We start from the raw sequence: 143219 nt of genomic DNA, 5'->3' as shown, positions 1-143219 counted from the left end.
TATTATTTTGTGTTCAAAATGGAACTTATATTGTCTTTCTTCTGTTAATTACAGAAACTGAGTTTTCTTAAAATTAAAATATGTGGCACCAGATTCATTCTTCTGTCGTTAATCTGCACTATTTTACTATCTAATCTATTTTGATAATCAATTAGTCGGGTTGAGTCATTTTTTAAGACAAAAGTAAAAAATAATTTGATTCCAGCTTGTTAAATGTGAATATGTTCTAGTGTCTTCTCTCCTCTGTGACAGTAAACTGAATATCTTTGAGTTGTGGACAAAACGAGATATTTGAGGACGTCATCCTCCTGGGCTTTTGGGAAACACTGATCCACATTGTTCTGACATATTATAGACCAAACAACTAATTGATTAATTGAGAAAATATTCAACAGATTAATCGACTATGACAATAATCCCAAATCCCTAATCATTATGTACAAGCGCATTGCATTGGAAGCCCTGGATATAAGCCTCCCTCTCTATCTCTCTTAAATATTTTTGTTCTCTCTGTTTTGTCATTTAGTAAACTTTATAGATTTCAACCATATTATTCCTTCTTGGGTCTCTTTAACAAGTACATAGATTAATGTATGAATTGAATAGTGATTGTGTGACCTATGATGAGGGAACAACCAGTGATACCATTGGTAGTACCATCAAATGATAGCCTATAGCGATGTCATCAGGATACACATACACCGGTAGGCAGTGGCCCACCTTACCGGGTGACCACATCGTGGTCCACCAGCATTTATAGTTTACCCACCTCTTTTTTTTACCACTACACCTCTGACCTATATGTCTTGTGGCTATACTTTTGAAACAGTGAGTATTTTAACATACACACATTGGCCACATTCACTTCCATTGTAAGTGTCTCACTGTAAACCAGATTTATGCTTTTTTAAAGAATTTTATAGGATGGATGAGTAAAAAATGTTTTTGTAGTAATCGATATTATGCCGCAGATGTTGCCGATTGAGCTGAACTCATGTTGAACCTGGAATATTCCTTTAAATTACGAAGTTTCTAGATGATTAAAAAGATAATCTAACCACATTAATACAAATTCGAAATGCAACTACATATCTTAAATATTAATTAAATGCAAATATGTAAAACAATAAATAAAAAATAAACTGCATCATGCATGTGGATGACTGTGTAAGCAGCCACCACTGAAGCCACCATCAGAAAAACTTTCTGAATTCCCCTGATTCAAAAATGAAATGTTTGACTGACATGTTAAACCAATCATACATCAATTACTTTTGTGATGTTTTGGGGGTGTGTAAAACATTGTTGTGCATCTTAAGTAGTTTTTCCAAACATGCAGGGATATCTTGTTTACTTACAACTATCTGCCTCAAACAAAGTTTTCAAATAAAGATCTGATGCCATGAAGTTTGGCAGGCTCTCTATCAAAATCATGTTTAAGAGATAACAAAATTAAAAGGCCTATCAGTTTTGCGTCTTCATGTGACCTATGTTTATTTCCTTTCAAAATGTATGCATTCCATCTTAATTTATCTAACCTAGTAAATCCCTTAAGATAAGAAGGACGCTAAATACTTTTTTGGGAGATCAGGAAAACAGTTTTAATATCAAATTAACTAAATTAAGTCAGTTTTTAAAACAACATTAAATTAAATAATCAAATTTGTCACAGTCTGTCTCCCTCATGTTTCCTAGGACTCTTTATTTTGTTTTCCCAGACTCCATTTCCCATCATGCACTGCCCTAATCACTGCCATCTGTTCTTGATTGTTCTCACCTGTTTTCCATTCCCTCATTAGGCCATGTATGTATCCTCTAGTTTATTTTCTTCTTTGTCAGTTCTTGTTTGTTGTTGTTTTGATTTCCCATTTGTTGTTTGACTGTCATAATGTTTATTAAATCCTGCACATAGATCTTATATCTCCTGTCTCATCTCAGCAACCATTCGCTACAAAATTACTTTTAACATGGCTATTTTGAGTTCACAAAACTGAAATCCATGCTCGTTCTTTATGTGTAGGCCTTTGATAAGATTAAGGAACATCTTTAATACTATATTTAATGTCTCAAAATAAAACTATAGCCTGCGTCATGCCACAGTAGCTTCACCTGCCCAAAACTCCACAAAACTGCACAGATATGTGTTCAGTGTTGAGTGATGCACTGTTCTTAAAGAGACCTATAAACCAGTAACCACATTAGCAGTGTCCATAACATTTATATAGTTTTAAGAGACACTACATACATAACAAATGTACTGAAAAAAGTTATTTGGAGTCCTCTGTGTTTTGCATTATTATTTAATAACAATGAATCAATTATTTAGCTAAATAACATTCGACTACTGAAATTCCTGAAAATTTACATATCTTATTAATAATAGTAATTACATTGTTATTAGTAAAATTATCATAATCATAATTATTATTATTATTATTAATAAGGTATGTTGAGTTTCAGTTCATGCCACCCTTGAATGAGTCTGTGCCCCACATGGGCCACCCCAGTCAAAAAAGTCTGGATATGCCTCTGTCCTGTCATTATTTTGGCAAGCCGCACATGTCAGGGAATCAGAGTGAGAGAGTTGCTGTGAGCTGGTATGTTTACCTCCGATTGAAGATATCGAGATCTCAGAAAACCGTCCGCATTAGTGACCCTCAATCAAAATCGAGTTGCTTGAAATCTACTTGTATTGCGCCGAATTTAGAGTTCTAACCATTAAATGGTACTGTAGACGACATACAGCGTATGACACAATACTCTTATAAGCACAAATATAGACAGCAAAAACACTTCTGGGAAAAAAAAAAAGGTTTTCTATTATATATTGTCAAGCCGGTTCTCACCTCCTCCTTTCCTTTTATCCCTTTACACTGGTGTCAAAACACGGGAAAGAAGAGGGATGAGCCGTATTAGAGTCCTCACCACTACCATCCACCCCAATAGATCAGCCGTGGCCATCTGCCAGGGGACGGAGGAGCCCTGCCCCCTGAGTGTGGACGAACGGCCTCCAGTCGCGAGGGGAGAAGGGGCTCCTAGCCGACTGCCTGGAGCGGTCAGGGCCATAGCCAGGTGAGGGGGGTCCCCTACCAGCTAATAAACATTGTGGGATCGTGACAACTGCCTACTGCGAGCAGGGAGGGGCTCCCAGTCGATCGCCTGGAGCGGGAGAACCACTGCCAGGGGTGGGAGACCCCTTCTGTTCCCCAAGTCTCTGCTTAGTGGATTCCCTGCCGGGGATTTTCCTCTGGAGCAGATGCGAGACAAGACCCTTAGGCACGCCTTTGACCAAGTGAAAGTGATTGATGGTCAGTGTCTTCAGCCAGACATTGCACTCACACATCCATACTTTTCTATTATAAATGACCGGTTATATCGAGTGACGCAGGACACTCAGTCAAAAGAAGATACAACCCAGTTGTTGATACCAAAGAGCCATCGGAAAATGTTATTTCAGACTCATTATAATCTGATGGCAGGTTATTTAGGGCAGGAAAAGACACTGAACCATCTAATGGCCTGTTGCTATTGGTCGGGCATTCGTGGGGAAGTTTGCAAATGGTGTGCAGCATGCCATGAGTGACAGCTGGCCACCCCAAGCACTCTTTTGCACCCACTTCATTTGATCAAGGTCCACTTCAAAATAATTAGTATGGACCTCATCGGTCCAGTAGAGCAGACGGCACGCGGATATCACTTTGTGTTGGTTCTGGTGGACAACGCAATGCGATATCCAGAAGCAGTTCTTCTACACAACTCAGCACAAAGTGTTGCAGAGGCACTCTACAGAATCATCTCCTGAGTTTCCAAAATAAATTTCATTTCACATACACTACACAAGCTGTACGAATTATTGGGTATTAAATCGATTCGGACAAGCGTGTACCACCCGCAAACCGATGGCTTGGTCGAAGAGTTTAATCAAACCCTGAAAAACATGATTCATAATTTCATGCACGAAGATGCTCGGAATTGGGATAAGAACCACCTCTTACTGTTTTAAGTCACAGACATGGCCCGGTTGCAAAGAGAATTCTCGAATTCAGTGACTGGGCCAGCCCGGTGGTTTTAGATCTGAAGAGCAAAAGCTCAGTCCGGTTCTATGTGGATTATAGAAAGGTCTGTGCAGTTTCTAAATTTGATGTGTATCCAATGCCTCGTATTTATGAACTGCTCGATCGTTTGGGTGCGGCTCGCTTTTCTTCAACACTGGATTAACAAAGGGTTATTGGCAGATCCACTTCACACCAATGTCCCATGTGAAAATGCCCTTCACCACACCGTTTGGCTTACACCAATTCGTAACCCTTCCATTTGGTTTGTTTGGGGCCCCGGCTACATTTCAGCACCTTATGGACCGAGTCCTCAGACCGCACTCTGAGTACGACACTGCCTGTCTGGATGACATCATTATATACATTAATAATCTCAGAGTCTCTGCCCATGTACACAACCACGGAGGTCGTTTTCCAAGTCTCTGTCTATGCCCACGACCACAGAGGTTGTTCCTGAGTCTCTGTTTACACCAATGACCCAAGAGGTCATTACCGAGTCTCAGTCCATGCCCACGACCACAGAGGTCATTCCTGAGACTAAGTCCATGCCCACGACCACAGAGGTCGCTCCCGAGACTCTGTTCATGTTACGACCACTGAGGTCTTTTCCCAGTCATCCAGGACTATTAGTTTTGAGCCTCCCACGGCTCCACCTTCCAGGACTTTGCCCCAAGTCATGGCAGCCATGCCAGAGTAAGCTCCAGGCCAAGTCACCGCTATGCCAGAGTCAGCTCCAGGCCATGTCACCACCTGGCCAGAGTCAGCTCCATGCCATGTCACAGCCAAGCTGTAATAATGTGTTTATTTTTTTCTAATGATAGTGTAAGTATGTCTATTTTTGTATGTTGCTATTTAATGTTAATACATTTCTGTTATTCTGTTTATTTGCTTTATGTAAAGTTCAGAATGGTTTAATGTTCCTCAGACAATATTAAATTATATATGTTCATTTATTTATTATACTGGGTTGTGAGTCAGTTCACAGCAAAAAAAGAGGTCACTTTATACCAAACTATTCTTCTATTGAGGAGCACTGAAATGTTTACCGCCTTTTCAGTCAATAACCTTTTCAGGATGTTTTACACAGTACTCCATGGCTTTTTTGCCTCTGGGGCATGTTGGACAAGTTGAGAGCCATAGAATAAGGATTTTAGGAAGCAAGCAGAGTCACATCACTGACACGTCTTTGGACATCTGATTCTCTTTTCATTGAGTACCATGAGTACACGTGCATGTGTGTTTGTGTGTGTCCAGTAGATGTGTGTCTCACACTTTGGACAGCTCTCTCTAAACCAGTGTCTGAGCTGCTCCAGTTAGCTAATGGTCCCTGCAATGTGTTCCCTCAGTGGTGCCATTACTCTGCATTCCACATGAATGGCGTGCTAATAAACAAACTGTGAAAAGCATTAAAGTCCGGAAAGAAATTTGCGAGGAAAAAACATACCCTTTTTTCAGGGGTATTAAGATTTCTTTTATTGTGACTTTCTAACCATGAGGTTTTTTAATTGCCCATGATTGGAAACTCAGTGAGCCCAATCATTTCTCTCCTGCTTTGTAAACAGATCTGTTAAAATTTCTTGAAAGGCGTAAAATAACTGCACCACCGGTAACCTCCTGAATTAGCCTGTGCTCTATGTCTTCTGGTTGGAGGCTTGGCTTCTCTGTCCACACATCCCTCTGTTTATTGTTGGAGCAGATCTCCATTTGTCAGTCTGGCACTTGGTTTACCCTTACACTCGAAGAGGCCTGCGGGGGAAGGCAGAGAATGGGTCATGAACAGTGTGCAATAAAACAGCTGTGCTTAGCTAGTATCATAATCAGTCTACAGTGAGACACTTTTCATGTTAAGATGGACAGTGTATTCCCTGAAAAGAATAGCTTCCTAGATTTAAAGAACCTCATAATGCCCATTTTTGGTTGCTTTGACCTGTGAATTTATCAAGTTAAGCAATCGCTATACTTGTTAGCAAAGTTAGCATAAGCAACTATGGTGCATGTAAGATAATTGTCCATCAATCCATCCATGGGATTTTGCCATTTTTAATTTACAGAAAAGTTTAGAGCAACACTAATGGACTAAACACAGGTCAAATTCAAACCCGCATTCCCATGACCAAAATGGCAAACAGAGGGGCAAAGAGACAGTCCAAGGGGCACAAAGGGCAAACCGGCAGTCCAAGGGGGGCACAAAGGGCAAACAGGCAGTCCACGGGGGGCACAAGGGGCAGACAGGCAGTCCAAGGGGGCACAGAGGGCAAGCAGGCAGTCCAAGGGGGCCACAAGACGGGGACTGGGTCAGGAGGCCTGGGAGGCGGCCACAGGAAAGGGACTGAGTCAGGAGGCCTGGGAGGTGGCACCAGGACAGGGACTGGGTCAGGAGGCCTGGGAGGCGGCCACAGGACAGGGACTGCGCCAGGAGGCCTGGGAGGTGGCCACAGGACAGGGACTGAGTTCAGGAGGCCTGGGAGGTGGCCACAGGACAGGGACTGGTTCAGGAGGCCTGGGAGGTGACCACTGGACAGGGACTGGTTCAGGAGGCCTGGGAGGTGGCCACAGGGCAGGGACTGAGTCAGGAGGCCTGGGAGGTAGCCACAAGACAGGGACTGGGTCAGGAGGCCCGGGAGGTGGCCCCAGGGCCACAACCATGGAGAACTCTGAGGGCGTAGCCTTGGAAGGCAGAGCCATGGAAGGCTCTGGAGGCGGAGCTATGGAGAACTCTGGGGGCGGAGCCGTGGAAGGCTCTGGGGGCAGAGCCCTGGGAGGCTTGAGACACGGAGCCCTGGGAAGCTCGAGAGGCGGAGCCCTCGGAGGCGGAGCCCTGGAGGGGCGGAGCCCTGGGAAGCTCGAGAGGCAGAGCCCTTGAAGGCTCGAGAGGTGTAGCCCTGGGAGGCATGAGGGGCGGAACCCTGGAAGGCTCGAGAGGCAGAGCCCTGGGAGGCTCAAGAGGCAGAGCTCTGGGACGGTCGAGGCTACAGGCGCTGGCTCGCTGGCCGTGGCAGGTGTGGGCTCTGGCTCGCTGACTGTGGCAGGCGTGGGCTCTGGCTCGCTGACCGTGGCAGGCGGAGACTGGGGAGCAGAAGCCTTTCCTCTTCTCCTCCTCTTCCGTGCGGATGAAGCCTGGGATGGACGAGGCTGGCAACACTGGCTCTGGGACAGATGAGACTTCCAGCGCGTCGGCCATGGCAGGCGTGAAGGGACGAGCCATGGAAGGCTGGGGGCTGACCACCGTGGGAGGAGAGGTAAAGCCTTCTTCCACAACACCCACAGTGAACAATGAGCCGCTAAGACTCCTCCACGAAGTCGAGGAGCATCCAGTGACGAGTCACTGGTGGCAACAGCTCCCTAAGTGAACTATTGAGGTTTCCCCTGAAGAACACCACCAAGGAATACTCAGGGAAGTCCGCCACATTTGCCAGCTCCAGAAACTCACAAATGTGATCCTCCACTGGGCGGTCCTCCTGCTTGAGGCAGAGAAGCCTGTAGTTTGCCTGGTGAACTGCTAGATCCATAACGTGGTCGGTTGTTCTGTTATGAAACAGACGAGGGTAGACGAGGAGTGAGGATCTAAATGCAGTTCTTTAATGAATGAACAAAAAGGTGAACAGGGTAACTCAAAATAATAAAACAACACAGGGAACAAACAAAACATCCACGAGGGGAAAACAAAACACAAACATGAAAAACATCCACAGAGAGCACGGGCAGGAGAAACATCTAGGACAACCATAACATTCAACGACCGACAACGAATGAACAAACAACAGGGCTTAAATACACAGGGATGATGAGTAAATTAAACACAGGTGGAAACAATGACACTGGCAGTGATGAGGGCAGGGGATTATGGGAAGTGTAGTTCGGGACAGGTGACAGGGGAGAAACATAGAGCAGACAACGGGGAAAGACTTTATAACAGGCAAAACACAAGCAGTCGGTTTAGTCAATTTAATCGTAGCTCTCCATCCTTGTATAATCTCAGCAGTTGTAAAATTCTTGTAGCTCACTTTATACCTCCCTTGTTGCATCCATTGGGGAGTGGCTTTTAGGAGCGAGTTGAATACTGCATATGAATGATATATTTTCCTTTCAATTAACAAGATGAGCCCACTTCAAGTCAAGTCAAGTGGTTTTTATTGTCGTTTCAACCATATACAGTTAGTACAGTACACAGCAAAACGAGACAACGTTCCTCCAGGACCATGGTGCTACATAAAAACAACAAAGGACCAACACAGGACCACATGAGACAACACAACGAAATAAAATACCTATATAAAAAAACCTACATATACCTATATAAAGTGCACGTGCAAACATGTGCAAAAAGTACAGGACAGTACAACAAATTACTGACAATGAACAGGACAATAGATAGTGCAGCGCCGACCAGTACTCAGTAGTGCAAAAAGATGACAGTTTCTAAAAATGTAAACATAACATACTATGAGATAATGTTCTATGCACATATAGCAGTTATTGAGGTAGCAGACAGTTATAAAGTGACAGTAATTAAAGTGCAACTCAGGACACGTGTGTGTCAAACCAGTCTCTGAGTATTGAGGAGTCTGATGGCTTGGGGGAAGAAGCTGTTACACAGTCTGGCCGTGAGGGCCCGAATGCTTCGGTACCTCTTGTCAGACGGGAGGAGGGTAAAGAGTTTGTGTGAGGGGTGTGTGGGGTCGTCCACAATGCTGGTTGCTTTGCGGATACAGTGTTTTTTGTAAATGTCTTTGATGGAGGGAAGGGAGACCCCAATGATCTTCTCAGCTGTCCTCACTATCCTCTGCAGGGCTTTGCGGACCGAAACGGTGCAAGTCCCAAACCAGGCAGTGATGCAGCTGCTCAGGATGCTCTCAATAGTCCCTCTATAGAATGTAGTGAGGATGGGGGTTGGGAGATATGCTTTCCTCAGCCTTCGAAGAAAGTAGAGACGCTGCTGGGCTTTCTTGGTGATAGAGCTGGTGTTGAGGGACCAGGTGAGGTTCTCCGCCAAGTGAACACCAAGGAATTTGGTGCTTTTGACGATCTCCACAGAGGAGCCGTCGATGTTCAGCGGAGTGTGTTCACCTTGTGCTCTCCTAAAGTCAACAACCATCTCTTTTGTTTTGTCGACATTCAGGGACAGGTTGTTGGCTCTACACCAGTTCGTCAGCCGCTGCACCTCCTTTCTGTATGCTGACTCGTTGTTCTTGCTGATGAGACCCACCATGGTCGTGTCATCGGCGAACTTGATGATGTGATTCGAGCTGTGCATTGCTGCACAGTCGTGAGTCAGCAGAGTGAACAGCAGTGGACTGAGCACACAGCCCTGGGGGCCCCAGTGCTCAGTGTGGTGGTGGTGGAGATGCTGTTCCCGATCCGGACTGACTGAGGTCTCCCAGTCAGGAAGTCCAGGATCCAGTTGCAGAGGGAGGTGTCCAGGCCCAGCAGGTTCAGCTTTCCAATCAGGTGCTGGGGAATGATTGTGTTGAATGCTGAGCTGAAATCTATGAACAGCATTCGAACGTATGAGTCCTTATTGTCTAGGTGGGTGAGGGCCAGATGGAGGGTTGTGGTGATGGCATCGTCCGTTGAATGGTTTGAATGATACGCAAACTGCAGTGGGTCTCGTGAGGGGGGCAGCTGGGTCTTAATCTGCCTCATGACGAGCCTCTCGAAGCACTTCATGATGATGGGTGTAAGTGCGACGGGACGGTAGTCGTTGAGGCAGGACACTGAAGACTTCTTTGGCATGGGGATGATGGTGGTGGCCTTGAAGCACGTTGGAACGACGGCGCTGCTCAGAGAGATGTTGAAGATGTCGGTAAGAACATCTGCTAGCTGGTCTGCACATCCTCTGAGCACTCTGCCAGGAATGTTGTCTGGTCCAGCAGCCTTCCGTGGGTTGACTCTACGTAGAGTTTTCCTCACATCTGCCGTGGTAAGACAGAGCACCTGGTCGCTGGGAGGAGGGGTGGACTTCCTCGCCATCACGTCGTTCTGCACTTCAAACCGAGCGTAGAAGTCGTTCAGCGCATCTGGAAGGGAGGCATCTTTGTCACAGTCAACTGATGTTGTCCTGTAGTTGGTGATGGCCTGGATGCCCTGCCACATGCGCCGCGTGTCACCGCTGTCCTGGAAGTGACTGTGGATTCTCTGGGCGTGTGCACGCTTTGCCTCTCTGATTGCCCGTGACAGTTTGGCCCTAGCTGTTCTTAGGGCTGCCTTATCGCCTGCTCTGAAGGCGGAGTCTCGGGACCTCAGCAGCGTGCGCACCTCCGCAGTCATCCACGGCTTCTGGTTGGAGCGTGTGGTGATGGTCTTGAGAAAGTGACATCATCAATGCACTTGCTGATGTAGCTGGTCACTGATGCTGTGTATTCCTCCAAGTTGGTAGAATCGCCATATGTTGCAGCCTCCCTGAACATGTGCCAGTCAGTACACTCAAAACAGTCTTGAAGAGCAGAGATGGCTCCTGCTGGCCAGGTTTTCACCTGCTTCTGAAGCGGTTTTGTGCGTCTGACGAGCGGTCTGTATGCTGGAATTAACATAACAGAGATGTGGTCTGAGTAGCCGAGGTGGGGGCGGGGCTCCGCCCGGTACGCGCCTGGGATGTTTGTGTAAACAAGATCAAGCGCGTTCACCCCTCTCGTTGCAAAGTCCACATACTGATGGAATTTAGGGAGCACTGTCTTGAGATTTGCATGGTTGAAATCTCCGGCGACAATAAACAGTCCGTCGGGGTGAGCGTTCTGCAGTTCGCTCATAGCCCCATACAGTTCACAGAGCGCTTCCTTAGCGTTAGTGCTGGGGGGAATGTAAACTCCGGTTATGCAAACAGTGGTGAATTCCCGTGGTAGATAAAAAGGTCTGCATCTAACAGTCACAAGCTCCAACAGCGATGAACAGTAACTAGAGACTAGCAAAGAGTTCTTGCACCATTCCGTGTTGATGTAAACACACAAGCCACCACCGCGAGTCTTACCGCAGAGAGCTGTATTTCTGTCGGCACGAAACGAGGCGAGCCCGTCTAGCTGAATGGCGGCATCCGGAACTCTGTCGCTGAGCCACGTCTCCGTGAAAACAAAGACGCAGCAGTCTCTAAACTCACGCTGCGTAGCCTGCTGGAGTCGGATATAGTCCAGTTTATTGTCCAGGGAGCAAACATTTGAGAGCAGGATAGACGGGAGAGCCGGCCGGCTAGGGTTTGTTTTTAGCCTAGCATGGACCCCGCCCTCTTTCCGCTTCGCTTCTCGCACACCGCTACGACGTCCTCTCCCCGGCCACCGGCATCAGGCGACGCCGAGGGCTGGAGGCCTGGTCTCCGCAGCAAGCCGAGTACGCGTAGCGCCTCCTGCAGGTCATCATGCAGCTTGGTTTTTGCATGAGTCTTATATTTCAGTAGTGTCTGGTGATGGTAGACACGAACACCGGTTGCTCCGATGTCCATGTGTTGCAAAAGTCGGGCTTTTTTAACAAAAATAGCACCATTGTGGATCCGGAGTGGCCGCTGCGTGCTACCGCGCCGCCATCTTGGATCAATGGCGGCGCGGTACTTTCAACCCTGCACCCTTCCACCATGAGAGTTGAGTGCCCCTTCCCTCACCAGGATGCCGAGATAAATGGACATCAGTGGTTCTGGAAGACCATCTCACAAGATGACTATCAATACCACAGTGAAGGAACGAGATGATCTAAGGAATGATGAATGGACCAGTTACACTGAAGCTGCATTCCAAAGTCAAGGCTTTTCTTTTGGGGTCATTCACAACAGAGGCTGCAATAACAGCAGGACTTATGGTCCATTGTGTGCTCATAGTGTGTATGTGTGTGTGTGTGTGTGTGTGTGTGTGTGTGTGTGTGTGTGTGTGTGTGTGTGTGTGTGTGTGTGTGTGTGTGTGTGTGTGTTTATGTTTAATGGTGTTTTGGAGGGTGGGCTTTTGAAAGATGTGTGCTCACATCTCTAATTAGAAAGACTGATGAGGGCTGACACACCTTGCCTTCCTAATGTAATCAGTCATTAGCGAGAGTGCACCAGATTATGTGGGCCATGACCTATGCAGTGGTGAATTACCTTTCCACCATTCTACCCATTTCTCTCTCCATTCATCCTCCATTGCTCTACCTTTCCAATGCTCTCCAGTACATCTAAGTCTGGTAGAGCATGAACCATTCCTTCAAAGTAACCTAAGTTCACACATAAGACACAGACAAAAGAGATAAAACAAGAAAACCACACCACACTATATAATGCATCTCTCAATTATATTCAGATGATAATTGCTTTGGAGCATATCCCTGGTGTAAAACTGATACCTTGGCCGATATGGTGCAGGCCATCTGGTGGTTCCTCTAGCAGACAATGGTCTCATGAGATGGAGGTTGATGGAGAGCATTTGGCTGTGCATGGGGTATCAGCTTTTAATGCAGTGGTCCAGAACACTATGTTCAGTCAAAAGGACAGGACAGGACCATACACTACAGAGGCCTGTGTATGCTCAATGCCATTAGTGGGGGAGGAGGGTAGCAGGCAGTAAAAGGGCCGGATGGAGACTCTCATAAATAGTGCATGATTTATGATCTTAAATTTACTGTGCTTTCAGAGTGTGTGATGTTAGGTGGACTAGTGGTTTTGCAGGTAGCGGGGTCTACTACCCGTGTGGAGAGCAAAGCTCCACCTTGAATCCTGGATAGAGCACAACCTCTGGCTTATACAGTATGTTGACATTTAGGCAGGACCATGTGTGGAAACGAGTAGCCTGGCAGGTGTCTGTTCTTCAAACTGTTGTTGTCTGAAATGAAATCCTTACAGAGCAGGAGTTAGAAAGAAAGTAATTAAAAATGATTAAACAGAATTCCCTAAGCTTGCCGTGCTGTTGGACTTCTGTAGGTTTTTCTTCAGAGAGAATGAAAGGCTAAATGGCAAGTTTTGTTGCCTCACGCCTCTTTAAAAGTGTACGGTGATGAACAAAATTTGGAAAAACAAGAGTATCGTAATTTCGACACACTAAATGATTGCCAAAGGAAAAGTCAAAAACAGACAGACTGTGAGCCACTATTAACGACAGACTGAAGATAATAAAAGCAATTAGAGTGTACATTGGCTGAAAGACTTCTCAGCTTTGTAAAATTTATATAATTGCAAAACAATGTAAAAACTAAATTATCAGTAACACTTATGTTAACATTATTTAACACAATAGATTACATGAACTAACACTAAACAATACGTTTACAGCATTTATTAATCTTGGTTAATGTTAATTTCTGCATATATACAGTTTAACTAATACATTTTTTCCATAGTTAAGTTAACATATATGTAATTCAGCAAAAAAGAAACATACCTTTTTCAGGACACTGTAATTTAAAGATAATTTTGTAAAAATCCAAATAACTTTATTATAAATGGAAGTGAAGCGCATGTAAGCCATTGCTTTATAAGTCCGATCACATTGCTGTTTCGGCATGCTAACACTGCAACCTCCACCTCCCCACCACCACCAGTTGAGCCCTGTACTGCAGGGGGGTGGGCTCCTCGCCCCGGCCTCCTATCTCCGGGAGGACATGACGGTTCCGGGTACAACTCCCTCGGACTGCCGGAAGGGGCCTACGCCAAAGAGAGAGACATTACCTCCCGTTTTACATCTATCAAATAAATGGCATCTCAAACTTCACTCAAGCCTGCGTGTCTTCCCGATAGAACAGATTTTTATTGGAAAGGGTTTAAACAATTTTTTCCATTCTTGTTCAATGAACTATAAACAATTAATGAACATGCACCTGCAGAACAGTCGTTAAGACACTAACAGCTTACAGAGGGTAGGCAATTAAGGTCACAGTTATAAAAACTTAGGACACTAAAGAGACCTTTCTACTGACTCATGAGGCATGAGGACTACAGATGTGGCCAGGGCAATAAATTGCAATGTCCATACTGTGAGACGCCTATGACAGAGCTACAGGGAGACAGGAAGAACAGCTTATTATCCTCGCAGTGACAGACCATGTGTAACAACACCTGCACAGGATCGGTACATCCGAATATCACGCCTGCAGGACAAGTACAGAATGGCAACAACTGCCCGATTTACACCAGGAATGCACAATCCTTCCATCAGTGGTCAGACTGTCCGTAATAGGTTGAGAGAGGCTGGACTGAGGGCTTGTAGGCCTGTTGTAAGGCAGGTCCTTACCAGACATCACCGGCAACAGCGTCGCCTATGGGCACAAACCCACCTTCACTGGATCAGACAGGACTGGCAAAAAGTGCTCTTCACTAACAAGCCACGGTTTTGTCTCACCAGGGGTGATAGTAGGACTCGCGTTTATCGTCGAAGGAATGAGTGTTACACCGAGGCATGTACTCTGGAGCGGGATCAATTTGGAGGTGGAGGGTCCATCATGGTCTGGGGCGGTGTGTCACAGCATCATCAGACTGAGCTTGTTGTCATTGCAGGAAATCTCAACGCTGTGCATTACAGGGACATCCTCCTACCTCATGTGGTGCCCTTCCTGCAGGCTCATCCTGATATGACCCTCCAGTATGACAATGCCAACAGCCATACTGTTTGTTCAGAGCTTGATGTCCTGCAAGACAGGAATGTCAGTGTTCTGCCATGGCCAGCGAAGAGCCTGTATCTCAATCCCACTGAGCACGTCTGGGACCTGTTGGATCGGAGGGTGAGGGCTAGGGCCATTCCCACCAGAAATGTCATGCAAGTGGTGGATGAGTGGGGTTAAATCTCACAGTAATAACTGGCAAATCTGGTGCAGCTAATATATATATATATATATATATATATATATATATATATATATATATATATATATATATATATTAGCATTAGTTAATGCATTTTAAACCAACATGAACTGCCAATGAACAATAGTAAATTAATAAATTAATACAATATAATATTGTATTATACTATATTGTTCTATTAAAACCTATAATTATGGTTGTCTTTCAACACTGAAACATTAAATATTATTATTATTATGTGCAGGTAATTCTTAAAACCAGTTATATTTCAAAAATAGAGAGATTTTGGCAATATATTTTAGGAGGACCATGACATGCTTCTGTGTGCATTACTCCAAAGCAACAGCTCTCTCCTCTGCTCTGTCAAACTCACTCTCGTGCAGTAGTGATGAGTAGACTCTCAGCAGGGTGAGACCCCACCGAAAAGACAGAAGAGGGCTAGAGGTATTAACTCCAAAAGCTTCAACAACGGCTGAAAAAGATGTTCGGCAAGAGTTGCGCCTCTTATTGTGCTCACAAAGAATGCTAGCAGAGATTGCTCACTCTCCAAATGATGGCAAAAATATAGTTTATATTCAAGACACCTGTTTCAAACAAATAAAAAATGGAAAATTAAAAAGGAGAACCTTTCAAAGTTAGCTATTTAAATGTTCAAAGCATAAAAACAATAGCTAGATAAAATCAATATTCTGTTTAAACCCTTATATGCATGGATTATTACATTACAATGGTTTTTCTTACTCCAAAACAAGAATATATATTCCTAATGTTTTTTCTTTTCCCCTCACAATTGTGTATTTTGAGTGAGTAACACGTATCTACTGTAATAGAATATAATGTTGAATATAATTGAGAAACTTGGTGCACCACCACTTTAGTGAATTTATATTTTTATAAGTTAAAAAACAAAACATAAAAAAATACAAAGAGTCAGAGAGCATAGAGCTAATTATCCATGGTGGTTTGGATGTAACATCACATCCTAAATGGTTTATAGTGGCTTTTAAAGATCTATCCCTTCTATTGGACACCATGCATCAGAGGGTGACTATGGATGTTCACTGGGTTATTTCTGTTCACTTTTTGGGGATTAGGAGACTTGTAACTGTTCCTACAGTTATTTAAACATGCAAATGTGTGAGGTGTTGGGGAGAGTCAGCAGAGATTACAGACAGGAAGGAGAAACCTGTGTCGGTACAGTCCAATGAGCTGGAGAATGCAATTAGGTATTTCAAAGAGGAACAAAAGAACTATAATGGCAGCATCGTGTGTTTATCACCACTGCTGTAAGTTAATTTTAATGGTTACATATCTTTATTGTATCTAGATGACTGGTATCCATAGAGACAAGCTTCACGGATCAGGGTAGTATTCCAAAGTTATATCTCATCTATAGCAACCTGATCTCATTGTCATTCATCTGAAGCTTTGCTCTTTTGGTGGTATTTATTCTATTGTGGATATTTGACTTATTTGAACATGCAAATGAGGTATAATATAGATATATTTGCTCAAATACACACATTATGATTATTAGGATGAGCACCCACTACCACACAGCCAACATCACAATAGTCACATAAGCCTCTTGGAATGCATGGAGGCGAGTGAGGTCTAGAGGCCTGCTGTGTGTAAAATCACCCCTAACATCATTAGAGACATCCAAGCAATCACACTACGTCAGCGTGAGACAGACAACAGTGCTTTCTGTCCGTGGCATTTTGAATCCATGGAGAGGTTCAGGAGATTGCCTATTTCCTTTCTCTCAGAAGCTTGATAGTACTCTTCACATGAATTTGATTATTATAGGAAAACATTTAACTGATAACAGAGAAAATATAAATTGGGGAGACTGGGATTAGTAATTTAAGGAATATTCCTGGTTCAATACAAGTTAAGGTCAATCGACAGTGTTTGTAGCATAATGTTGATTACAGCAAAAATGTATTACAACTTGTCCCCTATTTTCTCACTTACAATGGAAATGAATGATGTTAAAATACTCATTGTTTCAAAGGTATAGCTACAAGATATAAACAATATACTTGTTAACATGATTTTTATTTTTCACTTAACAATTTTTCTGTGTAAAGTTATATCCAAATTTACAACTTTGTTGCCAGGCCACATAAAAGCATAAACTATATAATCCAGCAAAAACGTCAATATAAACAACTTTAAATAATATAAGAGTTTAAACAGAAGAATTATGCATGTTTGTGCATCACATTCCTTAACTTGTATTGAACCTGGAAATTTCCTTTAAGGGCTATAACAAAAAGGTAACAAAAAAGGGCACAAGTCCAATTACATAATTGTATATTCATTTTAAACACATAGTTCAAACCCTCTTAAATAAGAAAATGTTTTTGAATTTTATCCTCCAGACATAAATTACATAATCATCATATTTTTGTAACAGCTGTTAGGAAAACAAATGAACAAGTTAAAACAGTAGCATAGCCTAGTACATTCAGGCAAATGACAACAATATTTAAATTAAGGTAGATGTAAACTATTTGGGGCATTTCATGCGTTTTTTATGCGTTTTAAATGTTACAAATGTATACAAATGTAATTTATTCATTACAATGTTAGTTGGCCAAAACAATGTTTTATATTTTTGTATGTTATCTTTTACATTTCTGAAATGGCTACTTAATTAAAGAATGAAAGGCTGTTTAATTGCCATTGTGACAGCTTAACCCATACAGTCTGAACACACATTAACCAAACAAAAGGTGAATGTGTGCTTGATTAACTGTATCTCTTGTTCTTGTGCAATAGCGGTGTACATTATTTGCCAGGAATTTAAAATAATTGTTGTTCTGCCCCCCAAACATTTACTCCCAATTATGTTGGTAGCCCCAGTCACCATTGGCTTAAATCCCATATATTTTTATATAAAATAAAAGTAAATGGTGACTATGGCTGTCATTCCATTTCACATCTTTTGTGTTCCACAAAAAAAAAGAAAAGAAAAATCATAAGGTTTTTGGAACAACATGACGCTGAGTAAATGACAGCCACGACATACATTTCATCTTTGAAATTTCCCTTTAAGAAAATTATTCACTGGAGTAAAATGAGAGCCAACTAGCTCAGATCTGCCCTTTAATGGCACCATATGAACTCCTTTCCCTCTGTCGTTGCTGAACATATAAGGATTTTTGAGGACAGGTAATGTGGATGACTCACAGGCCTGCTGCAGTGTCTTTAGTAGGGCTTTTTCCTACAGCTGCATGCCCAGCCCCAGAGGACATATCAGTGCCTCCAAAATAAACACTCCTTCTATTTGTCCTGGGCCCATCTCATGAGACCAGCTCCATCCTGCACCCTTAAATAGCTTTAGGCCACAACAAAGTGTGACGGGGGGTCAAGGTGAAAGAGAGAGAGAGAGAAAAAATAGAGAGCACCAGCATAGAAGAAGAAAGAGGGTGAGGATGTGTGAAGAGGGGCTAAGAGCTTCTATCACTTCTGGTGCAAACACTGCAGAACTGGAAGGCAATGGGGGGTTGAGTGGATGAGCACGGACTGTGTCATAAATTTAGCTCATGAGAGGCTGGAAGTGTGGTGAGGAGGACATGTGAGCAAGTGAATACACAAGCAAAGGAGAATAAAGGAAGTGACAGAGGCACACTTGTGGGAAGAAGCCTGCACTGCTAAAATAACACTCTCTTGGGCTGTATTAGAACTCTCCCAATACGCAAACACCTAATTGACGCCAATGTCTCAATCATCACACTGTCAGCACAACAAATGCTCAGGCTGACCCTGACAGACATCTTATCTGCCCAATAGAACAGACCAAATGAGACAGAAAAACCTCTCACCACAGGCAACAAAGAGGGTAGGCTTTATTCTTTTTGCATGCCAAACTACATGCTGCCTTCTCTATTGTGTGGGGAGAAGTCTTTGTGAAGAGACCAGCATGCCTTCGAGACATTAGCTGAGCCACACTCTGTGTGACAAAAGGTTTAGGTAATTCCCTTTTTTCTCACATGGGTGAGTTAGGTTCTCCTCTCCTGCTAAAGTCTTACTCAATTTAATGAACGCTGCAAAGACCGATGACAAGAAGGGCCTGGGGGAGGGGGCCACCATACTGCCGTATAGATAAAAATCAGGCCCTACAGGTGGAGCTAGCTTCTCTATCAACACTACCATTGTTTCCCTCTCCAACTGCCACAGAGCAAAAAGCTGCAACTTGCCCTGATCCTGCTGACATCATCACATGGAGGGAGGAAGGACAGACTGTCAAAAGCCTCCGACACACAGAAACACTCTTAAAGAATTCGAAATGTTCTCAGTCCATCCCCTTACCTCTCTCAATTGTTTTCTCACTCCCAAGCCCAGGAGGTTTTGTTATTCTGAAAATGACTGACATAAGCCGTCGGTGATGCAGTCCCAGTGGCGGGCTGTGCATTTAAAGACTAGGCCTTCAGTGTGATTCATGCCATTAAGAAAACACAGTTTCACTATGAATAAGACACCCTATGCCTTTGGTCATCATACATTATGTTGCAGATAACTAGTAATACCGATTGACATTTTAAAAACACATCCACGCACGAAAGCCAGAACTTGAAATGACACTTAATGCTCAAGCAAGCGTAATTGTAACAGCAGCATGACTGTTTTGTGAAATGAACATCTCCCAAACAGACATTCAAAAATCATAATTTTTCATATGAATCTACCAAGGAGGTCTATAATACCTGGAAAAATCTATCTAATAATAATTGCGATTTAAATGTTGCTTGCAATAAATTTCGCTTTGTTAGGGTACATGGTTATTCCTACTTGATATCTACATAATGCATTCCATTCCCCAATATTCGGAAGATGACGTTTAAGGAAACACAAATGCAACGTTCCCATTAGCTTACCGTGGGTTTGACTCTCATTAAAGATTTCTCCTAGCAACCCAACTGATAATCAATGCTGCAGCGCTAGTATTTATGCTGCAGGTGTACGATTATCAAAAGAGATTATAAAGTTTTATACACCTGTTTGTTAAACAAGCTTTAATATCATGTAATGCGGAAACAAACTCATTTATCGATATTACTTAATAAAGTGAATGTTTATCACTTATTTTGTAACTTTTCCTGGTAGGAAGTTGTGAAATCCAATTTTCCAAGTTGAATGGAATGCAGCACTACTTTTCAAAAATTGCTCCGACACTGAATTCTCAAGCAGCTTAATTTACACTTATAAAACTCCTGATGTTGCTATAACGATGCAAAAAGCACTTACCAATTTACTTGAAGTGAAAATCAGACCACCTTTCCTGTTTAATAAATTAAGCAATCACACGGTCAAACATCTTGTGTTTTTAAATCCATAAGGATATCTTTCTCAGTGATGTGGCAGTTACAGCCTACTCATCAGACAGCTTGATCTTATGTTTTTCGCTCTTGAATTACATACATCACTTAAAGCTTGATTGTGTCACTCAAGGCTAGCTAGAACTGGGACATATCCTAAAGATCACACATACCAAGAACAAATAAATCAATCTGATTGGCTGATGAATCTGACAATCTGACTTTAGTTGCCCATTCATTTACACTGTTGAGGGATTCTGTGGAAATTCTGAAGGCCAGAGGGGGTGGAGCTCAGACTCACATGATACTTTGGGCATGCGATTTGTGAAACAGTTGTCACGCATTGCTTGTAAGCATCAAGGAATAAAGGCTGGATAAACTTTTCATTTTCTCTATTTGTTTGTAGATTAATTAAGAGTGGAAAGTGATTAAAAATACATCGGCAAAAAGGTGATTAAGAATTAAACATATTTATTTATTTGGCATGTTAGGCCAGCAGAAAAGGGTTTGCTGGTCCTGAGAAATCGCCACTCTGCAGTACCAACTATTAAGCCTAAAGGCTTCTTTACATTCTTAGACAATGTGTCAGGCTGAGCAACACCCTATAGTCATGTTGAGTTTTCCAATTCGAAACACAGCCAAGAGGAAGAAGTGCCTGCCTCAATGTGAAATATGGAAGGGAATTCTGAACAGGCAGGATATTTTTTATATCACGTAGAGCCTGTAAACATTCTTTGTGAATGGATAATGTTTGATTCAACAATAATTTCTTACTCTGACATGATGGAAGACTGACAGATGTTTTAAGACCATTGCATTGTGTCTTTATCTCAAATAGGTGGACAGGAGGCTGCCAATGTCTTAAAAGGATGCGAGGCCCTTTTATTGTATTGTTGTTATTCCCAGAGCGACCTTCTTTGATAAGGATTTTTTTTCCACTCTCTTGTACCTCATCAATCTTTTTCCAATTACCTGTCTTGTCTATCTCAAATCTGTCACAATTGTTGCCTTGGAAACTAGTAGCGTCCACCACTATTATATTTTGGACCATTGTTCAGGTTGTGTTGATGTGGCAACATTCCCTCAGAAGAATGATCCTGAAAAATATAATCAGGATATCAGGTTGAGAAACACTTGAATCAGATGTAATCAATAATATAACAGAACTGCAACTACTATGAATGAGATTTTTGATAACATTTCTGATGGCAGAAAAATATTGTTCAGTTCCAAAACCTAGTGAGCTGCCTCACTGCTTCCTGTCTACGTAGGCAGCTGCTTTCTATGGAAGCAGACTAACTGACTTGGAACATCATAAATGAGCTATTTGGAACATTGCTACATAGCAACTCCACACGCAACTCCAAACAAATAGCACTTCACAAGAGAAGCACAGCTGAGACTTGACTCACAATTGGTTTCAGTGCCCTAATGAGAATTAAAATATGTAGCACACACTTTTGAGTAAAATAGTCTTAAAAATCATTTACATTTGAAAATACTTAAAATAGTTTTCTATTATTTTAAACTATTTTTATCAATAGTTTTCAGTACTGAATGGATTATAAGTATAGTTATAATAAAAATGTAGCTTGCTTCGGCCACCATCTGGGATTTATATTTCACCATGCTCATCGCAATTTATTCTGGGATTGACATCCATGTGAGGGATATACATGTTGCTGCCAAAAATGTAATATCTTGGGAGACAGCATAATTAAGTTACCTACATTTTTGAACAGCCTTTGGGAGTATGCATATGATGCCTTAAAATGCTGTCTCTGAAGGGAGCTCACTAGGTTTTGGGACAGAGCTATTGTCTTCGATATGCCCCTATGTCCATGCTCCTGCAGTGTGCGTAACAACTAAAATATATGCCCTCAAGGGCATTTCTGTATACTGAGAACCCATGGTACTTTGAAAAGCACCAGAAGTGACAAGACTCCCACATCCAGACTGTCATGCATATACATATACACATACTCACAGAGATTTGCACACTCACACAGAAGACTCACAGAATGTCATTAGACGCCTGGTATCCTGTGTGCTGAGCTGTCAGCTTGTCATCTTTCAGTCGGCGCACTCGACTGGACAGCAGCGAGCATGCTGGGATGTGACAGCTAGTAAAATGGAGTCCTGTCATTATTTCTCTCCACACCTGCTGTTTGGGTTCCCTAAGAGGCGGCAAACAAAAAAACATATAATCAAACAATCTCAAAAACATACGCAGTGTGTACAGCCAAAGACTCTGTCATGTCACTGTAAAAGAGCATTAATTTAAATGAATTATCAAGGTGTTGATTTTCAACATCAATTATTTTGATGTCAAAATAAATTATTTTGCCTACTTTTTGCCTTCTCTGAATACAAAAAGCATGAAAACAATAACCAAATTAATATAGCCTCTACATCTTTCCAATGTAAGATAAGATACAAATATCCAGGTGATCAGTAGCTGGAAAGACCAGCTTAATCCAGCATGAATGCTGTACTGTCTGGTTTATGCTTGTTATTGCTGATTCACAATTTCTGATGAAGTTGGTCAATCAGTCAGTATGTTCCTTCTGTGTTGGTTAATTTGGTTTAATTCAACACATGAGCAGCATCCCACGCAAACAAATAGCATCAAAAATACAATTTATACTGGCCGTAATCATGTCTTGAACATTGGATGGGGTCCAAACCATTTTGGGAGTGGGGGGTTGTGGGTGTCCTCGTTCCTTTAAAATAGTAAAGGCTCTAAATTTACGTTTTTTAAATGTGACCAAAATTTGATAATTTTTGGTTTTAAATTATTATAAGTTCACACTATAAAAGACAAACACTGTGTCTGCATTGCTAGAAATTTGCCTATTTCAGCCATCTTTTCTTCATTTTTTGTGCTATATCAAAGAATATAAAAGTTGAATTTCTTGTATTCACTGATGTATCTGTAATATGACATGACATCAACTGGCTAGTAAAAAGAAAATATACAAAATGATTTACTGTCCTCAAAATTAAAATACCATAAAAGTAGTCCATACAACACTAAGCTTTTGGAAAGCTCCAGAAAGCTTGGAATAAAGTGCACATGCCATATGGACTACGGTTATGATGTATTTATACTGAACCTTTAATAACGATTTATAGTATTTGTCCTTTATGAAACTCGACAGATCCTGCTCACTGGGGGTTGGGGTTGGGGTGGGGGGGACCCTCAATGTAAATTGCGGTTATGGCCCTGATGAGTAGCAACACATGTCTTTTCAGCAGAGTAAAAATCAGACCATAGCAGTCCACGGAATGTAAAGAGAATCACAAGTATTGTTGTGGGCAACATTAATACCAGCTGCAATCAGGACAATCTATATCTTGAAAATCTGTGTGATCTCTTAAGATCCCATGTGAAATTTTAGGAAACAGTGAAGTAAGACCATTTTAAGTGACTGACACAAAGCAGCTACTTGGCCTATAGCCCATGAGAGGAGCCTGTCAGAGTGACAACAACAGCAGGCTGCAGGAGTCCCTCACTGTCTTTACTGAGCAGGAAGAGAAGATCCTTCAGTTCATCAAAACAGTTATTGGTGCTTGAAAGAATGAAAGAGCGAAGGAGTAAGGAACTAATGGGTTGGAAAAAGACTTGCAAAAAGAAGCCAGAAGTGTGTGGGGTGAGAGAGTGAAAAGTATTGGATGTCTGTCGCATTTTACAACGTTTTTATATTTGAATGTACGATAAAGCAGTATGAATTTAATATTTCAACATTAAGGTTACATAAATATTTGAAACATGAAAGTAAGCACTGACCAGTGTTCTTAAAAGAATGTTCCGGGTTCAATACAAGTTAAGCTCAATCAACAGCATTTGTGGCATAAAGTTGAAACATTTATTTGGACTCATCCCTCCTTTTCTTAATAAAAAGAAAAACAAAAAAGAAAACAAAAAATTCGAGGTTATGGTGAGGCACTTACAATGAAAGTGAATGATGTCAATTTTTGGATGGTTTAATCACAGAAATGTGAAGCTTATAATTTTATAAAAACACTTGAAATAAATCTTCTGCCAAAATCTTGTGTATTATTTGAGCTTTAACACTGTTTAAATTGTCGTTTTTAGCAATTTTGGATTTTAGTTTATGTTACAATATCATGGCGTTACAATAAATTTGGCTATAACTGTACACAGAAAAGGTTAGTAAGTGATTTTATCACAATAAATACACTATACTTTTGAAACAGTGAGTATTTTTTTTTTAATCCCATTTTCTCCCAATTTGGAACACCCAATTCCCACAATTTAGTAAGTCCTCATGGTGGCGTGGTTACTCACCTAATTCTGGGTGGCGGAGAACAAGTCTCAGTTGCCTCCGCTTCTGAGACCGTCAATCCACACATCTTATCATGTGGCTTGCTGTGCATGACACCACAGAGAATCCGCATGTGGAGGCTCATGCTATTCTCCTCGATCCACGCACAACTTACCACTTGTCCCATTGAGGACGAGAACCACTAATCGCTATCACTAGGAGGTTACCCCATGTGACTCTACCCTCCCTAGCAACCGGGCCAATTTGGTTGCTTAGGAGACCTGGCTGGAGTCACTCAGCACACCCTGGATTTGAACTTGCAGCTCCATGGGTGATAGTCAGCATCTTTACTTGCTGAGCTACCCAGGCCACCAGTGAGTATTTTAACATTGAAAAAATTGGCACCCATTTACTTCCATTGTAAGTGCATCACTGGAACCAAGATTTTTGCTTTTTTATAAAGAAAAGGAGGGGAGAGTCAAAATAAATTTTTGTGGTAATCAGTGTTATGCCACAAACACTGTCAATTGAGCTTAACTTGTATTGAGCCCGGAATATTCCATAAAGGGTTTGCAAGGCATTCACGATATGCACTTTTAGACAATTTCAGACACTGTTTGAGCTTCTACGTCAGAAAAAAAAATCTTGTTTAACTCAGCAGGGTAGCATACATGAGAGAAAGGCACTTTTCTTTTATACATTACCAGTCCAAATTTTGGACACAGTGAGCTGAATGTTTCTCATAATGTTCAAACATTTTGATCTAGATGCTTATGCTTGAAATCAGTACACATGAATGCACTTTAAAAAAAATATATATTTTTGAAGTGATTGACTTGAACTGAATAGTGAAAAGCATGCCAGCAAGTGCTCTTAATTCCTTCAATAATGTTTAAGATCGCCCCAGGTGGATACCTTATGTAATTGGTTGACAGAATGCCAAGAGTCAAGGCAAAGGGTGGCTTCTTTGAAGAACCTCAAATATAAAATAGATTTGATATGCTATTATCATTTTTGTTCAGTGCATTCTTCCGTGTGTGTCCTTTCATAGTTGGGATGACTTTACTATTAAAGAAAGTCTGACTCATCATGTCTAATATATTTTTTACTGGTAGTGCACATATGCCATTTTCTAAAACGTGCATACATGCACTTTGACTGCATCATTCAATTGACATTACATCATTGGCCACCAGAGTGGGCAGTAGACATCTGTAGTCACATTTGAGTAGAAATACTTCAAACTTTTGGTAACTTATGGCGATGTGTTCTCCAGATTGTCAAGACATTTGAAGGGTAAATATATAACTGTATATACATCTTGCACATTCAGAGTGTAGACTGTAACGTTATGATGTGAAACAGGAGTAGTATATTAATAAACAATGCTCAGTTATCTGTGCTATTATGCTCTTCATACATAGTAAAATAATAATAATAATAATACGTTTAAATAAATACTGCAGCAGATAAATAGCTGCTGTGGGTTCATTGTTCTGACATAACGATGAGTTCATGATACATTCTAGTGCGACAGTCTGTTTGACCAACATTGTGGTTGTCATTTCAGCACACACATGCGCGTCACATCGCTCTCGCGCTGTCTGTGCAGCACTTCCTCGCGATTGGCTCGAGGCATTTGTTATTGGTCGTGACGTATGAAAATCCGCTCTCACCCACGACCCTCCCGTTGTGCTGTGCCTCCGTCTGTGCGGTTTTAGAGCTACGGTCGGTCCTCACTTCAGTGTTTATTTAGTTGTCATGGCGGAGGGACGTGGAGAGCTATTGCCTCAGCCGCTGCTTCACCTCTCCTTACCCCCGGCCAGTAAGCGTCCGTGTTTGCGTCCCGCTCCTCGAGGTCCGGGTCCGGGGCCTGGTCCGGGATTTCCGAACCCTCGTTTTCGTTGCCCGGAATCTCTACTGGACTGCGCTGCCAAGGCCGTAGCGGAAAAATGGGCCTTCGAGAGGGTGGAGGAGCGCTTCGAGCGGATCCCCGAACCCGTTCAACGTCGTATCGTTTATTGGTCATTCCCGAGGAACGAAAGGGAAATATGTATGTATTCGTCGTTTCAGTGCCGAGTGGCAGGTGATGATGGACCTGTAGTGGGCTCGAGCTCGTCCGTTGGATCTGCTTCAGTTCCCGGAGGTGTTACGAACACAACCAGCAGTGCAGGGACGGGAGGCAACGGAGATGGACTGCCTTTCCGCCGGGGAATCCGGCTTTTGGAAACCGGTTGTGTGGACAATGTCTTACAAGTCGGTAAGTGTCGCTTCAACCGTCCAAAGAAAGTTACATGATCAGAAGTATTTGCACCCACTTGCATTCACTAAATTGTTTAACTTTAAAACAAATGAAAAATTTGTTTTTAGAGTGGTCTTGTTTAGAAACACTGTTCTAGTAACTTCTAGAAACACCTCTCATTTCCAGCCCTTTAATAAGTCGTGTTGTGTAAGAAATGGAGCAGCACGTTTTAAAAATTAAAGGGCTTCCCGTTGGGCATGTTGTAATGGCTACAGTGACGATTTTATTTGAACTGGCGTTTTCAATGTAACGTAATGCTCATATTATACTTTGTAAAAGCGTTCATATGCTTTATTTGTGACGGGAAAGATCAAATAACACGAACTGATACTAAATAGCGAACATCTGAACGATCACAATGAGGTCTGTCGAAACGGAACATTCTTTCCTATGTCGGGGGGAAGGAAAAGACAAACGTGGTGGCCGCAACGAAACTCTGTTGTAGCACACTGCGTTGGTATTTTACTGTTGATATTATCGTAAAGTTGTTTTTGGGGAATTATCTTTTCGACATTTGTGGTTGCTTGACTGTTGTTGGGGCTCTTGATGTAATTAAGTCCAGGGTAATCCGCTCGGATCCAAACCCCATATCTTTTGTTTATTTGCTGGTTGGTCAAGACAAAGGACGCGTATTTGCAGTAGTAATGCGAACGCCAAAGCATGTGCCTATATTATTTCTAACCTTCGTCCGTTTAATTTTGAAGATCCTTTCTTGATGCAAGCATTACAATTATTAAAAATCGTGGTATTTAAATATGTCGTTGGGTTGTGCTCGGCTACAGCACAATAGCTCACTACCCCCACACATTATCGTGCCAGTTCTCATGGATTCATTGACGTCGAATAGCAGCATGCGTATAAACGTGGTTTACGCTAAAACATAGAAACGCGTCCTAGTATTCGTAAGCCTCGTTTGAACTGACCAAATCGTAAAAGTTTAACAGTTAAATGCGTGGGTATGTAGGAACTCAAAAGCAGTTTCAATTGCTACCCAAATGTCTGTTTTCCTCCCCCACTCACTTCACTTCAGTAAACATACTGGTGAAATACCACCGTGAATAAAATCGCAACATTGGTAAACCATCACTTGCCAGTTCTATTCTGGCATTTATGGTGTTGGAAGTTTTAGGATTTTGTTAAGATCAACAAAACCATTCAAACTATTAAATATTTTGCCTATAGCATATACTAGCAGAATTAAAAAAAGAATATGAGGCTTAAAAAAACAGCCACAGTTCTCCTATAATGTAAGCTTTCTTGTCTTGAAATAGCAGTTACAGAAAGCCATAAATCTCCAATAATTGATGGTGCTTTGAGAGTAGTGGAAGTATACAAATATAGCTAATTCAATAACGAAGCTGTGATTCATTTATTCTTACAAAGATCCACTGTGTCCCTTTAAAAGGCCAGTGTTGGTGGAGATGTGATAACCTAGCTGTAATGAAATAACTTGGGCACTTTTTATCTACCTTGAAAAGCTCCCTTCATAAGGGAATGTGGCAAAAAAAAAAAAAAAACATTAAACAGTTTTGTATTTGAAGTTACCATAAACATGAGACTATTCTCGATGACCTGCAAAGTCTTATAGATTATTAAAACATTGTTTTTTTTTTTTATGACTATGCTGTTTTGATCATGTTTTTAAGGTTGTCAAAATTGTTCATAGCAATCATCAAACTGATATTTATTTTATTTCTATTGTTTTACATAAAAGCACACATTTTTATTCCATGCTGTTAATTGTAGGCAATCCTATAAACATGGGTGATCTTAAAGTAATAATCTATGACATTTTTGTGTGTACTTGATACTGAGGTTTGGAAAGCACTAGCCTTGAAAAAAAAAACAATAGACAAAATATATTCTTGATGTTAGTACAGGCATCAGGCATAAAATAAATGAGCATCACCACTTGATTAAAAAATAGATAAAGTGGGTTATATTACATTCTGTTTTCTGTGTGTTGATTCTGGTGAAGGTGTTCTGGTGGTTTTGATGGATACAGAAACTAAACACTGGTAATGTGTGCTTCTGATAGGCTTGTGTCCTTAACAATGAACAGTCTCTGAATGGTAAACATAGGGTGTGTATTTTATGTCTAAAACTTCTCAAGATCCACCTGTGCATGCCTCAGTAAACTCTCTTTGTCTCCCTTTCTGATTTATCATTGACTCATCAAATGCCTCCATTTCCTGCAAACCTGTTTATAACTCACGAAGACACCATGCGCCACCCCTCACCTGTCAATCAACCGCTGTGCTAAGATTATAAATTTTGCTGATTACATGCTGCTTTAAGTTGAAAAAAGAGGTCAGATCGGAAAATTTGAAAACGCGGATACATACACAAGCACGAGAACTTCACAGATCTTCTTCAGTGTGTCTGATATCAACATGCAGATGAGAGGCACCCCACTAAAACAACTGATATTTTGCTTTAAATGTTGCGTTTCTGCTTATATTAAATTTTATATAAATATGGGAGAAACAGCAGGCCGGTTTGTTTGAGCTTTCTTGGTCTTTTATAACTTTTTCAGGGTTTATTATCATGCAGAAGCACACTGACATAGTGACTGATGTATGTTGTCATGAAATCAAGACCCTCCTCTCGAAATCCCTAGTCACAGGAGACTCATTTAAGTGCCTCACATAATATTAAGGTGTAAACAGTGCATTCAAGGTATACATTTTATTAGTTTGTTTGTTCCCTGGTAGTCGAACCCATGATCTTGCCATTGCTAGCGCCATGTTCTACCAGCTGAGCCACAGAAACCCTGACTTTTAACGGGTATTCCGCATGTCCACTGTAATGAAATCTCATGAAGATTCGTACTCTGAGGCTTACTGACAGTAGAGAAGTTTGCCAGTAAGCCCACAGCATAGTTTGAACTCTTTCCAGAAGTCATAGCCATATGGCAAGAATGCAGCCTGGGGATGCCATCGATGCTAAATTCATTGTTAGCTTCTGAATGCTCAGTGGTCAGATTTTCTGCCCCAAATATTAACAGCTTGCTACAGGAAACTTGATTTGATAGAAAAAAGGATTCTTGTTGGTGTAATTCAAACGTCCCTCCCTAGCTCACAGCCCATGTGTCTAATAAAGTTCTTAGAGAGGAGGCTCTAGCTTTCAGTCAGGCTTGAGGATTATTGGGTCATGCTTTGTTACCCAGCTGTAGACCCCCCAGAGTATAGCTCTTGGATTACAGGCAGGCATTCTATTAGTGCTGGCTATTGATACAGATTTCCTTATTCACAAGCTCTCGATTGATTTTGATTCGATACAAAATCGCTTCGTATGGGTATATTTCAGATACAATGTCCATTTTGCAGACATATTGAAGATATTATCTCTCAGCTAATGCTGTTAATTATACAGGGGACCTTCTAGTCCCCCTTAATTTAGGGGACCTAAATTAAAAGATTAGATTGACAAACATTATTTGTTTAGTAAACGACAGATTTATTTAGCATTTTTGTCACATTTTAAAAATTTCATGTATTCCATCAGTGTTCTGTCTTAACACTGTGTAATATATGATCAATTACAGATTATTGTTGTCACGGTACCAAACCAATATCAGTGAAAGTTCATGGTTCTCGATACCAATTTTGATACCACAGCAAAAATATGCTAATATGATAGTGTGCTATTGAACACACCAGCTTAGTTATTTTAATTTAATTATTAGTATTTTCCAGAACATTTTTTTTAATTTAATTACATCATCAAAATTGTGTCTATTCAATAAATTCTTAAAACGTTAAGTGAAAATAGAACTTTTCAACATGTCATTGCATTTTATTTTGCCAAACTTTTATTCAGCACCGGTCTTGCTTGTGATATTTTGATTAATTATTATTACATTTTACTATACAGTTATATTTTTGTTAAATTTCTTACATTTGAGGCATCTAGATTTTATTTTGAATCGTGCTTTTATTATGATGTGTGTTTTTTGCCGGATGCTTCACTTTTCCAGATAAACAGTCCTCCTCATGGCACAGTGTGATCACTGAAGACTTAAGTCACATCTGAAATCGCATCTGTTTACACTGGCCTTTGAGTCTGACAAATGAAATGTAGGACACAGTTTTGGAGTGTTTGTATTTTTATATTTTGACTACTGGTGTTTGTGGTAATTTTGAAATGTTTTAAGTTGTTTTTCTGTGAAGCCCTTTGGTCAGCATGTGTTTAAATGCGCTCTAAATAAAGCTAAATTGAGATTAAAGCACAAATGCTGTGATTTTTAATTATATAAATATATATTTTACATTAGCTGCATGGTTCACAATGGATAAGTTCTCTGCTCTGTCATCTGATACAATGTGAATTATTCTCAATGTCTGTGGAGTTTCTAGTGGATGAGCGGTTGGATTTATTTAAAGTGCGCAGCTCATCCACAGTAAGATTGCAGCCTTTAGCAGTTTAATAAATCACACTAGGACATGTCATGATTTTAAATTGATTAATTGTCCATGTACAAGGAGTAACAGAGCACACATTCAAAATAAGCCTGTGAGCATTTAAAAGTAGTAGTGTGTCAGTCATACTGCGTGCTGGTACTGGATAGAGACTGTGTTTGATACTGCAGAAGCACTGATATCTTTATTTTAGTATCGACCTGGTACTGAAGTACCATTACTTGAGACAACACTATTGCAAATATTATTTAGCATACTGTATGTTACATGTTTATTTTTTTACATGCATAATCTGTGCTATTTGTGTAATCTTAGCATCTGGAACCTATTGAATTCAACACTGAATTTTTACTTTGAGATACTATGGAGTTATGAACTAAATTTAAATAACACCCTATTTTATTTTATTATTTTTTGACTGTACCCATGAGTAGAGCACTTTACTGAGTTGGGACTGTACAAATTGTTGTTTCTCACTCCATAACAGATATAATTTTTCTTTCATCAGGCTCCTAATAAATTAGGCCAAGTTATCATTACTGTGGTTGGGTCAAAATAGTCTAAATCGTATTTTAACACCTGCCACAGTTGTAATAAAACTGTGAAATGAATGATTTAAATCTATAGTATTTCTGTCAAAATTCCACAGTTACGGTTACTATTATAAAATTGTGAGTTTTTTTTTTTCCCCTCCTCGTCAGTGCTGAATAGAATGTCGGGGCTGTCCTACTGTTTGAGTGTTTTGACTTCCTCAATGGTGTTTTAAACTAGAAATGTTCAGAATTCAAATCTATCTTAAGTTTTGACGTCCGTGCCATGATATCAAGGTAAGCCTTCTGATCATCAAGAGAAGCCACGTCGATATGAGGTGATCAGCTCTGCACTATCCCATCTCTGGAGTGCTCATCCAAAATGACACTAGAATAGAGCAGAGCGCATCATTTGCGCAAGCTTCTGTGATGTCTCGCTTCATACTTGCGTATAAAACCAGGCTTCAACTGCACTACGATGATGTGCTAAAAGTGTATCAAGCGCCATATGCCTGCTTTGGTGGCCTGAAAGCGCAAAACTTAGTCGCATGTGCTTTAGTTGAATTGATCTTAGGATTTAAGAATCAATGTCATGATTGTTCAAACAAGGATTGCGATGCAATGGCAAATTAATATTTTAGCCTTTTTATTATTTATTAATATTATTGTTACTTTTCTGTTGGGTGACTCAGAAGACCATGTTGTTTTGGAGACTTGAACTCTCCATTTGCCATTGGGAGCAATTCTGTTCACTCTATTCACAATTTAATTAATACACAATTTACAATCATATTTAATCAAACTAGACAATTATCACTCAAAGACTTTACAGTTTCATTTTTTGTGAATGCATGATTTCCTGTAATGCTACTTTCTAACAATATGTGTTGTGAAAAGCGCTATTCAAATATAAAGGTCAGATACAAATGCATGTATAATAGTAAAGTTAAAAAACATATTGTCAAGGTTGCTAGAAAGCTTTGTTTGATGGTGTCAAATGCTTCTTTTGGTTATATTGAGAAACCAAAATGTCTCTATGGGCTACACGAAGAGCTGAATTGAAATAGGTATTGTGGAAGATAGTTTGAAGCTAGTTTGTGTGTGAGACTAGTAGTCATTAAGCATTAGGCCAAGGCTGCTGTATGATGTCAGTTGCCCTGTTTTTAGATCTTTGTCTCCTTTGAGTGTTGCCATCATTTTGGTTTTTGTAATCGGGACACATCTCATTCGTAGCATACAAGTTCAACAAGGAACCGCTAATTCTGCTCTATCTTTCATCAGCCATACAGACAATATTTAATCAAGGTAATTAATTCCATGCCTGCGAGTCTCAAATAAAATCACTTAAACAAATCTCCTTTTCACACTTCTTAGCACTCTTAGTTTTGAAGGACATGGTTATTCAACACTTTTTTATTTTTATTTTTTTATCCCTTTTTGTCTTTTACCGAATGAGGGAAATAAATTTGGAAATGGGGGAGAGGGTGGTTAGCCAGCTTGTCAGCTAATCAGCGGCAACTGGATAAAGGTGAAAAACATGCAACATCTGCATTCCTGGACAAAAGACCTGTCAGAGACTTTGATCAGGTCCTTGTTTCTAAACGCTTAGCCCAGACTTGCAAAAGCAAAAAAATGCATTAGTGTGGTATGTGAGTTTTACACACAGTGTGACCGTGTGGATTTGGCACTCACCCAGGCACTGAAAATCAATTGCGACCTTGCCCTCTTTGCATTTTGCTGCAGCATGAATGATACCCTCTGATAAATCTGTGATACACTCTATAGTGCAGGAGTCTTAGCTGGACACTGCTGTGTCTGCTTCACAGATGAGTGAGGGGCAATAGGTTTGTTTCAGACAGTATATCTGCTCCTGTATATGCCTGCAAAATGGAGGTCCGATTTTTATGCTAGGGGCAAGTTTCCACTACATGCCCCCGCTCTGCTCCAAGTGCAGATGGGCTGCACACTCATGTGAGCCGCTCTCTCTGCTGAAGCTTATCTGTATTTTATTGTAACTCCCTTAGATGCATGCACACACACATATTTTTACTCATTATGCATTATTGCCCCTTACAAACCTAGTTTAAAAGTGCTAGCTGTTAAAGTTCCAATATGATAGACGCTTTACGTCTTTGATCTCTGCACACAGGCGGTTGATTATTTTGTCTTTAATGGACCTTTTATGCTGTTATGCACGTGGAGGAGTGGAATATAAACTGGCAAACCTTTAAAGCTTAGACCTGCACTCGATACACATGTTTCAAAGCACTTTGAACTGCTGTAAACCTTTTTTTACTTTATCGCTGGGAGGGATAAGCCTCTTTCTCTCTCTTCCTCCCTTCTGCCTGAGCTCGGGTGTCATTGTCAGAGATAGTGGCCACAGAGAGTTGCTCCTCTTTAAAGAAGTGGCCTCCAGACTTGCCTAATAGGGCCTCATTTGGCTGTAATTGCCTAACAAATGTCAAAGAATTCCAGAGGAAACAAAAAAAGAGAGAAAGGAGAAGGCAAATCAGCCAAGTGAGAACCGAGGGAGGGAAAAAAATAGTTTTGGAGATGAGATGGAATGGAGGAAATGGAATCATATACTATAGCAAGGTATATTTAGATGGGCAGAAAATGAAGGATGGCCCCTACCTTCAATTTGTAAAGATGTGGATGAAAATCCTTACATCTGTGGCTGTAACACTAAACTCTGAGTGCAGGAAACTCAAGCAGCACTCAGGCAACTTCCCTCCCCCATAGAAGGTCTTTCATCCAGCTGAGATTTTGTGCACGGGGAGTTTTTGTGGCCAGTTCGCATGGAAACTTAATTTTCTCAGTCTGGACGAGAGAGGAAGGATAATGTGTATTGGAGATGGGGTCAAATATCCTGCCAGAGGGTGAAAGAAAGAGGCCCCAGTCAGTGGCAGTTAGCAATGTGCAAACCTCTATGCAAATGTCACATGGGTGGCTGTGACTTTTTAAAGCCATCGTATGCATTTATTCTACCCATTCAAACCCTTCTATTGCAGTCCCGGTTTTTAGGTTGACTCAATGCCAGCCACCAATCACTCAGGTTAGCTGAAGGTCCCACCATTTGCGCTGTGTGCTTTAAAGGTCTCTGCTTGATTGTATTTATTATGAAACCATTTTCTAATTCTGCATATTGAATCTCTTTATTTTATGCTATTTATTGGTACCGTTCCTTTTTCAGGATTCTATTTCAGCTACCTATGGTTATTCTGATGGTTTTTGACCAATGCACAATCATGTCAGAGGCTATGTGACCTCATTTAAAAAGCACTTGTGCTGATATTGCAAAAAAACACAAATAAACACTAGCAACATGGCCCTTAACTTGGTAAAAAAAGGGTAATTTCATAAAGCAAGGCTGTTTGTTTGAACCTACTTGCAGCCGTTTCACTGCCTTTTGAATTAATTTACACCCAGATGGTAGAAGTCAACCTGACCGTGAATATTTATGCAGCTGTGAGCAGGATCCAGTTGTCTGGCTCACTTAGGCGTGAGGATCACTGGTTCAAAGGCCAGATTTGATCTGATTAAGGGACAACATTAATTCATACCAGAACTTGCATGTCCATTTTTACACCCCTTAAAACTTTACATATTCTTTAGATAAAGATTCTTTAAATAAATCTGACATACCTACCGGAGCTGAAACTGCCAAGTTTTTTTCCGATGTATATTCATTTTTTGTGGGCCTTATAAGTGTCTGGTGTGAAGTGTTTGAAGATCTAATGGGTCTTTGAACATACAGCTCGAAATAGGCCTAAGTGAATTTTCTACTTCTAATGCCTTCACACCACTATCATTGGTGCCTTTTGTTCTAGTCTTCTATCCACACTTTAAAAAACAGATTAGCGCACTCAGTTTTCATGTATTTCATTGGGTTGAACTGCCCAGATATGCTAATTTATGGCTGCCAGTCTCTGCTCCACTGAATAAACATTAATTGTCTCCAAAGCTTAAATACACATCAGCAAAGTGAGTCAAGATTGATGCACCTCTGTGTGCACTGATTGGGTACATTGGCACATTTTAGTTTTTCAACTGATTTTGCTACCCATTATCACATCATTGTTTTGTTTTTTTATGGAAAATCATATATTGAACATTTCTCAGGAACACTCTTGTCTCACACTGACCTTGCAGTGTGGTAAACGGTTTGTTTTTCCCCTCATCTTTTTAGACTTTAAGTAGTTTCACAACTCATGGTCTTGACTACTCTTTGACTTACAAAGTGCCATGACTTTGCATATCTTGTAGAGAACTTGACTCTTTCCATACTATAACTTTGGGCTCTGAAACAACAGCTCGAGCCACTAGATCTACAGTGCGAGGCGAATGCAGGATCCCTAAACGCAGGACAGCATTTGGAAACTACACTTTTTCTTTTGTGGCTTCTCGCCAGTGGAATATGTTGCCTACAGAGTTGATAAGAAGTACAAACTCTTACACATTCTCACGTCTGGCAAAGAAATGGCTTTTGTCAAATCAAATTTGCACCCATATGTGACCGATGTTGTGCATGTAATGACTTGAATTTTTTATTATTATTTATTTGGTCAATGTAATTTTCATTATTCATTGTATGATGTATTATGTATTTTATTATAACATCAGCCTGCCCAGGGACTACGGGTGGAAATTAGCTCTTGAGCTAAAACCTGGTACTATGCATCTTTCCCCTTGAGGTTAATGTTTATTGTAGTTTCACAAGATCAGCTACCTCTCGAACATCGCATGTGTTTTGCATGTATGCTTCACACTTAGGTTCTCAGCCATGTGATCAGAGTGAAAGAAATGGGTATGTTTATGCACATGAGTTGCAGATGGCCACACTCACTATTATGGTTGATTAGCATCAAATATTTCCATCCCCGTTCTCTGTCAATCATTACTTTGATTTGAGAGGCATAAAATGACTTGGCTACTGAATAATGAAAGGGCTATTCGTTAGCCAACCTTCCATTTGTACACCCTTCCTGTTTGGTGGACAGGACCACCACCCCTATTTCAATATTAAAAAGATATTCTTTATGAAAAATTGATGGCTCCTTTTTTAGCAGGAAGGCGTCACAAGCGCTGATCTTTCAGGCTGTGCCCTAGTAGGTGTGCAAAATATAAATATCAATGGCTTTCTGTCTCCCCCTTTCCATACCTATTGGCTTCTTTTTCAATATAGTCTAATGACAGGCCTCTGTTTTTCCGCAGTGGCTTTGTTGATATGGCCCATTAGGCACCAGTTTCTTGCAGACAGCTGAGTGAACTGATGACTGCAGGAAAATGGTTGGTGGAGAGAAGGGGTAATGACAACTAAAAGGCAAATATAAAAGGCAGAGTAAATAACCATCCTGTCATCCTCTGCACCCCACCCCCTAGCCACCCTCTGGAGGGCAAGAGAGACAAGTGAAAGAGAGACAGAGAAAGAAAAAGAGAGGCACCTCATTAGTCTTGCAGCCTTTCCTGACTCTTGGACCGACAGCGAACACATCAGTGCATCAGCAGACATGCAAACATGTAGAGAGGGGGCTACCCTGGCCCCTCCCATCCACTCGTACTACAAACATGATTAATGTGGACAAAAGCCGTGGGGTTATATGTCTGGACCACTCCCCCCAAACTACACACTCTTCAGAGCAACCCTCAACATCCTTCCCAGCCCGCACCCAAGTTGCCTGCCTCCGGCCCCCTCCCAGGCGCAGTCTGGAATTGTTATTCACCATGTCCTCCACAACCAGTGCTGTTGGACTCAGAAGTTTGACTTTTGCACTGTTCAGCAAAAATAACAGCTCAGATAATTGGTTATAGTTTATCTTAACCCCCATGAAACTACAATGCTAGCACAAGAATCAATTGATTTGCTCTGGGCTCTATTTCTCGATATTGAGCTGGGACACAGAACTGTCCAAAGATGGTCTTTGCCCACAATGATGTTAGTGTGTGGGCAAACTGAGGTTTCCAGGTCATATTCGACACCTGACTTTGACACGGCCCAATGCAGAAGTCATGTGCTGGAAAGAAAACAATGTGATGAATAGGCTTGTCTCTTGTATAGGCTGAGGGTGGAGAATATGTGCTCTTAAATGGGGGATTTTGGTACTTGTCATGGTGTAACCGGATCAGTGCGCCCTCCACCCTAAAGCACAGAGGGCAGTCATTGTTTGGCTGCAGGAGAAAGGAATGGGGGGTCACAGACCTGGACAGAGCTCGTCTTGTGGGGGTGATGTCCTCTGAGCCCTACAACAGAGACAAATGCAGAGGACATTTCACTACTCTTTCCTTTCTTAGAGGTCACTGGGAAGACAAATAGACCACAGCTCATCATAGACAAAGAGAAGAGCAGGGAGTAAAAATAAGGAAGGAAAATTTTTCAGAGATTCAGATATCTAAAATTATAATTTTTTTTATTAATATTTTAAGTTTTCAAAATTAGTAAAATAACTGGTACCGCAAGGGCAAAAAGTGATACCACTTTGAATAAATTTAATTGCTGTTGAAATATCTCAAAAGCATTCCAATTTCTGTGGCACCTTTTTGATTTTAAATTCAATTTTTGCCTAATGAAATTCTCCTCCGAAGGAAGGAACACTAAGCACATTTTCTGCTGTGGCAGCAGAATAAGGCAGGCGGCATCAGAAAGTCAGTGTTGAAACCATGCTGCCTTTATCTACTGGATAAAACCAGCCTGCAACAATGACATTAAAGCACAACTTATGAAAGCTGCAATTAAACACTATCTGATCTGATTTTGTGCAAAAGACATAATCTCTTAATTGCTCTTCTTCTGATATAAAATGCCAAAAACTTTGGTTGAAAGACATTGAACCAGCAGTATAATTGGGAAGTAATCCTGAATTTTACAGACCTGGACCTTAGTAGCAGAATATTGATGCACCGATACCATTTCTCTCCCGATCCTATTCTGATACCTGAACTCTCTGTATTGGCTGATGCCGATTCACTTCTATTGTTTTATCCTTAATCAGTTTATAATATCTTTAACTTTCTGTGTGGAACTAATTGGAAGTTCCCTTTTATGTCTAAAGAAACGCATACCTCTAACTACTCATTATTTCATTATGAAATCGAGAGAAAAAAACTATTCGATTTAAAACGTTTAATAATGATAAAAAAAATATTATGAAATATTTTGACTATTAGTCTACTGGATAATGCAGCTGAAAAATTAACAGTAATTGCATTGATAGCCTTCAGTAGACAAGAAGCCAATCTTTTTACACTCTTTTTCAACAAGTATCTGGACTTAAGTTGTAAATGGTATATCAGTCCACTTTTAAATCACACTTTTGTTTTGCAATTTATATAATTGTTATTCTTTTTAAGTATGAGTGTCATTGACTAAATACTACAACATAATTATACAATACTAATATATTACACTCTGTAACCATATTGGTTTCTTTTTACGGACATTTTGATGATATGCCGGTCAAATATATCGCCTCTTAATTAGTCAAGTTGAGGAAAACTGGAGGCAGTCTATGTAACTTAAAAAATGACATAATCAGGCCGTATAGAATGCAACATATTATTATTAGCTTAACTTTCAAATAGACGAAAAAAAAAACATGAACGTCCGATTGCCGTCAATCAACGGCAATTGTTTTTTACTGTGGTTTCACACACATTCACTTTTTGAAACATTGAGGCACGGATGTACCTAATACAAATAAATAAAACATCTCCAGTTAACTAGCAGATCATTCATTTAGTCCGTTATTAAATAAGAGATCTAGCGCTAAAATCTGTTGTTTTTGAAATCAAGCTGAGCTTCGTGTCCGCTGCTATCAGTTGCATGGACGACGCGCTGCGCGAGTTGCGCAATCTTCACTAGGACGCTGCGTTTCAATCTATCGCCGTTGCGGAGACTCTCTGTTAATTCGGTGAAATCACAAAATAAAATGCACACAAATGTGTCCCTGCTTGATATAGACTGTAACCATGCACTGATGAACATAGGCTATTCAGTTTTGATGATAGAGAAAAAAACTGCACGAATGCGCGGATTAGAAGCACTGATCTATCTATAATGAGATGTTCCTGATTCACCATCGTCTGGCCTCTGAAAAAAGCTTTTAGAGCTAGTCTGCCTGGGCCTGGCCATATTTGAAACGTCTCACTCAATCGCTCGTTGTTTAGGTCTATATTGCAGCCGCTTTTAGGCGTGCGCTTTATTTGAAATGCAGCATGCGATGTTGTTTCATAACTTTCAAACGATAGAGCCTGTTCCTTTATAACATAGCAAAAGATCGGTGTATTTTTGCTTTATACATTTTAGGCTTATTCTCAAATTCAGATTGTGTTAGGGGGACGGGATTATTAGGCAATTTTAATCAGACAATTTGACCGGAGAGATTTAATTTTGTCGGACATTTAATTTTTTTACCGGCCAATGTCCGGTAATTACCGGACAACGGAAACCCTGATTACACTATATATATATATATATATAGCTATATATATATATATATATATATATATATATATATAATGCATATGCTGCAAGTTCAACAAGCGTCAGACATGCTTGTGTAGCGCCTTGGGTGCGTTACATTATTAACATAATATATTTAGGTCACTGTGTCAAGTTAAATATATTTTAATACTTAAACACATTTTGAGATCCCTTAGTTCGAATTTGCGCTCCATCAATTGTTTTGAATGTAATTTAATGTCTGTTTTGTGCTGTCTGCTGGATGGTTGTTTTCTTCACTGTATAAACCGCATTGTCACACAGCTGAAATTTCAATTTCTGCGCACTGGAGTAAACAGGTGGTACTACAAGCATTTCTCAGGAATCTTCCTTATTACAATCCGGGGGAAATGTGATTTTAATTGTGTTTTTTTTTTTTTAAATGTGTTATTTTTAATTAAATTAATCGCACTGAATTCACGCATTAAACCGACAGCCCATTGTGTGTGTGTGTGTGTGTGTGTGTGTGTGTGTGTGTGTGTGTATTTATCACTTTGTCGGGACCAAATGTCCCCATAAGGATAGTAAAACCTAAATTTTTGACCTTGTGGGGACATTTTGTTGGTCCCCATGAGGAAAACAGCTTATAAATCATACTAAATTATGTTTTTGAAAATGTAAAAATGCAGAAAGTTTTCTGTGAGGTTTAGGTTTAGGGGATAGAATGTGAAGTTTGTACAGTATAAAAACCATTATGTCTATGGAAAGTCCCCATAAAACATGGAAACACAACGTGCGTGCGTGCATATATATATATATATATATATACACACACACACACACACACACACACACACACACACACACCAGTATCTGAGTCGATGCGGATCCAGGTAACGGATTGGTGCATCCCTATTGCAGAATAGCCTAGCTAAGTGTCAAAAGCAATCCAGAGACTTGGCAGGTTTACACAAATGCATGTTGTCCTGCTTCACTGACATAATAAACACTGTTCTTTAACATAACTCTACATTATACATTTAATGATGGTAATGCTAGGTATGTTAGCTGAGGCTCTTTATTGCAGAATTATTCGTTTGATCTTGCTTTCCCTCACGTTATCTTTAGATATTAACATTGTGATGGTGGTGTGATGTTACATTTTATAACATTAAGATTCTAAATATATTACTCCGTAATGGTTTTGTCTTGCTGTATTTTGAGCTAGCCAATCTGTGGTGGTATTGAAATTTGTTTTCATCAGCAGTAAATGGTGGATCATTGTGGCCATGTTGGGAAAGCACAATGGCAATGAAAGGCAATGGCTGTGGACTCAGACTCATTACCACTCACTGCGTTCATGGATGAAAACAGGTGTCCTCTTGGGGCTGCGGTTTCATTTTAAGAGGGATTTAAAGGAATATTCATGATAGTTATCCTTCATCGAGTGGGTGAAGGGAAGAGAAAGAAGAAGTGGCAGAAGGAGGGAGAAAATGTCAGTGGGATAAATCATCCAGTGATTGAAGAGGCCTGTCTGGATAATTTGGTTTGATTGGAGTCTCTGTCTCATTAACATTCCAGTTTCAACAGGGAGACGCCCCTCAGTCCCCACTCCACCATGCTCATCTCTTTCTGAGGATGACAATGCATGCACAGAAATTAGCAGGAGGTAGAGAAGCCTGGAGAATGTGTTTCAACATTGCTATTCCACTGTGCACAACACTGAGCCTACTCTAACTTGGAACAGCTCAGACTTGTTTATCTTTTCCCTTAGTTGGAAATTTGTTCTCTTGTATCCTGAGTTGGGATGAAAGCACCAGTTATTGGAAGCTGTCAGGGGGTTATTTTCATGGTGACTGGTTGACTTGTAGTGTTTTAAATACAGAAAGTCTCCTGCATAAGAACAATCAGACAACATTTTTTAGCCAAGACAATGCTTCATTACAGTGAGTCATATCATTAAGAGGGTTAGTGTTTACTTGTATAGCATTGTGAAGGAGTCTGGTTTCAATAAGCTGCCTGCACAGGAAGTCAATCTTATAATGCTTGTTCATGTACCAGTAACTATTTCCTTTGTGGCTTAAGACCACATCATCTTCACCTGTGTCATAGTTTCATATAATTTGGCCTGTTTTTGTTCTATGAACCACATATACTGCTGCTGGTTTAAGAAAAAGGTTTCAAGTGTTAAGATTATGCTTATACTCTCCCAATGATGAATATTGTGATATAGAGATATTTAAGCACCCCATTTCGCACCTGGCATGTCTGTAGTCACCTTTTGCTATGTCTAACCTGTCATGAACACTAACATGCATTGTCCTCTCTGATGGCAAAGCTAAATCTGCCTTTCTCTGTAAACTGAGGAGGTTAGTGCTACACTTTATAACAAAAGCCCAGTGCTGTGACCTCCCATGGCTATACAGCCATTGGACCATGTCAGGATCCTTCAGTTGTCCAACCACACCCTCTTAAGGGCTCTGTTCTTATTAAAAAGCTTCAGTGCTAAATACCAGGAATTGCTATCACAAAAAGGTGCTTAAGCTAACCATAAAACCCTTTTGCTACATACTAGGGCTGGTCGATATGACAATATCTACGATGTCTTGCAAAGATCCCGATGCTGATTGCAAACATATGATAATCAAATATATTTTGATATAGAAATATATATGTGTGGGAAATTTTGCTCATCTACCCGCAACAGGCGGGCGACCTGTAAGACATCTCCGAGTGACGCATGACAAGAAATGCTGTTAGTCACAAAGACATGCCCTTGAAGAAACACATTTTATTATATTTTTAAGAACAGACAAAAGAAAAGCCGTCAATGCTTTTGTCTGATTCGCTGTTTGTTCAGACGCGTGTTAAGAGTTTTCACTCTTTTTTTTTAATTAATTATTTTTTTCTATGTTTTGTACGTGTGAAAACTGTTTGCAAGACTTATGTCGTCTGTGATAATGCTGCAAATTATCTCCGATCATCTCGGGAGGTGCTTTGAGTTTAATGCGCTTTATTTCCATGTGGTTTTCATGCATTGTGAATGCAACTCTGCAGGTTCATATATCTTTGGATATATCTTCATATATCTTTCTATTAAAGAAACAAAGACAAAAGTGATTAAATCATAAAGTAATGCAAGATACATTCACCTTGAACCTAAAATTGATTTTTATTTTCTTTTCTTTAGGCAGCATTAACACAATACAAATTCGATAAGAACACATTTGGCAGCATTATTTTGAGAACTCAATGGAATTGAATAGGCTTATTTATTTTGATTATCATTGTCTTTACATACTTGCGTGATGACAAATGGAGTCATTGGATATGGTAAATATTTGTATTTGTGGAGGTGGTATTTTTATGATCACTTTATTTTTATTGCTTTCTTCTGTTTAGATTAAAGTGGAATTTGAATTTAGAAATGTCTGTTGTTTAAGTTTTTCATGTTCAATAAATTAATTACATTTTTAAAGCAAAAGCAATAAAGCAAAAATAATTCACCGACCCTCGGCAGGGGGGTTGACGATGTGATAAAATATTTTTTACATATCGCTTAGCCCTACTACATACTAAAATACCTTTGCTGTTACATCACTCATGGTAGGACACTGCAGGGATGTTGAAATCTCATTCCATTCTTTCTTTTTACCTTTCATGTAATCCCTTCTTAATATCACAGTGTTCACTGGGTATGGGATTGGAAGGGTTTCCCTCCTTTCCCTCTGGTACCACAGGCCCCCGGAGTTAAGCCCAATTCAAATAGTGTGTGCGTGTGTCATAAACACACTCTGGCTTTGAAGTGAATAGATCACCACAATGGACGGCTGCCTCTCAATTCTCCCAGTTGTAAACCTAGAAGTCTCTTTGTGCAACACTGTCTTTTGGATGAAGTTCAAAGCGTTCAGGTTGCTTCAGTAATGGAATAATGAAAGTGATGCAGATGCACAGTATACATGCGTCCACTTGCATATTTATGTTTTTGACTATTACAGCATGGTTAAACATTATTAATCGTTATTGGAGCATGTCTCATCTCTTCGTCATCAGCTTTATTCACATTAGGGCACCTACACAGTTGAGTCTGTTTTGTCAGAGAATGCAGTGAATACATTTATTTCAGTGGGACTATATGGATGTTATTATGTTAAGTAAATTTGAACTTTTGCTGCAATGGGAAATTTTGTGAGGTTAGTCTAATTGTGATTTGGGTTCGATTCCAAGCTGACCTGGAACTCTCTACACACTCAAACTACAGTTTATGCTTTCCCTATCATTAAATGCTCTGTCAAAGCTTTTTCTAGTGTGCAAGTGCCCTTAGAGAAAATACCAGTAACCATGAGAAACATTCTGCTTGTTTGCTAACCTTCTAAACTGGTTCTCTCAGATGCTCAAAAAATCTAGTTTCTTCGCAGATAAATATTATTTTAATTATTCTCAATCTGTGCTGATTAGAGAGAAAAGCCCCATCCCTCCATTAATATTTCTTTTCCAAGCCTCCTTGCTTGCATTATTAACGAGCCCTCCACCTATTAAGATGGATGACACTACTCTTGAGGGTATTTGTTCAGGTAAGATATCTGATTAGCATATCTGATGGATCTGCCTTTATGTGCTGATTAAAACTTTCCTCTTTCCCCAGGGCAGCTTTAAAGGAAGAGATGCTCAAATGAGGACCCCCACACATACGGCAAAGATGCACCACATTGACTTGCATTACGATGACAGTATTTCTGAAATGCCTGTCTGGCACCATACTGTCCTCTTATTACTTAAAGCTTCCTTCACCAAACTGGCTTTCATGCATTCCCTTGATTGTTAAGGCATATATGACAGGATTAGCTCTAACAGAATTTGAGGAATACCGCTGAAAGAATGGAAGTTTAACTCTAGAAGGCAGAGTTGGAGGTTATGCCTGCTTGAACTATTATCATTAAAAGCAAACGTTCATGGACTTCAAGAAAACAATGAAAATGTATAATCCCCCATACGAGACTTCGATACCTAGCGTCACTGTCTCAAGGACACGAAAACAGAACCTCAGTGGAGATTCATGCCCATGACACTTGGGTGCAGGGTCCAGTGTCATGGTCATTACTCACATGCTGTCCACATAATGAGTGAGATTGAGAGTAATTGGCTGTGCTGGTTAACCTAGATTTAGCACAGATGGGGCTTTGCTTGTACATGCGAAATACAGTGAAATGGAGCATGTAGGAGCATAGTCCTGACATTTTTTCATATACATCTATTTGCTTTGTTTATTTTGTCTTTAGTGTTCTGTACAAATTTTATTGTCTACACACACCTGTATGTGAGCAATTATCTATCTTCACATTTCCTGAGTGCATCTGCCTAGTCAATATCAGCAGTTCGGCAGTCAGGAAAGCCTTGGGAGCTGCCCTGTTATAATGGGTCATATATGGATGTACAGTCCACTTATTGCTGAGGCCATACAAATAAAGCCCTGTCCGGTCAGAGGGGCAGAGAGGAACCTAATGCTGGTTCTCAGACACCTGCACCCAGTCATGTGAGGCGCAGACTGCACTGGTGTTTGCTGTAGCCAGGTTGGCAGGATCATCTGTAACATGAAGCTATGGTGGGAAGTGCTTGGATGGGCTTGTTTTTGTACACCTGGATTAGCACTTGGGTGAGGGAAAGCTTTACCATTGCTTGTACGAGTTGGTGAGGTGTTTTAATTATTGATGCCGGTGTGAGATTTGTTGGTATTCAGATGGCTGATAGCCACATATCCGCATGTCGCTGATGTTTTCTTATAAGATCCAGGTGTGTGTCAGGTGGAATTGTCTGAGAGCTCAGTCTCATTAGTAAAAATATTATTGTTTTTGACATAGTTGGTACCTAATCTACTACTTCGCTTTCCTCTTTTTCCTGTATAGGCTACCTCTTATAATGTTCACTGTTTCTTTTGGCTTCTGCAGTGAGTATGCACTGTATATGAAGTGAGTGCTGTAGCCCATCTTCTAGAGAGACTCTTTGGATCTCTAAATATTTTCTGATTCTAGAATAGCTTTTACTCCTAGCAGGGGTCACTGATTGAAATTGGCCAATCGTTGTCTTAAGTCTGTGATCGGTGATTGGCCGATTGTGCGCTTTTTTTTTTTTTTTATGCTATACTATACTACACATACTATAATGAATTACGTTTTCTCAGCATTACTCATGTATCAATATTAAGTTGCCTAGTTTCTCGAGTCATTATGGTAGTAATTCTGACTCACTGCACTATGAGCACAGACAGGATAAAGAGACTGCAAACATATATGTGATGTAACGTGCCTTTTTAACAATCAGGCGCAGTGTTGAACGATAGAGAGTGTTTGAGGGGTCATGAGTACTTTCAGTTTCACTCCATTCAATTTGCTCACTTACGGTGACAGTCAAACATCCTCCAGGTGCTAAATATCTCATCAGTCACTCATCTCAGTGATATTTTGTGAGGATCCCAATTTAAAAAAATGTTTGTTTAATGTTGGTCACATTACTACTAATCATAGCAATAACATTTTAACCTTAATGGCATTGCGTCTTCACACATTTGCTTAATAATTAGTTATTTGTGTTCCAGCTAAACACCAAATACAGTAAACAAATCATAGATATTAATGATTTCTCATGGATATATTTTTCTTATTTTTGAACGTATCACTGCTGTGTGTAATGCCTGCGTGGTTTTTTACTGCTTACCAGTATTCCACAATTACCTTTTGATATTGACAACAGAACTCCTCATAACTTTTTCAAAACAAATAAATGTGAGCATCTCACAATTAATGTAATTTTGGTAAATTTATAAAAAAGGTTACATTCTTTAACATTAGTTAATGCATTAGGTATCATGAACAAACAATGAACAATATATTTTTACAGCCTTTATTAATTATAATGTTAGATAATAAAATTACAGTTGTTCATGTTAGTTCATAGTGCATTAACTAATGTTAATTAATACAACTTTTGTTTTTGAAAATATAAGAGTATTCACCAATCAGCCACTACATTAGGCTGGGCTGGTTTGAATTTTTTGTAACTGCTGATCTCCTGGGATTTTCACGCACAACAGTCTCTAGAATTTATTCCGAATTGAGCCAAAAACATCCTGTGAGCAGCAGTTCTGTGGACTGAAACACCTTGTTGATGAGAGAGGTCAGCGGAGAATGGCCAGACTGGTTCGAAATGACAAAGTCTATGGGAACTCAGGTAACCGCTCTGTACATTTGTGGTGAGAAGAATATAATCTCAGAACGCTATTCTGAGATGCAGGTTGGTGCTGTTTTGGTAGCACGAGGGGGGGGACCTGCACAATATTAGGCAGGTGGTTTTAATGTTGTGACTGATTGGTGCATGGTGTAACTCATTCATTAGTTCATTTTAACTACAGTAATGTTGTTAAATAATGTTAACAAATGGAACCTTTTTGTAAAGTGTTAAGTGTCATTTTACTATGCGGGCATAACCGTATAACTGCACACTTTAATTTGCAAAAGTATGGCAAAGTGTGTTATTTTTTAAATCTGTATCGGCTGATCTTGGTGTTAAATTGGTTAACACTTAGAAGAGAACGTCATGCTCTGTTCTCATCCCCATATCTTCCTACTTTTCATCTCTCATTCCTTTTTTCTCCCCCTTCTCAATTGTGATCCTAGAGGTTGGCTCAGTGCCCAGTTTTCTCTATTGATGTCTTTCTACCTCCCTCCTGCTGTCCCTCCATCTCTGTGAAGTCTACACACTCTGTTCTTTGTGGCTGTGGTAAAGAAGTAAGCATGCACATGGAATTCAAGTAATGCATTCCACTGGGTACCCCTACTCTACCACAGACATGCCTACCCTCCTTTTGCCACCCAGTGCTGTGCCATGTTTGGCACGTGGCCCTAGAGGGGTGTCCTTCCACCTCTCACCCACTGACTAATTCCTTGGCAAATGCCTCTTGCTGACTCAGTACCCCATTTCTATGTGCTGCACTGCTGGATTTTTGAGAAATGCCACTGCCTCTATTCCAGCCCATCATCCTGAACCCCACACAATATGGAAGAGGTTGATAAAGCTATCACCTCCTCTCCCAGCTTTCTTTTAATGTTCTTGTATTGTTTATTTTCTTTACTTTTAGGCTGCCCAAACTGTACATACCCACATCCGCAAAGCAGTTATTTTGAGAAAAGGCAGACATTTAATCTGGTGGTGGGATGTGTTTCCAGCCTTCCATTTCATAAAGCTTTCACTTGGCCTCTATCTGAGATCTGTCTGAACATATCCTCTGCTAGGGCAGGACCTCCTCAACTTACCTCACAGGATAAAAGAGCCTTTCACAATGGTTGTTCCACTTCAAAAATACTAGAACATCTCAGCACTGACTTCTACACTAACTTAAAAAGCGATCATTGAATCTTACACTAATATATTAAACTCATGGCCCTATCTGTTCCTCTCAGCACTTGTCTTTTGGTGCATGTTGATAGTACAGTGTGAGTAATGTAACAGGAAACCCTGAAGAGTGGCCCTGCCAGCATTTTTGAGTATAGTGTATAGTATTCTATCCTCCCTCATGGTGGTCAATAAAAGGGGCCAGCAAATTCTGAATAGGAGTGTATGTTTTGTGTTAATTGTTGCTATATTGCCTATGGCTCATCTAAAGGCCTACCAGGCCCTGCTGGTTCGTCTTATCTTAGGCAGAGAAACACTCCTAATTTTCCACCAAAGTGCTTCTGAAGCAGGCCAGAGAAAGGTGCCAGCTCTATCCTGTTTATCCTTTACAGTCACAATTGAGAGATTGTTTTTTCCCTCTCAACGGCACTTGTGGTTCTCCGCCCTACAGTTGAAGGATATGCATGGGTTCCAAAGACTCTCCCACTACCTGTTTAGGTGGGTTTTTCCAGCTTGGCCGTGGTGGAAGGAGTCAGGTGCTGAGTTGCCAAGTTTCGAAGGGACCAGCTGGCAAAACTAGGGCCCTTTGTTTTACTGTGCTCTGTATTCAGCCTTAGTCGCACAACGTCGCTATGAGTCATGCACTGGCAATGACCTTGGCAAAAGACTGAAAAGCTGCATTGTCTGAGCTGTAATTGTTGCCTGTATACCACAGCTTGATAGGTTTATTTTGTTTCAACAATGTTGAACTTCTCTAAATGTCATCAGAATATTCATGCTTTTTGACAAACTTTTTCAATTTGATCAGCAGGATACATGCAAAGTTTCACAAACTTCTTGAGAAAGAACAAGTACTTTACTGGCCAGCTTTCCTATGGAGAGAGACCTTCCTCTGGTTGCCCTCTCCAACAGGGACAGAGGGCAATTTATGAATATTCATGCCACTGTCCTGGGTTACTAAAAGCAGTGCTTTAATCTACATAATTTGTGTTTAAGTGCCTTTCAAATGGCCTTTTCCTTTTTGACGCTCTCAAGAAAAGGAGCCATACTTGGTAATCAAGCTGCCATTGTAGGACAGATCCTAACAGTCCAAAAGCTACTCATATGTTCTGGCTAGAGGCAGCCAAAGGCTGTTTTTAAATCACTTATGTTGGTGTTCAGACCCTTACAAGTGTTTTGCAGCCTCATAAAGCCTGAATGAGGTGCAATTGTGAATTTTCAAAACTTTGGACACAAATACAAGGTTGTTGAATTTAATGATGCACTTGTATGCATGTACATTACCAGGAGAAACAATGGCCTATATCTAAGTTAAATGCCTTAAGTTGGCATTTTTAAACATAATGGTTTTTATTTGTCTGCTGTTCATAACATTGCACTGGGCAAGAGCGTGTTCCATAAATCTTATACTGTGGCACTGTTGGTGCTCCGATGGTTTGTGTCCCTCCTGGCTTGGCATAGATAGATTGTCATTGGTGAGCTGCTCTTTTGAGGCTGCTCCACTTAAGGGCTGTTTTAATGAATGGATGTCTGGCAATAGGCCTTTCTTTTGTACACCGAGCCCAGCTAAAGTGCATTGTTTTTCATTGTTTATAGAGCATTTCCTTTTATTCGGCATGCGTGCACATGAGAATGTCGATGAAATCCTTTAAACAGCTCCGTCTGAAATAAGACTTTTTACTTATTTTGGCCATATATTTTAGATTTTCACAAATGCAAATGATGTGCAGGGAGGTGTCCAATTTAACAGTAAACTGATGATCAATTCCATTTTCAACGCATCTGTACAATTGCACACCTGAGTGACCTGATCTGACTGGTCAGTTTAATATGATTTATCAGTCACTTTTGAACAGATTCTTGCTGTAGTAAGATCATATATTAAGAACAAAGCATGGTGACCACCTGCATAATGCCTTTGAATGTTACACAACTCTGTCTTGGTAGGCTAGCCTTATTAAATAAGAGTGGTGTATAATTTATTCAGTGGTAAGGCAGGTGTCTGAACTTATTATTGGAGATGCTTCATCCCAGCTTTTTATCTAATGTTTGATAGTTTTCCCGGTTTGTTCACAACCTATCATCACAATGTGTGAGAGGCAAGCATTCGGTGCTTACAATAGGGTATTGTATTGCTCTGAGAGTACACTCTCACTGCAGCCCTCTTGGTCTAGGCCTCTGTGTTCTTGAGTGTGTGCTGGCACTAGTGTCACTCCTCTGCTATCTGTCTGTCCCTGTCCTCCTCTGCTCCTCTCTGTCTGGGCTGATGATCTCCCAGCAGTGGTGGTTTCGCAGGACCTTGCTTCCAAGCTGACGCTTTCTAACCACTGATGGCTCTGTGTGGGCAACAATGGCAGGCCAGGCCCCAGCCTGAGGCCTAGACAGACCAGTTGACAACAAAAGGGGTCTGTGAATCGGCGGCCCAGTGGGCATCCGGTGCAGGGGGAATAAAGCAGGTCAGGGCCTGATTAAGAGTGATGAGAGGAACACCATGCAGGGCTAATGGGTGCATGCCAACTCAAAAGTCACTCCTGAGAGAGACCGGGGGAGGGAGGCCGGCCACAGACAATGGGGAGTTTATGGAGGAGAACGGGGGGATAGTTTGTGGAGGAGCATTTGTAATTAGAGATGCCGCCAATGCTGCCTCAGCTGATTCCTTAGCTGCGCACACCTTCAGGGTCTCATCGCCATAATGCATGCAAAAGCTTAGATGGAAGGGCTTGTTGGGAATTATTCTTTTATCTTTGCTCTCCCCCTCATTTGTTTTTAGTCCATGTCCATATGCTTAGCTTGGTTTGAGCATTTTCTACAGGAAAATGCAAGGAAGCATTGATTTATTATGTTATTATAAGCAGGGCTCCAGGGTAAATGGTCCCATTTTGCGACTATATAAACAATGACCCCATAATATTCCCTTTTCAATAGAACTAATATAACGTTAACCATATCACTCATGTTTATCACATCTGTTTGCCATGTTAGTCAGCTATAGTTTGTAAGTGCATTCAGTAATGTAGCAGATTGAAAGTTAAGCATCAGAGCATCTTTTTGCAGCTCCGCAGACAACGGTGTGGTTGTGGATTGTGTCTGTTGAGTGTTGATTTCACACTACATTGTTACCTAGTTGTTGTTGACACAATGCTGGAAAGTAAATAAACAACATCCATCTTTTACTCTCCATGACAACAAGCTTATAGCTAACTAGCTACCCACGTAGCTACTTTCATACCTTGCCAGCTGAGTGGAAGCTAATGTGTGAACATGTATTCACCAAACTGTTTTGTTCAGTATTCACAGTTTTGTACCCCCTTCAACCAAACCACTCCAGTCATTGCATTAACAAAATGTAATATTTAAAAGTCTAGTTTTCCACCGTTGAAAGTTTCCCCTGAACTTGTATAGCAGAATACGGTGCAACGCCACTATTTGTCTCTTTAACTCGGCAGGTGTAAATGCTTCTTGTTTTACAACCTGCCCCTAATTGACTGGCAGTATTAAAATAGTCAGCATTTGACTGATACTAAACTCAGTACTGCTGATGTTTATTTAGCTATTTATCTTATTTGAATTTATTCTTCATTTAAATGGTCAGCAACTGACTGATACTGAACATACAGTACTGATGTTTGTTTTAGCTATTCATTGTATTTTTTCATGTCTAGAATTTGTTGAAAATGTATATTAATAATGTCAAATACTCTTTGATAAAATATTTGCTTAAGAAGCAGCACCTTCTGAGCACATTTGCATAGTCATATCGGTGCACAATCCTCAGAGAAAAGGTCTGTTCATTCCAGCTCAAAAATTAACCATATCGGCCACCATATCAGTAATCTGTGAATCCCCCTCTTTAAAATCTGTATCGGTCCCAAAAATCCCATATCAGTCAGGCTCTATCCAACACTCCCTCTCTCTTTCCTTGGACTTAGGATAGACCACCCCAAATGACCTGCCGGTTGAACTGTGATGCACCTCACTGATCTCTGCCTGCATCACCTTGGTCTAATGATGGACTACACTCTGAATAAATAGACTTTCAATTAATTGCCAACAAAAGCCTTCATTGGCCAACTAACAAAGGATAGTGCTTCTATGTGAACTTCTGCAGTTAAACCAGGATTAACTTCAAAGACTTCAAAACCTTTGTAACACTGGCCCTTAACACTTAGTTAACGAATTTTAAACCATGACTGGCACTGCACAAAAATAACTAATGTTGGCATTATATTCAGGCTGTTTAGCTAGAGGGGAACTGGCCCACAAAGTGAGCCTGATTTCTCCCAAAGTTATTTTTCTCCATTAACCAACATCTTTTGGAGTTTTGTGTTCCTTGCCACAGTTGGCTTCTGCTTGTTTAATGGGTTCAAAATACAATTATTATTTAGTTTTTATATACAATTTACATTCATTTTTAATCAAACTACACAATGATGACTAAGATTTTATAGATATTACAGTTTAATTTTCTGTTAATGCATGGTTTCTGTAAAAAGCGCTATACAAATAGAAATTACTTGACTTGACTTTAGCTCTCCATTTATGCACTGCCGTTTTCTGTAAAGCAATATAACTGGCAAGCGCATCACCTGGATCAATGGACGGAGCAGTGCAGAGCAGATGAGCTAGCTCACGAACCAATCTCAAGCTCTCAACCACGGCGCACAGCGTAAATCATTGATGGTACGTGTCCACTGGCATCTTTCCAATTGTAAACGTGCATATATAAGATTATATTTTTTGCTTGTGTACTGAGCAAAATTGCATAGTTAATAGACTATACACACTTTACATACTGTATTACAAACACGCCCCAAAGCGTCTGCTCTCTTACCGTATGTTCACACCAGAAGTGGCAAGAGCGTCAAAATTCGCTCTGGCTGCCCTGACTTCAACGCTCGTGGACGCTCTGAAGTAGTTGAAATAGGCGGCAACGTTTGTTCAGAATGCTTTATTTTGTGAACTATATTTAAAGGGGCCGCAATTTAAACATCCAGACATGTCGACCATTTACTTTTTGGCGACCTATCACAAGTGGCGTATATCCTCATGAACTCTTTAAAATGTGAAAATAAGAAATCGATCGATGGCAGAAAGTAATAAAAATTGTAGTTGTTTGTTATCAAAATAAAATACATTTGTAATAATAACTGTGGTCTTGGTTGTTTTATATCCCTGTAAGCAAACAGGGACAGATCATATATTACTGGGAAACCTGCCGCAGCAATAATTAGTTTCTCCTCCATTTTATCTTCAGAACTAATGTTTGGTGGGAACCAAAGTTTACACTGTTGTGTTCTCTAGACTTCGCTAGAGCGAAGTCACAGCTCATTACCATAATGTTGACTGCAATTGAACTTTCATCTGACGCCCAAGACACGCCTCGCCGCCGAGAGACGCTGGCTGTCATTGAAAATGAATGACTTCCGGTCGATTTGACACTCTCACCGCCTCTGGTGTGAACGCACGGTTAGGCGTTGTGAGCATCATTGAGCAGATACGGATTGTACCAGACATGCACAAAGAAGTTTTTAATTGTGTTTAGGGTACTGGTTTTCATTACAAAAAATGACATAGTTTGTTTTATAGAAATTGTGTTACATCTAACCATGGTAGTGAAGATCCATTCTTGGTTTTTCCTGAGGTTACCATGGTCTTGTTACAAAAAACAAGGTTACTATTATAATAATATAATATATACAATTTATGAAATGAGTCCCAGTTCAGTCACTCTGTCAGAATAATTGTGCCTGTCTAAATTAGGTGGTAACTGGGGCCTGGGTAGTTCAGCGAGTAAGGATGCTGACTACCACTCTTGGAGTCACGAGATTTAATCCAGGGCATACTGAGTGACATGAGCTAGGTCTTCTAAGCAACCAAATTGGCTCTGTTGCTAGGGAGGGTAGAGTCACATGGGGTAACCGCCTCATACTACCACGTAGGAAACCATTAAAGATAGAACGCTGTGGATGAGCAGAACCTCACAGCAGAAAGGAGGCCCACAGAAGTTATATGCAAAAGCCTTTTCTTAAGCTAATCGGTTTAGCCATATTGATTGGGGATTTCTTTTTCAGATGGATGACTCATGAAATTAAAGCTTCTTAAAACATTATCTATCAGTGCAGGCTATGCTTCTAGTGTGAGTTCTGCTCAAAAGAGCCATTGTGTCCAGCAGACTGCTGCTTGTCAATTGCAGGCAAGCAGATGGTTTGTACATGTCTGCATATTAAACAGAATTAAGTCTGCATTTAGGGAAATGAGCGGTTAAAAGGCCAAAGCGCTACAAAAATACGAGTCCATGCTGGATGGCTGTTTGGAGGTCACATGCTGATACGCAATGGCTTATGGTGGTTGACTGTTCACAAACAATCCATCAGTGATCAGGGAATTCATCATGTCCTTTTATATTGTCAGATTGTTTAAACATGCAAACTGCCCTAGTCAAGCTATGGCATAATTCTCAACCAAATTCACATTGACTCTAGATGTGAACTGATAATAAATATATATATATTTATATTTATTTAGTTATTTCAATTTCAAAGCAAGCAAATGAAAACATAGGCTAACTAATTTAGGTTTTTTTTGTCACATTTTTGTCAGTATGTCAATGGCAAGGTATATTTGCATGCTTTTATAGTTTTTTGCATGAAGAGTAGCCTAAAAAGTCCAATAAGTAGTTCTAGTAAGCTCTATGCACCTCACACTTCACAAATCATGTAGATCCATGCTTTCCTCATTTAGCTGGAGAAAGGAAACATATGCATATTCAGCTAGCTGTTTTAGAAGAAAACCGTGAACAGAAATAACAATGAAAGGATATCCCCCGCCCCTCTTTCTTCAAGTGCATCTGCTTTTATCTCAAGCGGGACATCTGGTTGTGTTTACAGCCTGTCCAAAAGTGCGATTCATCTCCTCCTTTTCACCTGTACGCCTTCAGATTAATCCGGCTTTTTTCAGCCTTCCCAGGGTGAATTATCGGTGAATAAAGGCTCTTCAGCCAGGCCTAGTTTGCATCAGATGCTAAATGGTTGGTTTTGAACTCCCCGACACTGTAAGATTAGCCCAGCTTTAATTTCCCCCTTCACTGTATTCAAAATGCGCACAGCTCAGGCTAATGGGGACTGCATACTCTTTGGCCTTATCTGAAATGTCCATGTAAGTCAGACCTGCTGGTCATGGTGGCCCACTGAAAGGGAAGCTGATTGAGCCCTGTGCACCTCTTTTTGTGGTTCACAATTCGTTGTATCAGAAATCAATTACATGTGATTTTGACGAATGACTCCAGGGCATGGTCCAGTATTGGTGTTTGAGGACCATCACAAATGAATCAATCAAGCCTTTATCAGAGTAGATAGAATCCCCCTGTGCATGGCTGAATGTGTGTGCCTGTGCATATGCATGTCTGTTGTGTAGAAATATGGGTGGGGGAGCAGAGATGCTGATGCGGTGTTAACCATATTGCTGCTGGGACAGATGGAAGATGGAAAGGAAGGGAGGGGTGGGAAGAGGAGGGGGAAGCTCCCGTGTGTGCAGCGTTGGCCCAGTGCCTGCCAAAAAGGACCCCGTTTGGCCTCCACAGCTGATTAGAGGTTAATGGTTTAAGAGTGTGTAGGGTCTCTGCTGTTATTGGCTGAATGGGCCTTGAGTGGGCGTGTCTGAGGGGTTGGCAGATGGTGCATATAGGGTGATACTACAAGTAAATAAATGAAAGCGGGGGACTCCTCTCTTCGTTCTTCTCCTATCATGTTCCCTGATCAGTGGCCATTGCTGCATGGAGTAGTGTGAGCTCCCACTACGCCTCCCTCCCTAACAGATGGCCACTGGAGCTCTGTGGCTAAAATGTCTCTGAAAGCCCAGGCTGTATGAGCGTGCATTAGTTGGCATCGCCAACAGATTAATTATGACTGTTACACATACACAGGGAATCGCAACCTGGCTGGTTGACTCTGTTGTGCCATGATGCTAACCTAGCCATGAAGCTTGGTGCCGAGATGAGAGTTGGGCCAAAAGGCGTTGGGTTCATGTCCTGAGAGAAAACCATCTTGTGTTATATGGACTGTGACATGTAAGCCCCCATCACTTCCCCAGAGACGCATTACTCCGAGCAAAGCTCTACTCTGCCACCTACAAATTTAGTGAAGCCCAGACTATATGTTTTGGTGTACTGAAGTTTACAAGAACATCCATTTGAAGTTACCTCTGATTTATATATTAAGGCTAGTGTGATTTTCATTATTCAATGTACTGTTCCGTCTCATGCACGGTCGTGCTCTTCGCCTTTCAAATTATACTCTTTTTACCGTGAGCACATACGTATGCTCTTGACTCATATCCACTTATGAATGCTTTGTGATACTGGCAAGCAAGTCAATGGCAAGCAAATGCGCCGATGATGCACAAAGACGCAGACTCTGTGTGTCTAGAAAACAAGGCTGCACACAGACCTTCTGCGCATACTGTGCTGATGATGAAATTTACATCCTGCACAATATTCAAGCGATTTACTGGCACACTGAAAACCGAAGTTTACCTTGACTTAGTGTAGTGTTTTGTTGTAAATGTCACGTGTGTAAGAAAAGGAAGCATCTATTGTTAACACCTTGTTGCCGTTGGAGTTTGGTTTGGTGTTCTACGTCTAGATGGCTTTGCATGTGTTTGTGCCACAGAGACTCACTTAGTTTGCTTTTAAGGTCTCTGTGCTGCTAGTTTCAAGAACACATTAATCATACTTCAATCAATGTACTGCCATCTTTATTCTCTTCAACCTTTTGTACATCCAACAATCCAGTTTAGCAGGCCTCTCAAGAACGACTAAATCACCTGTTGTGTGTTTGTATGCATTCATGCCTGGTGCGGACACAACATCCTGCTTTGTATCTTCCAAGACACGATTATAAGATTTGAGTATTCTCTATATGTATGTGTTTGTACAATGGTCTGTATGAACTATAGCATTGTCATTATTGCTTATGGATGATGTTGCAGGCCTCATTGTGACTGACACCAGCACTACATCTGCTTATGACATTCACGCTTGCTCCAGCACAGTTCATCTCTCTTTCTCTCCATCCATTCTGCTGGGATGCTCTCAGCCAAGTTTCAAATAATCGAAATGTCCCTAGAGGATCTATGTTTATACCATGATGGAGGTTTGCCTGAAAAGAGCAGTCCTGGAGAGGATGGTGGAGTAGCATTCATTGCTGCATCTGAGCAACAAAAGGCCTGAGTGAGAGGGTGGGGGAGAGCCAATGATGACAGAGAGAGAAAATAAAGACAAGGAGGGCTCTTTATGTCCATCAGTAGCAGATGTATGCTCTTTCCAATGCAACCCCTGTCATATGAGCCTATGGGCTCATCTGCTCCTCTGTAACCCCACTAACAGACTGATTCTGAGGCACTGATGCGGCCGATCCTACCAAACGTATCCACTCACTGTGTGAGAATAAGTGCATTTTTTTATCAGTGGTGCTTACTAAGGCAAGCATCACTATTATTGTTGTTAATACTTGAGGTTTGGGGTTTGAACAAGTTTAAACTCTGTGTGTAACTCATACTTTTCCATTTGTGCTATGCTCATAAATATTCCATAAAATTATGCATCTTGTTTAGGAGAGGTGTGATTATTTAGTTAAGTGATCTGACTTAAGATTTTCCCTTTGCAGTCGACAGTGATAAGAAAATCCAAAGACTTGCATTAAAGGAGGCAAAATGTGTCAGCACATCCACTGTGCCACGACTTTTAAACGAAGTCTTTATAGTAGATTTTGAAGCTGAAATTTGCCCCTCCCATCCTTAACTCTTCTTACTTTCTGTACATTTTGCCAATGCATTTCTTCTCTTAGTCTATTACTCTCTCTTTTTGTGTATTTTTCTTTGTCTGAAAATAAAAGCTGTAAGTCATTCCTCTGCAAGAAGTGATTCTGTATTTGATAATGGATGACATATAGGGAGAGTGTACTCAGACAGCACAAGATAGTAGAGTAACTCCACTTAAAAGAAGCTGGCAGATTTAAAGCAAAGAAATCTACTTATTTCAACCACCATTACTGGAAAAGTTATCATTGCAGGGAGGCTCGCTCCATGATGGTCGGCTGCATTTGATACTGGGTGGCATGTGTGTCCTTTATGTGACTAATGTGGCCCAGTCACTGGAAAGATCAAACCAAACTGATGGTGTTAGCCACAGGATGCTTTGTTCTGTTCAAATCCAGGGCTGTTTAGTCTCCACTGTTTTTTGTTTTTCAGTGCAAGATAATGCATGATCTGATAATTCAAAGTTTCGCATAAAGGCACCCTCATTGCCTTAGGCAGTTTTAAAATGTAAAACATTCCATTCTTTGCATATGTCGCAGTAGGTAAATGTGCGTTGGTCTTAAAAACAAGTTCGATGTCAGAAAAACTGCTGTAAAACACCTCCATGGATTCCTGTTTGCAAACAAGATCTTTCCCATGATGTTCACACAGTTGATGCTCTCAGAGCTGTGCTCTCTCTGTAAAGAGATGTTACAGTGTGTAGTTCTTTTCAGAGCATCACTTTGAAATTGCACCGCTTGATCGCTCTCGCCATAGTGCTTAAAAGAAAAACGAACCCTATAAATGCAGTCCTTTCTTACGCACTCCCATGAATCTTTGTCTTTCTAACCAAATTCACTTTGAAATCTGCATTGTGCCAAAAGTAATTTGCAACACATAGGGGCACTCCCTCTCTGTTTTCTGTCTTTTATCAAAATGAAAACAGACATCACCATAAACTCCTCTTAATCAGATGGCTCTGTTGTGTTGGCTGTGCCTGAAAGGGTTTGGCAGTAAATTGGACGTCGGATTTCTTTTCTGGAAAATCTCGGGCTGAGGAGGGGGCCGACTTCTCAGAAGAACTCGTCTGGAAAAGCCTTTTGTGGGAATTGGCAAGAGAACAGCCGGCTTTGCTTATGCTTATTAGGCACCCCTGTCACACCAGTCAAACCCTAGAATTAATTGTGATGTGTGCAGTTGTCTGTATGTCTGCACATGTACAGATGAAGACAAAATTATTAGCCCCCCTATGAAATTTCAATTATTTTTCAAGTATTTCCCAAGTGATGTTTAACAGAGGAAGGAGATTTTAACACTGTATTTGTTATTATATTTTTCCTCTGGGGAAAGCCTTATTTATTTCAATTTGCCTGGAATAAAAAAATTATTTACATTTTTTTTTTAAACTGCTAAGGTCAATTTTATTAGCCCCCTTAAGAAATGATCTGTTTGATTGGCTACGGAACCAAGCACTGTTATCCAATGACTTGCCTAATTAACCTAACTCGCCTAATTAATCCCCCAAGCCTTTAAGTTGCACTTCAAACTGAGGATTAGTATCTTTCAAAACAACTAGTGAAGTAATATAAAACTGTCATCATGGCAAAGACAAAATAAATTTGTTTAGACTTGAGAAAAATAATTGTTTATTCTTACAAAGAAGGGGGAGGATATATACATTTATCAAAGCGTTTTCAGGTGTCAAGAACTGCTGTGAGAAGTATTATCAAGAAGTTTGAAGAGACCCACACAGTGGAGAACAAGACTGGCAGAGGCAGGAAGCGAAAGATTTCAAAAACCTTGGAAAGAAAACTGGTGAGAGAGGTTTCTAAAGACCCATGAACATCTGCCAAAACACTAGTGAATGATTTATCCATGTCTGGGATTGATGTCTCAACAAAGACAGTCAGTAGAGCCCTGCACAGGTATGGACTGAGAGGTTGCAGACCAAGAAAAACTCCACTTCTGAAGAAGAGATACCTCCAAGCTAGACTGAAGTTAGCCACGGACAACCTAGAGAAAAATGATGCATACTGGAAATGTGTCCGTTGGTCGGATGAGACAAAACTAGAGCTCTTTGGTCATAGAGATGTTGCCTATGTTTGGAGAAAGAAAGGAGAGGCACTCAATCCAAAGAACACCGTGAAACATAGTAGTGGGAGTATAATGTTGTGGGGATGTTTCAGTGTGTCTGGAACTGGGAATTTCATCAGGGTCGAAGGAATCATGATAAAGGAAGACTACGAGAAGATTTTGAAAGTCAACCTCAGGCAATCTGCAACAAAACTTGGTTTGGGTTAACATTTCGTCTTCCAGGATGATAAAGACTCAAAGCATACCTCACTTCTGGTGAAGAACTACCTCCAAATGAGCAAAGTGAATGTCCTTGACTTGCCTGCACAAAGCCCATTGAATCACATAGAAAATCTGTGGGCCACACTGAAGACTAGAGCTTGAGAGATTTGCTGAGGAGGAATGGGCTGCGACGACTCAGGAGAAATGCCTAAAACTTGTTGAGAACTACAACAAACGATTAAAGGCTGTTATCATGCAAAAGGGATACATTATTGACTATTATTATCAGAGGGCTAATACATTTTTCCTATAGATTTTTGTATTTTTGGTTATAATTTTGTTTCTATTTGTAGTATAAACACTCGAAGTTGCCTAAATAAACTATAATGTTTAGAAATGCTATGTTGAAAAAATTTTTTGCGCCATTATACGGCACTTGGGAATTATTTGAAAAATAACTAAATATTTAAAAGGGGGCTAATAATTTTGTCTTCAACTGTATATGTGGGCACATTTAGAGACACCTTTAGCTCTGGTACATGTTGTTTTGGTCACAGATGCTCTGATGCAGAGCTATAGTCATGAGCTGGACACTTATTTGGGCAAATGGGGTGGCAACCAGAATAAGATTTGAACTGCCTGTTCCTTGATTAATTTCTGCTGTTGTCTTTGCAAGGATATTTGGGTTCCTGTCTCTGTCACTTGTAAGCTTACAAGGTGATTTAAGATTTAGATGTTCTCTTCCTCTGAGCAAGCTGATGTAATATAGTTCCTGTGTGTTGTGATGTAAGTCTCTATTGCAATGCTTTGGAGTGATACAGTAATCCTAGTCTCCCAACCCCCTTTCTTGGTCTTCTGTTATCAGTAGTTTAGCAGTCAAAGTGAAGAGCTAGACCTCCTATTGGTCACAAAGACATGTATAGTCTTGCTTCCTTTTTTGCAGTTTATCTTTTCTGGGAGAAAAGTCTTCAAAGAAGCTTTGTTGCATTAACCTTTGGTCACCATGTTCTCTGAAATGTGATGCACTAGGCTCTTCCATTTAAATGTACTACAACTCTTAGTTTGAAGCCTGAATAACAGGTTTTCTTTATGTTGGATATCTTCTTTGAATCATTATTTGGAGGGTGGTTTGGAAATGCAGGATGGTTAGAGTAGCATCTTTGGGAAATAAATTTTTCATGGGGTAGTATTTGTTTTATTTTTTATTTTTTAAAGGAAAATGTATCTGCCAGTTGTTGCCAACACCTTGTATGGTTTTGTTGCAGATTCTACTGGGTCTTGGATTTTGAATGTGCTCTGCAATTTGGTATCATCTCACTACGGATATATATGTTAAACCTATTACCTATCTTGTGATTTAGTAACCACAAACTAGTAGTCTCTTGTACAGTCAATCACATTGGGATTTGTTAGCAACCTAGTATGACTAGGCATTTCTGGTTAACAACCATGAGGCACAACCTCCAGATCCAGTTACACTCATGGAGTTCATGGAATGAGAATTGTATTTAAGACCACTGAAAGACATGTCAATGCTACTTGAATTACATCAAATATCTTTATTTAAACTTTTATTTTCTATTTTTTCTTCTTCTACTCAGGTTTTCACCTTAGTGGAACAGTCACAGAGCCAGCCATGCAATCCGAGCCAGAGACGACACACAAGGTGGCCATTAGCTTTGACCGCTGTAAGATAACTTCAGTGACATGTGGCTGTGGCAACCGCGACATCTTCTATTGTGCACATGTGGTGGCCCTGTCTTTATACCGCATCCGCAAACCCGAGCAAGTGAAACTGCGGCTGCCCATCTCAGAGACACTTTTTCAGATGAACCGAGACCAGCTGCAAAAGCTGGTGCAGTACCTTATCACGGCCCACCACACGGAAGTACTACCCACTGCCCAGAAACTTGCTGATGAAATCCTGTCTTCCAACTCTGAGATCAACCAAGTACATGGTGAGAGCAACACAAATGAGATCTAGATGTTTGTGCCTAACACAATGTGTGCAGTGTTCTGCTGCTCATACAGATCAGTTTACATCATAATGGCCACATTACCAAAGTTTCCTTTCCACTGTCACATTTATGTATGATTTTCCAAAGCTAAAAAAAAGAAAATTCTACACCTCACTTCATGATAATTTATCCTAATAACCACTAAAACAAGAAAGTCCATCCTCCTGCCCTCTGATCTTGTTTTGAATAGGAATTAAGGGGACAGCCTAGAAACCCCTTATCAGTGTTTAATCAGTGGCTTCACTTCGATTCTGGAGTGTCCAGAATATTTCAACCTGCCAAGATTTGGGACTTGTGTAGATCAAAAACGGACACCTACGCTAGAGTCCTGCCTATATACAAGGACACACTGTACCCTCTGTTTATAGCAGTTTGCACCTCACTAGACCCACTGCAGCCATTGTAAATCCATTTGGTACACTTATAATTTACTATCATGCTTGCATCCCTTTATAACAGGAAGACCGGTTTTCAGTCTGCCTCAGTCTGATCTGAAGTATCTGCCAGGCTTTCTCATTTCAATGCCGTTCATTTGACTTTTATCAATTGTATTTTACATGCAGCGCAGCATGTCCTTGCTTTTGTAAGCACCACAGCTGGTTCCATAGATTTCTTGTGTACTGTTTTGCTCATAGTATATAATGTCAATGTGTATGTCACATGCTGATGATAATCTACAGTATGCAAGTTATTATTGCTCCCCTAAGTCCATCCAAGCCTTTTAAAAGCTAATCTCTACCTGAAGATGGATCATCTTTATCATACAACACATGCCAAGGACAGTGAAACGTGCAAGCAATGCAGAATCCATATATAGCATTTATATACATATGTTAAATACCCAATGGGGTACCCATAGGGAGCCAATAAGCATGCAGTCTGTATATGAAGCAGGTTCATGGTGTCTTTAAGTGAAATTCAATAGGGCTAAATGTGCTGATATGTTTTGTTTTGGAATGGGGGGGGGGGTCAATGCACCTAAAGTACATTGACCTATTGGAAATTCAGTAAGACCTTCCTCAGATAAGTTATTGCCTCTAATGTATTCTTCATTTCTTCCTTTTTCTTTTGCAAATCACTGTGTGCTGCTCATTAAATAAGCGGAATTGTCTTTAGCTCTGTGATGGGAATCAAGCCCCAATAGCTGTAATTTGACTTACTTCCACTCAATGGTATTATCAGTTTGTAATGGTAAAAAAGGTGTATTCTGCTAAAAGGAAGTGATATTATTAAGATTGTGGTTTAGAGTAAATGGGCTGAGATGTGTACCAGCATCTTTTCCTGTCCCTGTTATTATTTTATTTTTTGTAATGTAAAAGCTTGTCTCAACCTCAGTCATCCTCTTTTGTTTCTTCTGATAAATGTCATGTTATTGCTGAAAGTATCCAAAGTAACCATTTGCATTTCTCTCACAGGGGCCCCGGATCCCACAGCAGGGGCCAGTATTGATGATGAGAACTGCTGGCACCTGGATGAGGAGCAAGTGAGGGAGCAGGTTAAGCAGTTCCTCTCTCAGGGAGGATACTATGGCTCAGGCAAGCAGCTCAACTCCATGTTTGCCAAGGTGAGTCTCTCTCTCTCTCTCTCTCTCAATTTCAATTTCAATTTAAAAGTACTTTTTTGGCATGATTGTGTTTACATACAATATTGCCAAAGCATTAATACACAGAACAGATAATGACAAGACAAATAATAGTAATAATATGGTAACAAATAGCAATAAAGATAGAATTAAAATAAGGTGCCAGGTAATGAATCAAATAAAAACTATTATAACAATATACACTATACAATCTAAAATAAAATAAGCATTTAACAGGACATTATGAACATAAGAGAATAAAAGTACTGTGAATGAAGTACATTAAGGCAGTAATTGGTTTGAGGAGGTGCAGCTCAAAAATGAATTTAGCTGCAACTGATGCATGATGGTACTCCCCCAGTAACACCAGCATCTGATTGGTTTCTGCCAAACTGGAAAACTGTGGCATGAGGTTTGAGAGTTTGTGGAGGTATTTCTCGCTCACCTTTGTAAATTTCTCACAGTGAAGGAGAATGTGTGTCTCTGTCTCGACCTCAACCGTGTCACAGTGAGCACAGACTTGTTCTTCCTTTGGAAGCCATGTTTGTCTGTGTCTGCCTTTTTCTATGGCCAGACTGTGATCACTTTGAGTCTGTATTTAGTATGGATCCGTCTCTGTTTTGAATCTCTTACAGTGTGCAGATATTCTGCCAGATTATATGTTCTGTTTAGGGCCTGATAACATTCCAATTTGCTTTGGTTTTTACTTTCATTTTCCCAATGGTCCAAATATGAATTTTTGCTTTCTTTTATGATTTGGTTTATTCTGATTTGGTTTTGTTCAGCAGTGCTGGTCTGAAACGGGTGTTTGTTAGTGGGTTTGTGAGTTTCAGAGCCAGCTGACAAAGGAGACTGGTTTTAGGCTTCAGCTCTTGGGTTTTAAGGGTTTCATGTTGCAGTGTGTTAGGGGAACTTGAATTTAGGTGTGTCCAAAATTTGAGGGATCGTTTTTCAATATGTATTATAAGGGGGTATCTGCCTAGTTTGGCCCAGCATGCATTAGTAGGTGTTCTTCTCTGAACTCTTAGAATGTTTCTACAGAATTCTGCATGCAGGGATTCTATGGGGTGTTTGTCCCATCTCGAGTAATCTGCCAGACCGAGTGGACCCCAAACCTCACATCCGTTCACACTCTCTCTCTCTCTCTCTCTCTCTCTCTCTCTCTCTCTCTCTCTCTCTCTCTCTCTCTGTGTGTGTGTGGGAGAGAGATGCTGTGTACGAAAGGTGCAGTTTTGTTGAATTATGGGCCCATGAAATCCTAGGAGGCCCATTTAAATCATTGCATTTTAATTAAATGTCAAGCTGCCTCTTATTTTCAGAAGCCAGTGCAGTTAATTTACCTTTCTCATATCTATAGATATGAAGGACTACTCTAAAGTCTTTGATATTAATGTTGAATTTAGCACTTGGATACATAAGCATTCTAATCTAGTCATCCTTTTAATGAAACACTTCAGCTATTCTTAATGTATCACATGCTTTTATGTACTGTTTATGTTTTTGTTTTCATTAAAATAAAAATATGTAATGATATCTTTCCATACATGGACAGATATTTTGTGTTTACTTCATATTCTACATAATACAATTCTGAATTGTTTTAAAGCTGTGCTTTTATCCTCTACTTGGTACATGAGGATGAGCAAAATATAAGTCTGTGCACTTCAGTTTTTGCTATATTTATTTTTCTTTGCATGTTTGTGCAGGTGAGGGAGATGCTGCGGATGCGGGACTCTAATGGGGCACGGATGCTCACTCTCATCACAGAGCAGTTTATGGCTGACCCACGGCTGTCTCTATGGCGACAACAGGGCACAGGCATGACCGACAAATGTAGACAACTCTGGGATGAGCTAGGTGAGTTTTGAGACCCACTGTAGCTTAGTTGCCATGTGACTTTGGTTGTCACAATCAACCAGTTCCACTTCTCCCATCTTGTTTGAATACTGATGTACTGTACATCCTAATCACTTTATTCTACAGTTCTACAGAATTAAACTCTAATAATCAGTACTTAATCTTGTGCCCCTTTGTTCAATATCGGGCACCTTGAACACATATGCGTGTCTATAGCGGATCAGACAGGGCTAGTGAATCAGAGCATTAAAGATGCCTCCTATTGATTGGACCATTTAAAGAGGTTGATGAGGGCTCATTTGAGAGCAGGAGTTTGCTTCTCTGGCTTCCTCCCCTCATTTCTCTTCTTATGAAAGGATTGTAGCTGTAAACAAGGCGCACCTTCTGGGAAACATGCACTCTGATTTCTTAAGATGAGGCGTCTTGGCCCATCACTATGGATGGAGCAACTAATAAATGTGCAGACGTCTCAGTGTTTCATTTGACAGCCGTGCTGATTGGTTGGGGCTTAGCAATTCGGCCAATCAGTGCTGTGTGTACATGACAGTGGGGAAAAAGACTCAGATTAGCCATCTTTTACCTAGATACAAATAGGCATTACACACACCCCTCCAGATACACAAACCCACCAGACAACCCTTCAATAGCCAAATTTAATTCTCTCACACTTACCAGTGTTTTGATGTTGATGCACTAGGGCCTCTAAATAAAAGTGATATATCCCATTCACTTTTAGGAGCCAATAAAAAGTTTTCAGGAAAAAAACAGGTTCAAAAGTAAGGCTGCAGCTAACGATAATTGTTTTCAATTGATTATTTTTTGTAATTTTTTGATTAGTTGATTAACTTTAATGCTTTTTGTCTGTAAATCTATAGATATTTTGTGATTAGTCAATTAATCCTTTGGATAATTTACCAATAAATAACCGTAACTTCAAAAAAAAGTGCCAAAAATTAAAAGGCATCTTTCAGTAATACAAATGTCCATGAGTACATAAAGCCCAACATAAATAGTGCAACAAAAAAAAAAATATTTTAGGGCATCATTCACTTTAAAGGCTGTCCAGCACACAGCTTTGCCTCTTCCTGAGACACACAAAGACACACAAAATATCAGTGACATATATTAACATGAAATTTTCCCTAATGATACTATTCATCACAAAAGTTAAGATTTATGTAGTGTAGGCCTAATTAGGAAAGGTGTTGTTTACTATATTGTACCATTAGTTAAAGTGAGAAGTGTTGAGTATGATTTACTTCAATGGCTAGCGCCAATTCTAATCAGAAATGCACTTGTATTATTTATTTCCAAAACGTTGCTTACAGCAACACAGAGCGTAACGTTATTATAAATCTACATCGTTATGTTTCATAGGTCAAAATGCGCTGGAAAGCGGCATTGCCATACTATCCATTAGCATCTGCTCTAGGGAGTCTTCATTGAGTTTTTGTGTGAAACATGACAGATAAGCAGGCAACAATGAATCCCAGGCACTGGCTACCAACCAACAATCTGACAAAACTCACTTTAATACTCCAAATACTTACGCTGCTGTCTTGTCGGAGAGCCCCAGGATGTTTTCTTTTGAGATGCTCGTGCATAGCATTTGTGCTGCCTTGGTAGGCCATTTCACTTTTACAAAGCATGCAGAGCACCATTTTATTAGGTCTCTGTTTAAAGAATTTCCACACGTTTGACAATCGGGTTCGAGCTTTTTTGGATAAAGTCTCATTTTAGCATGCCCGGGAGCCGGAGTCACCATCATTGGGGATGAACATAAACCGTGCGAAGCATTCAATGTAAATCAAAGTTTTTACATAATCGACATCATCGATTATCGACATCATCGATTATGTTGACGCATTGTTCCAGCTCTATTCAGAAGTGCATCAAACTTTGAATTGGGTTAACCCAAAGTTCCATACCGCCCCCTCCTTTTCCTCTTTATCACTTTATACTCAAGTTACGTTTCATTAATCTCTTTCACACTATCTCTTTCTTTAAATCTCAATCCACCTACTTTTAAAAGTCCACACTTCAGTTCTAAAGACCTCTGTGTGCTGTGGATTTGCAGGTGCGCTGTGGGTGTGTATCGTGCTGAACCCGCACTGTAAGAGCGAAGAAAAGAGCGGCTGGTTGAGACAGTTGAAGAAGTGGGGAGACATGGACATCTGTCCTCTAGAGGACGGCAATTACGGCAGCGAGCTGCCCAACATTACCAACGCCCTGCCGCAGAGCAACCTTGCTCAGGGTTAGCTTGCTATTTAATTCATAAGAACCTGAAATCTCCTTATCCTTCACTTTTCTTCATTTCTAATGGTTCACGTAACTTTGTTTTACTCTATGTAGACTCACTGGCCCGGCCTAGGAGAACAGTGTTCACGAGAGCCATGGAGGCCTGCGACCTGCACTGGCAAGATAGTCACTTGCAGAGAATTATTAGTAGTGACTTCTATATGTCTCCAGCCTATCAGAGAGAGGGAGAGAGCCTGCTCTTCAACCCCCAGGGTCTGCCACTGTGGCTGGGTAGGTGTGATGTAAAAAACAGAGCTTCAATAACAGCAACGAGGAGATATCAAAGTGTGAATCTGGTGAAAACAAATCCAGGTCACAATTCACCCCAAATTAAAAAAATACATTCTTATTAAGAAAATGAAGCCTTTTTAGGACCATTTAGATTTTTTGCAATGTCATTTTATTTATTTGTTTATTTGTTTATTTTAGGATCCCATTAGCTGAAAGTCTGTGCCATCAGCTAGTCTTCCTGGGTTCCATTCTAAAAAATTACATTACAACAACAACAACACATTTCAATCATCACAGTAAACAATATATACATTTTATATATGTACATAAATACACAAACACACACTCATACCTACATACAATCTAGTTTCGATTCATAAGACTAAATATAAATACCATATTATTTACAATTACCTTAATCATAACATATAAAAACCTACATCGACACATAACACCTTAGACTTCTTTTAAATGCCAGCTTATTACAAAGCTCTATACAGAACGGTATTCTTCATAAAATTAGTTTTTGGATAGGGGGTCATTATATGACCATTATTTGCCTTTCTGGTATTATAATTATGCACAGAATTACAATACACTATTTGATTAAACAGAGAAATAGGCATTTTCATTGTCAATGTGTTATATATCATACTGCTTAAAGTAACTGTTATTCTTTGGTTTAAAGTGAGCCATGAAAGAGTAGAATACATCTGATCTCTACTTGTTTTAATTGAGCAGCCCAGAACCAGTCTTGCTGCTTTATTTTGCACAACCTGAATTTTTGACAAGTCCTTTTTAGTTCCAGAAGACCACACCTCAGTGCAGTATGACAAATGACATAATATTAATGACTCTGTTACTGTTTTTAAAGTTTCCTGATTCACATAATGACAACATTTTTTAGTTAATGCAATGCCACATCCTATTCTGTTAACAGTAGTATTTATGTGTTCTGTCCAAGAAAGACTACTATCAATAACCATACCCAACAGTTTAGCCTTTTCTACTCGTTGTATTCTTTGCCCGGCTATATGTAACTTTAATTCCGATCCAAGCATCAATTTTTGTTTTGATCCAATGATCATACTTTTAGATTTGGATATATTTAAGACTAATTTGTTTCCACTAACCCACTTATACACCGAATCCAACTCTCCAGACAGAACATGATTAAGTTTGTCACATGAGTTTGAAGCATAGTAAACAGTTGAGTCATCTGCAAACATTGTCATTGATGCTTTTTTGACAGCTAAAGGCAAATCATTAATAAAAACTGAAAACAAAAGAGGACCCAAACAACTTCCTTGTGGTAAACCACAAACTAAACCTTTTTAATTAGATAAAGAGCCATTATAAAAAACCCGCTGCGTTCTTTGTGAAAGATAACTTTTCATTAGTAAAATAGCAGAAGGAGAAAATCCGTAGATCTTTAATTTCTCAATTAAAATAGAATGGTCTATTACATCAAAAGCAGCGCTGAAGTCCAACATGACCACACCAATTAATTCAGAGTTATCCATACTTCTAAGCCATTCATCGGTCATTTGTGTAAGAGCTGTACAGGTAGAATGTGCCTTTCTATATGCATGCTGAAACATAGTCATCAAATTATTGTTCTGAAAGTAATTACGAATTTGTGTATGAATAATCTTTTCCATAACTTTACTGAGTGCAGGCAGAATACTTATAGGTCTACAGTTATGCCCGTTATAAGATAATCGATTGTTTTTTATCAATGGAATAATTTTCCCTTCCTTCCACAAAAATGGATAAATCCCACTCGCTATACACTGATTAAATATATAACACAACGGAGCAGAAATATTTTCAGCTGTTTTATTCAGTACTAGGCTGTCCAAGTTGTCTGTGCCTGGACTACCATGTGTTGGAAGAGACTTTAACAGGGCCATCACTTCTGCAGTTTGCACGCGACTAAAATGAAAGTTACACATTTTATCAGCCATGATTTCATTTTTGATCAGTTCACAGTAATCAAAATCTTGTGTTCTAAAACCTTTTCTTAAATTATTTACTTTATTTATAAAATAATTATTAAAATAATCTACAATGTCTTTAGATTCTGTTATAAAACCTCCATCAGACTCTACAAAAGAAGGCGATGCATTTCTATTTCTACCCATAATTTCATTTAGGACGTGCCAAAGCTTTTTGCCATCATACTTATCACTGTTTATTCTATTTTTGTAATACTCTTTCTTTTTCCTTTTATTTATTTTAGTAACTTGATTCCTTAATTTACAGTATTTTAATCTGTCCTCCAATAATCTCGTTTTCACAGCCACTTGTTTAGCTTCATCTCTTTGTTTCATCATATTTTTCAATGTTGAATCAATCCACCTCGCACCATTTGATTTTATTACCCTATTTTTCATCGGTGCATATTTATCAACAATGCACAAAAGTATACTCATGAAAACATCCAAAGAAACTCCTGGGTAGTGGCCACAGTACACATCTTTCCAATCAACATATTTTACTTCTCCCACAAACTTTTCAATAGCTGATACTTTATAAGACCTTTTATAAGTACCAAAATTAGCTTTGGCTTTAGGGACTTTTGCTTTCTTATTAACAGCAATAAGATTATGGTCACTAAACCCAACTGGTATTGACACAACATCAGTACACAGTTCTGGTACATTAGTGTAAATGTGGTCAATACATGTTGCTGTTGTAATGCCCACCTTGTTGGTAACGATTCTTGTTGGCACATTGACAATTTGATGTAAATTGCAGACACTTATATAGGAAAGTAATTTCTTTTTCTTTGTGCATCTGTCATCATTCCAATCAATATTCATATCTCCAAATAAATATAGTTCAGAATTGACATCAGAGATATTATCAAGCATTTCACCTAAGCATGTCAGATAGTCCACGTGTGCATCAGGAGGTCTATAACAGCATCCCACAAGTACTGGTTTCATATAAGGTACATGGACTTCTACCCATATAGCTTCAATGTCATCATATATTAAATTGTGTTTTAACTTACAAGGAATGTTGCTTTGCACAAAGATGGCCACACCACCACCAAATTTATTTCTATCCTTTCTAAAAACATTAAAACCTTTAACTGGTAATTCAGAGTTTTGAATAGAGCTTTGAGATGTGTCTCAGATAGAGCTAATATATTAATTGAATACTTGTGCACTAAATTAATAATATCTTGAATTTTATTCCTTATACTACAAATATTTAAATGTGCCAAAACCAAACCTTTACTAGTTGTAGTTGTACACATTAGTGTGATATAAGGAATGCAATCACAAACACATCAGAAACATAGTACTTGACCCTAAAATGTATCTCAGTCCTGAATCCTTTCCTCTCTCGGCAAAATTACCAATTTATCATACCTTAATATTGCTTTTTCACCTTGGGCTCTAGCAGCTTTGAGCTTAGGCCACAGTTCCTTTCTTCTTTGAAGCACAGCCCCAGAAAAAGCTTCATTTATGTAAATGTTAGTCCCCTTGAGCTTTTTAGCGGAGGAAAGAATGCGTTGTTTATCTCTGAGACGCAGCAGATTCACCATAAGTCTCCTGGGCCTTCCACCCTCCTGATACTGACCCATCCTCTGGACACGCTCGATTTCAATCTTCCCATCCAGTCCAAGATTATTGGAGAACATGTGTTGTACCTTCTGCTCCAAACCACTCCAACTCTCTTCCTTATCGTCTATTATGCCATCAATGACTAGATTTTTCCTTTTATGTTGATTTTCAATGTAGTCGAGCTTAGTGAACATTTCCTCAATGTCGCGTTTTAAATTCATTATGTCGTTTACAGAAGATTTTATTTTGGCTTCAGTTTCTTTGTATCCTGATTTCATCTCCTCCATCATTTGTTGTGTGAATTCCAGACTTGTCTTCAACTCTTGTACATCGCGTATAACACCATCCAATCTCTTATTTGTTCCCTCCATAATCACTTGTATGAAACATTTAAAGTTGTCTTGTTGCTGAATTAGCATGTCTTTATAAAACTCTCTCTGCTGCTCCAGCATTTGGGAGAGTACACTCATGGTAACAACAGACTCTTCCTCACACACTGCGACTTTCGTTTGCTTCGGAGGCATGATCTTACTAAGATGTACAAAAGGTGATTTTTGTAGTTGAATGTTGTCAAAAAAATGCAGATATCCAGGCCCTACTCCAGCAGAGGCCTACTAGGCCAAGAAGCCTCTCAACTTAGTTTAACACTAAACTCCTTGTGCAAAGTTATTATATACTCCACTAGACACAAAAAACTGAAGCATAAGTAGAAATTGCTTCGACAAGTAAGTCACTACTAAAATTTCCAACAAGATTCAGCAGATATTTGTTGGATTGGAATTGGAATAGGAATAGGAGTAGGATAGGATAGAATAGAATAGAGTGGGTGATTTTATGATTCCCATTAGGTTCTCATTTCTGTAAAACAGAAAGTTTTTTTTTACTGCATTACAGATAACATTTCAATGTAATGTATTCAAGTGAAAAATGCACTATAGTACCATGTTTTTATTATTTAAATCAGTACCACACTGTAATGTTTAAATACTCTAGAAGTTAAATAATATATATTTTTTTGCAATAATGTTGATTCTATTCTGAGAAGCCAGTTCAGCAAAAGTCACCTCACAGCTAAAGGATTTAGTACTGAGAGCTCTAATAGTGGGCCAGACTCTTGATCAGTAAGCCTGAGGTTTCAGTTAGGAAACATTCCTGTCAGTAAGGCCCTTCCTGCTCAAGTGTTGTAATCTGTCTGATTTCACTTCTGCTCCAGGACCTGAAAAAAAGCAGCTTCCGTTAACATTTGGTCTGATTCTGCAACTCTAGTCTGACAAGTATCATTATTGTCTCAATGAGAGAAGTCCTATAATTTAATACTGTCTCACGTGACTTGTGTTCAGATCACGTGCCTACAGCATGCGCCAGGGTGGATGCCCTGCGTTCCCATGGTTACCCCCGAGAAGCCTTGCGACTGGCTGTTTCCATAATCAACACCCTCCGGCTCCAACAACAACGACAGTTAGACATTTACAAGCATCAGAAGAAAGGTAACACACACTGACCATAACATACTTATACGGTCAACATTATGCTTTGGATAATGCAAGGCTTTACCTGCCTTAAAAAAATGCCATTAAAAAAAATGCCTTTTGTTTTTTATAACATCTAATGTATTCCTTTTTAGAGCTGTCAAAATTAATGCGTTTGCGCACATGATTAATTTACCATGTTCAAGGTGTTAATTTTTTCAAATCACGATTAACACATTTTCCAATTTTCAGATTAGATACTGCCATTTTATTTGGCTCTGTGTGAGTTTTAAACACTGCAAAGGTTCCTCCCTATTACAACCAATGTTCACGGACAACAGCGATTTAGGATCAGTGATCAAGTGATGGGTAAAGAGCCTCTTAATATGCAAACAGATGCACTTCAAGTTTTAACTGTCACCTTAAATGGAACGCTGTGGTGGACTAGCTTGAAGTGCTCCCAGTTTCCCACTTTCAACCCTGCTAACCTTTCAAAGTGTCAGATAATGACTGGATTACTGGTGAAGTGTCATTATGTGGGCAGTGCCAGCCCTAAAAAGCAGAACAACACATTGTCTGCAGCGCGATGCAAAGCATCGATTGACACCCTGACATGGATCATGTGCGTTCCATATCCAAAGTGGATAGCCACAACCTGTCAGCACGTTAATATTGTGGATGATGTGGGTTTAATGCGTATTGCAACATTGTACATTTCTCTCTTTATACTGTGGAAGGATTTGTTTGGAAATGTTAATAAAGCATTATTTTTATAGTTTTGTTTTGTTTTCTATCCTAAAAAGGAAATAAATAAATTCTGACAGGGAAAAATTATATAGAGTAAAATGTTAGCACTTTTGTGATTTAATTGCAATTAACTTAATAAATAAATAAATATATATATATATATACATATATATATATATATATATATATATATATATATATATATATATATATATATATATATATATATATATATATATAAAAATGAGATTATTCACGATTTAAATATTTTAATTGACTGACAGTACTAATTTCGTTATATTCTGTTTTAGGCCTGTTTTTTAATATGCATGTGAAATTGATGGTAATTCGATTTTATAGATAATAGCTTATCTAATCATCAGATTGAGAATATATTTTAATGAACTGATTTAAATAAATGTTTTAAAAATTAATGGATGACACTGTGCATTTTATATTGTTAAAAAACAAAGGTCCTCAGAAAAGTAAAAATCAAAGACAAAGGGCCAATACTGATCCATAATAGACCTTTTTCACACTCCAGGTTTTGGAATAAACGATTGCAGGGTAAACATTGATTGCGTTTACCCATTTGCTCCAAGAGCAAATTAAGTTTGAATGACTTTCCAGGAGAAAAAAAAAAATAGAGAGCGGTGGATTGGACAGTCAGATGGGAGATGATGCAAAAGATACTGTCGCTCTCTCAGTAGCTGTAATGGAACCCCCCTCGCAGCCATGGTAACCCGTTTTGAGTAAACTAATTCCTGGGTTATATAACACAAATCATAACATTATACATTTTCACTCCATATTTAAAATAAATATATTATATAAAATAGCTTGCTAGATCTATGCTGCTGAATAAGGTGGAAAAACATCACAGTCTGTGAAAAAGGCTTATTAATACTTAATTTCTGATACTGGTTGACAAAAAACAGATATATCTTTTATGTTTGAACTTTAAGGCTGATGATAAATAAAAAAAGACTGCTTGTTTTAATTTACAAGCAATGGCATGTAAATACATTCATATGTTCTAAATATAAGTTCAACATGAAGAATAAATATCTCTCATTCTGTCCTCAGATCTGCTGCAGAGGGGAATGACCAACACCACCAATCTGGAGGGCTGGGTGGGTCACCCTCTCGACCCCATTGGCTGCCTTTTCACCACCCTCACGGAGACGTGTCGAGTGGAGGATGACAATACCATGGATACTGGAGGTACACAATTATAGGCTGTTAGTACATCTGCAGGCTTCTGTCCCTTTATGACTCTCTAAGACGCCTTGGGCATTATTTGGTTCTTTACAATTGCTCTCCTTTTTAAGCAGTGTAAAGGGGAGCTATTGTATCAGAAAGGTCATTCTACTCATACAGTGGTGTACAACTTATAAAATCAATCTGCATTTGCATTCCATACATCCAGTATATCTCAGACCAATGGAAAGTGTTGGCCATTGTGTTCCTGTAGTAAGGAACACACAGGGAGGCATTGTGTGCCTGAATAATACTGCCAAAGGGTACTGTGACTTGGGAGATTTTGTGCATATCTGTGTGCTTGTCCTGTTGTAGCATTCCTTTTGGCCACTCAGCAATAGCTTGTGTGTGTGTGTGTGTGTGTGTGTGTGTGTGTGTCCCTGTAGTGTATATATTACTGTGTATGTGTGTACACATACATAGCTCTTTGTTTGACACTGTTGCACATTTGGAAAAATCTGGCATGTGCTGGGATGGGGGTGGGCTTTTGGCTTTATCCAATCAAAAGGTTCTAAGGCTGTAGCAGCAACAGTGTGGAAAGCCAAAACAATTTTCAGAATTTACTGTAAACCCATCTCTGGAAGGGGCACATTCCATAATAACTTTTTTAGCATCTATGAAGCAGGATCACTTGTTCAGACTTTTATGTCACCAGGTACTGGTAAATGGACTTACTGGAGAGAGTGTGATGTGTCGTTCTGCTATGCAGTAAGATGATGGCAAACCCCTTGATCCCAGTTTGCTGTCCACTGTACAAACAGGATCGGCAAACAAGATACTTTGCCAGTGGGATTTAAGTGAGCTGATGTTGAGGGTCTTAGTTCTTATCAAACAGATGGTGTTTTTCTCTGATTTCATGCAAACACCCACTTGCATAGGGAGACCATCGTCAATGCAGGAGGACATGGTTTTTAAGTAGTTAAGCACTGCTCAGTTGAAGGAGAGGCTGGTTTATTTCCTTGGCTGCCTGGTTAAATTCCTTAGCTGCCATTAGTTGAAAAATTAAAATGTTGTCATTCAAAACCCATGCATCTTAATTTCTTCAAACACAAACACCCCGTTTCCACTTGGTATTAAGATGCGTCTTTGGTGATCCGATCACATGTGGTCAAGTAAGACACATTGCTGTTTAAACCTGTCACTTAAATGTGTCTCCTGTGACCACTTCTGATCAGATTTGGAGGGGAGGGACTCTGTTTCATGTCGACATACATCAGTCACTATGTCAGTGTGTTACTTTATGACATTTAAGCACAACAAAGTCAGAAAAGACATAGAAAGCGTGGGAAACAAAAATTTAAAATCTAAGCTCAAAAGCAATATTTCATGCAGAATTGTCCATTTATCTTAATGGATTGCTTGTATTAACCTGAGCTGCAGATGTTTGAACTTCTCATAAGTGTCCCTGCATGTTGGTATCAGACACGCTGAATAAGATCTGTGAAATTCTTGTGTGTGTGTGTGTGTGTGTGTGTGTGCGTGCTTGCGTGCTTTTTGAAATTTCCCGATCGTACAGTTTTTCTTTTAAAGCTGCTCTTAACCGGCTAAGTTTAAATTCTTGTTTTAGCGCATTGGTTGATTGACAGATGAGAGGTGGCACTTTGCTGCTTATGGGATGCATACAGGACAGATTAGCGTTTACACATCAAATGTCATGCATTCACATGCGTTTTTGACCACACTCGTGGTTTTTGTGATGCGATCACAAAGTGTTTTAGACCCTGTTTAGACCTGTATTTAGCACTGACCACATGTAATCGGATCACCAAAAATGCATCTTAATACCAGATGGAAATGAGGTCGAAGAGATGCTAGGCAGCAGACTGTTGCTCCTTTAATTAGGGTTCCCACTGTCATGGAAAACTTGGAAATATCAAGGAATTGTGATTTCCAGGCCTGAAAATTCATGGAAAATAATAAAATCTCAACGTCATGGAAATTTAGTTCTAAAATATTTCAATGGCAATAATTTACATTTTGTGGGAAGCAGTCTATATAAAATTATTTTTGAATATCCTAATCCATAAATGGAAAAGCCATGGAAAATAACTGGTTAGAAGGTGTGGGACCCGGTTTAATGCTCATTCTCACTCAAAAATTTCAAACTTCCTACAAGACTTCATTCAGAACTGTATTCTGATGTCACCATAGTAAAGTGGAAGCATTGTGAATGGAGTATCATGCAATATATCACAGTGAAATTAACAAACAACACCTTTATGTCCTGACAGACTCAGGTGAGCCCAAGACTCCAGTGTACCAGCATGTGCCAGTGTGGGGATGTCCAGACGGAGGGGAGTCATACCTGGCGCTGGCACTAGAGGTTGCGCTAATGGGCATGGGGCAGCAGCGGCTGATGCCTGAGGGCCTCTACGCCCAGGACAAGGTGTGCCGCAATGAGGAGCAGATCGTGGTCAAGCTGCAGGAGATGGAGCTGGATGATATATTAGTGCAGACACTCCGCAAGCAAGCTATACTCCTTTTAGAAGGTACAAATAAACATTTAAATCAATACTGGAAAGTATCAGTTGAAAAATTGCTCACTCTAATAAAAAGAAACATTGTTTTACACAATATTTGTGTGTGCTGTCTATGTGTTTTTATGCTTTTTATAGGATTGCTTGGTTAGAACATTTCCCATAACCTTGTCCCCATGTAGATCTTAGTCTGCTTACATCTTTTTCTTCTCCTCCCCCTCCTTAGCTTGTGTGTGTGCGTGCATGCAAGAAAGATCTGCAGGCTGGCCTCTGCAGTATCCCCAACTCCCTTCCTCAAAACAGGCCACCCTGCATCTGAGCCTCCCACCGTCACACAATGTAACATTAGAGCAGACATCTGCACTGCTACCAGGGAGGACAGACTCTGTCAAAGCCCAAGAGGCCTCGTCTGCCTGTTTGCCTTCTCATTGTCCTCCCCAGCCGTCCCAGCACTGAATGATACGCTCCACTCAGATTGCTCTCTGACTTGCTGTGCATGTCCTCACTGACTTGCCAGCCTCCTGTCCATCATGCCTGACTCTCCCCTGGAATTTGTTATGATGGACATACTCTAATGTGTGTTTCTCTCTCTTTCTGGCTTTGTGTGCAGGTGGCCCCTTCAGTGGTCTGGGTGAGATAATTCACAGGGAGAGCGTTCCCATGCATACGTTTGCAAAGTACCTGTTCACTGCTCTCCTACCACACAACACAGACCTGGCATACAAACTGGGACTTCGTGCAATGAGGTGAGACTCAGTTTCTTTCAATCCAAGGACCTTGGATATTAAAACATCTTATTTAACTGTTCTCTAGAAAATTTGATACTGATTGGTCAATTGTGTTTCTATGTTCAAACCTATATTTTGTGTAATGACTGCTAAGTTGCAAGCAATATACTTGCAGAGCTGTGCCAGTTTTTCCCATATCGGCCTCTTTCCTTTCACATAATAAAATAATTTCAACTCTGTAGTCAATATTTCCTGTTCATATACGAGCGTTTCAAGTAGCCGTGTAATAAGTGGGATAGTGTAGAGTTAGCTGGTCATTATTTCAAAATACCCCAAAACACCCCTTCAAGGTGATACCCGATCAGTAATGTCCTGATCACCCTCTCAGGGTTTATTTTGTTATAATGAATGGCTGACTGTGTATTATCTCTTAAAAAAATTTTATGGTAGATACAACTTCACAAATTCCATGTTGCACTTTCTTTTGTCCATTTTTATGTCCCTTAGGAATGTATGCTCAAGATGTTTTTTACTTTTAGTTATGGTGCACAGCTCCTCTAATCCAATCAAATTTCCACATGATGTACAAGTTGCATTTGCATGGCTTTGTGCTTTCTTGCTACAGCTGTATAAAACCTCTGTGGAACATTATTACTGTATATCTGCACCCGAGGCATCATATCTGAGTCTAGCTCATCAGAGTCCTCACTAATACACAATCAATAGCACTACCCCCTTCTGCGCCCCCTGAGGCTGAGGCTACTGTGGTCTATTATGTTCACTCTGACAGGAGTAGCATAGTATAGAGTACTATTTCTGCACACTTGCCATAAGACAGGGCTAGATGTAATCAGAGCACTGATATTGCCACACTGGTAACACTTTAAAATAAGGCTGTATACGTTAACATTAGTTTAACACAATAGTTAACATAAACTAACAATGAACAATACTTTTACAGCATGTATTATTCTTGGTTAATGTTAATTTCTCTGCATTGATTTTTAACATTAAAGTTGTTTACCTTAACATGCATTAATGCACTATGGACTAACAAAGAACAATGGTATATTAATAAATGATCTTTTACCAAGATTAATAAATTAAGTAACACGTTTCAAATATAAATGGTTAGTTTTAGTTTATTATACCCAATGCATTTATTAATGTTAATATAATGTATAGTTTAACCTAATTGCAAAGTGTTACTGCTATCTTTCACTAGAGTAAGCAGACTTAACTACTATGCTAAACTCTGTTTAGTAGTGAACAGTAGTGCATCCTAAATCTGAAACGAATGAACACTTATGCTGATATAGGACTTGTTATTGTCTTGTATTGCGAGTATGTGACTAATCAAATCTAATCATGTTTACTGCAGACTTCCAGTGCTGGAGTCCACCGCTCCCTCTGGTGACATTGGGCACCCTCACCATGGCATCTCCATAGTGCCTAGCAGATACCCACGCTGGTTCACACTGGGTCACCTGGAGTCTCAGCAATGCGAGCTGGCTTCCACTATGCTTACTGCTGCTAAGGGTGAGTGCTACTCTGTAACACGCAATGGATCATGTGTGACGTTAATACATTTGTGATCTTAATTTTATGCTTTTTGCCAAGTTTAGCTAAGAGAAGTCTGTGTTCTGGCTTAGGCGACATGTTGAGATTGCGGACTGTTTTGGAAGCCATTCAGAAGCACATTCACTCTTCTTCCCTCATATTCAAACTGGCCCAGGATGCCTTCAAGATCGCCACTCCAGCAGATAACCCTCCTGATATCACACTGCTCAATGTAGCATTGGAGCTCGGCCTTCAGGTAAACTTGATTGGTCCTTGCATAGTATACTATTTGAAGTTTCAAATTTATTTATTTAATTTATTTTTGTATTAATGGTAGTAGTTTATGAATGTACAACTTACCATTGTTAGTTTATAATGCATTTAATTAATGATAGCATATACATCTTTAAATATTTATAAATTAAGGCCCAAAAGATGAAAAAGTGCTGTAAAAGTGTTGTTGATTGTTAGTTGTGTGTGTGTAATATCTTGGTAGTGTGTGTGTGTATGTGTATATATATATATATATATATATAGCATAGCATAGCATAGCAGTGTATGTATTTGGGGTATTTTGGAATATGTACAAATACATACACTGCTAAATATATATATATATTTAGCAGTGTATGTATTTGTTCCTGTATACTGTTGTGCATCTTTTGTGTGTCTAATGCAATATGACATTTCTCTGCAGGTGATGAGAATGACCCTTTCCACACTCAACTGGAGGCGGAGAGAGATGGTTCGCTGGCTAGTCACATGTGCTACTGAAGTTGGTGTGTATCAAACAAAATCTCCTACACTCCTTCCTGATTTTTTACTTTGTTCATTTCAGCTTGGAATAGGAAAAAATAAAATAATTGTTGCACTGAAATGAACTAAATGCACGAAGCACTAAAATGTGCACACCTTTAATCGGAGTTGTTCTATTGCCCCATTGTAGGTCTAAGAGCATTGGTCAGCATCTTACAGAGCTGGTACACACTCTTCACCCCCACTGAAGCCACCAGTATAGTGGCAGCCACAGTGATGTCCCACAACACCATCCTGCGCCTGAGTCTCGACTACTCGCAGCGGGAGGAGCTCGCCAGCTGTGCGCGCACTCTGGCCCTGCAGTGTGCCATGAAAGACCCCCAAAACTGTGCCCTGTCTGCCCTCACCCTCTGCGAGAAGGACCACATCGCCTTCGAGACGGCCTATCAGATTGTTATTGATGCCGCCTCCACAGGCATGACCTACTCTCAGCTCTTCACCATCGCCCGTTACATGGAGCACCGCGGGTACCCCCTTCGAGCCTTTAAACTGGCATCTCTCGCCATGACCCACTTGAACCTGGCCTACAACCAAGACACACATCCGGCCATCAACGACGTGCTGTGGGCTTGCGCTCTCAGCCACTCCCTGGGTAAAAACGAGCTGGCCGCCATCATCCCCTTGGTAGTCAAGAGCGTTCATTGTGCCACCGTACTCTCTGACATTCTGCGCCGCTGTACCATGACGGCCCCCGGTCTGGCTGGCATACCTGGCAGGCGAAACTCGGGCAAGCTTATGAGCACTGACAAAGCACCGTTGAGACAGCTACTGGATGCCACTATTAGCGCCTACATCAACACCACCCACTCCCGCCTCACGCACATCAGTCCACGTCACTACGGAGAGTTCATAGAGTTCCTCAGTAAGGCACGAGAGACCTTCCTATTGGCCCAAGATGGCCACATTCAGTTTGCCCAGTTTATAGACAACCTCAAACAGATCTATAAGGGCAAGAAGAAACTCATGATGTTGGTACGGGAACGTTTTGGTTGAACCTCAACTGACAATAACAGGAGACTTATTCTTCTTTCATTCTTCATTTATTTAAGGCATTATTTTATTCGTTTTTGTCATCTTTGGTGAATTTTATATTTTACTAGTTTTGTCCCTTTTTTTTCCCTTTATTTTTTATCGTGAACGATCCTTGTTCACTAAATTATTCTACCAGGTTGAACCTGTGGAGGGGGAGAACAAGTGTAATTATGATAATTTTTTTGTTTTGGCTTATTTTTTATTTTGTTTAATTGAGATATTGTGATAAAAATATAAAAGTGGCACATAAAGAGAAACCAAATGATTTAGTGGTAAATCTGAGCTAGGGCTACCCTCATGGGTGACGGTTAGTTGGAAGAGGCTTAAAAACACTCAAATGGTCATTCCTGAAACACTCGGACAATGTGTTATTGTCATACCTCGATCATATTTTATGGATCAAATTTAACTCTCTGGAAAAGGCCTGATTTTGAGAGTGAACCATGGAGGGGTGTAATGGCCGAGATTCTGATGGGCACATAACCTGAAACAAACTGTTACTCTGCCGAACCTCCAAACCAAAACTCAAGCAAGCCACAAGACATGAGCCCTCCCCTCTTTCCTGTGTATGTTACTATCAGCTCATCTTATATCTCCTCGCTAAAATTCAGTGCGAGAACTTTTGAGGAAGATGAAGACATTGACAAAAAAAGAGAATACCTGTGTGCTAAATCCTTCTATATTTGATTGTGAAGGGCACACCTGAGAATGCTATTTCCTAAATGTCCTGAATTTGAACCAAACAGAGATATTTACCGACCAGAGTATAACATAATCAGCCATGTATATTTCTCTGTTACCTCCCAGTGAAAAAACAAAACAGAAACAAAAAGACGTGTGAGATTGAGTAGCAGTAATAATATTTATGTACTAGCACTTCATTAAATCAGACCCCTTACATGGCGCGTTTGGATCAGCAATTATTAACTGTGTACAAATTAGTTTAATTGTATAGATGTCCAGATATGACTAAAGATAAATGCTTTAGTGAAAAATGGGTATATTGGCAGATAGTTGAGCAAATTACTTGACATTAAAGTGTACCATAATATCTTCACATTCCATGACCTCTGCCCTCCACAAATGCCCCAGTGGATCTGAACACTTAGAATGCACTCCGCGGCTTCCATCTGAAGGAAACGAGATAAGAGGAAATGAGAAGAGAGATGCTCAACTCCATTCTCAGGGAATCACTTAAAGAAAAAAAAGAAAAAAACTGAAAAAAGTAGCATAAGCATATAAGATATTGTAAATATGAAAGTGTCAATTCAAAAATTGTAAATTTCTAATTATTTATGACAACTGTATGTTTTTTTTTTTTTGTTTTTTGTTTTTTTCTTCTTTTCGGATACTTGAATTTGTTGGGCTGGGAATGTGACAACCGTAAGAAAAGAAACTTCAAAAACATTTCTCAGGTGCTCCTGTGTACATTTCTGATTTACTTTTTTTTTAAAAAATTTTATATATACTTTTTTTAGTTTTTTTGCAAGAGGAAGCATGTAAAGATTGAAGTAGAGGACAAATGTTTATGAACACAGACTATGCAGAACCACTTCTCGAATTTGCCCTCTTTCCTCGATCTTCCTCTGTCTTTTGCCCTTGTGGGTGTTCCTTGTTTGGCTCGGGGGTGGAGGTGCTCTCCCTAAATTCAACAGTTTGTATCTGTAAGTAATCTGCACGAGCTGCAAGTATGGATGGACTTTGCCTTTGATCTATATATGACTATTTACTTTAAAGCCTTATAGTCTTTTCTGAAAGCACTGCATGTGTTTCAGGACATTGTGTTGCCAGTGTCAATGGAGTACAGCACAGAAAAATGGACCTACACCTTCAGATGGCCCAAATAAGGAAGAAGGGCATCTGCTACTGTTTTCCTTTGTGATGACATGGTCAACACACTTTAGTGTCGTGATATCCTGCACTGGGGCTTATTAAGGGCAATAAGGCCTGTCCGTTTAGGTTGTGATTTACCATTGCCTAATTAAGACACTGTTGTTTCATTAATGGCTAAATTTAAGAGATTTCTAAATATTGATGTTATGGTTGGTCAATTTTATTTAAATGGTTTGCTGGTTTCCATTTTGGTTAGCTTTGTTTAAAAAAAAAAAAAGTTCATATTAATTGCCTCAACTGGCATCCTCAAAGTGTTAGTCAAATTATGCAGCCTTAGTTCCTTAACCTCCTCAGTCAGGGAGATCAATGGAAGAACCAAAAAAGTTCACAGATTAGGGAAATTGTGCTTTTTTTTTCTTTTCCTGCAGGATGATCATAGTGCTGCCTGTTCGATAAAAATTAAATAAAAAAAGACAGGAAAAAAAAAAAAAGTATTTTCTGTATCTAACTAGTTGGTCCAATGGCATTACAAAAAGTGAAAAACCTCCTCTGGCTTTTTATTTCTCTCTCTCTCCCATACTCTTTAAGTGTCTGTATGTGTTAACTGTACCAGTGTTTTGATCTGTCCCTAGAGTTTAGAAGGAAAAAATAATAATCGCTGGTAGAGATTGTTCACTAGTTCATCTACTGTTTAATTTTGTTTCGTTTTAATTTAAGGGAAGTGTTTGTCGCCTCTGTGCTACTGAATTATAAAAAGGTATCCAGTATTTGTTGCCACAAAAGTATAGTTCATCAACACTTTTCATTTGTGCAACCTCTTGAGCTAATGTCTATAAACAAAATTTATTACTATTTATGTAATGCTACTACCATTTTATATGATTTGTGTTGAATTTCAGTGCTTTTCTATAAATAAAGTGTGAAACACGTAGTTTGCCTTGCATATGACGTGTCACAGCTACTGTAGTCTGCAACCAGTTGCATCAAACCTACTAAATTAAGACAACCCTAAGGAATCATACCTTTCCAATTATTATTATTATTATTATTATTATTATTAATAAGGGTTTTCCTAAACATTAAGGGGTTTTGTGCTACCACGTACTAGGCCGCAAGACCTCATGAATGGGTCAAAAAGAAGTTTTGATTATTTTCTGTCTTGACATATTTCCCATTCAATTAAAAAGTTAGGGCAGGACATATCGAAGGGGTCCCTTTAAAAAAAATGCCAATAGCCTCCTTTATAGTTCATGCTACAACTCAACAATACCACATTAAGCTAATTTCTTTGCAATCAATAAATAAATAAAAATATGAGCATTGATGCAACCAAAAACACATTAACAAACAATGCTAAGCAGGTTCATCACTATTTTGGTCTTTTCCTTGAAGACTATACATCTGAAATGGTTAATTTTGTCAACCTTTTGAAGAAAACTACTAGATGGCCTCAACTTAATATGACAAAAACCTACAAAACTCCCATTTTATTACCAATCGGGCTTCAATATACACCAACGCACACTAATTTTGATGCAGTGATGATGATGTGATAAATGCTTCATAGTTTGTGGCAAAATGCCACTTCGCATCTTGTCTAGACTATATCTTTAGCTCTCCTCCTATCAACACTTTGGAAACTTAAGTGTCTGAAATCACTATAAACACAATGAAAACCTTGTGTCAGAGTGATAGAATGTGTTAGGGATGCAGCCAACAGGAACAATGCTCTTTGGGCCTGCTTATACAAACTATCCCATCAATCAGGGTCCCCTCAGCTGCTGCTCTTCATTGTGTCTTGGACCTGGTGCAGCGCTCTGCTCCTGTGAGGGACCACTGAGTAAGTGTTTGTCAAGCATGGCAGCGTTGCTGGCTGAAATATGGATGGGGCTGGCACTGTAAGCCATGCTGTACAGAGAAGGCATTTCTTTAGCTCAGTGATTTAGCAGAAGTGACACACCAGGAAAAGAGACAAGTAATTGGTTCTCCCCACCTTGTTTTGAGTTTCCAGTGTGGGCTGTGAGGCTGTCAGATTGGAGCGAATATGTACTTAGCTTTGTTTGTAAGTGTAACAATGTTTGAACTCTAGAGCGCCCTTTCTTTAATTAGATCCCAACCCATCCTCAGAAAAAGGAAGTCTTAAAAAGCAGTCATGAAACACACAAGCCTGTCAGGCAACTCTGAGAATGATTATGCTTCTGGGCAGGTTTGTGCAGTGAGAGAGCCTTGTCCTCTGCACCCTGCATGGCAGGTTCTGCTGTCAGCGTAATCACACATTGTGTTCTTAGGGGAGCTGATTTGCAGAGCTTTGTTCTGCTGCTCTGATTTCCCCAGAATCCTTCTGTAATTGGGCTGTTGGAAGACTGGGTAAGGAGGGGTGGGGCAGCTTGGGACTTTTTAGGTGGGGGGTGGAGCGTAGTTAATTATGGAGGGGTGAGAATATTTTGAGATAACCAGATAGAAGATCAAGTCATAATACAATACATTTATATGGATTGCTGTATTAACGTGGCCTGTAAAAAAATAAAAAAAGATGTTAAAGTCCCATTTTCTGCCCCGAATGACTTAAGGCTTTTATAAAACAGCATCAACAGCGGGATGATAAAAGACAACAACGTTCAATAAACAGATACCTTTATTAATAAATATCAGAATAAATAATTCTTACAGCAAGTTATATTGGGCATTGACCTAACGGTTAGCTGTTTGCAACTGCCAAGCAATGTAACAACTTGCATTTATAGAGTGCGACAGTCGGGTTCCAGCAGTAAAACGTTTATTTTTTTCCACAGAAGAATTCATTTTTTAAAGATAACTTATAAACATAAAGAAAGACCTACACTGAGCTTCGAGGTTGTTGTTTGGTAAATGCTTCTGTGGAAGTCATCAGTTCACATAAACTTTTATTGCAATAAAAATAAAAAAACTCCCATAACACACTGTGAATGCCGCAATCAATGAAGAGACACGTTTCCTTACACTCTACTTACATCTTTTTGTATATCTCAATATTTTGCAATACAATTCAAATACAATGTTTCTAAACTCAAACTTTGTAATGTTGAGATTCACCTCAGAGCTGTTTGGTTTGGTCCATGGATTAGAACACTTATGAAGATTTTTTTGTAATCCCTATTGAAAAACGTATCGGTTACCTAACGTAACCTCGGTTCTCTCTAGATGAGGGAACGAGTATTGCGTAAGCTAGCTTACGCTACGGGAAAGATTCATCTTTTCTGAGATATTGAAGCCAAACAATTATCCTTAATTTTTGTATCCATTGTCAACGCAGTGCGGCAGCTGCAGACCTTGAGCGGGCTAGCTAGCGAGCTCATAGGTTGCTCTCTGGCAACTGCTGCAGCCTATAGACGAGCTTGGGCAAACTCGCATCCAATGAGAGGCGTCCGCGCGCTCACTGCATCAAAGCCCGCCAAAATGGGCGTGACTTAAGTGCATATAGTAGTAGTTTGTAGGCTGGAACCCTGGTTTTCATTGACTGAAGCGAAAAGTCGCTCGTGGCGCGAGCACGGCCGGCTACGCAATACTCGTTCCCTCATCTAGAGAGAACCGAGGTTACGTTAGGTAACCGATACGTTCTCTTACGAGAGGTTCTCTCGTATTGCGTAAGCTAGCTTACGCTACGGGAACCCATTGTCAACGCCGTTCGCGCCAAGCATCCACTGTATGAGCCCCAGGGAATTAAGGGGGGAACCGGGGAGCCCTTATGAGAGGGAAATAATATTTGGCCGGCAAGAATGCGGGTCATTGATTGTGTAATACATAAGCACATAGTGGGAAGGGAACGACAGAGCGGCGGTGCCGGTCTGTGTGGAATGTGTCCCATCAGTGCAGCTCACCAGGGGAGCTGTAGCATATTAAACCGCTAGTAGTTTTGCCTGCAGAGCGGGCACTTCCATATTGTAAAATCTGACAAAGGTGGAGGGGAAGTCCATCCCGCTGCCACACATATGTCGTGAATGGAAATCCCGCTGGACCATGCCCACGAGGATGCCATGCCTCTAGTGGAGTGAGCCCTAATGCCCAACGGGCATGGCAGGTCTTTGACGCCGTATGCAGCAGCAATAGCGTCCACTATCCATCTAGATAGTGTCTGTTTCGAGGCGGCGAGACCTTTGGTGCGCCCTCCGAACGAAACGAAAAGCTGCTCAGAGCGTCTGAAAGCGGCGGAGCGCGCAGTATACAATCTCAGTGCTCTGACCGGGCAAAGGAGATTGGCGCCACGTTCGCTATCGGATGCTGGCAGCGCCGATAGGGAAATGACCTGTGCTCTGAAAGGAGTACCGATCACCTTGGGAACATAGCCGTGTCTAGGCTTTAAAATGACCTTGGAGTCACTTGGTCCAAACTCAAGACACGCAGCGCTGACAGACAGCGCGTGAAGGTCTCCCACATGTTTGACTGATGACAGGGCAGTCAGAAAAACGGTTTTGAGTGAAAGGTATTTCAAATCCACGGATTGAAGTGGTTCGAAAGGGGGGGGCTTTCATAGTTTCGAGAACTATAGAAAGATCCCAGATAGGAACCGATGGGGGGCGCGGGGGGTTCATCCTTCTAGCTCCCCTGAGGAAGCGGATGACCAGCTCATTTTTACCCCATGACTGGCCGTGCAGGGGTTCAGCGAACGCCACAACGGCCGCCACATACACTTTGAGCGTGGATGGGGATCTGCCCTTATCCAGCAGCTCTTGTAGAAATACGAGCAGCGACGACACCCCACATGTCCGCGGGTCCAGGTCTCTGTCGGTGCGCCATTTTGAGAACACAGACCATTTTGACGCATAGAGTCTTCTCGTGGAAGGGGCTCTAGCGTGTATGATGGTGTTTATTACTCCTTCTGGCAGAGCGACGGGTAGTCGTTGATCACCCACGCATGGAGCGCGCCCATGCATTCAGCAGGGGAATGCAGGGGAATATTGTCTCTGGACAGTCTGTCCGGGCCGTCGTTCAGGTGGCCTGGCACGTGCGTCGCCCTCAGCGAGCGCAGGTGGCACTGGGACCAACTCAGTATGCGTTTCGTCAGATGGAATAGGTTCCTGGATCTGACACCGCCCTGACGGTTTAGGTAGGATACCACAGATCTGTTGTCCGAACGGACCAGGACGTGGTGACCCTGAATGACCGGGAGAAAGCGCACGAGCGCGTACTCAACAGCTATCATTTCCAGACAATTTATGTGAAGGAGCTTTTCCTGAACTGACCATAAGCCGAAAACCGGACAGCCCTCGCAGACCGCGCCCCAACCCGTGTTGGACGCGTCTGTCGAGATGACTTTTCGGTGAGATACAGCTCCCATTGTCACTCCCCGCTGATACCATTCGGCCACTGTCCAGGGCTGCAGAGCTGAAATACAGGTCTGAGTCACCTTGATGGGCTGGCGGCCTGTGGCCCAAGCCCGGTGAGACGCGCGGGTGTTTAGCCAATGCTGAAGCGGGCGCATGTGCAGTAAACCCAGCTGAAGTACTGCTGCGGCTGAGGCCATGTAACCTAGCACTCTCTGGAATTTCTTCAGAGGCGTGAGGCTGTTCATCTGAAAAGATGCGGCTAGTCGCTGAACACGGCGTGCGCGCTGTGTAGATAAGCGAGCCGTCATTGCCACGGAGTCTAGTTCTATTCCAAGGAAGGAAATTGTCTGACTGGGCTGTAGTGAGCTCTTGGTCCAATTGACTGCAAGACCCAAACTGTTCAGATGGCTGAGGAGAACTGCTCTGTGAGACAGAAGCTCCATATGTGACTGTGCCATAATCAGCCAGTCGTCCAAATAGTTCAGAATTCGCAAACCCTGACTCCGCAGGGGTGCGAGCGCCGCATCCATGCACTTCATGAAAGTACGGGGTGCTAAGGACAGGCCGAACGGAAGGACGGTGTATTGATAAACCTGGCCGTCGAAGGCGAATCTCAAGAATGGCCTGTGACGGGATTTATCTGAATCTGAAAGTATGCATCTTTCAGATCGAGAGAAATAAACCAGTCCCCTGGCGCACATGCGCGAGGAGTTTCCTGATTGTAAGCATTTTGAACGGTCTTTTTGCAAGCACCTTGTTCAAAACCCTGAGATCTAATATGGGTCTGAGGCCGCCGTCTTTCTTGGGAACAAGAAAATAACGGCTGTAAAGCCCCGACTCGCTCAGAGAGGGTGGCACTTTCTCTATGGCCCTTTTGCACAGAAGGCTTGCTATTTCTGAACGAAGCATGCACGCTGCTTCCGTGTTCACAGTGGTTTCGAGCCGCGCCCTGAAGCGAGGAGGGCGGCGATCGAACTGTAGCAAATAGCCCTGTTGTATTGTGCTTAACACCCACTTGGATATCCCTGGAATAGCTTCCCACGCTTTGAAGCGTAACGCTAGAGGGTGAATGGCCAATTCGCTCTGATTGCCGCACACAGAGCGCTGAACAAAATGTGTGAGCGCGTTTAGTGTGTTTATGCATGATTGCTCGCAGACAGCATGAACAGGCTGTTTTGTGAGTGACTTCCCGATTGGAATGAATGGGGAAAGAGTCACATCTGTTACGTGGTGCGCAAGCATAGTCATGGGCACGGGACTTACACACAGAGGAATGTTTGCTGGCCGTGTAACAGAGCGGGCAGAGAATGGGCGCGCACATGTATTCGTGGGCGCATTTATTGACTCTAGCGCTCGAGCGGTTCGTAACCGCTTTATGTGAGCGTGCTCTGGTGGGGACACAAGACATGCAGTGCTTGTGTGTAGAGGTGAACACTGGATTGTGGGCACATTTTCTACACATAGGGCTGGTCGTGTGACAGAGCGGCCAGAGAATGGGCGCGCGCACGCATTTGTGGGCGCCTTCATTGACTCTGACGCTCGAGCGGTTCGTAACCGCTTTATGAGAGCGTGCTCTGATAGGGGCACGGGATGTGTTATGATTGTGTGTAGGGGTGAACACTGGGTTGTGGGCACATTTTCTACACATAAGACATGTTTGCTCGTTACAAGATTTATTTGGGTCGCCGTGAAAATGGCGTTTGAGTGCAGGCAAGCGGGCAGTGTCACCGGCTTGTTGGCTGCTAAATTCACCACTGCAGTAGCCTGAGAGAAGGGGACTGACAGGGGGCGAAGCTTTGACGGTGGTCCGGCCGCGGCGGGACTGAGCCGTCGTTTGTTCAACACAGTTAGGAAGACTTCGGCTGCTCGGGTTTCAGCGTTACCTTAGATCGAGGCCCGCGGGGGGGCGGCGGTCTGCGGCGGCTGTCTGAGCGCGATCGAGGGCGGCCACCCTGTCGACGCTGAGAAGTCTGAGGTTGTTGAACTGGGCGCTGTGAAGAGGCTCATGCAGGAGGCTGATCATGTGAACGGCCTGCAGAGGAGCTAGTGCGACGTGGCAGGAAGAGGTTCATGGCTTGGGTGGCTTTCTGGACTTCTGAGAAGCGGTCAACAATGCCACTCACCACGGAGCCGAAGAGACCGGTCGGAGAGAGCGGTGCGTTGAGGAACGTGGAGCGCTCTGCTTCTCCCATGTCGGCTAGTGTTAGCCACAAGTGTCTCTCCGTCACAGTCAGCGAGGCCATGCACTTCCCTAGAGCTTGGGCTGCAGCTTTGGTAGCGCGAAGGGCGAGGTCTGTCGTGCTTCGTAGATCAGTAACAGGAGGAGGCTTGGGAGCCTGACCACTCCTCGCTGTCCGAAGCCATGATGGAACAGCGGCCCTTATCCTCCGCCTCGTCATCCGAGATGGCAGCAGTGCGGCGGCTCGGCGGCAACTGCGCGTCCCGGGGGGGCGGGGAGGGTGAAAGCGATGCTCGAGGGAGAGGCTCCGGTGAGGCAGTCGCTTCAACCACAGTTTCCGGCAGCCTTTGTGAGCGGCGCTTCTTCCTGCGCGGCTGAAGGTAAGGCGCCGCTTTGAGCGCTTCGAGTCGAGCCCGCAGGGTCGACATCGGTAGCTCCTCGCAGAAATCGCATCCGCCCTCAGTGAGGGCGAGCTCTGCGTGCCCCAGTCCCAGGCAGAGAGCGCAGATGATGTGGCGGTCTCCTGTGCTGAGAAGGGCGCGACATGAGGCGCAAGTGGAGCGAGGCATCTTGAAAAAGATGCTCGTACTCTTTTGTGAATAGTTCTTGAGAACTAGCTTGCTGAATAAAAGAATACGTCATCGGATGGCGTAGCTCGCAGGATGGCTGAAGGTGGCTGAGACGGCCGGCTTCTTCTAGCGCTGTCCACGCTTGCTTGATGCCCCTCGAACGGCGACGCGGCTTCCAGGTCAGCGATGCGAAGAGCTTCGCTGAAGAGATGAAAATCAGGGTTCCAGCCTACAAACTACACTTATATGCACTCAAGTCACGCCCATTTTGGTGGGCTTTGATGCAGTGAGCGCGCGGACGCCTCTCATTGGATGCGAGTTCGCCCAAGCTCGTCTATAGGCTGCAGTAGTTGCCGCAGAGCAACCTATGAGCTCGCTAGCTAGCCCGCTCAAGGTCTGCAGCTGCCGCACTGCGTTGACAATGGATACAAAAATTAAGGATAATTTTTTGGCTTCAATATCTCAGAAAAGATGAATCTTTCCCGTAGCGTAAGCTAGCTTACGCAATACGAGAGAACCTCTCGTAAGAGAACGAATGTTAAAAACACATGCGGTGTAATGCAATATTGACATGAAATCCTGTCCCTCTTGGGTAGTTGTTTGTAATGCCTCATCAGAAGTATCTGTTACTTATCCTTTTGTTGCAATCACACAAATACAGCAAGTAAATACAGTACTACTAAATTTATTTACCATATAACACAAAATAAATTTTTTGATAAAAGATTTTGTGCTGATTATGTTAGTTGGTAGAATAATGTGTTAGCTTGCTAACCGTTTGAATTGTATGGTGGAATGTTAGCTTAGCAGGCTAATCGGTTAGCATGCAAACTGAAGAAACCAAACAAATTATTAATTTGACCATTTGTTGCTTTGAAACATACGATATCTCACATGAAATAACCAATGTACAATTGGTGTATTTTTATGATTATGATTACATAAATCTTTGCAGTATTGCAATAGGCATGGTAGAGTACTCAAAACTGAAATCTCTTTAGGGTCGTAGGGGGACAGCATTTTATGGGGGGGACTTAATATTGCATAACAGTAGAACCAAGGCAGCTGGAAAAAAAAAAAAGCTTTGATTACAACTCATCCAATCAGAATTTTTAGCATAAAATCTATTAATACATCAGCTTTACTGACTACATAAACATGCTGGATGGTAAGAATGACTGAAAACAACCTAGGCCTACTTAGGACACCATTTTACACATTCTCTTCAGAGGCAACATGGACTCCACCAAAGTCTTAAGTCCTCTACTGCCCATTCACTAATATTTCAAATCAGTCTTGGGCCAAGGCCCCCAAAACACTCCCATCTGATAAAGCAGTGATAGAGGCAGGACCTGACAATTGATGTACAGCCTGCTGTCTTAAGAAACATATTGGATTTTCAGGCCTGCTGATTTGCTGAGAGATTGAGCCTGAAGCCCCACAAACCCCCACGTCTCATCCCCCTTGTGGCTTCTTAAAGGAGGCCTTGGGGAATTCAGCTTTTTTTTTGTAGTGGATTCATTGTTGCAATTAAAAATAATGCCAGGAGCCCCTTGAGATAACACGGAATAAGCGTGTGCATGTGTGTTTTTGCTTGTACCTCTCTAGGAAAACGGCTCAGCCCCCTCAATCACAACTGTGCTCTATGGACACAAACAAGAGACGAGCGACAGGGGCTTAAAAAAATCCTACTACACCAATCAGCAAATTGATTACATGACATTTTAAAATTCAGTGGGGCTTACAGCACCTAAAACAAAGTCAAAGCCAGACTTACCTTACATTGGTGTAACAGTAAAAGACGGCTACAGCTGCCACCATTTCATGCTAAATAACTGCATGTTTGGAGAAATTTCTGTCATGTTTCAATTTACAATCTGTGGTTTCTTGTGAACGAGACCCTTAGGCCATTTAAATAGCTAGATAAATACTTCACATTGAAGTTTCAGGGTGATATACATCATAACTTTCCTAATCTTATGAGAATTGATTCTAAACAATTTTGTTCAATAACGCACTTCAACCGGCCTCAATAAAAAATGTATATGACTTATGTTTGCGTTTTTTGCATAGAGACATGAAAAAAGGTGATGCATTTTCTTAGAGTCTCTGATTGGCGTAATAACTGTACATACACTTCTGCAACTTGTTAACTTTGTAAACAAATACAATAAAAGAAATCAATGTGTTTTTGTCAGGGACAAATTTGAAACATGCATACGTATTTTGTGTTAAAAAAGTGGGATAAAGCTTTAAAAATAACTTGCCTTTGACTAGGTTATTCAAAAGGTTTTAAAATTATTATTATTTTATTTACTATTGAAACGATCTCAGCTAAACATGAGGGTTAAACTGAAATTAAAAAAAGAATCATTGAATTTCTACTGTTTTTGTTATTGCGGAACAAACTATTTCACTGAGATTTCAAATCAAATGCAGTTTTAGGTGCTCAATTGTAGCTCTAACATGATGAAAACATGTTGTCTATTAATTCCCATAAATCCTTGTTTTGAAGATTGGGGTTCTTAAAAAACATCTGGCATACATCACATGATGTTGCTGGGGAATCCCACTCCCACACTCCCAAAAACAAAAACAACTGGATTGAAGGATTTGCTTACCCATAGTGCTTATTTGTCATTCGCTATTTCGCCCGGTGGGATTAACATTTCTATTACTAAATGCAAAAAGCAGAGAGAGAGAGTAAATATAGATCAAGAGGATATATCCCCATGCCAAAAGATGTGTAAAAACAAAGGAAATTGAAAAATGCACATGATGACATTCAGCCTTACGAAATTCCATTGAGAGATGGTTTGTCTTAAAAGGATCACTCTTTATTTTGCTTCAAATAAACATCCATTTAAATGTACACACATTCTCAGAGGTTTATTAATGTCAGTCACTATTCCAGTGAAGACGGTCACGGCCCAGGTGTTACTATGGTACTGTATCAAAAACAAACCCATGCAGCGCTTCATAATTAAATGAGATTTTATCCTCCTTCGCTTATTTCAGATTGCTCAGTAATCATACAGTGTATTCGCTGTAATGAAAACACATCCATCCAGTTGAAAGACATTTTGAGTAAAAATTAAATTAAAGATTAGATGGATTGGTGTGAAGTCATAATAAAAAGCAGAATTGATTTAGGTAAAGTAGATAGATGGCCTACATAATAACTGAAATGAGTCAGGCCCCTCAGTATAAGCCCATTCTTAAGATACTATTAAATGGATAGTTCACTTAAAATGAAAATTGTGTCAAAATATACAAATTCTGTCATCATTTACTCACACTCATGTTTAATTCACTTTCATTGATGATGACCGAGGCTAACATTTCTAGCATCTCCTTTAGCGTTCCACAAAAGAAAGAAAATAATACGGGGTTGAACCAACATGAGGGTGAGTAAACAATGACAATTTTCAGTTTTGAGTGCACTATTCCTTTAAGAATAATAGCTTGGCGCTGCACTCTGGGGTAGACAGTTGTTTCTCATCTGCTTCAGTTCCTCTAATGGAGCGAGAGAATGCAATGTCTTATTTGCGGTTGAGGAGCTGGCGAGAGTGGGTGTGAACGGCATCCACGAATGCGCCCACATTCTCCGGATCCATGTCAGGGTAAAGGCCGTGACCTAGATTTGCAATGTAGCCCTTGGTGCCAAAGCCCTCCAACATCTTCTTCACAATCTCCGATATACGGTCCTGGCCACACAAACAAGAAATTTGGCTGGTTTATCATACATCATATTGTCAGTTTTGTTCTCCGGTCTGTTAGTCAAAAATCTATGAGTTTTTGTTTTTAAATAAGTTAGTGCATTCACACCTTGATCATTTCTGAAATGATGGTGGAAAAATATTATTTTGGAGGAACAAAGATGATGCTATGAAAGTCATGTTTCTAATGAATGAGGAATGAAAGCCAGAGACAGCGCTGAGTGGAAAACAGCTGCTCTTTGGGTCATATTTCCAGCAGGGCCTAAATTTGTAAAAACCAACTGGACTCTTTATTTTGAAAAAGACTAACCACAATTAGAGTACTGCTTTTAAACACAAGCAGATCTATGCAGTCTAGACTAAATTAAAGTGATGTTGAGGATTCCTATTTGGTTCTTATTTAAAAAAAAATATTGTTTTGAAGTGCCTTTCTCACCTTAGTGGCGTAAAGAGAGCAGGGATCCATGTTGCCTTGCAAACTAACTTTTCCTCCGGTCCTCACACTGAGAAACACAAGAAACAAGTTGTACATACAAATATGCATGAGGTCTGAGTATTTTTTTTCTCTGTTGTAAAAAAAAACTCCACATAAAATACATGGCCAAAAGTTTGTGGACACCCCGAACACCACACCCATGTGCTTGTTGAACATTTAATTTCAAAACAATGATCAGTATGAGAGAGTTGACCTGGCCTTTTCTGCTAAAGCAGCTTTCACACTTCTGGGAAGGCTTTTGACTAGATGTAAGAACATGACAATGGGGATTTGCTTCCAAGAGCAACAGTAAGGTTGGGGACTGATGTTGGGCAATGGTGTCTGGCTCACAGTCTGCATTTAAGTTAATTACAAAGGTTTTCAATGGGGTTCAAGTCTAGGCTTTGTGTAGGCAAGTCAAGTTCTTTTGCACCAGACTGGTTAAGCCAATTCTTTATGGGCTTCACTTTTTGCACAGGGGTATTGATGATGGAACAGAAAAGGTATCTAATAAATACATTTTCTACTAAATCTACTAAAAAAGTTTGTCCAGGGTGACTGCATGGCTGTATGTTTGATTTTATGCACATGCTAATTGTAAAAAGTATAGCTAAAATAGCATAAGCCATTAAACATAAGGGGTGCCCACATACTTTTGGCCATGACATATACATGCACACTCATACAGTACAGAGCGCCTTGCACAAGTATTTAGACTCAATCAATAAATTCTGTATTTATTTTGCACCAAAACTCTATTTTTAAAGTGGCATTGTTACTTAAAGGGACAGTTCACTCAAAAATGAAAATCATCTCATCATTCACTCACCCTCATGCCATCGCAGATGTGTATGACTTTCTTCAGCAGAACACAAATTACAATTTTTTTTTATATCACAGCTCTGTAGGTGTACAATGCAAGTGAATGGTGATCAGACCTTTGTAGCTCCAAAAATCACATAAAGGTAACATAAAAGTAATCCAAATGACTCTGGTTAAACATATATTTTCAGAAGCAATTTAATAGATATGGGTGAGAAACAGAACAATACTAAAGTCATTTTTTACTGTAAAACTCCACTTTAATTTTGACTTTCAGATGTGAAAGTGAAACTAAAAAGGCACTACGTGACTTTCTGTGTAAAAGTGAAGATTTAAAGATAAAAAAAGGACTTAACTTTTGATCTGTTATTCACCCACACATATTACAGCGCTTCTGATTGATTTAACCACTGGACCCATATGGATTACTTTTATGTTTCCTTTATGTGATTTTTGGAGGTACATAAGGTCTGGTCACCATTTACTTGCATTGTATGGACCCATAGAGCTGAGATGGTCTTCTAAAAATCTTTGTGTTCTGCTCAAGAAAAAGTCATACAAATCTGGGATGGCATGAGTGTCAGTAAATGATGAGAGAATTTTCATTTTTGGGTGAACTATCATTTTAAGTCATCAGTCCCTGTGCTGCAGAAGTGTAAACAGATGAAAAACAATTGAATGAGGGCACAACTGATTTTCAACTGTCTTTACCTTGGAACCATTAAAATAACTAACATATTTAAAAAAAAATAAATAAATGAATGAGTAGTGAGCTGTGATGGCTAGGATGCATTGATAATGAAGAGTGAAGAGCTCTTCATTTATAAGCAAAACAATGTTCAAGTGTTTCGATGCTCGATATTTTCCAAAAACCAGACTAGATCTAGTTGCAAAGTTGGCCAAAATGTTATGGTCAGATTCTTTACCAAGACCAAAATCAATTATCCATATGATAATAAAGTGATAAAAAACTCCATACCTTCAGAGAAGTATGGTGCTGGTAGTGGTAGACTTACTGTTTAAGATTAAGATTCAACTTTAGTCATTGTGCAGAGTACAGGTACAGAGCCAATGAAATGCTGTTGTTTTCACATCATATCCCAACTAAGTTGGGGTCAGAGCGCAGGGTCAGCCATGAAACAGTGCCCCTGGAGCAGATGGGGTCAAGGGGTTTGCTCAAGGGCCCAACAGTGGTATCTTGGCGGTGCTGACCTTTCGGTCAATAAGCCAAAGGCTTAACCGCTGAGCCACAACTGGCCCCGTTCATAAGTTTATAAGCAGGCCGGTGTATCTTATTAATATAAAGAGAACATTAAATGGAGAAAAATACAGAAAATATTATCAAGAAAACAGATTTCAAACTGTCAAAAAATAGTCTGGGTGAATGTATTTACAGCATGTCAAAAACACAACTTTATATTGAAATGGCTACAGAATAAAAAGCCCTGGTCTCATTGAAAACCATGGTGCACAAGTGTCCTCCAACTAATGAATAATCCAGAACAAATCTGTCTGGAGAACAGGCCAAAGAACACCTCAACAAACTCGAGTTTCAACTGATTAAAGTATAAAACAAAAATAAGAGAATGTCTGAACTCTGAAAATGTCTCTAGAACTTTTCTCTAGAGACATTTTCAGAGAGCAAATGAAACGGGAGCCAGCTGGTATGTGATAGCTGTGCAGTATTTGCAAAAACCTCACTCCCCTGGCCTCAAAAGGCACACCAACTACTGACACTTGAGGCTATAGCCTTTAGGCTCCTCGTTATCGTGCTCACCTCCCATACTAGCTGACTCTGGTTCAAATCGCGCTCAGAGCGGTTCGAGAAGGACCGATTACACACACAGTCTTTTAGATTTGTTATAATTCCTTGGCTTCTTAACCTGAATTTGCTGGGAGAGCACAGTTACAAAGTTTGTTTGATTAAAGAGGCATATAAAACTGAATTAATCAGGACAAATTTTCAGTGCAGGGGGTCTGCAGTGGTTTTGCAAAGGCACTGTAGGTAATATGTGGGTGCATATACACCAGTTAAATCAGAAACTAAACTGTCAAAGCTTCAGCACTTAGAAACTCCATGTAACTAACCGTGCTGAACTCGGATCTATGGTCCAGTCTAGACCCACCACTTCATAACCAGACTCAGAGAGGTCCTCAAGCCCATAATGACCATCTTTAGCAAAAACAATCTGGACAAGAAACAGAAAAGACAAGACAGGAGGTACAGTAGTCAGTGCAGACATATTCCCATTGCTGAAGTGAGATGCCTGCATGAAGATCTGAGCTAATACTGACAATCAGTGGAAAATTACAGCATTACAAGTAGGAATTGTGTGGTTGGCACAATATCAGTGGGCTATGGATACTTTATAACTTTATAAGTTATTTAAACATAATATAAATTTAGCATCACATAACATAGAAAATATAATAATATTGTTGATTATAAGATAATATAACAATAATGCTTACTAGATCATTAGTTCATTTACAAACATATACGTATGTTCACTTATATAATTTCAGTATACATCTGAGTAAACAAAGGATATTTTAGAGCATTGTAAAATTTTATCAAGTTTTTTAATGGCTTAAGGTTATTTTCAAGGCATTACCAAACAAACATTTGCAAAGGTGGAAAGAGGCAGCAAGTTAAAATCCTGAACTGTTTAAAATATTCCACAGTTAAACATCATGCATTTTAAGTTATCAGCTTCTTGCAATTTCACATCCCACGTATGTAATTTTGTGCATATCTAAGCACACAAAAAAAGAGTGCAAGTACAACAAACCATTCAAATGAACCCATTTACAGGCTCTACTTACCATAGGCACATTGTCCAAACCAGATTCTTTTATCTTGTCCTTAACACGACGCGCAATATCCCTCAGATATGGCAGAGAAAACTCTTTAAACTCCACTGGGCCCAAACAACCAGTATGAGACTCAAAAACCTGGAGTGCCTAAAAGAGAAACACATGTATATAGAGATAATTTTGGGATTTTGGAGTATTTACAAATATGACATCAAAGGATGTACAGATGCATGAATGTTAAATGTGCTAGAGATTTTGAAATTAATGTATATCGGTCTCACCTGAGCTCCAGCTTTGACCTGGCCGAGAAGATACTCCACTATGACATCAGTAAGCTGGCTCAGTAGTATGTGGCTGGCCTCCGGGTACCTGTATAGCCAGCGCTTTGCCTTTGAATGTGTGGTAGAACCTCCTCCTTCAATCATGTAGGACATTAGAGTCCACTGCCATTAACAAAAAAAAGAAATTAGAATTTATTATGATATAATGCATACAAATTGAGATTAGGGGTCTTCAATCTTTTTCAGAGAGACGAATCAGGGACCTCTTATTGTATAAACCTGAGTGTTGCATGTTAATCTATAACAAGATGGGTAAAGTTTAGTGTTGGCTTGACAAAGCATTGTCTGAAAGTTTATACTTCTTTTAAAAGTAGGAGTTGATTGTTATCCAGACATAACACTAAGACTAATAGCCTGCTACCTAGATCGATAAACGGACAGACTATCACATAGATAGTCAGACAAATCGATAGAGAGAGAGAGAGAGAATAGGAACTTAAAGCAGATCAAACGGTACGTTCAGTTCATCTTAGAATGAACGTATTTACGAGTTGAGAGCACATGAACTCCACCATAAATCGTAATTACGAGTGGGAAACTCAGGATTTTCTTTTAGCCCTGACTTACAGAGTTGTGGGTTTTATCTATATGGTTTAGTTGTTTGCACTTTTAGATTGTCAATAAAGAATAACAATAAAGCTTGAAAGAAAATAACACCCATTTAGCTGGTTTATGAAGCGAAAGACTTGTGCAACAAAACTTAATTTCTCATCATTATATGTAGCAGCACGAAAATAATAAATAGAGAGCCTTTATTAGATGCCTAACATGCAGCTCTCTTGATTTTGTTGCATCAGTGCAAAAAAGCTTCCCGTCTTCGCCAGTATCTGAAAAAGAGAAAAAGATATCTGATATTGCAAAAAGGGTCCGTTCTTTCCGAATAAAACCACTTGAACGCACAATTCTCCAAGAAGCTTGGAACATCCTATCTGCCAAGAAACCAAGAAAAACTGTGTCCAGGTGTACCAAGGAGAATTGGGGTGGTTTTAAAAGCAAAGGTGGTCACACATAATATTGACTTTGTATGACATAATTTCTTACATTTACATATACATTTATGCATTAAGGGGTAGGATTAAATAAGCTTATGCTTCTTCCTACTCCTTTTCGGACATGTATATGTTAATATTGTTTTGTTTCTTGTTTATTGTATTATTATAATTTTTGTATTATTATTTGTATTATTGAATTATTTTTACATGTTCGAAATAAAGTTTTTCATTCATTCATTCAAATTTGGCAGACGCTTTTATCCAAAGCGACTTACAGAGCCCTTATTACAGGGACAATCCCCCTGGTGCAACCTGGAGTTAAGTGCCTTGCTCAAGGACACAATGGTGGTGGCTGTGGGGATCAAACCAGTGACCTTCTGATTACCAGATTACCAGTTGTGTGCTTTAGACCACTACACCACCACCATTTCTTTAGACCAGTCTGCTGCCCATGGGTTATACTCAAACACCCTGCCTCCAAGTGTTATCCTCTCAGAAGGCAGAACTCTTAAATTCATACTTAGTAGCCTGTTCTCAAAGCTCAGACCCCAGGTGCTCAGTTCATTCTGCACATTTGAGATTTTGTTAATGTTGGAGATTAGACGGTTTACTTTACCCTCTCTCTGTTCAGGACTAAGTCTTGTGTGTGAAGCTATATCCTTCATGATGTTGAAATCAGAGTGCATCTTATCCATCAGTCCTGTGAGGTAGCAGAACTCTGGGATGATCATGGCAGGTCCGGGTGGAGGCCAACCTGCGCAGAACTTTGTGACTCACATCAGTGCAGATGTTGAATGGATCATCAGGATTGTAGTAATGGCGACCAATCTGATGCATCTTTAGCATCCGCAGAATTCTTTTGAAGAGGATATTATAAAACTGCAGGCACACTGGGGAGGATGGTGGCAGTTCATCTGTGTGAGTGTGATCTGCACCTTCTCTCCTTGTCTGGTTTCACTGAACAATATGGTCTTAGTGTTGTGCAGTTTTTTTAGGAAGTAAGAACTCCATCAGAGGAGTGTGCTTTGCCCAGAGTCTCTTCATGCTGGAAAAGCAAAGCAGCGCACAGATGACGTGACTCCATAGGTGGCATCATGGTGCTGGTACAGAGCTTAAAGGGGCCGTGAAATCAGACACCTGTTTTAGACTCTGACATGTTCCATGAGTTCCATGAAAATCCTGCCTGCGTCCACCTCTCTCCCAAATTTTACCTGCTTAAAATCTGCAGGAATCTGGACCATTGCTTCTCGAAATATTGCTCCAGGTACAATTTTCTGCCTCCTACAGCTGAAGGAGAACTGGTGGGGTGGGGAAGGCAGCATTCTGTTGGCCTGTTTAAACTTTCCATCAATATAAGTCTATGGGACTTTTCCAGATTTTTAATTGTCGGCTCTGTGCAAATTGTAAGTCCGATAAATTCAAAAAGAAATAGCACATTGTTCCAGAACAGTCTGAAGGCCTATGCCAAATTTGTTGGATGTAGCTTGAACACTCTAGAGGAGATATATTCATATATTTTAGTCTCGGTTTAGGTATTTAAAAAAAATAAATAAATTCCTAAACAAAACCCAAAACATATTAACATGGGTATAGTACCATATTCATGTATTTACATACAGTTAAAATAATCATTACTGATGTTCAGATTAATAAGCTTGTACATCAGATTTACAGTTGAATCAGAAGTTTACATACACTTAGTTTGAAGTTGCTGGACATCATGGGAAAATCTAAATAGTTTACCAGTTATGTGGTTTACCACTACACAATCACCACGGGAGTGGTAATCAGAAGGTCGTTGGTTCGAACCACACAGCCACCACCATTGTGTCCTTGAGCAAGGCACTTAACTCCAGGTTGCTCCGGGGATTGTCCCTGTAATAAGGGCTCTGTAAGTCGCTTTGGATAAAAGCGTCTGCCAAATGCATAAATGTAAATGTAAATAAATCAGCCAAGACCTCAGAAATAAAATTGTGAACCTCCACAAGTCTGGTTCATACTTGGGAGCAATTTCCAAATGCCTGAAAGTACCACATTCATCTGTACAAACAATAGTACGCAAGCATAAACACCATGAGACCACGCAGCCTTCATACCACTCAGGAAGGAGATGCATTCCGTCTCATAGAGATGAACAAAGTTTGGTGCAAAAAGTCCAAATCAATCCCAGAACAACAGCAAAGGACCTTGTAAAGATACTAAAGGAAACAGGCTGATAAGTATCTATATCCACAGTAAAATTAGTAATATATTATCATAACATGAAAGGCTGCTCAGCAAGGAAGAAGCCCTGCTCCAAAACCATCATAAAAAAGCCAGACTACAGTTTGCAAATGCAAATGGAGACAAAGATTTTACTTTTTGTAGAAATGTCCTCTGGCTTAATGGAACAAAATTTAACTGTTTGGATTTTTTTTTTAAGGAAAAAGGGTGGAGCTTGCAAGCCGAAGAGCACCATCTCAACGTAAGCATTTTTTTTTCATTTTACTGCTTTGCAGTAGGAAGGACTGTGCACTTCACAAAAGAGATGGCATCATGAGGAAGGATAATTATGTGGATATATTGAAGCAATATCTCAAGACATCCGCCAGGAAGTTAAAGCTAGGTCACAAATGGGTCTTCCAAATGGACAATAATCCCAAGCATACCTCCAAATTTGTGGCAAAATGGCTTAAGCAAAAAAAACAAAGTCAAGGTATTGGAGTGGCCATCACAAAGCCCTGACCTCATGGAGGCCTACAAATCTGACTCAGTTACAACAGTTCTGTCTGGAGGAATGGGCCAAAATTCCAGCAACTTATTGTGAGAAGCTTGTGGAAGGCTACCCAAAATGTTTGATCTGAGTTAAACAATTTGGAGGCAATGCTACCAAATATTAACACAGTGTATGTAAACTTCTGACCCACAAGGAATGTGATGAAAGAAATAATAGCTGAAATAATTAATTCTCTCTATTATTATTCTGACATTTCACATTCTTAAAATAAAGTAGTGATCCTAACTGATCAAAGATGGGGAATGTTTTCTACGATTAACTGTCAGGAATTGTGAAAAACTAAGTTTAAATGTATTTGGCTAAGGTACATGTAAACATCTGACTTCAACTGTACATAATATATTTTTATTTTTTACCAAATGTGGAAAATATTTAGTTTGAGCTCAATTAATAATTGGTGGACAGCCTGTTGAAGTTTAAGTTTCAGATTGATAAAGTTCTATTTGCATTACTAATCAAGTTTTCAACAAATAGCCAATCCTGCAGCTTCTTTTCAAAAACGTTTCACCTTATTATCTCCCAACATCTTATGACTTAATGTGTATTTTTAAAGCGTTATAAGTGAAAGTGTGAGGATAATTGGTTGTTATTCTCACCGGAGCTCCAGTGAAGCCAATGAGAGGAACATTTCCCTCTATTTTGTGTCGTGTTAGAGTAATGGCTTTGAAAACATAGTTGAGTTCAGATGACACGTCCACTTTAGTCTTAAGTCGCTGCAGATTTTCAGGCTCCTTCAATGGTTCTGGGAATGTGGGGCCCTTTCCTGGAGTCATCTCAACGTCCATTCCCATGGCCTAGCAATACACATTTCAGATATGAATACCCACACAATGTTCCTTTTTTGTATGTTGTATGTTTTTTGTATGTAATGTATGTTTCTTCTAAACATATTCTAATTACATTACATTACATTTTACATATTACTATGCAGAATGGACAAATCAATTAAAAGACCATGTGTCACTCACCTGAGGCACCACTAGGATGTCAGAGAAGATGATGGCAGCATCAAATGGGAATCGTCTGAGTGGCTGCAAATTTAGTATTGAGACTATTACAAACTCAATATGCTAGAGCCTGAAATCTGTGGCTACAAAAGGGTGTTCAGTGATACTGACCTGTAGCGTCAGTTCACAACAAGCTTCAGGGGAGCGACATGTCTCAAAGAAATCTTTCCCTGCTCTAGATTCCCTAAATTCTGTTGAAGAGTTAATAGAGAATGACAAATATACAGAGACACTATATACTGCACTACACTGGAAATGGTGTAAAAAAAACAAAAAACAAGCATGCATTCTATATATCAGCTCCAAAAAATGTCCTGCAATACACTTGATATTGTGATCCAAAAGAATACACACATAATAAATTAACACATGTAACTCCGATGGAACATATCAGCACAGTATATACAGTACAACACATCGGAAATAGTGATTAAAAAGTATATCCACATGTATCTGAGATGGAACATATCAGAAACATACCTGGCAGGTAGCGACCAGCCTGTCTCATGCACCAAACTGGAATGTGCTCTACCTCCTCTCCTCGTGCTGCTCTTAGGAATGTGTCATTCTTCAGCTCTGGGAAGTCTTTGGGGCTGGGATGAAGACAGCACAGTGTGATTAGGTCCTCAGCCATTGTTTATTTTAATGTTTGATTCACACAATATTACATCACACTAATTATTCACATCATTAACAGTCTTGTTTTACATCCATCCATATGTATCATTTGAATTCAGAAGCCCCTCCCTCGGGTTATGATGATGATCAGGTTAAGCAGTTGTTTTAAGCACCAAGTGAACCGAGTAGATTAGCATTCTCAGAGCAGGGGACTAACGGTTTCCTGATTCTTCACAACCTGATAAGGTGACACGCACGCATTTCTACAGGGAGCGCCACACGATAGACCCTGTAGCCAAGATTATAATGACATGATGTAATACTAACAATTATGATGTCAAATTGAAATGGGTAACACTTTACAATAAGTTGTATGCATTAGTTAAAACAATACTTTTACAGCATTCAATAATCTTGGTTGATGTTAATTTCAACATCTATTAATGCATTTTTAAGATTAACAGTTTAATATAACATTAGATAATGCAAATTATTGGTTATAAAGTAAAATTCTTGTTTATGATACATTTGTTTATGAATTACGGTTCATGATATTTTTCAAATATTGTTCTTGATATCTAACGTATTTAGCCTACTAAAGTAAAAAAAAAAAAAACAGAACCTTATTTCAAAATGTTACCGTGAAATGTAAATAATAATAAAAAAAATTATGAATTGACAGCAAATTAATGATTAATATACCCTTAATTAATAATATAATTAACGATATATAATACATAACCAATACTGTCATCTTTTGAAAAAATAAACAATAATGGCCATTCCTCGCAATAGGTGCCTCTTTTAATAAAAATTATTATTTTTTTATAGTAAATGTCTGTGCAATTTTAAGCATTTTATTAGACAAAGAATGCCTTTGAGTTAATAAACTGCACTGTGCCATCTAAAGCTATTTATATGTTGAGATACAGCTTTGCCTTTAAAAAGTAACCGGGTTGACAGTGACAGGATTGACAATTAATTTAGCAATTACTAGATTTATGCTCAAGTTCATATTGACACTACATTGTGTTTATTAAAAGACAATTTAATGCTTTTATTTCCACAGATATCCACTTTTTAATCATCAGTTGTTTGCTGTACGAAGTCATGTTAACAATGCAACAATTTAAGATCGTCCCCTGCTTACAAACCTAACAAAATATAAGATAAAATGATAGGGGAAGAGGAGAAACCTACTTGTAAAGTTCACATCCTGATAGGATAATGATGTCATTGTTTATAGAACTGTACATTATTTAAATACGAGGAGTTATAATGGTAAAAGGGTTGACACAAATACTGGCTTTTATTTGTTTTAATTTTTCCTGCCAATTAAAATGTGCATATTTGCTAAAATAGAGAAACAGGGCTGGGAACAGACTAAAATAGAATGAAGTTTCTGCATATTTTTTTCTGATGTGTTAAGAAAATTGCCTAAATGAACAGGTTGTAAAAGTTATCATCAGCTATTCATTGTTTGTCATTGTTTACACATATGTTAATGAGGGACACAAAAGGCACAGAAGTCGAGGAATTGCCCTAATGCATTTCTTTTCGCCACTATTTACATTTAGAGAAATGCACCAACTGTTATTAAAAATACTATAGCGTGCATTATAGACTATTTCAATGGCTTTGAAAAGGCACTTTGAACTGATAAATTACGCCACCAGGAGAAATGCAAGCGCATTCAAAAACTTTCAATACAAACTTAAATAAATTCACAATGAATCACACACTGAGACAGTAGAAAGATATTGATCTACTACTGATCAGCTCAGTTACTAAACTCGATATATAACGTGCGGTTCATCTGTCTATCCTGTCTCGGCGCCTATAAACGATAATCTGTCTGTTTAATAACAGGGATGACAGTCTTCTGTGAGTACAGATTAATCTTTATTTGGTAACCATGCCATTTTAGCGCATCAGTAGCGCTCTGGCTCTGTAATGTCTATTAAGAAATAACTGATACTTAGTCACGCATATCAATATTAATACTTACAGAAACAGATTGTCCTCATCCATTATCGGCAGTCAGGTTCAGCGGAGAATAAACCTTAAACGTATTTCTGCAGACTTGACAAGCTGTTTTGACACTGAATGACATGCACTTGACTGCAACAATATGAATGACGTCACGCCACCAAACTGAAGGGCGCGGCCATCTTGAAATGGTCACATGACTGCGATTGGGCGGGATCTAGAGATCCTGTCAGATGACTGAGACATATCCAGCTGCAGACCCGCAGCACCACCAGTTTCAGAACCCCAGCGCCAGAACCTGAAGTGAGGGGCGGAGTTATTGACAATGAGACAAGCATGGCGGAGAGCATGGTGAGTTGTGTCACGTTTTTGACATCATGTTGTGAAAAATTATCGCATATATTAAGTTCAGCGTTTATCTGCTAAATATTTAATTTTGTGCATAACTTTATCATCTTAATGAAGCTTGAATATGTTGTCATACTTTACTGTATTAAAAAAAAAATTCTACGGATGGTTCGATACATTTTTGCGTGTTGTAAATGAGCCTTGCGGTGACGTTTTGAAGACATCTTGTGAAGGTGTTAAAGTGTTTGTTCCACGTTCCTCTGTTATATGCATTGTTTGTGAGTTAATGTTACCTTATAGTTGAGGTTTTTTTTTTTACGTTGAGATTATTGTGTGGTGCTTTCATCTCTTGTAGAGACATTTTGAATGAATGAAGACCACAAGGAAAAGGTTCGCAACAATCTCCTGGAACAGTCAGAAGCTTCCAGAGAGCCCTTTCTATTTCATTTTGTGTTCAGGGATGACATGGAGTTATTTTAGCAAGAATGTAAGGACAAAATGGGCCTGAGAGTAAATTCCTCATTTGATACATTTTAAGTTTAATTTATACAGGATTGTCATGATAAAATGGGCCTAGGGGTGAATTGGTCATTTGTTGTATATATTTTTATTGTTTCTTTTAAAATTATGCTGAATTTTCTCTCTTTTTAGTTTTTTGACATGTTTTATTTTACATAAAGAAAAATGCATGCTGCACATGTTCTTGTGAAATAAAGTATATTTTATATAAAATGCCCATTAAGTTTCAAGCATTTTTTTCACCATCATGATCAGGAAGTAACTCTCATAATACAATAAAACGGATAACTATATACAATTATATTACACAAGATCAATGTTTTAAAATGCTTATTGTACTGTACCCTAAAGAATCATTATAACATACGTATAAAGTATGATGTTTCGTTTGTAATAAAAGCGAAGTATTCTCCAAAACGTTAGATGGCGCTACTCGGTTTCGAACGTAAGCTCCGCCCCTCACTTCAGGTTCTGGCGCTGGGGTTCTGAAACTGGTGGTGCTGCGGGTCTGCAGCTGGATACTATTGAGATGACTAGCAGATTATTAAACATGTTTTAATACATTATTTTCAAGGCCACTTCCTTAGTTTTCTGTTGGTTGGCAACCGAAGAGTAAAGCATTAAACTGTGATTTATTGTTCCACATAATTTAGAACTGCATTTTTAGGTATGTAGATAATGTACAAATGTACATTTCATGCAAAATGTAGGCTACAGAGCGTTTCTTTCTAAGCAATTAATTGGCTTAATTACAAATAATAAAATATTGTCCTCTGCCACTGTTCATTATTGTTTCATTGTCAATATTGTTATTACAAGCTGTATGACATAAAAAGAAGCATTTAGAAACATTGCACACCCTAAACATTAGCTTACAGTGCATTGATTTAATGTTGCCTTTATTGTAATTTAAAATAAGAAAAGTATTGTACCAGTATAATAATAATAACAATAACAACAACAGTGACATCATAAATTAATTCCTTGAATTTAGCAAATGCTACTTTTAAGTATAAAATTGTTTACAAATGCAGCTATTGAAATGCTGAAATGAACGTAAAGAGCAAAAGTAGCAAATAGGCAGTTAAAACTTCAATTTGAAGCAGAGATGGAAAAAATAATACTTACTTACAAATAAGTAAGCAGATTGATCAAATTAGTTACATATTAATACATTAATTCAAAGAAAAATCACATATCTTTTGATCATCTTACAACAGTAGAAACAGGATAAAGATAAACACAACAGATAATTGTGCAGCCTCATGGTTGTTGCTGGTACTGGCCCTCAGTGGCTGTGTAGAAGTCATCTAGTACACTCTGGATATAGTCAAATGTGGGACGGTCGTCCGGTTTATTCTTCCAACAGGAGGTCATGATCTCGTAAAGTTCAGCAGGACAGTTTTCAGGAGGGGGCATCCTGTAGCCTCTCTGGATTGAGGTCATGACCTCACTGTTACTCATGCCTGGAGGAAAAGAAGGAAGTGAAATGGTTAGTGGATAGCTAAGTGAAAGAGAGAGAACATGAGAAATAGAGTGTCTATTTTGTTGTATTTTAACTTTTACTGAATAGTATTTAAAAAAACAAGTTGAGTAATGTGAGTAAAGTCAGTATTTTTTTCAATGCTAAATGAATAGTTCACCCTAAAAAAATTTATGCCACCTCCTTCATGCCACCCCATATGTTTATGACTTTATTTTTCTGCTTAACACAAACAGAGATTTTTAGAAGAATAGCTCAGCGTTGTAGATCCTTGTGAATGGTGGTCAGAACTTTGAAGCTCCATACGACTTCAGTGGTTAAATACATGTTTTCAGAACCATTACTATGGGTGTTGGTAAGAAACAGATAGGATTGGGAACTGAGTTCCAGTTCCATTCTTTTAAAAATACTGGAAAAGTATTATCTTCGCGACTTTCGGTTCCGTTAACGGTTCTCTTGCGTGCAATTTTCCACCGAAGCGGCTGGAGCACTGTCCTGAAATACTTTTGCCAGTGTTTCCAGCACCACATTTCTGCAGCAGCGCTGCCCTCTACTGACTCTACAGCGTAAACAGCAAGCTCTACCAGTGTATTTAATTCCCGATCGAAAGACTCTCAAGCGGCTCTTTTGAATCTACAGCGTGAAACATATGCGCTTCCGGAACGGTTTGATTCCCGAAAGAACTATTCAAAGTAGCTGGTTCTTCTGAATCCACAGTGCAAAACATACGGTACTTCCGGTATAGTGGAATCCCGAAATAATTATTCTAATGATCCGGTTCATTTGAATCCACAGCGCGAAACATACAGCGCTTCCAGTTATAGTCTGGTATACAAGCAATATTATACTGATGTGCAAGTTATGAATGTCCAAATCGAAATTAAATTCGAGCTGTTAATGTCTCACAAGCCTGAACTACAACATTAGACAACACAACATAAATTGTCTCTGGAACTGTTACTGTTTATTTAATGATCTTTTAAATCAAGCAGTGCAGTAACTGACTAGTCTTTCATATGACAATGCATTTTTAAAGATACCCCTTTTTTTGTTGTAAGAAGTGGAATTTTATATAATAAGAAATGAATTAATGATATAGCCTACAGTCAGGTCCATAAATATTGGGACATCGACACAATTCTAATCTTTTGGGCTCTATACCCCACCACAATGGATTTGAAATGAAACGAACAAGATGTGCTTTAACTGCAGACTTTCAGCTTTAATTTGAGGGTATTTACATCCAAATCAGGTGAACGGTGTAGGAATTACAACAGTTTGTATATGTGCCTCCCACTTTTTAAGGGACCAAAAGTAATGGGACAATTGGCTGCTCAGCTGTTCCATGGCCAGGTGTGTGTTATTCCCTCATTATTCCATTTACAAGGAGCAGATAAAAGGTCCAGAGTTCATTTCAAGTGTGCTATTTGCATTTGGAATCTGTTGCTGTCAACTCTCAATATGAGATCTAAAGAGCTGTCACTATCAGTGAAGCAAACCATCATTAGGCTGAAAAATCTAAACAAACCCATCAGAGAGATAGCAAAAACATTAGGTGTGGCCAAATCAACTGTTTGGAACATTCTTAAAAAGAAAGAACGCACCGGTGAGCTCAGCAACACCAAAAGACCCGGAAGACCACGGAAAACAACTGTGGTGGATGACCGAAGAATTCTTTCCCTGGTGAAGAAAACACCCTTGACAACACTTTGCCAGATCAAGAACACTCTCCAGGAGGTAGGTGTATGTGTGTCAAAGTCAACAATCAAGAGAAGACTTCACCAGAGTGAATACAGAGGGTTCACCACAAGATGTAAACCATTGGTGAGCCTCAAAAACAGGAAGGCCAGATTAGAGTTTGCCAAACAACATCTAAAAAAGCCTTCACAGCTCTGGAACAACATCCTATGGTCAGATGAGACAAAGATCAACTTGTACCAGTGATGGGAACAGAAGCGTATGGAGAAGGAAAGGAACTGCTCATGATCCAAAGCATACCACCTCGTCAGTGAAGCATGGTGGTGGTAGTGTCATGGCATGGGCATGTATGGCTGCCAATGGAACTGGTTCTCTTGTATTTATTGATGATGTGACTGCTGACAAAAGCAGCAGGATGAATTCTGAAGTGTTTCAGGCAATATTATCTGCTCATATTCAGCCAAATGCTTCTGAACTCATTGGACGGCGCTTCACAGTACAGATGGACAATGACCCGAAGCACACTGCGAAAGCAACCAACGAGTTTTTTAAGGGAAAGAAGTGGAATGTTATGCAATGGCCAAGTCAATCACCTGACCTGAATCCGATTGAGCATGCATTTCACTTGCTGAAGACGAAACTGAAGGGAAAATGCCCCAAGAACAAGCAGGAACTGAAGACAGTTGCAGTCATAGGTGAAATCCCCCTAAAATATCATTAAAATATGTGTATTGTAAATAATATAATTATATATTCTTAAAATAATTGTTTAAGAAATAAAATAATACAAATGCAAATGGGGCAACAACAAAAAACCCCTTGGTGTCCCCTTCAAAAATTGCTCTTGAGAATTGTTATGGTTATTGTCCCCCCCAACATTGTGATGAAATATTCGACCATGGTTGCAGTAGAGGCCTGGCAGAGCATCACCAGGGATGAAACCCAACATCTGGTGATGTCTATGCATTCCAGACTTCAGGCTGTAATTGACTGCAAAGGATTTGCAACCAAGTATTAAAAAGTGAAAGTTTGATTTATGATTGTTAATCTGTCCCATTACTTTTCGTCCCTTAAAAAGTGGGAGGAACATATACAAACTGTTGTAATTCCTACACCGTTCACCTGATTTGGATGTAAATACCCTCAAATTAAAGCTGAAAGTCTGCAGTTAAAGCACATCTTGTTCGTTTCATTTCAGATCCATTGTGGTGGTGCATAGAGCCAAAAAGATTAGAATTGTGTCGATGTCCCAATATTTATGGACCTGACTGTATGTATCACACCTGTTTTTGGTTTAGATTTGCTTATTTAAAATATACAGCTGAAGTCAGAGCTTTACATACACTTAGGTTGAAGTAATTAAAACAAATTTCTTAACCACTCAACATATTTAATATTAGTACACTATAGTTTTGGCAAGTCGTTTAGGACATTTACTTTGTGCATGACACATGTAATTTTTCCAACAAATGTTTACAGAGAGATTGTTTCACTTTTAATTGACTATATCACAATTTCAGTGGGTCAGAAGTTTACATACACCAAGTTAACTGTGCCTTTAAGCAGCTTGGAATCCATCCATCCATCCATCCATCTTCAACCGCTTATCCGAAGTCGGGTCGCAGGGGCAGCTGCTCCAGCAGGGGGCCCCAAACTTCCCTATCCCGAGCCACATTAACCAGCTCTGACTGGGCTGACCCGAGCGTTCCCAGGCCAGTGTGGAGATGTAATCTCTCCACCTAGTCCTGGGTCTTCCCGAGGCCTCCTCCCAGCTGGACGTGCCTGAAACACCTCCCTAGGGAGGCGGCCAGGGGCATCCTTACCAGATGCCCAAACCACCTCAACTGACTCCTTTCAACGCAAAGGAGCAGCGGCTCTACTCCGAGCTCCTCACGGATTACTGAGCTCCTCACCCTATCTCTAAGGGAGAAGCCCGCCACCCTTCTGAGGAAGCCCATTTCGGCCGCTTGTACTCGCGACCTAGTTCTTTCGGGTCATGACCCAACCTTCATGACCATAGGTGAGGTAGGAACAAAAATTGACCGGTAGATCGAGAGCTTTGCCTTCGGCTCAGCTCTCTTTCGTGACAACAGTGCGATAGAGCTGAGTGCAATACCGCCCCTGCTGCCCCGATTCTCCGGCCAACCTCCCGCTCCATTGTCCCCTCACTCGTGAACAAGACCCCGAGGTACTTGAACTCCTTCACTTGGGGCAAAACCTCATTCCCTACCTATTTTTTTTTTTTTTTTGCAGCTTGGAATATGTCAGAAAATTATGTCAAGCCTTAATTAACCAATTAACTTCTGATAGGATGTGTACTGAATTGGAGGTGTACATGTGGATGTATTTTAAAACCTACCTTCAAACTCAGTGCCTCTTTGCTTGACATCATGGGAAAATAAAAATAAATCAGCCAAGACCTCAGAAAAAAAGAACTATGGACTTCCACAAGTCTGGTTCATCCTTGGGAGCAATTTTCAAATGTCTGAAGGTACTACGTTCATCTGTACAAACAATAGTACGCAAGTATAAACAACATGGGACCACACAGCCATCATACTGCTCAGGAAGGAGACGCATTCTGTATCATTCTGCATTCTGAGATTAACATAGTTTGGTGCGAAAAGTGAAAATCAATCCAAGAACAACAGCAAAGGACCTTGTGAAGATGCTGGAGGAAAAAGGTAGACAAGTATCTATATCTATAGTAAAACAAGACCTATATCGACATAACCTGAAAGGCTGCTCAGCAAGGAAGAAGCCACTGCTCCAAAACCGCCATAAAAAAGCCAGACTACAGTTTCCAAGTGCACATTTTGATGAAGATCTTGTCCTACGGTCTAATGAAACAAAATTTTACTGTTTGGCCATAAGGACTATCGTTATGTTTGGAGGAAAAAGGCTTGCAAGTCGAAGAACACCATCCCAACCGTGAAGCATGGGGGTGGCAGCAACATGTTGTGGGGTGCTTTGCTGCAGGAGGGACTGGTGCACTTCACAGAATAGATTACATCATGAGGAAGGAAAATGATGTGGATATATTGAAGAAACATTTCAAGACATCAGCCAGAAAGTTAAAGCTTGATCGCAAGTGGGTCTTCCAAATGGACAACGACCCCAAGCATACCTCCAAAGTTGTGGAAAAATGGCTTTAGCAAAAAACAAATTCAAGGTATTGGAGTGGCCATCACAAAGCCCTGACCTCAATCCGGCAGAACTGAAAAAGCATGTGCGAGCAAGGAGGCCTAAAAACCTGACACACTTACACGAGTTCTGCCTGGAGGAATGGTCCAAAATTCCAGCAACTTATTGTGAGAAGCTTGTGGAAGGCTACTCTAAACTTTTGACCCAAGTTAAACAATTTAAAGGCAATGCTACAAATAGTAAATATGTTTGTAAACTTCTGACCCACTGGGAATGTGACGAAAGGAATAAAAGCTGAAATAAATAATTCTCTCTACTATTATGCTGATATTTCCCATTAAAATAAAATGATCCTAACTGCCCTAAGACAGGGAATGTTTTCAATGATTAAATGTCAGGAATTGTGAAAAACGTAATTAAAGGAGTTTGAATGTATTTCGTTAAGGTGTATGTAAACTTCTGACTTCAAATAGGTTCTTTTATTGGATTGTAATTATGTCTCTAAAAAGTCTGCAAACACACCCTTTACAATAATTGTATTATATTTATTTTTGATTAGGTATATCTGCTCTGTAAAAATCTGACATGATCTCATTATTTGGTAACAGACAGCAGAGGGTAGTAAAAACAATATGAATTGCATTTCTCATTTCTAAATATATATATATATTTTTAAATGTACTAAAAGAATTGCTGCATTGTTAAGGAACCGGAATTGTTAAATTCCTTACAATTCCTAGCCCTAGAAACAGATCAACTTTTAAGTATATTTTCACAGAAAATTCTCCTCCCTTTCCAGTAGGTGGCACAATGCACAAAGAGTGTGAATCACCAAAAGAAAAACAAAAGAAGAATGTGGACGTTTACAGTGGATTTATAGTGAAAAAAGGACTTCAATATTGAACTGTTTCTCACCCACACCTATCATATCGCTTCAGTAGACATTGATTTAACCACTGGAGACATATGGATTAATTTTATACTGCCTTTATGTGCTTTATGACCTTCAAAGTTCTCGCTACCATTCAATTGCATTATATGGACCTATAGAGCTGAGATATTCTTCCAAAAATATTAATTTGTGTTCTACAGAAGACGTCATACACATCTCGGATGGCATGAGGGTGAGTAAATGATGAGACAACTTTCGATTTTGGGTTAACTGTCCCTTTAAAATATTTTTTCAATCTCAACTTAATATGTAGAGACAACTGTAAATAAGCCATTTGTAGATGTGTTCCCTCAAAAAGTGTAAACTCTGTGGCCCTGTGGCACAACAAATGTCTGTTTAGCCAAGCAATGGAAGATGGGCAGCGCGTTCTATAAACCTGTTTGAAAACAATCAATATTTTCGCAATGTCATTTGGTGATGAAATTTCATCTTTCAAATGAGAACCACTTGTTTTTAAATCTTAATTAAATCTTATTTAATTAAATATCACCAGTAGATGGCAGCAAATCCTGATAAAAACTCAGGATTGTCATCAATCCACTGTAGCTCTCTCCTGGTGAAATTGCAACTGCTAAGCTAATGATGACTCACTGAAGTGCTTAATTTAGACTCAGATTCAATCAGTGTTCCATTTACACAATTAAATTACCTGGATAAGGAATTTTCCCATAAGTTATAATCTCATACATGAGAACCCCAAAAGACCACATATCAGATTTGATGGTGAATGAGCCGTAGTTGATGGCCTCAGGTGATGTCCATTTGATAGGGAATTTTGCTCCTGTAATAAAAAGTCACAGAATACATCCCCAAATTTACACAGACCAATCAATTTGTCAGAATATTCTGACTAAAGACTGCTAATTAAGGAAACCCACAACCAAAGTATGCATAATTGGTCTAGAACAGTGCTTCACATAATTTAATCTAATTCATTATGCTACTAAACTACTGCAAGAGTCTAATCCATCATAAAATGTGTCACTCACCTTCTCTGGCCGTGTACTGGTCATCTTCAATCACTCTGGCCAGGCCAAAATCAGCTATTTTGCACAACAGGCTCTCTGAAACCAGCACATTAGCAGCTCTCAAGTCTCTGTGAATATAATTCTTCTTCTCAATATAGGCCATACCTTCAGCTATCTGTGGAGACATCCAAACTCAGAATTCAGCATTTCCGTTTGATCATAAGCAGACATAACTCAAATATGACTATGATTGTTGGGTCATATCATTAAGCATTAAATAAGAATGGGTGTAGTTCATTTTCTTTTTCTTTGTAACTAATTAAATGTTGCTTTAACGCATGGAAAATTATGGTGTCTCACTTCCCTATAGGCATCCTCTTTTACTCTGTAAAACAGGATGTGCAACTTCACCATTTGGCTCTGTCATACTAGAAGTCACAATCTACTCAAATTCACAAAACATGATTTTTTTATAGGGGGGAATTTTTTTTTCATTCTTTACTCCTCAGTACATTATACAATATGGTCACAGTTGCCAAATTATACTAGAAAATCTCAAAATAACGTCTCTGTAGGAATAATTACATGATTTATTCTTTATTCTTGGGAAAATGGCATGATTGCTTTTTGTTTTGAAGCTACCAGTTCCTCTTTTTCTTTAACTAGTGGAAAAAGTTATCTCAGACGAATGAGGCGAAGTACCGAAATAGAGGACTAAAAAAAGACTAAAATTCACATGTTCAGCAAAAGTTTTTACCTGTGCTGAAAAATCTATTAGCTGTGGTAACTGTACTTTGCAGCCTGTTTCACTTTTCAAAAAGTCTAATAAGCTTCCTGCAGATGAAGACAAAAAATATCACAACTTTAGACATATATAAGATATAAGAACCCAACAAACAAACAAATGAACCAATACATCAATGTAATTTTTTCTTTAAAATAATTATAATTCTTTACCAAAGTACAATGTCGTATCTAAGTGTTCTCTCATACTAATAATTCTGAATATTATATTTCCATACCATTCGCCATAAATTCAGTTATGATGTAGATGGGCTCAATTTTGGTGACAACTGCATAGAGGCGCACCAGTCTATCATGCTGTAAGGTTTTCATAAGGTTGGCCTCGTCAAGGAAAGCCTCTACTGACATTGTGCCCGGCTTGAGTGTTTTCACAGCCACTTTTGTGCTGTTATTGTAGTAGGCTGCAAACAAAAAGATGAAAAACAAAAAACAAACACATAATGGTTGTAACGGCCATTTTTCACTGTTGAATGGGAAGTAGAGCAGTTCAGCAACAGAACAGACATGGATAGTCTGAGTAAAACAAAAACCACACCCGTGCTGCTGACTTCTCTGAATCCTTAGCCTTTCTCACCATGGGTCTTGTGAAACACAGCTGTCCATCAATCTCACATTTCTCTGAACTTATGACACAGCACCAATGAGTTAAGGACGGTTAATGACCAGAGAGATGTGAAACACACATCTTTATTTCACAATTGTATTTGCATGCATTGTGCTCATCCTTTGTTCCACTTAAACAACATTTCCCTGTTCATACAAAATACTTACAAATTTGTGCTCTCCTGCAAGGGTATGAAGTACCCGAGTAACTGTCCATTACTAAACTTGAGCAATATCACATGAGCAAGAGTGCTGTTGTTCTGAATAAATGAAAATGATGTCATCATTTACTCTCACTCATGTTGCGCCAACACCGTGTGACTTTCTTCCGTGGAACACAAAATTCACTTTCACAATAATGTAAAATGAAAGTGAATGGTTACTATGACTAACATCATGCTTAACATCTGGTTTTATGTTCTAAGGAAGAAAGTTGTATGGGTTTGGAACAGCATGAGTTTGAGTAAATGATGACAGATTTTCCATTTTTGGGTGAACTATCCCTTCATGGACACTTAAAAGTGGAATCGTTTTACTTTAAAGTTTTAAGCACAATACTTTGTCTTTAAATTGAGTAAAATGTTAAGAAATGTTAACGTTCACACTGGCTCTCTAAGATATGTGATACACAAATGATCATCTTAGCAGTTCAGACCAGTGAAATCCAGTTGTTTTCCAAGAGGGGCACGCCTATTGATAGGAAGCTTTTGTCACCATACAGACGTATAGTGTGTGTAAGGTCCATTAGCACTATGCCAACAAGGTCAAAGGATGCTGAAGGAAACATGGCCAGAGGCGACAGAGAACCAGTTGTATATTTGCAAAGACTGCTTCCTGCAATTCATCACGTCAGCTGAAGGGGAAGAGGGTACACGAATAATAACGAAATCCAAATGCAAATCCTGCCTCAATTGCATAGCAGTTTCCTCCTCATATCTCACTGATAAAAGCAGGGCATGTGTATACTCTCAATGCGCACTTTAAGAGAGCCATTCATGCCAGCTAGAATCCACAGCAGGATGACTGAAGATTTGAATGTATGTCGTCACAGTTTTAATGGCTTAAAGAATTAGATAGCATCAATAAGCCTCCACGTGTGCTTTGGCACACAAAAAAAGATCCTTTAAGTTCATTAATGGATTCAAAATGTAGTTTTCTTTGTAGCCCCATGAGAAGCACATAAAACTGTAGTTTTTTTTATAATTACACGCATAATTAAGAACATTTCAACATCACAAGGACAGAACAGCCCTTCAAGCATTTCTGCTATAGTATAAAATCCCCTTCTGCTGGGAAAAGATGAAGGAAACTCTTATGATCACACGAGATTTCTAAAAATCATAGACAGGCTGGAGGTTTTTTATTTTCTGAACTCACCCATCCACACCTCTCCAAACTGCCCTGCTCCAAGTTTCTTAACCATCTTTATAGATTCTTTTGAGATTTCCCAGGCATCTTTGTCCCAGGGTTTCTGTGCTTTGGGCTTCTCACATGGTTTCACTAGTTTTCGACATAATCCATCTGCTTGTTCTGTGACAAAATTATATACATTCTTCTTATTTCAATAAGCCAAAGAAAGATAATGAGTATATATTTTGGAGTCATGTAAATAACAGAAATAATACTAAATTGAGCAACTATCAATGAACACACACACACACACATACATATATATATATATATATATATATATATATATATATATATAGTGTGTACTATATATGGATCAATGACGTGAAAATATATGGGTCAATGAAAAAAAAAAAAAAATATATATATATATATATATATATACACACACACACACACTTTTATTTGTGTTATTTCATTGTTTTGATGGATGATGAATAATTAAGAATAAGTCGGTGTGTCCAAACTTTTGACTAGTACTGTAAGTGGTTCACTGATAAATAAAGTTGTCCAAAATTATATATAAAAATCATGAGTAACATAAATTCAGTACATACTAAATTAAAATGTGTCCAAACTTTCGATTGGTATGTATATAAATGTTGTTTGCAGTCATGAAACTTACTGTGGTAATGTTTTATCATGCTGTTGATGTCATTGAAAGTGATTTTGGGAGAGATGTAGTAGCCTCCATTATCCAGAGATCTGATCTTATAATGTTTAACAACATCTGACCCTTGAGCATCCACATCTCTGATTGACAGTGAATAACTTCCTGTTCACAACAATTCAGAATGTTTTACTACCACAATTACCAAATAAATAAATACATAAATAAAAGACAAGTAAGAGTTCCCCGTCTGTCGCTCACTTCGACGTTGTGTCGAAGAAGCGACACTAGGGGTCTCTCTTGAGAGCCTTTTGCATCTCTGATCAATGAGAAAAGGCCAATGAGAAATTGGCAGGCAGAATTTGCATGGCCCGCCCCTGGACAAACAGGTATAAAGGGAGGGAAATGCATCCGTTTCATTCAGAAATTTTCTTCAGAGCCGATCGGTTGTGTACGCAGTGAGCTGCGAGTCACTGTCTATTCCTCCCATCTCTGAGCGATTGCTGTTGGATCTACGGTGCATATCAGCAGCTTTGCCCCTGGGTGCTTCGAGCAAAATACACAGCGGCGTTGAATGTCCATTTCAGGACGCGTCTTTATAAAGATGCCTTTCCACCCCTGTGTAGTTCCTGATTGCGGTAGAGTGCTCTCCGCTCCTGATGGTCACAGGCGCCTGCCTCAGGGGTCTGGGCAGCAATCACACCGAGGCAGCGTTTGTGGATGGTTTGTGTTCTCACTGCGAGAATCTTACCATGGCAATGTTGCGGTTGCGGCTTTCCTTCCTAAGAAAGAACGCCACTCCAGCGGTTTCGTCCCATGTTTTCTCAGGTCCGTGGTAATACCGTATGCTTTGACCCCAGGAGATCCCACAAACTCGGCTCCCTGGATGACTCCTCTCTAGCCCTCTGGTCCGCGAATTCAGCGGAGGAATTCACCAACCAAGACCAATGCGGGTACTCAATTTACCCAGTACTGGAATAGGTGCTCCACAAGACGGGCTCCCACATGGACTTTTCCCCCTGTGTGTATTTTCTGCGGTACGGTCCCCTTGCGAGCGGACCCGCGTCTCCCTTGGGCAGTCCTCACGGACCCCCGGTAGCCGTGTTTGTAGCAACTCCTCCCTCCCAATGAGGTAGGATCTACCTCCGCGCCATTCTCCACATGTGACCTAAAAGCCCGTGTGATGTATTTCACCACTCTTTACCTCCCCCAGTCTGGGCAGGTGTGGTCTCCACAGGGTCTTTCCCCCCTGAAAGAATAGGAAAACTGGGAAAGATCGCCTACCCCGATGCGTATGATAGCATTAAGATGGCCCCAGTCGCTTTAACTCTATGCGAGAAACATAGAGAGAGAAAAGGACCCCTAGTGTCGCTTCTTCGACACAACGTTGAAGTGAGCGACAGATGGGGAACGTCTAGGTTACGGATGTAACCTCCGTTCCCTGATGAAGGGAACGAGAAGTTGTGTCCTCCCGGCCACGTGGCTGAACCGAGCCACTGTTGCGGCTGAACCTCATTGTCGGCTCCTCAGATAAATCCTGAATGAAACAGACTCATTTCCCTCCCTTTATACCATATGTCCGGGGGCGGATGTTCTCATTGGCCTTTTCTCATAGATCAGAGATGCAAAAGGCTCTCAAGAGAGACCCTAGTGTCGCTTCTTCGACACAATGTCTCATTCCCTCCAACAGGGAACGGAGGTTACATCCGTAATCTAGACATTCATTGCAGTCACAAGGTCCAGTGTACCTTTTGAGGTTTCACTCTCACGTATAAGGTAAGATCCAGGTTTGTTAGTGGGTGCTAATAGTTGCCTCTCTGCATCCTTCCTAGTGAGATCTTTGAAGAACCATCTAAATATAAAATAAAATAATACAACAATGATTAGATTAAATGTTTAAACCTGCACTTAGGTTCTGTCATTTCACTTGTAATTCGGCTTATCGGATGGCACTTACTGTTCTGTCTCCATAGTGTCTACTTCAGCAACATAGTTTGAAGGAATAAATCCTTCTTTTCTTGTGCTCAGAGACTTTGCCTTCCACCATTCTCCATGCCTGATAAATATCAACACAAAACTTCACCATGACAGACAAGGAAAAACACCTGATGTAGAGAGAGGAAAGATGGGGACATTCACTCACTCCTCAAGAACCTTTAACTTTTCTCCTTTTTTAAAACCCAGATCATCGGGATGAATGGCTTCGTAGGGGAACAAGGCAATGACCATTTTACCTGTTTCTGTATGAAAAACAAATACAGTTTTACAAAACATTCAAAGCTTCAAAAGAGATCAGAATCAGACAGAGGATCACAATGATCAGACCAACCTTCCATTTTTTCGAACACCTGACCAGGTAGGAGGCCAGAAGCTGAATTATTCTGGGACATAAAACACTGAATTTAAGATTTCTCAATCACATGTTTATGAAAATGCTTAAAATGTGGCTAGAAAACCCTTCTCTGAATGTACATGAACATGAACAGAAACCCCCAGCTCACTACTTACTCTAGGAGGCTGGGAGGTTGGATCTCTCATATATGCAGTTTTGGCAGTATGTACTGGCTGGCGTTTGTTCACATCAAGCACACCTCCATTTTGGTTATCATCCAGCTTGGATTTTATGCAACCCATGTTTCCTGCAAAGAAGATATACGCTTGTCAAAATAAAAGTATAAAGTCATGGAGAAACTGAATTTCATCAGAACAGATGTTCATGATGAAACATTGTATCACACTATAACATATCAACAAATCTACAGTACACTACCTAATGAGATCTACAGTAGATGTAAGATTTTAGTAGTTATCTATGTATTGTAACTTATATGCAACACACAGTATATATTTGTGAAAGATAACCGAACTTTATTGAACCTGGCAGTTTCTTATGTTTAGAATTAAGAAACCAGTGATGATGACAGGTTTTAAAGGGGGGTTGGGGGGTAATACCCCCCTAGATTCTCATTGTGCCTGCTCAGAAACTTCTGACACCCCTGTCCTGGTCCAATGAGGAGACAAGCAATTGCTCACCCCATAAATAGCATCTTAGTACCGGCCCTGATGCAGAAGAGATTTTAAGTGCTTGTTATTACTGAATATAGCCAATTGTTTCAAATTGGAATTAGAATTATTTGAATATATATGGCAACCTGACCACACCTTACTATAGAATTTTGTTTCAAAAACTAGATGCTATGCTAAGTACAATTCCATGTCAATCATTATATTGCCTGTTCAAAAACAATGTAAACTCAGTTTTATGTTTTTAACAAATGAAAACCAATAAAATGTCAAGTAAAATTCTTGTGAGCTTGACTCCGTGACAAAATAGGTCAGAATTTCCCAAGTGAAAAGATGCCCTTTCTTTTCTTTATAGCAGCTGACAATCACTCTCTATTAAAATAAGGTGCAATGTACAGGTAATAATTGCTGGATGTTGGCTTTAGCAAAGCAAAAGCAACAGGATTATCAGGAGGAAATGCATGTACTAGAAATCTCTAGGCAATGGACTGTAAGTTAATAAGCAACAAACTTAATTTCCTTTTCTATTTCCCACAAACCTCACATTAATACCTCTGAAATTCTGACAAATGATCAATAGAAACAAATATAATAAACACCAAGGAAAAGAGACAAATGGCTGCTTAATTCCTAATTTCTTCAAATGATCAAAAACGCATTTTAAAAAACCTTCACCTTATAGAGAATGTGGCTTGACATTCATTTATTAGACTCTTTGTCAGACTAATATTTTGACCAAGTGTTGCCCTCCCTCTGGGAAAACTTTTGGCTTGTTTGGCAATTATTTCCGCAACCTTTGGTATTTCAGGAAATGTTTAACCCTGTTACCTCTTAAACAAGTCAGTGCCCAAAGTAGCCAACACAATTTTATTTTCCCTGCCATCAGTGGAATGGTGATTATGTGGCAGTGCCAGGATAAGTGAAAATAATTTTACCTAAAAATTTGCTTCACATGGAAACTAACTAAACTGGCTTAATTCAAGTTAAAAAAATAATATTAACATGTCTGACACAACCCGAATACATTTAGAATACACCAACAAACTAATATTAAGGAATAGGTAGAACCCTTAACATTTGTTAGGTGTGGCCAAGACCATAAAATACATAATTCGAAACTGCTTACCAAAGCAATTTTGACACAAAATAAGACAATGCTTTGTATACATACAACTGAGATGTGAAAAAGGGAAATTCTTGCCACCCAAATTATCTTTGACAGTTAAACTATGTTTAATTAAAAATGGTGAAACAAAAAGTATGGTGAAATCTAATCTGCCTCTGTTTTGTGCTGGAGTGAGCTGAGGTGCCTGTATTTTTATATGTCAGCAGGAAATTAGTGGCAAGGCTAGATTAATATGAGTTAAAGCAGGCCACTGTGGCTGCACACTTCCTCCTTTGACCAGCATCTGTTGGGTGTTCGGCAAGACAGGAAAGACAATGAACATCTGAGCAAGGCACACAGACCACAACAGAGCCCTGATCTGCCTCACAATGAATTAAATGATATATGCGGTGTGATAAACAGTTTGATAAAGTCTTTTTTTGACTTGTAAGAAGCTTTACCTATTTGAGTCGTATGGTGTTATGTTGTGGGCTATTTAATGTGATCACATTATATCAGCTATCAAATGTTTTCAATAATGTTGATTCGTAATGATATGATCTTCACTAATGTGAAGTCAAATGTTTTTATCTGGACCAGTGATGACTGACAAAGATGTTCTTTCTGAGAGAAATCATGACTATTATTTATTATTATTATATTATTATTCAGCAGGGATGTGCACAGACATTTTTGTGGGGGCTCAAGTGGAAAAAAAGTGCACGTCTAATAGTTATTTATTTAAAAAAAACAATTTTAAACAAAATGTCCATTACATTAACACACATAACAGACTTACTTACCTAATTATTTTAATTCCACCACACGCAATTTTTTCATACTCAACAGATTTCTACAAAATAATCAGTTCACACAGACACCATGGTCTTCTTTAGTATTCACTAGGTTTATCACAAGGGCAGGCAACAGCAAAGGAAGCTATGCCACAATGTGCATGTTTTCTATGCTACTAGTTTCAAGTATATATTTAGAATAAATGACTGCACCAAAGAGAGGGACATAATTTAACTAATAATTTGTTTATTTTGCACAAGGCACTAAATCGTTTTAATTCTTTTGGTGTTATTGGAATACATAACACTTCAAAATCAACAAAAATATTCACACTAAACTGAAAAAGGCTGTTGCTGCTATTTTGTTAATTTTACAGGAAAAAACAGTGCAAAAATAATGAAAAAATACTACAAAAAATGATTGACAAAATACAAAAATACAGCAACTTAACTGAAATGATTACAAAAAAGGTCTTGAACTTTGAAATAAAATATTTCCTTCAATTCCCTTTACATTGTGCAGCCAAGCAACAGAATACTGAATTGCCTGAATACAATATATTATTGCTATTATAATTACACTTACCAATCACTTACCAATCACGCACGCACGACGCACGACGCACACACAAACACAATAACTGTTGGTGACAAGAACTTTGCTTCAAATTTAGGGAGGGCTGTCTGTATTATATAAAGATCTATCAGCATACAACAAATTAATAGAATGGATAGTTATTAGATGAAGAGCCTACGATCAAAATTATGAATTTACTGTTTAAGGCAGGACACTTTTTTTTCATGTAGTGGTCAATTTTGAGATTTTGGTATATATATTGCGTCCATGTCTTCTTTTACTCTAATGGAAAGAAAACTTCCAAAATACACATTTAGATGGTTTGGTTTGTTTTAAGCTTACCATGCATCTGTTGGCATCTGTAGATTTCTTCTAAATTAACCAAAACAAGCTAATCTGCATATTTAAACATAACAAGTTAACTATATGTGTCTTTGGGCTAATTAGCTGTAAAGTCGAGGCACTGGTAGCTTAGTCTTTTGTTAATCACCACTCACCTCCACACAGGCCATGAAAAACACAACTAGGATAGGAGTTGGGAGGGGCTGCTGCCTGCCAGTCTGATGTGCCGATGTGCGGAGACGCAGAGGGAGAGAGCGAGCATCGGAACTCGGAATAAATGGAAAAAAATACAAAAATAATAATATATATATATATATATATATATATATATATATATATATATATATATATATATATATATATATTTTTTTTTTCTTTTTAATTTAAAGCACCACAGAAAAAGGGCACTTTCTCTTGAAGAAAAAAAAGGGCAGGTGCTCAAGCTCCCTTTGATGTCTATGTGTGCTCATGCCTGTTGATTTGTACAGCGAGTTCAAGTGTTGCTTTCCTGAGGGGAAATTATTAACTGTAGGCTATTTGGTCCCCTTTTATGTAGCACAGACTGTCTCCGTAAAACAAGCTTAGGGACCGTTCACATCGACAGCCTTTAACATTCATCTGCGATTTATCTACATTGTTTTTCAATACAATCATGTGCCACATGATCATTGCGTCTCGCTGTTTTTTCAGCTTTTCGCGCAGGAGTAGCTACAGCGTTTTTTAGACGTATCTCGAGACACGCGTTCCGTCCTCTTCGTTGCGCTGCGTCTAGCTTTTTAGCGCAAGAACGTATTCGGTGTGAACCCTTACATAGCGCATCTCCAGTTTGTTTTACTGATATCTGGCAGTAATAGCTTATGTGCAATTTCATTTTTGATGTAGGCCAACATTTTACCTTGCACAATTACCGTTTCATTCTAAAGTTATGTATCGATTTCGTTGGCCTGTTTAGAACAAAAGTAGATTTAAAAAGTGCTTACAAGAGTACGGAGAAGTCTACATACCTGTCAAAAGTCAGAAAAGGGGTTAGCTCGCATTTAAAGGGAATAGTTCCGGAGAGAGATGAGCTTTGGTGCGCTCTCTGAGAGACTCATTGAAGAGAGCACACGCTCACAAACACACGCGCACACAGAATGAGGAACCTGATTCTGGACGACCGCTGTTTTTTTTCCTGAGCTTTCAACTTCCTGGTACACTATTTACCATGTTTATCAGATTTCACTTCTATTTGTTTGCATAAAACCGCAGTGCGCATACGATTGTAAAGTGCAAACTCTGTGAAGTATAACGCGTAATTTTAAGCCTACATCCATCCATCCATCATCCATCCATCCATCCATCTATCGGTCTGTCCATTCTTCTATCTATCTATCTATCTATCTATCTATCTATCTATCTATCTATCTATCTATCTATCTATCTATCTATCTATCTATCTATCTATCTATCTATCTATCCCTATCTGTCTGTCTGTTCCTATCTGTCTGTCTGTCGGTTCATATCTATCTATCTATCTATCTATCTATCTATCTATCTATCTATCTGTCTGTCTATCTGTCTGTGTGTCCCTATCTATCTATCTATCTATCTATCTATCTATCTATCTATCTATCTATCTATCTATCTATCTATCTATCTGTCTGTGTGTCCCTATCTATCTATCTATCTATCTATCTATCTATCTATCTATCTATCTATCTATCTATCTATCGGTTCCTATCTGTCTGTCTGTCGGTTCCTATCTATCTATCTATCTATCTATCTATCTATCTATCTATCTATCTATCGGTTCCTATCTATCTATCTATCTATCTATCTGTCTGTCTGTCTGTCTGTCTGTCTGTTCCTATCTGTCTGTCTGTCGGTTCATATCTATCTATCTATCTATCTATCTATCTATCTGTTCCTATCTGTCTGTCGGTTCCTATCTATCTATCTATCTATCTATCTATCTATCTATCTGTTCCTATCTGTCTGTCTGTCTGTGTGTCCCTATCTATCTATCTATCTATCTATCTATCTATCTATCTATCTGTCGGTTCCTATCTGTCTGTCTATCGGTTCCTATCTGTCTGTCTGTCGGTTCATATCTATCTATCTATCTATCTATCTATCTATCTATCTATCTATCTATCTATCTATCTGTTCCTATCTGTCGGTTCCTATCTATCTATCTATCTATCTATCTATCTATCTATCTATCTGTCTGTCTGTCTGTCTATCGGTTCCTATCTGTCTGTCTATCGGTTCCTATCTGTCTGTCTGTCGGTTCATATCTATCTATCTATCTATCTATCTATCTATCTATCTATCTATCTATCTATCTATCTATCTATCCTGTCATTGTGTTTTTTTGCACCAAGTTTTCAGGTCTTTATGTGCAGTTTTATATTTTTTAAAAACGGTTTAGGGGGCCTGGGAGGAGGAGTGGCCACTGGGGAAGTTGGCGTTACTTTTGCCAATAAAGCAAAATCAAGTTGTCTAATAGACTACATAGCATGCATTCTCTGTGGCAGGCTTCTGTGTGTCATGTGGTACATGCTACACACCCTCATGGTGAAATCATAAGGATTCATATACCTTTTCTAACTTTTTCTGATGTCACTGGTCATCATTTCCATCTAATACACGTCAATTAGTTGCTTCTGTCATACACAACAGTTTCCTATAATTTTTACACACTACTGATCGGTTAGGTTTAGATAAGGGGTCCTTAATGCAATGCAAAACACACGCTTACTTCCACATTAAACATCCAGGCATTTGCACGTGATGAAATCGTACAAATGTGTACGAAGGAACTCGTAAGGAAGGAAATCAAATAAAATAGCAAACTCGCAAAATATGTGTGAATTTTCATGAGACTAAGAATTTACATGACTAAGTACGTTAAAAAAAACATTGAAATGCTAATACATTTTTAAAAGCATGGCTTAAGTCAGTGCTACATTTCTTGAGTAAAACATACAAGCAAACGCTTGAAACAAAGTACATTTTACTTGAGAATTTCTAATTTAAGCCACCACAATTGTGTACAGCCTTTACTTGAAAATATGTTCTGTTAAATTTACTAGCAATTTGTGTGTGGAAATTTAAAAAAAACAACTTCTGTCAAATTCTGTAATTTTCATGTTTTAGAATAGAAGTCAACAGGGAAGTGCAGAGTAAAGTTAATTAAAAGAACACTGCACACTCCAATGATTACATAAGCTGAACTTTAATTGGTAAATATCAATACTGGGAAAAAAAAATGGAAATACTGCTTTAAAATAATCATGAATCTAGCAGCATCACATGAGTGCACATAAATCAGTAAAATTAATTTTGTCAACAGCTATAAAACAGTAAACTGCAAAGGACAAATAACATAAATAAATATAAGTAACACTTAAAATAAATACATTTTAAATTTTTGACTTCATTAAATTGCAAAAGTATGCAGTAATTATTTTCAGTTTGTTGTTCAAAAAGTTCTGCTCATCTTCAACCTTTCCACTTGGGCCAGCGAGAGACACAAACTACACAGAGTGAAAGACAGAAACAGGGAGGGGGACAAAAGGAAAGAGGAAGAAGAAAACTAGGGAGTAAGAACAAGTGTGAGGTACTATAGCAAGCATTGTAGTCTTTAACACCTAAATATCAATAGTGTACCTACCTTCAAAGTCTCAGATTTAAGGAATATTCTATACAAGTTAAGATTAATCGACAGCATTTGAGATATACTCTAATGTTCATTACCACAAACTTTTATTTAGACTCGTCCCTCCTTTCCTTTAAAAAAATGCAAAAATCTGGGTTACAGTGAGGCACTGTAAATTTGGCCAATTTTTGGAGGATTTAAAGGCAGAAAAGAGAAGCTTATAATTTTGCTATAAACATTTCTATAGATTCTTATGTGAAATATGGAATAAACAGAACATATACACACAGAATCAACCCCCTCCGCCTCTTCAGTCCCACCCAGTCCCTCTACAAATATCCCTGTGGTCAAAGCCTAAATTACACCATGCACATATAAGGAAACTAACAAAAGAAAATTCGTGAGAAAATAAAGAATATAAAAATCAACAAAGAGAAAAGAAAGAATTCCACAAAGAACAGAATTTACAATTACCACCACAATTGTTTCTCTCCACATGGTCTTCACTGAGAGCCCTTTAGAAAGGCCAAATACCTGTCCCATTTCTTACCATTCATGTCTATTTTGCCAAGCTGTTTATATGACAATTTGGTGAACCATTCTTGAAATGAGGGAGCACCAATTGACTTCCATCCTCTAAGAATTATCTGTCCGCCAATCATTACACTAGTTTGGGCCCAGCTTTTTGAATATTTGTCACCTACCGGCCCATCACCCAATATACATAGTCTGTGTCAGAATGAAATTTGAGGATCTAAAACCTCACAGATAAAATTCTTGACCCTTCCAAATTTACAGAATTCTTGAATCTTTGCACAGAACCACAGAGCATGGGCTATGTCTCCATCCTCCAACTGACATTGGCAGCAAGTAACTGTGTCTTTTAAACCAAGCCTAAACAATCTAGAGGGAGTCCAGTAGAAATTAAGCAAAATCTTAAACTGAATAAGGCGTAACCTTGCATACCTAGACATAATTTTGATATTTTTTAAATCCTTTCCCACACCCCATCCTCCCATACCAATTCAGACCATTCAAATCTCTTTCCCATAATCACTTAATAGCAGTTAAGGCCTGTCACCAAGACTCTAAATCAACGAGGAATAAAATACTGACACTTAATGACCCTTTCCAAAGGCTGTGAGCACCATACAGAAGGTGTCTTCAGCTTTAGGAGGCTGTGTGCTACCACCACAAATAGTACAAAGTAGATGGCACAACTTTAAATACTTTAATTGGTTTAATTGAGACCTAGAAATCCCAAATTGCTAGGTTATTGTAACGCTTGTGTGGAAGGAGGAGAAGGCAGACGGGAGGTGTGGATCCAATCGCGGCTTTATTAATGAACAAATAATAACTCTACAAACACGGGAAAAATAAAAGGTCCACAATGGGAAAAGGAAACTAAAACACGGGGAGACCTCGAGCGAACAAGATACAGGAGCAGCGAACATGAACAAACATCAACATTCAAACAACGATCGACAAGGACTGAACAAAGAACCAGGGTTTAAATACAAGAGGAACAAACAAGGGAATGAGGGACACCTGGGGAAAACAATCAGGGAAGGAGAAGCAATCAGGGGAACACCAATCATAAAAAGAAACTACAGAGGACTACAAAGACCAAACAGGAAACAGGAACTAAACTTCACAATGACAGCACAAAACAAAAGACAACAGTGAACATGACAGAATAAAAGAAACTACAAAAACCAAAACAGGAACTAAACTAAACTTCAACATAAAAACACAAAACAAAAGACAACAGTGAACATGACAGAAAAGAAACTACAAAGGACAACAAAAACCAAAACAGGAAACAGGAACTAAACTAAACTTCAAAATAACAGTACAAAACCAAAAGACAACAGTGAACGTGACAGAATCCCCCCTCAAAAGGACCAGATTCCAGACAGTCCTAAGAAACAAGAAAATAGAAAAAATAAACACATTTTCAAGGAGAGAGGGGCTAGAAAAGGGGAAAACAGACAGACAAAAGGGGGCACAAGGGGCACAGGGACAGTCCAAGGAGGCACAAGGGGCAATTAGGCAGTCCACGGGGGCACAGGGGGCAATTAGGCAGTCCACGGGGGCACAAAGGGCAGGCAGGCAGACCAGGGAGGCCGAAAAGGCGGGTAGGCAGTCTATGGGGGTGTGAGGTGGGGCCAGGGTCAGGTGGCCTGGGGGGATTCCATCGGGTAGGAACAGGTTTAGGAGGCCAGGGAGGTGGCCACAAGGTAAGGACCGGTTTAGGGGGCCTGGGAGGAGGAGTGGCCACTGGGGAAGTTGGCAGAGCCAAGGAGGACTTCTGAGGCGGAGCAGTCAAAGACTTGGGTGGCGGCGCCGTGGAAGGCATAGGCGGTGAAGGCACGGAAGGCGAAGCTGAGGGAGCCACTGGAGGCGGAGCCGAGGGAGGCTCAGGAGTTGGAGCCGAGGGAGGTTCAGGAGGCGGAGCCGGGAGAGGCTCGGGAGACTCCGGAGGCAGAGCCGTGGTTGGCAGAGCTGTGGGAGGCTCAGGGGGCGGAGCCGAGGGAGGCTCAGGAGGCAGGGCCGAGGGAGGCTCAGGAGGCAGGGCCGAGGGAGGCGGAACCATGGAAAACTCTGGAGGCTCAGGGGGCAGAGCCATGAGAGGCTCAAGAGGCAGAGCAGAGGGAGGCTCAGGAGGTGAAGCCGAGGAAGGCTTAGGAGGGGGAGCTGAGGAAGGTGGTGCCGTAGGAGGCTCTAGAGGCGGAGCCCTGGAAGGCCCTGGAGGTGGCGCCGTAGGATTCTTTAGAGAAGGAGGCCTGGAAGGCTCTGGAGGCGGAGCCCTGGAAGGCTCGAGAGGCGGAGCCCTGGAAGGCTCGAGAGACTTGAGAGGCGTGGCCCTGGGAGGCTCGAGAGACTTGAGAGGCGGAGCCCTGGGAGGCTCGGGAGGAGGAGCCCTGAAAGACTCGAGGGACTTGAGAGGCGGAGCCCTGGGAGGCTCGAGAGGAGCAGCCCTGGAAGACTCGAGAGACTTGAGAGGCGGACAATGAAGTAACTGCTGTAGAGACCCTTCTCCAGCTCGGCTGGAGGGACAGGCTCTTTCGCATCTCTGAGTAGCAGGGTCGTAACCTCGTAACCTCTGTACATAAGGTACTGGCATTTCCGGCGTGACTTTGATGACTTGTCTGGGCTGCCATCAGGAGTGTTTCTCCTCTTTTAGGAGGAGAAACACTCTTTCAGGCAATGTCGAAGCACCCAGGGGCATGGAATGCAGTGTGCAGACAGGAGAAAGCCGCTGGAATGCGCCTTAGATCCAACAGCAGTGCTTATCACCTGTAGAGGTGAGTGGAACAGTGTTGAACTCAGCTTTGCTGTTGCTCAACCGCTCGGCTACGAAGAAAAAATCTGTCTGATAGACGCTTGCCCACTCCCCTTTATACCCGTATGTCCGGGGCTGGGACATGCAAATTATAGTTCACATTGGCCTTTTCTCAAGTTCAGAGGTACGCAATGCTCTCAGAAGAGACCCCTTGTGTCACTACAATCGACACAACGTTGAATGAGTGACAGAAGGGGAACTGTTTATCATACAAAAGTAAATAGTACTTTACAGACCATAAACTGTATAGGCCAACAATATGCAAAATTATTAACATGACAGGAAAACTGGCAATGATGTAAATGCATAAACAACAGCCAAGGTGTGATTTACCAGCATAACACATTGAACAAACACTGGGCCAAATATTGTATTCATGTTACCAAGTGACAGATACATTTCTGCCTAAATTAATTTTGATTGAACGCAAAGCCATTGACATAAAAAGAAAGATATGGACAGTGTTTTCTCATCCAAAAGTTAATGCATTTATTTATTTTGCTGTTAAAACTTTGCATGAATATGAGGTTAGTTGCATTTTATTATGTGTATTTAGCATTGTTTTTTCACTAGCTGTCCAGTGATTGACTGTGCTAACTTAACCATCTATACATTTGAAATTTTCAGGTTGTCAAAAATGATTTCTGGCAATATCGTGTATTTTCTCCCTTGACATGCGGACACAGAACAGATAATATTATAGTGTGTTACAAAAATCCTTTTAGTCCACAGCTATTTATGTATGTGAGGTTTAATGGTCTTCACATTTGCAGTTAAACAGAGTAGTGGTTATAATTTGTGGCTGTTCTGCAGTCGTGCTTGTCAGCATAGACACACTTCTTCTAAAATAGAATTGTTTGTGTCCAGTCTTTAATATTGTATGGTTTTGTCTTTACAAGGGCAGAGCTCAAACATATAAGTTATGATCACCCCTCTTGTTATAGCAGTGCTATAATAGATCAGGCACTGATGAAAACCTTTGGTTTAGTGGTATTAATGTTGTGGAGTGAAATTAAAGTAGCAATGTCTTATACTGTACTTATATTTTTAATACCTCTAGTATATAATGTCATTTTAGCATATCGTATTTGTCTGGGAGCTCACCCTCTATAAACCTGGTTTATAAATAAACTAAAGCCTGATATTAAATATTTGTACTTAAATAAAATGTATTTGCATTTTCACAGTATCTACTTAAATAAAATGTATTTGCATTTTCACAGTATCTGTTTGTTGGTCATATGCACTAAGCTTGGTTTAGTGCATATGATGAAGTCAATATGCAGCTGTATCATGGTTCATGATTTCTCTGATGCAGTGCGATTTGACCTTTTGAAACCACACTGCTTCCCAGAATATTGTGTGTTTGACTGTAGCAAAAAACTTTACACCTTGACTAATATCTAAAATAAATGCACCAAGTGTTTTTCTGCACAGAATTGTACCGCTTGTAATGTTGCATATTGATAGATAGTTAGAAGTTTACACATTAAAGTCATTAAAGAAAGGTAAATTACTGTCAACCATGATGCAAGCCCTGATCAGTCTCATTCTTATAAAATATAAAGACCCAAATTATTGTAAAAGTTATCCAATTTCTCTGATACAGTTAGTAAAAATATTGTCTAAAATTCTGGCTAATCGATTAAACAGAGTAATTACATCGATTATACATATTGATCAAGTGGGGTTTATATGTGGTCATAGTTCTTCTGATAATATTAGACATTTTATGTGGTCAGTAGCGAATGATCAGACCCCAATCGCTGCAATCTCACTTGAGGCTGAGAAGACATTTGATAGGGTGGAATGGGACTGTCTTTTAAAGATTTTGGAAATCTGCAGGTTTGGAAAAAATTTTATTGGGTGGATTAAGTTACTTTATAAACAACCGATAGTGGCAGTGCAAACTAATTGATTAATTTCAGATTTTATTTCTCTTGGGAGGGGAACCCGACAAGGTGGTCCTCGCTTCCCCTTTAATGTTCTGTATTTTCCTGGAAACATTAGCAGTCGGAATAAGAAAAGAGGATGATTTTCCTGGCATTGTAGCAGGAGGTGTAATGTAAAAACTTAAACTCTACACAGATGATATATTATTTTTTGTGTTAGACCCTAAAAGACCTATGCCTAGCCTCCATAGATTTATTAAATCTTTCTCCAAATTTTCAGGAAATAGGGTGAATTGGTCTAAATCAGAAGCGCTTGCTTTGACAGCATATTGCCCTTCCACGGCTTTCCAACCATAAAGCTGCGATTGGATCCACACCTCCCGTCTGCCTTCTCCTCCTTCCACACAAGCATTACAGAACGATTGACCAAGAATTAGATCCAGCGGTCCAGCAGGCCAACTACCAGCTGCTTTGTTTGAAGCAGGGGGACCGACTGGTGGGTTGTGGCCAGTCTTTGACCTGCGAGTTCTCAACCGGACTTATACACAAACTCCCGTTCAGAATGCTCATGTAGAAACAAATTATAACCTGCATTTGCATTAGATTGGTTCAAAGCGGTAAACCTGAATGACGCGTACTTCACGTCTCCATTCTGCCTCAGCGTTGACCCTCCCTACGGCTCACGTTCGACAGTCAGGCATATTAGTACAAGGTCCTCCCCTTCGCCCATCCCTGTCCCCTCGCATCTTCACCAAGTTCGCAGAGGCAGCCCTTGCCCTGCCACGAGAAGTGGGCATCCGCATACTCGATTACCTCGACGACTGGCTCATCCTAGCACACTCTCGAGTTACTATGAGCCCACAGGGACCAGTTGCTCGTGATCTGTATCAGAAAATAACATTGTGTGGTTTAAATGAAAAGTGTGATTGAAAATCACGACATGACATCTTAAGGCCCCCAGTAAGCAAGCCAAGGCAACAGAGGAAATACACCCAAAACTCCATAAGATGTGAGTTTATGGAGAACGATAACATTAGGAGAAGCCAGGCTCAGCTGGGGGAACCAATTCCCCTCTGGCTATATAGCATGAATATAATGCCAATATTGTTATCAATGTGTAGTGCAAGTTTTGGTTTATTTGAGTGAACTGAGTTGATGTTGGTGGGCAATGTTTAAAACTAAATGATTTTGTATGAACTGTAAGATTAATAATGAAGTGTCAATGAAGTCCAGCCAAAATTGACTGTGGAAGTACATGCACATTAAGTGTCCATACTATTTGGCTGATGAAGGTTGGGATTCATTTTTAGTCCGTGTATTTAATTTTAAGAGAGTGTAATACATCCTATGACCAAGATGATGCAGGCAGGGGTAACATCACGGTGTTCCTTGAGGTACTTTCAGGGTTGCCACACATATAGACCAATATATTTCAATTACTTTTCCAGTATTTAAAAAAAAAAAAAAAAAAAAACACTTTTTATAGAGACAGCAATCACAAGAAAAACTTTTTAGATAATTAAATATTTTAGAGCTGAGCATAACTGAAAAAAGGTATTTTGACTTTCACATGGAACTAATTCTTGACAAAAAAAAGTTTATATTAAAAATCAAGAATTTCATAATAATAAAAATACTGTAAAAATATATCTAAAGGAAACGTGTATACTCATAGTATTTATTACTAATATTTTTTATTTTTATTTTAAAATGCGTGCTCTATACTTGGAAGCACAAGTAATTTAACCTGTCCTCAACAAGAGGTCAAAATGTTATGCTGCCAAACACAGTGTTTACAAATGCAACAAATTCATTAAAATAAATATTAAATGAAAGGTAGGGATCTGCAAGAAATCAAACAATACATAAAGCAAACTTTAAATTATATTTTCCATAAAAAACTGCTTATCAAAGTTGTGTTGTCACTATGTGTCAAAATGTTTTTATAATCCTGAATAAATCAGACATTGTCATGGTCAGCTAAAACTCTGAGGACCCCTTTCCCATCACCTGCTCATGGTGGATGCAACAGTAGGACACGTGGTCTGGTAAGTTTGATATTTTTTCACATGTTAAACAATGTTTAAGTCTCTGCAGTCACAGCTTCAACATGTCAACTCTGTCATTTTCATTATGATAATTTCTGTTAGAATTGTAGGATATATTTGGCATTTTAGTTTAGGTAATAGAGGCAGCTTTAATGGAGGAAAAAAAACTAAACGGCTCCAATGTACAACACACAGTTAAGATGGAAAAATATAAAATTTTGTTAACTCCATCAGAATTTTCAGAATAGTGTGAAAATAGAAAAAAAAAGTATCAAATGTATTTATCACTTAACTCCTTTACTGAACACCATAATTTTTTTTTTCTCCCCAATTTGGAATGTCCAATTCCCAATGCGCTCTAAGTCCTCATGGTGGCGTAGTGACTCGACTCAATCCGGGTGGTGGAGGAAACTCAGTTGCCTCCGCGTCTGAGACTGTCAATCCGCACATCTTATCACGTGGCTTGTTTAGCACGTTACCATGGATACATAGCTTGCATGGAGGCTTCACGCTATTCTCCGCGGCATCAACCCACACCTCACCACATTATAGCGACCAAGAGGAGGTTAACCCATGTGACTCTACCCTCTAGCAACCTGGCCAATTTGGTTGCTTACGAGACCTGGCTGGAGTCACTCAGCATGCCCTGGATTCGAACTTGCGACTCCAGGGGTAGTAGTCAGCTTCTTTACTCACTGAGCTACCCAGGCCCCCACTGAACACCATTATTTGATGATTAAAGACTTTGGACCCTTGCAGGATGGATTCAATGAAAATAACATGCTTTTTAGTGTATCTGACAGAGTTGACACAAATCACCGTAAGATATAAATTATGAAGAGAATAAATGTCAATTTCCAGATTTTTATTTTTTTTTTTATAAAAACCTGTTACCTTACTGGTTTGTTAGCTGAGACCTTTGTCTACAAATATATCCATTTCAAGTTAATCTAGTATAAAAAAAATGTTTAAACATGTTTTGTCCCTAATCTCAAGAATCAGTGTAAGATTATATTAATATTTTTATGCCTGGAAATCAAAGTAAAAAACAAAAAAAACTGATATTTCCAGGATTTCCATGACCGTGGGACCCCTCCACCAAGGAGTACCATATAAAGACCATGGGACATAATTATGATAATGGTTCAGCACCAGGGCATTGCCATCTGATATCTCCACTGTACTTTTTGTAAGAAATATGTGGTAAGTATAGTCCAAATCTCAGAAAATATTTTCTGATGACATACAAACCAGTTCCCCACTGAAACCTACATGCATTACCATAACCCTGCAGGCAGAGTGCGAATTACCCCACCATAATTGGGGGGTACTGCTCCTTCACTTCTTCTATGACCATCATGGTCCACTACCATATCAATCCCCACCGTGATCGCCAAGTGCAACATGTGTTGTGCAACACACATACAAGGTCTAAACATGCGACAAACTGATAATCAGTAGGCTACAGAATATCTCATTGTTATTATATATCCAAAAGAGAACTGTTTTGATCAACTCCCAAAAGTTAGAAGTTAAGTGCACTGAAATACCATTCTAATTACTAGTAAAAGTAATACCTTTACAAGAAGCCTATTGCCTATTTCATGAAATATTGATTTGGTTTATTTTTAGATTTCATAAGACCTGGAGGTAAGACTCAACCCTCTCATATACTGTGTAAACAGAAACCAATTTTCCATTATAGTCTATGGTAGTCAGTGTCAAATCAACACAATTACTTGAAGATATGTGAAACCTGAGCAATCTTTAATGTGATTAAGGAGCATACTATGAAAAACCATACTACCACAGAAGAACTACATAGCGGTAACACACAAGAATTAAATTTGAAACGATAATACTAACCGTCAGTACATTTTATAGTGGTTTATAGTGAAACCGTAATCGTCCCATCCCTACAGGTAAGTAGCCGGTAATTCAATGTATGAAGACGTGACATGAGCTATGAAAGAACAAAACACGTTAATAAATGAAGGTTGTAAAATCAACAAGCTAGATGTCAGCTAGCAACTTACATTTATCCATGCACGTCAGCAGCAAACCGTTCTCTATCTCCATTGCTTCTAGCCGCCACGGTGGTTAAAAATGGTACGGTCCACAATAGGGGTGTCTGAAATCGCTTTACATTAAAATGTTCCTACAGTGAAAATAGGAGTTGACTTGTATTGTAACCGTAAATATATTTTTTCACAATATCAGAAAAATTATCTGACCCCCCCCCAAAACTGAAATTTCTGTCCCTTCTGTCCCTTTGAAATTTCTGTCCCCAGTACCCCCTGTAATTCGAACTATGCCTGCAGGGTGGTGCTGAATTGCATCTGTACCTCTTTTGTCAGTGTGGGCAAATTGAATGGCATTGCTTCCCACACCACAGAAGGCATCGATAACGAGCTCAGTGCTGAAGCTATCCTGTACCCTCAGAGCGATGTGCTCCGCTATCTTCTCTTGAGTCACAGAGAACCAGCTGTCTGTGGAGAGAAAAAAAAAAATTTCCTCATATAGTGCCACACACATACAGGTCAAATTTTTTTTAATTACATTTATTTAATTTCAAACAAGGGAACAATATTTAAATGAACAGAAATTATTCACATTATAGTTCAACTTAAATGCCTTTTCATTGCAAATTTGGTAGTAATTTCACATTTCACCACCAGAGGGAATCTGCTGCTTTAATTTTCTGCTTGAAGAGCTTAAGTATGGCTCCTTTATGTCACAGACCATCTATATTGACAAAAGGATGATCTAGCCGATAACTATGACAATTTAAATATCAGAGATCTCCTGCTATCTCATGCGTAGCCAGAAAACTATATATTCAAAGAGGAGCTATACCAAACCATGCAAGATGTGTTCAAGATAAGATTTTAAAGGAGCATCACTATGTCTCTATACAGTTAATCTTCCTTGAAAACCAGAGTTGTAACTCTTTAAAACAAGGCACCAGACTCTAATCTCACACATTAATCATTTAAATGTGTATTTGCAGTAGCTCTGTTTCTAATTCAATGAAATATGTGTGCAAAAGGGAGCTCAGGTACTGGCAAAGGCAGTCTGAGGGCTCAGAGAGAATTTAACAGACCTTGTCCTCCCCTGATTCTGTGGAGACCAACACCATCTGCTTTTAACCACAACAAACCCATCTCTGTTTTTCCGCCTCTCATATTTTTCTCTCCGCTGAGAATACAACACCTGCTTAAGTAACAAGCACTGGTCTGGAGCAGCCACTTTTAGAACTTCCTGTTTACTGTGATAGTTCTGGACAATGGGTATCATCCAAAGTCTGACTGTACAGGTGCCCTGCATAACCAGTACTGGAATGTATAAGCTCACATAAAGACTGTATCATATAATATATATTGCTAAGTTACAAAAAATGAATTAATGCATTCATGACCTCAAGACTAGATTATTGTAATGCATTACTGGGAGGATGTCCAGCAAGTTCAATAAATAAACTTCAATTGGTTTAAAATGCAGCAGCCAGAGTGCTGACTAGAACCAAGAAATATGATCATATTTGCCTCCTTTTATCGTCGTTACATTGGCTACCTGTTAAATTTCATATTAATTGTAAAATTCTGTTAACTACATACAAAGCTTTGAATGGTCTAGCTCCAGAGTGCTTAAGTGACCTTCTACCATGCTATATTCCATAATGTTCATTATGATTGCAAAACTGATGCCTGTTAAGACCTAGAATATCAAAATCCACAAAAGGAGGTAGATCCTTTTCCTGTTTGGCTCCTAAACTATAGAATAGTCTCCTTAACACTGTTCGGGATGCAGACACACTCAATCAATTTAAATCTAGACTAAAGACTCATCTATTTAGCCAGGCATACACCTACTTTATTCTTCACCACACAATTAGGCTTCTTTAGTTAGGTCTGCCAGAACCTGAAATCTCCCAAGGTTATTTTTCCTCATTAACCAACATCTAATGGAGTTTTGTGTTCCTTGCCACTGTCGCCTCTGGCTTTCTCACTGGGTTTCTAAATATATATTTTTTTAATTTCTTATTTTTAAACAAATTTACATATTTAATCAAACTACACAATGATGACTGTAAGACTTTACAGATATTACAGTTTCATTTTCTGTTAATGCATGATCTGTAAAGCTGATGTGTTGTGAAAGGTGCTATACAAATAAAAATGACTTGACTTGTGCATTTGCATAACATGCTCAAAACTCACTTTGTTGAGAAATCTCTTTGATGCAGCATGTTTTACTAATATGATATATTATGTATTTTTCCATTCAAATGAAAGGCCATTAAAGGAATAGTTCACCTAAAAATGACAAATTTGTCATAATTTACCCATATGTCATTCCAAACCCAAATGCAGTCAGAGGATTTGGTCCATGAGACACTGGAACATAGCTGGGGCCCCAAACAAACCGAACAGAAGTGTCACAAATTGGTGTAATCCGAACAGTGTGGAGAAGGCCTTTTTTTCATGGGATATTGGAGTCAAAGGGATCTACCAATAACCCTTTGTCAAACCCAGTGTCGAATAAAATCGAGCAGTGCCCAACCAATCGAACGACTCATCAACGCGAGGCACTGGGTAGGCATCAAATTTAGACATTGCGTTGATTTTCTATAATCTTCACAGAAACGGACAGACCCATCGCTCTTAGGAACCAGAACAACCGGGCTGAACCAGTCGCTGTGGGATTCCTCTCTTATCTTTACATGGAGCTGACGAAGACAGCCCCGGCTTGGCTCCTCTGCCAGAGCATCACACATTTCACATCTCATTGCTTTTATGCAGGACCCATCCGCGCATATTCCCTTTAACACATTTCTGAATTCAGGCAATTAGTCCCCAAAATGGCGGGAACTAACAGCGGACTCCACGCTATGTTTTGTTCCCCGAAATTTTATCACAAGGGTCACCACGGGTAATTGTGAATATCCCCATGCACACATTTCACCCTCACACTTTTGGTTGTGTCCAAAGCCTCACGCTGAACCAAGCATTGGTGGATAGTGGTTTGATTACAACCCATGTCCACCAATGCTTGGTGAGTACCCCCCTTGACTCTTACCAGTATCCGGTATGCTCTGGACTGATCGTGGCAGCATGAGGAGTTTTGGTGGATCTGGACCACCGTCCCAAGCTCCATCACATCTGCGCAACTCCAGCAGACTGGCCCAGGTGCCGCACCTGCATCGGCGGACACTTCCACATGAGGGGGAGAGCGGCGGGGCACTGTTGATGCTGGGGCAGTGCAAACCACTGCGCGTGGGGAACTGGCTTCGGTGGCAGAACGCCTTGCCTCCATGGGGCAGGAACAGGCTCTGGGGAGAGAGCAGAGAGAGAGAAGAGGGGAGAGGGAAGAGAATGAGGAAAACAAAGGGGAAGGGGTGAGAGAGTGAAAGGGCTTTTTCGCCCTTGGGTACGCCGCCATATGGTCCTCCGCCAATCGGACAGCCTCCTCCAGCGATGCCGGGCAGTGGCACTGGACCCATCTTAAAATTATACGTAACTATTAATTAACTGAATGCTTATGATTTCTATGCTGATAAATCCACCTCACACCTTTATGTGAGTCAAGTGGCTTATTTAATTTTTTCTAGAGCAGGTCACTTGTTTCTTTTACGTGATCTGGCAACACTGCAACTGGTATTTCACCCATGCCTTAGTGCAGTGTACTGTCATTTTAAAAAGGTTGTTATTATCCGTTCTTTTATTTTGTTCTAACCTGCTATCATTTGGAAAGGAGACTACAGATCTTCAGAACCGGTGCAAATAAATATTGTTTTTTATAATTTTTTCTTATTCCCTGGTTCGGTTCATACTAGCTTAAGTCTTTTAAAAAGGATTTTACGAAACTCCTATGGAAAGAATTACTGTGAAAAATACTTCTGAAATCAATAAAAAGTGGGCGGCTTTAATGCACAATTGCACAATTCATCTTTATGCAGCAAGCTTGAATATGGCCCAGCGTGAATTAACAGAGTCCTACAGCAGAGGGTACGATAAAATAAATAATCTATTACATTTCCATCTGTTTCTGAAAAAGCAATCGTATGGCCTCAGAAAACTTGATGACAGAATTTACATTTTTAGGTGAACTATCCTTTATGAGTGTGTTATTAAAGGAATAGACCACCCGAAAAGAAAATTCTCTCATCATTAACTCCCCTTCATGCCATCTCAGATGTGTATAACTATCTTTCTTCTGCTGAACACACACACACACACACA

The 143219-nt window shown here is 39.9% G+C and overlaps 3 protein-coding genes across 4 annotated transcripts; 1 reads left to right on the top strand and 2 right to left on the bottom strand.

Moving 5' to 3' along the window:
- Positions 1-26093: 26093 nt before the first annotated feature.
- On the top strand, positions 26094-84995 carry LOC127644776 (zinc finger SWIM domain-containing protein 5-like). 2 transcript variants are annotated; one of them, XM_052128153.1, is made up of 14 exons: positions 26094-26675; positions 62179-62535; positions 64011-64159; positions 65884-66034; positions 68112-68288; positions 68387-68563; positions 73482-73628; positions 75444-75581; positions 77849-78106; positions 78705-78840; positions 80204-80361; positions 80475-80638; positions 81080-81161; positions 81329-84995. In XM_052128153.1, exons 1-14 carry the CDS (start codon positions 26177-26179, stop codon positions 82189-82191), a joined length of 3456 nt encoding a protein of 1151 aa, XP_051984113.1. In that variant the 5' UTR covers positions 26094-26176; the 3' UTR covers positions 82192-84995. The 2 variants fall into 2 exon arrangements, with proteins under 2 accessions (XP_051984113.1, XP_051984112.1); XM_052128152.1 differs by having other exon boundaries at positions 80448-80638.
- A 9941-nt stretch (positions 84996-94936) lies between these two features.
- urod (uroporphyrinogen decarboxylase) lies at positions 94937-107839 on the bottom strand. The gene is made up of 10 exons (XM_052128170.1): positions 107690-107839; positions 105544-105656; positions 105175-105254; positions 105025-105087; positions 104653-104850; positions 100229-100390; positions 99957-100094; positions 99219-99319; positions 96270-96336; positions 94937-95821 (listed from the first exon to the last, which is right to left on the bottom strand). The coding sequence occupies exons 1-10, from the start codon at positions 107710-107712 to the stop codon at positions 95657-95659; spliced, it is 1110 nt and encodes a 369-aa protein (XP_051984130.1). The 5' UTR covers positions 107713-107839; the 3' UTR covers positions 94937-95656.
- A 1673-nt stretch (positions 107840-109512) lies between these two features.
- LOC127644787 (tyrosine-protein kinase Lyn-like) lies at positions 109513-127187 on the bottom strand. Its single transcript, XM_052128168.1, has 13 exons — positions 127056-127187; positions 122718-122848; positions 122539-122590; positions 122353-122449; positions 122167-122265; positions 121958-122061; positions 120225-120374; positions 119567-119719; positions 117805-117987; positions 117540-117616; positions 116804-116957; positions 116464-116595; positions 109513-110003 (listed from the first exon to the last, which is right to left on the bottom strand). The coding sequence occupies exons 2-13, from the start codon at positions 122841-122843 to the stop codon at positions 109801-109803; spliced, it is 1530 nt and encodes a 509-aa protein (XP_051984128.1). The 5' UTR covers positions 122844-122848; positions 127056-127187; the 3' UTR covers positions 109513-109800.
- Positions 127188-143219: the final 16032 nt, after the last annotated feature.

Source organism: Xyrauchen texanus, chromosome 6 (assembly GCF_025860055.1).
Source record: "Xyrauchen texanus isolate HMW12.3.18 chromosome 6, RBS_HiC_50CHRs, whole genome shotgun sequence".
NCBI lineage: Eukaryota > Metazoa > Chordata > Actinopteri > Cypriniformes > Catostomidae > Xyrauchen > Xyrauchen texanus.
This window is presented reverse-complemented; position numbering and strand designations above follow the sequence as displayed.

What these genes read in the sequence shown, in the direction of transcription:
- LOC127644787 (XM_052128168.1), bottom strand. Translation starts at nt 122,843, where the DNA reads ATGGGTTGCATAAAATCCAAGCTGGATGATAACCAAAATGGAGGTGTG. An exon ending in GGTGTTCGAAAAAATGGAAG is followed by an intron (nt 122,450 to 122,538) that starts GTTGGTCTGATC and finishes TTTTTCATACAG; the next exon opens with AAACAGGTAAAATGGTCATT. An exon ending in TGGGAAAATTCCTTATCCAG is followed by an intron (nt 110,004 to 116,463) that starts GTAATTTAATTG and finishes CTTTTCCTCCAG; the next exon opens with GCATGAGTAACAGTGAGGTC.
- urod (XM_052128170.1), bottom strand. Translation starts at nt 107,712, where the DNA reads ATGGATGAGGACAATCTGTTTCT. An exon ending in AGGTCAAAGCTGGAGCTCAG is followed by an intron (nt 100,095 to 100,228) that starts GTGAGACCGATA and finishes TTTCTCTTTTAG; the next exon opens with GCACTCCAGGTTTTTGAGTC. An exon ending in GCTCTCTTTACGCCACTAAG is followed by an intron (nt 95,822 to 96,269) that starts GTGAGAAAGGCA and finishes TTGTGTGGCCAG; the next exon opens with GACCGTATATCGGAGATTGT.
- LOC127644776 (XM_052128152.1), top strand. Translation starts at nt 26,177, where the DNA reads ATGGCGGAGGGACGTGGAGAGCTATTGCCTCAGCCGCTGCTTCACCTC. An exon ending in TGAGATCAACCAAGTACATG is followed by an intron (nt 62,536 to 64,010) that starts GTGAGAGCAACA and finishes TTTCTCTCACAG; the next exon opens with GGGCCCCGGATCCCACAGCA. An exon ending in TTACAAGCATCAGAAGAAAG is followed by an intron (nt 73,629 to 75,443) that starts GTAACACACACT and finishes TTCTGTCCTCAG; the next exon opens with ATCTGCTGCAGAGGGGAATG.